This window comes from Asterias rubens, chromosome 1, assembly GCF_902459465.1.
Source record: "Asterias rubens chromosome 1, eAstRub1.3, whole genome shotgun sequence".
In the NCBI taxonomy this organism is placed as follows: Eukaryota; Metazoa; Echinodermata; class Asteroidea; order Forcipulatida; family Asteriidae; genus Asterias; species Asterias rubens.
This window is the reverse complement of record NC_047062.1, coordinates 25,036,948-25,160,865: the sequence shown is the minus strand read 5'-3', so window position 1 is coordinate 25,160,865 and position 123,918 is coordinate 25,036,948. Positions and strand designations below refer to the sequence as shown.

The 123,918-nt window shown below is 38.1% G+C and overlaps 4 protein-coding genes, 1 long non-coding RNA gene and 1 other non-coding gene across 9 annotated transcripts in view; 4 read left to right on the top strand and 2 right to left on the bottom strand.

Moving 5' to 3' along the window:
• Positions 1-10,421, top strand: part of LOC117291787 (protein transport protein Sec23A-like) — a 13,100-nt gene extending 2,679 nt beyond the window's left edge. The window contains exons 3-7 of the mRNA XM_033773699.1: positions 4,063-4,221; positions 5,429-5,515; positions 6,343-6,498; positions 7,922-7,987; positions 8,742-10,421. Of these exons, the coding sequence (XP_033629590.1) occupies positions 4,063-4,221; positions 5,429-5,515; positions 6,343-6,498; positions 7,922-7,987; positions 8,742-8,831 (558 nt within the window). The 3' untranslated portion in view covers positions 8,832-10,421. The remainder of the gene's footprint in view (positions 1-4,062; positions 4,222-5,428; positions 5,516-6,342; positions 6,499-7,921; positions 7,988-8,741) is intronic.
• A 7,618-nt stretch (positions 10,422-18,039) lies between these two features.
• Positions 18,040-27,042, bottom strand: LOC117292249. 3 transcript variants are annotated; one of them, XM_033774256.1, is made up of 3 exons: positions 26,970-27,042; positions 22,348-22,858; positions 18,040-19,959 (listed from the first exon to the last, which is right to left on the bottom strand). In XM_033774256.1, exons 2-3 carry the CDS (start codon positions 22,439-22,441, stop codon positions 18,578-18,580), a joined length of 1,476 nt encoding a protein of 491 aa, XP_033630147.1. In that variant the 5' UTR covers positions 22,442-22,858; positions 26,970-27,042; the 3' UTR covers positions 18,040-18,577. The 3 variants fall into 3 exon arrangements, with proteins under 3 accessions (XP_033630147.1, XP_033630130.1, XP_033630138.1); XM_033774239.1 differs by lacking the exon at positions 26,970-27,042 and adding an exon at positions 26,783-26,906; XM_033774247.1 differs by lacking the exon at positions 26,970-27,042 and adding an exon at positions 26,783-26,906 and having other exon boundaries at positions 22,348-22,854.
• On the top strand, positions 25,172-36,040 carry LOC117292269. Of its 2 annotated transcripts, none has more exons than XM_033774266.1 (3): positions 25,172-25,228; positions 31,432-31,751; positions 34,573-36,040. In XM_033774266.1, the coding sequence occupies exons 1-3, from the start codon at positions 25,221-25,223 to the stop codon at positions 34,857-34,859; spliced, it is 615 nt and encodes a 204-aa protein (XP_033630157.1). In that variant the 5' UTR covers positions 25,172-25,220; the 3' UTR covers positions 34,860-36,040. The 2 variants fall into 2 exon arrangements, with proteins under 2 accessions (XP_033630157.1, XP_033630165.1); XM_033774274.1 differs by lacking the exon at positions 25,172-25,228 and adding an exon at positions 27,712-27,895.
• Positions 36,041-49,531: 13,491 nt separating this feature from the next.
• LOC117291398 (nuclear pore complex protein Nup133-like) lies at positions 49,532-97,481 on the top strand. The gene is made up of 33 exons (XM_033773055.1): positions 49,532-49,882; positions 51,669-51,796; positions 51,899-52,002; positions 53,409-53,633; positions 54,207-54,278; positions 54,826-54,921; positions 66,663-66,773; positions 68,874-68,930; positions 69,781-69,836; positions 70,924-70,994; positions 71,962-72,047; positions 73,258-73,360; positions 74,288-74,359; positions 75,359-75,594; positions 76,479-76,638; positions 78,331-78,440; positions 79,883-79,989; positions 80,866-80,968; positions 82,069-82,188; positions 82,371-82,470; positions 84,074-84,117; positions 84,972-85,188; positions 85,530-85,663; positions 86,976-87,015; positions 88,170-88,288; positions 88,827-88,886; positions 90,201-90,264; positions 90,970-91,031; positions 91,208-91,270; positions 92,200-92,280; positions 93,743-93,804; positions 94,422-94,513; positions 94,998-97,481. The coding sequence occupies exons 1-33, from the start codon at positions 49,701-49,703 to the stop codon at positions 95,126-95,128; spliced, it is 3,468 nt and encodes a 1,155-aa protein (XP_033628946.1). The 5' UTR covers positions 49,532-49,700; the 3' UTR covers positions 95,129-97,481.
• Positions 89,075-89,147, top strand: Trnas-aga. Its single transcript has one exon. It is a non-coding gene; the product is annotated as a tRNA-Ser (tRNA).
• A 13,623-nt stretch (positions 97,482-111,104) lies between the features above and the next one.
• On the bottom strand, positions 111,105-122,721 carry LOC117307189. The gene is made up of 3 exons (XR_004521050.1): positions 122,600-122,721; positions 115,377-115,480; positions 111,105-111,130 (listed from the first exon to the last, which is right to left on the bottom strand). It is a non-coding gene; the product is annotated as an uncharacterized LOC117307189 (long non-coding RNA).
• Positions 122,722-123,918: the final 1,197 nt, after the last annotated feature.

Genomic DNA, 123,918 nt, shown 5'->3' with positions numbered 1-123,918 from the left:
AGTAGGGATTAGTCTCCCTGTGTGGACATATTCGCTCCGGATTTTCACCGATATCTATAAAAAACGACCCCTTTTTTTCACGGGTTAGTTTTATTGTATAACGTGCATTAATATCGGATTGAAACATTCAAACGATTCCAAAAAACCAAAGGTCTACTTTCCTTTAAATGCATATTACACATGTACATTCACTAGACTCATTATTGCAGTCGATGTAGAAACAGACAGCAAGCTGCCTCGATTCCCCGATTCCTGAGTTTGGTGTGCATTTCAAACTGTAAAGGACCTAAAGTGTTAACTCCCATTACAAAAAGACACTGGCTTGATGCTAAGGGAAGTCATGTACAAGAAGGGTCTCCCAATAACTATGACGACAGTCAATGGTGCTTTTAATGGAAGAGTAAACACCGAACACACCAGTACATGTAGCTCTTCCATTGAGCCGACTTCCTGTGACAAACAAGTTGGTGTCACTCCTTGAACTAAAACACACTTCAGGAAATTAGCTTCAAAAAGAAGAAAATGAAGAAGAAGACGTTTTTACTCTTGAGCCTCACCAAGTCTCAGTAGAGTACCGGGCAATTTTGTAAGAAATTGCATTTCTATTTCATTTGCGTAAGATGTTTGTGCAACCCATTTCAATCCTATAGCTTTCAGTTGAAAATGCAAACATGATATTCATCCTACTTTTGTCTGATTTTTGATATGTTTGCCCTCAAAAGGTCAGCAAAAACGGTTATTAGATATCATGCGAACTATATGTAAATGCCAACTTTTTGTACATAGGCCAGTCTTTGTACTATTTTGTCTTACTATTTTCCACGGGCCAAAATTCAAGCCTGAATGCAAAAGTCTGAGCTTCAAATTCAGTTTGTTTTCTCCACATCTTCTATCCCTTGCTATCATGTCTTTGTTTGTTCACAAACACCTAATGGTTAAAGGTTTTTGTATCTCTTTGTGTTGGGGGCGATATCTATTACTAAAGGGAAGGTACACGTTTGGTAATTACTCAAAACAAATATTAACTTACACACTGACTTGGTAACGAGCATTGGAGAGCTGTTGATAGTATAAAACATTGTGGGAAACGAGTCCCTCTGAAGTAACATAGTTTTTGAGAAAGAGGTAATTTTTTCACTTAAATAATAAAAGACTTCTATCTCGAAGTCTTTTATTCCTATCTGAAAGCACTCAAATTTGTTCTACAAGGGTGTTTTTCTTTTATCATTTCTGCAACTTTGATGACCAATTGAGCCCAAATTTTCACAGGCTTGTTATTTTATGGTTATGATGGGTTACACCAAGTGAGAAGACTGGTCTTTGACAATTACCAAACGTGTACCTTCCCTTTAATGATCCACGCTGTGCACACATGTTGCTCTGTGGAAGGGGACTATAAACAATGCTCCAGTTAATTAAAGTACCACACGAATCTTGGTCCCTGTTTACCTAACCACAAAGCCCATTATCACGACCCGTTTTTTTGTAATTTTATCGGTGCTGGTGCGTGGAATGTATCTGATGACCTACAACAAGTTCATTAGTGTGTCATAAAAAGCTGTGTTTGGGCTGCAGTGCATATTTACATGCTTGATTTTTATTACCGCCGGTCCTCTGATGTAACCAACTGATTAATTCTTTGGCTCCATATCTGGTCCTATGGGACAACAACATGATCAATGTTTTGCTGTATCATGCGTCTTGCATACATGCCTTCGTATGGGTTGAGTCTGTGCCACATGATATGTGTTGTTGTGAATTCACCGAATCATGTAACTTAGCAACAGACTATCCCAAGCCTGGAGTTACACTGAGGCCACAAGGCCATGGTTTCTGTTGCCCTGGTCTTGGCTGTGTTGCCCCTTCAAAAGTAGCCCATAGACATTAAGATATTCCAATGGAAGTTATGGTTTCTGTTGCCCTGGTCTTGGCCTTGGTGCCCCTTCAAAAGTAGCCCATAGACATTAAGATATTCCAATGGAAGATGGTTTCTGTTGCCCTGGTCTTGGCCTTGGTGCCCCTTCAAGAGTAACCCATAGACTTGAAGATATTCCAATAGAAGGTATGGTTTCTGTTGCCCTTGTCTTGGCCTTGGTGCCCCTTCAAAAGTTGCCCATGGACATTAAGATATTCCAATGGAAGTTATGGTTCATGTTGCACTGGTCTTGGCCTTGGTGCCCTTTCAAAAGTCTCTAGACTTAAAGATTTTTCAAGAAATGTCAAGACTAAACAGCTCTTCTCAGAGCCAACACTACCACAAAAAAAGTTTTACAAATGGTTGTACCCGCAAGTTTACTATTTATTTATTTATTGTTTCTTTCTAGTTATCCACACCATGCAAAGCTTCAAACAATACTTATACAAGAGGTGTATGTAAAAGTGGCTGACTGTTCTCCCAGTCCATTTATCATCAGTCATGATGGCATGATGGCTGACTAACCTTCACTAAGATTTTGCCTCATTTCTTTTAAAATGCTCTTTGTTTGTGTTTGTTCCGACTGTACATCAATTAGGAGATGATGATAGTACCGCTATTCTACTCATTTCAATAAGTAATTGGTTATTTATTACATGCGTGTGATTATAACCCCCATTAACGGGTGTTTACACAGTACTGAAGTAGGAGTGCAACGACATGAAAGCAAATATACATGTAATTCCAACCTTTTAATACCAAATATGGTTTTTAAAAAATCAAATGTGGGGGAGGGGGTGTCCAAAAGAGAGTGTATTTAATGGCACTGAGGCTGTCTTAAACTAGCCTGATCATCTGACGTCACACATGCTCATGAACAACGCCAGAGACCTGCCTCCAGACAGGCGCGTACATTCACCTTTGACCTACATGTGTACATTCATTCCACATAGAGATCTAGGACATGATAGGAGTGTACATTGGGCATCTTTGGAAAGCTCATCCCATGTCACCGCACGTTTATCCAATGATACATGTATCATTGTATCCAATGGAATCACTGGATCTGAATAGCAGATTCCTGTCTTTATCCGTCTTTATCCTTGCCCAATCTAGTTTTAAACCTCCTCTGGAAGGGGGCCTCTGAATGGACACTTTTGAACACTTGGTGGCAGCAGACATGTTTTCCGGTAATTTTCAACTTGAGAAACTGATGATGTACTGGGCAAAATGATAATGTATTAGTTGCGATAACGTAACCCTCCCGACGGCGAAGCCGGCTTCGCCATCGTGAGGAGGGTTACGTTAGCGTAACTAATAATGTATGTGACATTAGTGCTCAGGAGATCAGGGGTTTAAATTACAGTACATAGTGTTTGTCTGTTTAAAGGGAAGGTACACGTTTGGTAATTACTAAAACAAATATTAACTTAAAAACTGCATTGGTAACGAGCATTGGAGAGCTGTTGATAGTATAAAACATTGTGGGAAATGACTCCCTCTGAAGTAGCGTAGTTTTTGAGAAATTTCTCACTAAAATAATAAAAGGCTTCTAGCTAGAAGTCTTTTATTATTATCTGAAAGCACACAATTTCGTCCAACAAGGGTGTTTTTCTTTCATCATTTTCTCGCAACTTTGATGACCAATTGAGCCCAAATTTTCACAGGCTTTTTATGGTTATGATGGGATACACCAAGTGAGAAGACTGGTCTTTGACAATTACCAAGCGTGTACCTTCCCTTTAACAGATGTTGAGTTTGCATAGGGATAAAGAATTTGTTTGTGTTTAAAAGCACTTGACACTTTTGGTAAAAGAAAAAACACACTTGTTGGACAATAGTGTGTGCTTTCGTATGCCTACAAAGGGCTTCAGGCCTGAAGTCTTGATATATATGACTGAGAAATTAACTCTTTCTCAAAAAACGTCAGAGGGAGCCGTTTCTCACATTGTTTTAAACAGCTCTCCATTGATCGATAACAAATTTTGAGCTAAAAATTATTTTGAGTAGCATGAGTTATAACCAATAGTCCCCAGTGCCTTTAACCCATACACAAGTACTTTCCCCGACTCCAGTGGTTTTGTGTTCGTTACCCTGATGCATTATCAATAAATGGCAGTTTCCTCTGTTTATTTTCTTGTCCACAGTTCATGTTCCACCTACGGCGTTCTCAGTTCCTGCAAGTGTTCAACAACAGTCCTGACGAGACGTCCTACTACCGCCTGATGTTGATGAGGGAGGATCTGACGCAGAGTCTGATCATGGTGCAACCCGTCCTCTTCTCATACTCCTTTGAGAAGACCGAGGTAACATTCATCAACTCTCAATCTATCAAAATCCAACAACTAGTGTCGGTTAGACTTTGGAGAAATCTGATCATCTGGGCCAAATTTCATAACTCTGCTCACACAGTAGATATTGCGTAGCACAAGTGAGCAGGATACCAGTCACAGCTGGTACATGTACCATTGACAAATTTGGCAACCTTATTCTGTTTAGCATAATTGAATTGTGCTAAGCTACTTTGGGTACACTGTAACATGTATGGCCTCTTGAATAACCTTTTGTGTTTTTTTCTGTTGTTCTGGTATTGTTACATTTAAGCTTGGGCGATATCACGATATTATCGAATATCGCGATATTAATTTGGAAACGATTTCGATATCTGATGGATTTGGTTTTAATCGAAATATCGATATATCGCGATATATCGCAATAATCGCGATAATCGCGATATATCGCAATATCGATTAAATATTGCGATGTATTTGCTAGCTGAGACATCTTGCACCCCATAGGTGTGGAGTAAAAGCAGAAGAATAGGTCATTAGAACACCTCTCTTAAGCTATGACTGTCTCTTCTACAACTTTCACTTGGAGTTTGAAGACTGATGATGTAAAATTTCATTAATCGCGATTATATCGAATATCGCGATATATTGTCGGCGATATATCGTGAATAAAATAAATCGATATCGCCCAAGCTTCGTTACATTCCATTCTTTAACAGTCTTGTATTTGGTGCACTGTTATGATGTCTTGAAAAAATCGTTGTATTTTTCTTTTGTTGTAATATTAATGTAATTGTATTGTGGTTTCTTACTTGATGTTTGACTCCGGTAAAGGGGGGCGGGCATTGGGGTCGAGGGGTGGTTTGGGTTTTCTCTTTTTCTAGCGCTGTGTAATTTACTTTGTGCAAATATTAGTTAATGGCCTGACGTTTCGACCCTAGCAGAGTCTTTCTCGAAGGCTAAAATTTTGTTTACTTAATTTACTTTGTGTTGCCATTGTGTATCTTGTTTACTTATTTCTGGTCTTTGAACATGTTACTGTTAAACATTTTTTACTATAAATATTTGTCGATTTTTTAATACAATTTCTGCTTTTGTTAAGTCTTTTGAATTCAACTCCAATTATATATTCAATGAATACATGTTAAGAAAAAAGAAATGAAAAATTAACATTGCAATTGTTGGCTCACTTTGTGTCCTTATGTTTGTTTTTCTGTTTTAGCCGGTGTTGTTAGATACAAGCAGTATCCTCCCAGATCGTATCCTTCTCATGGACACCTTCTTCCAGATTGTCATCTTTCATGGAGAGGTGAGTTACACTATCCCCATTTCGCTATGTAAGGATATAGGTCTCAAATCTCATCCTTTAAAGGTAGTGGACACTATTGGTAATTACTCAAAGTAACTATTATCATAAAACCTTTCTTGATTACGAGTAATTGGGAGAGGTTGATAGTATAAAACATTGTGAGTTTTCGAGAAAGAAGTAATTTTCCATGAATTTGATTTCGAGACCTCAGATTTAGAATTTGAGGTCTCGAAATCAAACATCTGAAAGCCTACAACTTTGTGTGACCATGGTGTGACGAGGGTGTTTTTTTCTTCCATTATTATCTCGCACTTTCGACGACCAATTAAGCTCAAATGTTCACAGGTTTGTTACTTTATGCTTTTGTTGAGATACATGTACACCAAGTGAGAATACTGGTCTTTGACAATTACCAATAGTGTCCAGGTCTTTAAAAATGTAGCTCTGATGAATCCTGCTGGAAAAATACTGAATGCTGAAAAAAATCACATGCATTTATTACGCGGTTACGATTCTAACCCACGACCTTTGCAATTTTAGAGCAGTGTCACAACAACTAGACCACCGAGATTGCCCGATGGCTAGAGGCAGTTCATGTTTCAGCAGGGGGTACTGCAATCATTTAATAGATTTTAAATTTGCATCGGGGCATAAAGAATTTTCAGTTTGGTTTTACCCATATACACCGATATTAAACTGTAGCTGGTTGTCAACATCACTTTGGTCTTTCTTTTCTCCTTGCATCCTTTTGTAGTTTGACGCTATACTAATCAAGTTATCATTGTCATAATTTTGATCATGATTTTCCGTCCTCTGTCCCAACCCAGACCATCTCTACCTGGAGGCGAGAAGGGTATCAAGATCATCCTGATCACGAGATGTTCCGACAGTTCTTGAAGGCCCCCAAGGATGACTCTCAGGAGATCCTTCAGAAGCGATTCCCGATGCCTCGATACATCGACTGTGAGCAAAACAGCAGCCAGGTACGCAACTTTCCTTTTGTTAATTATTTTTCTTTCTTCATGAGATCGCCCAACTCACAAGGCCGGAGGGCCACTTCAGGTTGAGGGCTACACTTTAAATTGATTTTGGCTATCGACCTTAATCAACTGTCACCAGGGACACGTTGTCACCAGTGGTGTAGCTAGACCAATTTTAGTGGTGGGCTCTAAATCAAATTTAGTCCACCAAGGGCGAGCAGTTTAACGAGCATGAAAAATTATTCATGTTAATATATGGAGCTATCATTGCTGTAGTGCAATCTGGGGGAAGTCTGTGCTGGGCAGCACAGTGTATTTTGCTCAGAGTGCTACGCACAATTTTACTTTACTTTATAATGTAATCTGTGAGCTGAATATTCAGTGTTATTCTTGTCTTTTTCCTTATTCCCTATCTATTCATTTTCATGCTGTTTTTATAACTTTACTTTATAATGTAATCTGTGAGCCGATATTCAGTGTTATTCTTGTCTTTTTTCCTTCCCTATATATTCATTTTTCAAAATGTGCATAAAACTTCAAGTCAATGTATTTTCACCATTGTTGAATCTTCTATTCCTTTGTTTGCTTATAAGTTTGTCTGTTACTTTACAGTATTCCCTACTCTTTCCCCAGTCCCTCTGTGGTGGATTTGAGTCAGCCATGGATGTTGCCTACCAAATTACATGTATTGGTGGTCTTTGATTGTAATTGTCACTTTCCAATAACTTCATACAATATTGGATTGACCATACCCCATTTGTATTGTTGATTTTCCTGTATATTACTTAATGGTTGCCTGCAGTTATGTCAGTTTGACTGCCACATGTACTTATGAATATGTATGATGTATATTTTTATCCAGCAGTAACCCAATTGCATGAACATGTGTTGAAGCTTTTTTGATTGTATGATTGTTTCCAATATTTCATACATTTATTTGATTGATCGTGTGTATTTGTTGTTTTCCCCATTAATTATGTAATGTTGCTGGCAGCTATGCCAGTTAAACCAGTTAACCAATCGTTTTGCCATATTTACTTATGAATATGTATGAGGTGTATTTTTATCAAACAGTACATGTACACATGTATGTACCTATAAATATGTATGAGGTACATTATCTTATTAATCATACCGTCATACTTATGAATATGTATGAGGTATCTTCGACTACAACTGTAACTGTTGCCTATAAATATATCAGATGATGCATATCTTATTAACAGTAACTGCATACTTATGAATATGTATGAGGTTTATTTTATCTTACAGTAACTAATTTCATTTTGTAGGCCTATTTCAAAACAAATGGTACCGCATTCACTTCCTTCAGAATGTATCCACAGCAGTTTTTGTCTATCAGTGATTATACATTTATATTGAGTTTGTATCGTGTTAGTAAATGTTTCTTATTGTTTGCCTACAGGCTCGATTCTTACTATGTAGGGTCAACCCGTCACAGACACACAACAACATGTATGCTTGGGGACAGGTCAGTTTCATTTCAACTTTCTTTATTTGATTTTTGTAAAGCTCCTTGTGCTGACTAACTTCAGAACTAAAATGAAGAAACAAGAACCATTTTGTGTCCCGACTGGCATTTTTTTAAGGGACTTTCTGATTTCATGGTTATGCTTAATAGCTGAGGGTAGAGAGTTGTGACAATAAGCCATTGCTATGTATGTGGGCACACATGGTGCCAGACTATACTGCACATTGGGTTGTGCTGCATTTGGGCTGAAAATGGCATCCAGCGACAATGCAACCCAAAGGAAACAGTTCAGTTTTGCTCAGGGTCAGAGCTGTGTATTAGGAGAGTTGCAACATGGAGGGACCAGTTTTCTTTGGTCACATGGTTGCTGGACGTCATGTTGTCTCCAAATGCAGCACAAACCAATGGGCAGACTAGCCTGGCACCCCGTGTTCGCCCATGCATTTCTTGGGAACAAAATGGCTTCTAATCGCAAATTGTTGTATGGCCATGTCCGAAACGGCGACTTCGGCTACAGCTACGGCTAGATCGCGCGCGTCTGCCTATTCTTCAACACTGGTAGACGCGCTGATCTGGACGTAGCTGTAGCCGAAGTCGTCGTTTCGGACACGGCCTTACTCTCCCAATATAGGGCTCTGGTCAGAGTACTGCTGTAGCGCCCTCATGTGGCCAATCACAGTTTGACTTTTAGTATACCTTTTAATGTATAAAAATGGCTTGTATTCAACTGCACTATTTTTGATGTGTTCTGTAGGAGGGAGGAGCACCAGTCTTGACTGACGACGTTAGTTTACAAGTGTTTATGGATCACCTTAAGAAGCTTGCTGTCTCCAGCTCATCTTAGACACTCACCAAGGCTCCAGGAAAAAAATGGGAGGGAGATGAATTTCTCTAGACACAGAAACTTTTGGTCAGTACAGAAAGGTTGCCCTCCAAAGTGATATGTATTGTACAATATTAAGACCCTTTCATGACTTGTCATTGTTTTGGGTTTTTTTTTTTCCTTGGGCAACAAAATACAAAATAAAAACAATACTTGGTGGCACAGCTGTGCCCAAACCTAACTGATGGGCTTGGCACTGCGGGCTTGGCATTGAATGGTCACACAGTGGGAGGGTTGAAATGAAGAATGTCTTTGTTCTTTGTTGCCCCTGTGATTTGTACTGGCCAGTAAACAGTCTCTCCCTCCCTATTGATGGATCTTGAATGCGAAACCCAGTTCTATGGTTGAAAAATATTTCATGTCTGTGTCTTTTTGCTTGTCAAAAGCAAGGTACACTTCTGGTAAAATATACATTTCATGAATAAACGGATTCGGTTAAAAGAGAATATCACAGTTCTAAGTAATTAAATTTAATTTGTTGAGGTCCAAGTTTGGGTAGTCAAATTTCTGGTCTCTTCCCCCTCACAGGCATGATATTCTTCCTACTTAAGCCGTCCGATTTCCGATTTTGTTTGCCATTGGAATAAATGTGATTAAACAGCCTCAAAAGTCTATTAGTATAAAACCATTTGTACACAATAAAATATTCTTACTTTTTTTCCCAAGGACCAAATATCATGCCTCCCCAAAGTAATGGTTGTTTTACCAAAAGTGTACCAAAATACAATAGTTTATTTGTTTATTTTTTAAACGTAAGAGATAAGTTATGCACATGTTCAGTAGGTGTTTTGACAAATGGACCTAAGTCGGGGTGTTGTAATTGGGAACATTTATCTGCATGAATTTCTTTGGATACAGGATTGGGAAAATTTGACTGCATGAAATTTTTGGGATTACAGGATTTAATCTTATCATAATTGCTCAGGGGCCCATTGTCATAAAACCATTAGGCACAAAAACTGCTTAGCACAGACTAATCTTGCTTAATAGCTGAACCAGGTTACCAGCCAAAACACTATGTTATGTATTATTGTTTGTGACTGGCCTCCTGAAAATTTTTGCTCAGCATACAAATTTGTTGATTTTTTGGACAGCTTCCTGAAATTGGGGCCTGGCTGAATACTTTGATTTATTGAACACATTCTTATGTTGTAAAAGGGGACAAAACATGTCAACCTGCAAGGAATTTGAACCCCAACTGCCTAAATTCTTTCTAGCAGGTTGTCTGTGCTTTACAGGCTTTGGGACTGCAGGCCAAAATAACAATTGTTTGTCATTGGAAGAGGCGTACCAATCTTACACACAGGGCTGAGACACTCCAGAATTTGACCTGAATTCAGATATGAAAAAGCGCCGTTATTTCCTTCCACTGTAAATAAATCCTGCTTCTCTGATCTACTTCTCTAGCACTAAGGATGTTGTTTCCAGAAGCTCCTTGAACCTCCAAGGATTACCAAATGGCAGAAATGCAATCATTTCAGTAAACCAGTATAAAATTTGGATCCGAGTTTCAGATTTTTTTGGTTAGGAATTACCTCTCATCCCTGCCTATCCAAGTCCAATTATTGGATGTTGATTTGCCACAGATATAAGGTTTTTTCTTTTTTATATGGAAAAAGACACTAGGGTGTTCGGACAAACTTTGTCAGACAAACTTTGTGACATATAATTTATTTCAAATGCTTTTATCATGCACCGAAACCCAATCCCTCCACTGTAAACAGTAAAGTGCTCAAAGGGATGTAAGATGGGATCTTGTTCATCGACTAGAGACTCTACAGGTTAATTTGACAAATCTTAATCAAATATTCCTTGTTAGCATGACTTTTGCAAGGAACATTTTCTCTAGAAGTCTGTGTTTGACGATGGTTTGACAGACTAGTGAAACTAAATATTCTGAAAAGGCAGTCATCAGATTTAAGTGTTGGGATCATCAATATTGTGAATACATGTATAATGTTTAAGGATCTGTATCTTAACTATCTATTAGTACATTGCTTATGTAACATCTCAAGTGTTTTCTTTGATATATGTAGTTTTGTTGGTTCAATAAAAGTTATTCATTTTTAAACCTCAAAAACTTGTTTGCGGGGTTGATATTTATTTCTCCCACTGCAGGTGTTGAACTTCGCTCTTGAGAGGGGCGCAGCAATCTTCCTTTGGTAAGGAAAATGAAATTTGTATTGGATACATGTAGTTGCAAAGGGCAGCAAAATAAATGGCACCTTGGCAATTGCTGTGAGTGCCGAGGGTTAAATCGAAGTCTGCCACTAATAGCCAATAAAGTAAATTTTCAAATAAAAAACGAAGAGACATGAAGCTTTTATTGCAAGATTTACTTTTCACAATAATACAGATACATACATAGATGTGTCATCTTTCAATAAACGCACACACTAAAAATAAAGATGTCATATCAAACAAATCGTAAATAAATAACATGGATAACATCAAATTTCAACAAATATTGCCAAGCAATGCGTAGATAAATGCAACATGAAAAAAAAACCGTTTAATTAATTAATATTTTGTAAAAGTAACTTAACAGGCAAAGGGCAAGTTTATTGAAAAAGTGCAAGCATAAAATGTTTTGTGAATCATTGAATATAAGCTGAAATACAAATGTACACAATCAGTTTTTTGTTCAATAATTGAATATATATTTTGCAAGTAGAGAACAGAATACTCGCGCTCAAACCAAAAATAAGCTATCAGTTTTGTTTGAGTGTATACATTGTAACTCTTACTAAAATGAGCATACAACTGAGGGCACGCTTAAACATTGTTTAGGACTTAATATTTACTTGTAGGGGGAGAAAATATTCAAAAACGTGCATAAATACTGTAGACATTTATCAATTTGAGCATGTTATGGGAACATCTGAGGGCAAATTTGTCAAAAGTACAACAGAAGCGGGTGTATAACTTGCGAATGCTCACTCGCAGATCATGAGTCTTGTATTGATTTTGTCCAAGTGCATTACTCTTGTTAAAGGAGAATATTTCATTAGTGCACAATTATTTTTCAGAGTATTTCTTGTGAGGAAACTTGCGGGTAAAGAGAATACTCGCATGTACTATATTGGTTTTTTGGTTAAACTTTTTTGGTCTGACTTGTGAATAGAAGTAATACTCACCCTCAGACCGAGAGTCTTGTATTGGTTTTGTCCGAGTGCATTACTCTTGTTAAAAGTGAATATTCCATGTGTGCACAATTCATTGTTCAGGGTCATACTCGTGAGAAAACTTGCGAGCAAAGAGAATACCCACATATAGTGTTGGTTTGGTTAAACTTTTTTGGTCTGACTTGTGAATAGACGTAATACTCGCTCTCAGACTGAGAGTCTTGTCGGAGTGCATTGCTCTTGTTAAAAGAGAATATCCCACGAGTGCACAATGTTCAGGTTCTTACTAGTGAGAAAACTTGCCTAGTCGGAGCATTATACTATATTGTTTCTTTGGTTTGTGTCTTATTGCTTGCTCGTTTGTCTCACTAAAATGTGTATATGCCCGAGCGCTCAATAGTCAATATAACAACTCATGACTTAACGAGAGAGAGTATACCTTCAAAGTAGAGAAGGGAACATTTGCACTCTTTTTACTTGAGTTAAAATAAGTATATGTACTCACACAAATGTAACGCAAGAGAATACATGAGCTCAGAGCAGTGGTGTATTTTTGGTGAGTGTTACTCTTATGAAAATAGCAAGTATACTCAGACTGCATGACACAGTATGACTAGCGAGTAAGAGTATGACAGAGTTCCAGCAGAGTCATGAAGACTTTCAGAGCATACTGATTGAAACGTAGAGACGGCAACCACCAGTTCTTTTCAAAATTTGCACTACTCAAAAGAGCTACTCACATGGTGCTACTGCAAACCTCTCTTAGAGTATGACTTGTGAGAACCCACGAGTGTGACTCCTGAGTAATACATATATAGCGCTGCTCACACAATATTTGTCTTCACTTAGTTTCGGAGTCGCACCCAAGGGCAGGTAAATTTATAGCTCGCAGAAAGCAAGCAAGCCAAGGAAATTCCCTCTTATGCCTGAAACAAAGGCAAACAAATGGAATTCCATGCCATAGTATTGGAACAAACAAAAAATTCCAGGATCTAGCCGGCTTACCCCATTAGGCGACCAGCTGTGGCGCCTCCAGCAATATTAATAAATTTTCAATGAACCAATCATGTTATTCATTTAATAGCATACAGGAAAGCAATTAATTTAATGTTGTTTTTTAATTTCCATTTCAAGTGAGGGAGCTTTAAAATATATCTGATATTCATTGTCAAAACTGCCCTTGTTGCTGTAACAATGCCTGCAGGCTGAAGCAATATGTCTGACAAACTATAAAGCATTTAACTGGGGCAAATTTCATGGAGCTGCAAAATACTTTCACTGTTGCTAAGCACAGTGAAAGTTGCTTAGCAGGAAAAGGTTATCGGCCATAAACACCATGTATTGTAAAAGGGTCATGACTGGTTCCTTAAAACTCATGCTAAGCAAACAAATGGACTGAGCATCAGCTGCTGCAAAGCAGTCCTCTATAGCCATGCAACTTTTCCTCTCTTTTTTAATCTCAGTTTTACCTTTCAAAATTGAAAAAAACTATACAAAATCATTGAAATTTTGTAATTTTCCTATTTTTTGCTGAAGTTGCATGCCTGCCAATACATGAACAATAAGTCTTGGTCGTGACACTTGTGTCCTAAAGCAAAACACTTATCCAATATTGCTTCATCCTTCGAATGGAACGTAGGGCCATATGTTGTATTAAAAACTATTTATGCTTGTATAAGAGTCGAGTACACTTATCAAAAAGAGTACAAGTTCGCTGCAGTGTTCTTGCACCCGATGCGCATAGTATGTCCTACCCGCCCATGAGTCGTACAAATCCAGATCCAGAATAACTCCCAGTTCTTTAAAAGATAAAATGGTTCACCAGATTAAGATTTATTTTTTTATTTTTTTATACGGAACCTTTACATTTGGCAATCACTTTTAAAACTAATGGCAATAAAAAATCTTTGCTTAGAAGCCCACAGCAGCTTTTGGTAGTTGTAGTATAAGGAATTTATTTTTAAAAAATCAGTTAAAAGTAATGTGGTTTTGTTAAAAGAGGTCAGCTTTTATCCCCCAAAATTTTAATCTGAGAAGTGTTACTGTCAGTAACGTTTCTCAGATTGTGTGTTCCTATGAGGGATTATTCTTCCAGCGGCAGTATCTCAAAAACAGATATGAAATTTTCACAGGTTAGTTTTATTATATGCATCTACATATACATTTAGGATAAAAGCAACCAAACGTTTCTGAACACAAAATATATACTTTGCCTTTAAACATGTCTGCACCCTAAAGCACCTGTAACTTTATAGCCTTGTCCAAGGCTCTTTATGCAAGCACCGGCCCGCTGCTACAAATTCACGAACTGCATAGATACTATACTGCACGGTACTTTGAGAAACTATAAGTAACTGCCCGATACATAACAGTACTTGGTACCGTGGGGTCGAGCATGGTTTTCCGAGGTTGTACCTCGGACAATGAGGCCGCAACCATTGATCTCTACTATACAGTAGATGGCCGCAACAGCCTAGTTGTAACCTCGTTGATACCTCGAAAAGCCATGCTTCGACCCCACGGTATCAAGTACTGTTATATAGCGTGCTGTATGGTATCTACATGTAAGCAGTTTGTGAATTCAGAGCGGGCCGGTGCTTGCGTAAAAAGAGCCTTGGACGAGGCTAGTAACTTTATTTTATTAACAAGGCTCAATATGTAAAGTATTATAACCACAGCTCCAAAGATCTACAAAGAATGAATAATGCACCAAGTAAGACACAGTTATAACCAAGGCAGTGTAACAATTAGTCTGCACCAACAAACACTCTGCCTCCTCCCATAGTACACAACCTTGTGGATGCTGTAAGCGACTTTTTTCACTGTTGATCTATTCTCCCCTTTTCTAAAAAAAAAATTCTCCCTGAGTGATGATTTAAAAAAAAAAAAAAGTTCTTGGCCGATTTCGCAAAGATCTAAGATTGAACTTAACTGCAAATCAATCTTAGTTGCTCAGTAAAGTGTGATGTTACAATACAAATCACTATGGTAATTCTGAAAATTTGTCTTGCGATGAATTTGTTGCTTTGTGAATTCAGCCCCTGATCTCACAAGTCCATCTGAATTATGATTACAGTGATGCTTTTTTCCCCATTATTTTTTTATTTAAACGACCAGGGCCCAATTTCATGGCTTTGCTTACTGTAGGCAAAGAATCAGCGCTTACTGAAAGCAGAAATTCAGTGCTGACATCGGCCGTATTTCACAAGTTAGCGGGGAATATTTGTTTGTGCATGAGCATTTGCATACTCGACATTACTAGGCATTCTACGCTTACACAGCTAGCTAAGAAATTTGACGTCTACCCTGTAAGCACTTTGGTGATTCCAAGCGCAGAATTTTGCAGTAAGCAAAGCCAAGAAATGGGGCCCAGTTCCAAGCTCAGAATTTAGCGGTAAGCAGAGCCATGGAATAGGTCCCAGTTTAGCTTTTAACATTAACACATTGTTTATTTATTTATTTATTTCACCTATTAATGTTGGGTCACACAAAGTGCAGACACAGGTCTTTGAACGCAATTATCTTTGTTGGCCGAGTGCTTTATGAAAACACAGCTTAAAGTCAACACATGGACATCAACTCGGCCCCTAAATCCTCCAGACGTCACATTGCTGTGCAGTCTGTCACCTTTAAAGACACTATTGGTAATTGTCAAAGACCAGTCTTCTCATTTGGTGTATCTCAACATATATGCATAAAATAACAAACCTGTAAAAATTTGAGCTCAATTCTTCATCACAGTTGCGAGATAATAATGAAAGAAAAAACACCCTTGTCACATGAAGTTGTGTGCATTTAGTTGGTTGATTTCGAGACCTCAAATTCTAAATCTGAGGTCTCAAAATCAAATTCGTGGAAAAATTACTTCTTTCTCAAAAACTATGTGACTTTAGAGGGAGCCATTTCTCATGATGTTTTATACCATCAACCTCTCCCCATTACTCGTCACCAAGAAAGGTTTTATGCTAATAATTATTTTGAGTAATTACCAATAGTGTCCACTGCCTTTAAAGGCACTGGACACATTTGGTTTTGTACATGGGGACTTGAAATATATATTATGATAAAAATCGAGAAATGGAGAGCTGTTAATACATTGTATACCTTGTAGTATCAACCATTGTGAGAACCCACTGAACATGCATGAACAAGTAGCATAGTTTTTGAGAAATTGAGGTAATTTCACACTATTATTTAAATCTTCACGCCTGAAGCAATTACCAAAGGTGTCCATTGCCTTTTAAGGCACTAGGCAGTATTGGTAATTACTCAAAATAATTGTCAGAATAAAAACTTACTTGGTAACGAGCAATAGATAGCTGTTGATGGTATAAAACATTGTGAGAAACGGCTCCCTCTGAAGTAACATAGTTTTTGAGAAAGAAGTAATTTCTCACTCAAATATTTGAATCGAATTCGAGAAGTCAAGCATCTGAAAGCACACAACTTGTGCGACAAGGGTGTCTTTTCTTTCATTATTATCTTGCAAATTTGACGACCAATTGAGTTCAAATTTTCACAGGTTTGTTATTTTATGTGTTGAGATACACCAAGTGAGAAAGGTGTCCAGGGGTGGATTTCACAAAGAGTTAAGACTGGTCTTATCTCGAGTTATGACGAGTTACTCGTCTCAACTTAGGACTAGCCACACATTTTGTATATCTCTTAGGACTAGTCCTAAGTTAGGACTAGTCCTAAAAGTCCTAACTCTTTGTGAAATCGACCCCTGTGCCTTTAATTCACAACACAGCAAACCACATGGCGGCATCTTGTTTACGTTTAGTAATGGGATTTAGGCATGTGTCTGCACTCTGGTCACGTAGTCCTGGCTGCAATTGATCAATGCATAACTGGAAGGAGCTTAACGGATCAGTCCGTTAATGGAAAATTACATAGCCATCAAGCTGAATAATGGCAGTGTTTTTCCAACCACAGGTTTCACAATTTGAATTTAAGGAACTGTGAAATTTATTCATGATCATACTTCATACATAGTCAGTTTCATGTCAACTTTCCTAAATGAATACAGATGAGTTCATAGAAAGTCATTTTACAAATTAAAAAATAAACACTGCATTCAAAAACCTGATACATAACCATAACAAACGTTGAACTACTTTTGGTTTTATCTGTAGCCATGCTACTTCGATGCAGTAGCACAATTTCATGGCTCTGTTTATTGTAAGGAAATTATCAGCTCATACTGAAGCAGAAAACATTTGCGCTTATTGCAAATATGTGTAATGCTATTTTATTTCTTAGAGATCATCTTTGGTCAACTGAACCTTTTGGTTAAAGGATAATTTTTATAATGTTTTCCTCTGTAGTCTAGTCGCCACATTTATTACAATTATTTTCTAATTTTTGTTAATTTTAGCGTGAATGGTTGGAAATTTGAAATGAAATAATTATATTTTAGAACAATAATAAGTGTATTTCACAGGTTAGCTTGAAATTGGTGCTTGTGCGCATTTTCATTTCACTAACCATTATCTGCTAACACAGTTATTGCCTTATGCAAAGTTCTGGCTAAACCCTGTTCCCCACTGTTTTTGCCCGGACTACCTACTCTTAATGACTTGAGAATGTGTTCACCTCATGAACAAGATTAGTAGTAAACAAACGTAGTTTAAGTGGCTAAGAAATGTTTTTCATACATATCATTGATTCCAAAGATCACTTGCAGTATTCTAAAACACTTAAAATAAAGAATGATCAAGTAGATAAACGAATAACATTGAATGTTGTCTTTGACAGTACCCTGTTTTAATACATAACTTTCATTTGACAAATCTAGACCAACAACACTATGCAGGTAATGGCAAGGAATGTTTACTTTGTAGCAATATATGTATCAATGTAATGTACATCATTTACATGTAGTGCAGTCAACTCTCGTTATAAAGCCTGGTTCATACTTCTTGCGAATACTTCCTGCGATGCGATTTTAATACGATTTTATACTATCAACCTCTCCCCATTACTCGTAATCAAGAAAGGTTTTATGCAAATAAATATTTTGAGTAATTACCAATAGTGTCCACTGCCTTTAAAGATTTGCTAATGAAAAATTTGCCCTTTCAAAGATGAAAATTCTAAGCCTGTATTTTTGTTTTGCGTCCTCTTTAAAACATTAATCCTGTCATAACGAGAGTCGACTGTATCTCGGGCTTAAGAAATTTCTGAACAATGGCAGTTATGAGAGCATTATAATTCAGTGTAGTACTCGAGACCCGATAATCCAAGAGGCTGAGACCTGAAGGTCCAAGACCAAGACCGAGACCCAGATGGTCGAGCAGAGACCAAGACCATAAAGGTACCAGACCGGAGACCGGCAAAACTGGTCTTGAGATACCGAGACCAGTCTCAAGACCTATCACTGCACAGATCTTGAATTTCGGCCCTGAAGGGGCACCGCAATTTTCCTCTAGCAAGGGGCACTTCTACGAGGAAACTTTGCAAAGTGCACCACAGCAAAAGCACAGGGCACTACAGCAATTGCTGTGGGTGCCGTGGGTTTATTTCGAGGCCTGACTGCTGTCAGATATGCAGCGGACCGTCTTGAGTACTTTGTGTGAAGCGCTATGTGATAAACACCTCATCAGTCTCAACAGGAGAATATCGAATCTTATCGCCAAAATGATTGGGCGGTTTCAACCTCGGCCCCGTGGAACATTTTGAAAAGAATATTATACTGAATACAAGCAAGGCTAAGAAACATAGGGCACCGAGTGAGAGGAAAAAGACACCAACGGGTGAGATGGCCATCGTACTAGTTGGTCTTCCCTCAAGGCTGTCCACGCCGACCAACTGGAAACTCCACAGATCATTGAGGGCGCCATTGCTCCCGTTTCTCGCGAGCCCGCCGAATAAATAATAAGTGTTGTTCCAGGACCAGCTGGCACAGTAGGCACGTGGGGCGGGGTGGTTGCGAACATCACTCGTCCCCTCGATGATTTCATAACCGAGTTGGTACTGAGGTGACAGTAGGCTCTTGAAATGTTCCCACCTGTTGTGTTGTAGATCAAACATCCATAAGTCTGATCTTGCATGCGGTTTTTTCTCGCAGGTGTCCATACCTGCGGAGCTATCCTGCAGCCACAGGTTGCCGTCTGTGTCTTGCCAAGAGGCCTCTTTGGCAGGGCAGCCTGGTGTCGCGTTAAACTCGATCAAATCACTGTCGACAACCTCCCCTGCTTTTGTGTTCGTATAATTAAAGCTAACCCGCCTCCACTTATTTGAAACGGTTGAGAATCTCCAGAGGGCGCACTCCTGTTTCTTCCCCTGACATCTCTCCTCTTCATTATGTCCGCTATCAGAGGGTCTCGCTCCTAAAAGGTATAACTCGGTGTCGTTCACTACCCAAGTGGTCGACCCGTATCTCTGTCCAACTACATGAGTTTGTCTACTTAGAACATCATCAAAGTCAGCACTGACTTGTTCCCACTCGTAGTTCATGAGTGAATACCTCCACATAGTGTTTGGATCAATAGTTGTTTCTTTCAAGGTCAGCAACCACAACGCTTTCCGCGTACACCAATGCAGTCTCTTGGTTTGAGCGCCTGGGTCGAAGCTCTCCTGCAATAATGTCCACGACTCATTATGCAGATGATACAACCACGTGTCGCTTAAGTGATTCACTGCTGATTCCGCTCCTCCATGAACCACAAGAAAGGAACCCGGCACTCCGCATACAGCAGCGGCATAGCGAGACTGCGGCCATTTATGTTCCCGATCATGTCTGACGTTCGTCCAATCCCCTGACGACATGGAGTACCTCCATAGCTCATTCAGAGCGGGCGATCCACTCCCCACCCTCCCACCGAACATCCACATTACCCCAGTGTCGGTATCCGTCCATACAGCACTGTCGACCCTGCTGCCTGGGTACTGCTTCCCCGTTGTGTGACGTGTCAGCGTGCTTGATTGATTGACGAGCATTGAGCCATCCAACCATGTCCAAACTGAAATGAGAGCAATACGTTTCACATTTATTACTTTAAAAGTTTCTTACTTTCAATTCACTTTATTTCCATTCCATACACAAGGTATGGAACATAAACTTATTAGAATAGAAATAACAACTGTATGTAGGCAAAGATCACAACATTATAGATGTTAGTTTTGCATCGGGATAAAGAATATTTATACTTTGCTTTTGACTCTTAAACTGATGTGTACTAAGCACTGTATACTCAGTATTTTCCCCGAGTTCTGTGAAAAGACAATACCCACATGCATCTGACTAGAATGGGATTGGAACCCACAACGTTTGCATTGCTAGAGCAGATGTCTTACTACTAAACCATCGAGCTAGGAAGCCCAGTGGATAAAGGCAGGTCCAATCCTATGTGTCAGCAGCGGGTACTGCAACAATTTTAAATAGATGTTAGTTTTGCATCAGAGATAAAGAATATCCCATTTGCATTATAATGGCTGCATGGTCACCTTTTTCTGCTGAATGTAAAGAAGTGTATTTCTACGCCTATCAATTTTTGTGCTGTTAGGCTTTACGAAATTATGCATCGATGACTTATGTAAAGTAGCCTTAAGGCCAGTTTATAGTCGGGCACGCGATGGTCGCGTGTCTTTTTATGATCGTGCGTCTAGATTTCCGACGCCCGACCATCGCCTGACCGACTATAACTCGGCCTTTATGCAATCCAGGGTCATTGGTTCAATGTCCCAAAACAGTGTGCAAAGCAAAATAAATGCTTACCGTTACTTACATTTATTAACAGAAATATTCTACCAGCCAAGACATACAGTGAACAAATTTGCCTAAAATGACCGGTTCCCGTCAAATTTTGGCTTAGTGATTAATTTTCAGCAAGATTTTCTGCTTGATCAGCTTACGAAGTTGCGCTCCTGGTTTATTTCTAACAAACCATAACAAAAAGTGTCATTAAGCATCATTCACTGGCTGTATTTTTCAATATTGATAACCCTATGGATGCTCACTGGCCTGTGATTTAATGATAGAATAATGAGGCAACTCATTATGTGTCATTACAAGTATGTGAAGTAATTAACTGACTAGGTATGACTGTCCAGTCACGCTTTGAGGTGTCATTTCATTTGAGTCCCTAAATATCTGTATACAATGAGGGTAACAGGCCTGATACTTCACAGAGGCACTGAAGGCGAGTGCCTCCAAGCCCATGCTCCAGTAGAAATGTAAAATTTCCTCCTACTGTAGAAAGCCCTTTACCAAGGAGAACATGCCTTGGTGCCCTTGCCCTTTCAAAAACAAAGCATGCATGTACAGGCCTAATGCAGGAACACTTATGGGTTTTTTTCAAATGGGTAATTTCAATCGTTCAATTTAGCAAGTAACAGATCATCATGACTGATCTTAAAGGCACTGTACACGTTTGGTAATTGTCAAAGATCAGTGTTCTCACTTGGTGTATCCAATCATAACCATAAAATAACGAGCCAGTGAACATTTGGGCTCAATCGGTCATCGAAGTGGCGAGAAAATGATGAAAGAAACAACGCTTTCAGATAGGAATAAAAAACTTCTAGCTAGCAGTCTTTTATTATTTTAGTGAGAAGTTACCTCTTTCTCAAAAACTACAATACTTCGGAGGGAGTCGTTTCCCTCAGTGTTTTACACTTTTAAAAGCTCTCCAATGCTCGTAACCAGGTCAGTTTTAAAGTTAATATCTGTTTTGAGTAATTACCAAACGTGTACCTTCCCTTTAAGGCCTAGTGGATATGATTAACTTTTCATCATTAACCAACCAAACAGCAGTTCGAGGAAAGGATAAAAATAGGGCTTACAAATTTATATTATTTCTGTTTAGTATTAGCAACTAAAGATTGGGTAAGACTACAACTTGAAGGATTGCAACATTTCATGAAAATGAAAGTGTCTAGTCGAAAAGTTGGCTGAAAAACTAAAAGGAAACCTTCGATGGTTTAAACAAATATTAGTTTAGCCAGGATTTCAAATAGATTTATCCGGTGATCTGACCACAAACCAGGGATCTTTAGTTTTCATGAGACTTGTCAGAAAGGTCAGCATAATCGTTTTTAAATAGCATGAAAAGCAATCTTGCCATGATATACATTGTACTGCTTTATCCTACTTATTTCCAAGGGTCAAATATCTTCCCCGATTGTCTCTTGTCAGTGTATTGCACACATTTATAGGGCAGGTTTTGCAACAACCCACGGCCCCCATAGATATTGCCATGGTGCCCTCTGCGTTTGCTGTGGTGCCCTTTGCAAAGTTCTAGTACAAATATTTAAGTACCCCTTACCAGAGGAAAATTGCATGGTGAATGTAAATCGTTGACTTTAATATTGTTACAAGTTGTTTTAAATAATAAGCCTACTCAACTCACCTGGAATATTTTTCTGCTGAGCCGTTACGACCCATGCCAACCACTGCAGACAAATGGGTATAAACACTGACAAATGTCCGCAGAATGAAGCCATCCTGGTGCCAACGACGACCGACCACAGGAACGTCGATGGATCAAATTATGTACTCATCTTTACGCATGCAAAGTAGGTAGATTGCTACAGTGCTTTGATTGATGCTGTCGGCCATGTAACTGGATCTGTTTGTATGTGCATGACTTTGTATGGCGAGTGGACAAGTTTCACGGCGTGTGTGTCAAGAAGTGTGCATGCTCATTCCAAATACACTTCTGGCTCTGTACTAGTGTCCTAAGAAGGTCAACATGTACTTAACGATGGGAGCATCCCGAGCGTCATCGTGTTGTGTCTGTGAATGAATAGCAATACTGCACTCCTTCTCAGGGCTGTCAATATTTGTTGGATCCGGCTGCTTGGGTTCGACCATGTAGGGTGGAGTCTGTATTTAGCTCCAAGAGCACTGCTGACATCTAACTATGATATAACAGAAAATACATGAATTTGTTGTTTCTTATTACGTGACTGACATTATTTCAAATACACTTTTCACCAACAAAGTATTCCCAAACATAGATTTCATCCCTCAGATATTTTGGTATTGAAATTAAATAACTTAAATTTACATTACAGAAAGAGGTCACAACAAAAATTTGAATTCTGAGAAAAGCTTCAGGCATTTTGGCATCTAAAAGCACATCATTTTATGCAACAAGGGTGTTTCTTATTTCATTCTTTTCCTGCAACATCCATGACCAGATGAGCCCAAATGCTCACAGTGTATTTTATTTTAATGCACGTTGTGATACCTGCTTAGTCTTTGACAATTATCAAAAGTGCCTTTAATTTCAAATGAACAAAAATGTGTCTGCTCATAAAATGTTCACATAATAACCCCAAACTGGGTTAAATTAAAGTGTTCAAAAACAATTCCTAAGATTCTTACATTTATGCTTCTTGTCAGTTTATTGTGTCCTAAAGAACTATGTAGAGATTGTTTAATAAACAACGTTTCTTTGCAGACAAAGGGACATCTTGTTATTCAACACCAGAATTTTCTTGAAGGACTGGTTGATTGTCACAAAAATAACAACAGTGAACACAGACATCAAATGTTGCACAAACAATAGACTTTGGAACAATGAAATCACATTTGTTTTCACTGCATTTCTTACATTAAGTGCTCCATATGCGGGGTGTAACCATGGAAGTACATGCAGGCCTTGCGCATAAGCTTTTTGTTAAGTAGCCAATAACCTCTGAGTTTAACTTGCCCCCAGCATGGAGGAAGGAAGAGAAGGAGCTCGAACGAAGGGACTTCAAAAATCGAACCCGTGGTACCGCGGTCGTTTGACGACACCTCGTAATCACCCACATACCTTATACAAACAATGGGCGACCTGGCGTATGTGAGTTTGCGCGTGCGCACTTGGTTCTTCACTCAACTATGGTGTCGTATGTCGTATGGATATAATACAGACCAGATAAAAATTGTGTACACTTTCGCCCACCAAATCAAAAAACACAATTGAATACCAACCACCCTCGTGTGCTAATACCCAAATTTTGAACCACCGCTAGTGACAGGAAAGTCACAAAAAATGTAAAAATATGCCATGATATTTTCGTGAAACACCACAAACGGTAAATGAAAATTTGTATATTCACAATTCTTGTCTCCAATAATTCAACTTTACACGCAGGCAACGGCGCAGACTGGCGGTACCACACCTTCTGTACAAAGAGATCTAATCCTGCTCTTCAATCGGTCGTCCAGCTGGAGGTCTCCCTATCTTTTTCCATTGGTCAGACAGAGGCATTGTCAGGGTATTCTTTTGTTACTCTGCAGTTTTGCGCGTCGTTTGAGCTCCTTCTCTTCCTTCCTCCATGCCCCCAGGAAGTGTTAGTAGCCCTGATTGTAAATAATGTGACCGCTCTATCGCATAGAGGAATGTCTAGAAAATTTCCTCTTTTTTTTAGATTGTCAAAAGTCATTGTATCTTTCTGAGTGCATTAACGGTAGCAATCACAACCAGTGTAAAAGGCAAATAAAGTGACACTTAAACACTCAAACACTCAAAAATAAATTAACAAATTAAAAAAATGTATTAGGCTCCTATCCACATCTGAATGGAAGGAATATGAGCATTTTTAAACAAGTAGGTTGCACAGTTGTTAGTAGCCCACAGGGCAAGTTTGAGAGGTGGTGTTTTACTAGCCCGTAGCAGTTTTTACTGGACAATTTACGCCAGGCTAGTGTTAAGGGCAAACCCTGACATGTAACTATGACTTGTCTCTGAAAGTGAAATTCCTTAAAGGATGGGGGGGGGGGGGAGGGGGCTAATTCTGTACACAAAGTAGGGTGTATACAAGCATATACAAGTATGGAACAATTTGAGGAAGTGGAATTCCCCTCTGCCCCATATTGGGCATTGCTTTTGTGAATATACTACACAATGGTTTTCCCAGTCTCTATGCAAAGTGAGGTCATCAGTATTTCAAATTGGAAACATGTTTTGAGCTGACATTTGAGGAAGTGGAATTCCCCTCTGCCCCATATTGGGCATTGCTTTTGTGAATATACTACACAATGGTTTTCCCAGTCTCTATGCAAAGTGAGGTCATCAGTATTTCAAACTGGAAACAATGTTTTGAGCTGACATTTATGCCGTCATAGAATTAACTTAAAATCATGAGATTACGCAACTACGTTGAAGGTTCATGATAAAAGCCTTGTGAACAATCACTCATAATAGTCATAAACACAAGTTATGATACCATGGTATAAACAGTACAACCTGAATCTTTGGACGTATTGCAAACATCTCCCTTTAGTAAGATGCCTATGTAAGTAAAGCACAAACAATAAATTTTGCCCTTGACCGTAAAAAAACCCACAATTGCTTAAAATTACCATTAACTAAAACCTAGTTATAGACGACACAATTGAACCAATGGTTCTTTTCAGAACCACCCTAACTCATGTAGAAATAATCATGGTGTTAATGAAAACCTGACTATTATTAAGGCAGTGGACACTATTGGTAAATTTACTCAAAATAATTATTAGCATAAAACCTTTCTTGGTGACGAGTAATAGGGGAGAGGATGATGGTATAAAACACTGTTAGAAATGGCTCCCTCTGAAGTGCCGTAGTTTTCGAGAAAGAAGTAAATTTTCCATGAATTTGATTTCGAGACCTCCGATGTAGAACTTGAGGTCTCGAAATCAACCATCTAAATGCACACAACTTCGTTTGACAAGGGCGTTTTTTTCTTTCATTATTATCTCGCAACTTCGACGACCAATTGAGCTCAAATTTTCACAGGTTTATTATTTTATGCATACATTGAGATACACTAACTGTGAAGGCTAGTCTTTGACAAATACCAATTTAGTGTCCACTGCCTTTAAAACTGTAGTTCAAATTTTCACAGGTTTGTTATTTTGTGCATATGTTGGGATACACCAAGTGAGAAGGCTGGTTTTTCACAATACCCAAAGGTGTCCAGTGTCTAAATAAGAGTTTTCTTTATATGAAGAACTCTTACCGGAGTCTTAAAGAAACAACATGACCCAACTTGTCGATCGAACAAAGAGAAATATTTTAGACAGTTTTTTTATAGATTTTTTAGATAACGAAAGCAATCTATGGTATACTGTAGAGCCTTCATCAGAAATTGCAGTCTTCAGAATTCTGTTGCAAAACAAAATATGCGTTCTGGGGTGGATTTCACAAAGGTAGTCCTTTAGGACTAGTCCTACTCACCCTAGGCAATGCTAAGAGATAGGACCAGTCCTAAGTTAGGACCAGTATCTCATCCTAACTTAGGACTGGTCCTATCTCTTAGCATTGCCTAGGACCGTTGCTCCATGCTAGGACTAATCCTAAGCATGGAGCAATAAACTAGGACATGGAGCAATAAACTAGTTTATTGCTCCATGGTTAGGACTACCTTTGTGAAATCCACCCCTGTACATGTAACGTATGTATACTTCATCAAATTTTGACATTGTCATGACCGATGATGTCAAAATTTCGAAAAAAGAAGGATAACTTGCCGTAGTGCGCCACCAGGAAAAGTTTCCGTATGGCGCCACCACTTTTTCATTCGAAATAAAATAATATAGTATCTAATTTACCTGATTGATATATCCCTTTTTGTAAAAATGAGTGAAAAAGTGGTGGCGCCATACGGAAAGTTATCCCGCCACCACTTTTTAACTAATTTTTACAAAGAGAGACATCTCTGAGAAAAATTAGATAATGTATTATTTCATTTTGAATGAAAAAGTGGTGGCGCCATACGGAAACTTGGCCCACGGGTCAGAGCTGCAGCTAGCTAGGTCTAAAGCTGCTAGTGCTAGACCTCAAGTCAATTGGATCCAAACCAACGTACCTTTTGTCTACGATTCCACAGCTTCGATATATCTCTGACAACTGACAGTAGTAAATACTGCGTAGACTGTTGTAAACAATAACACAAACATCAAATCAACACACCATAAATCACACGCACTTGTTCCTCGTGCAGGTGTTCATACACTAAGTGGGGGCGAGGAGATCAATTAACTACATGTACTTACCATAATAGCGTCACGACAGAGAACGAGGTGATAAAGCGGTACGAGCGGTACTCAGGTGCGCGGGATGCATGCGTCCCCAAACTCGTTCCCAGTGGTGATCGATCTCGTTGCGCTACTTTCCCGCAGTAATTTCTTGCAGTGCAACGTCGCCGCCACAGCCCGAGTTTGTTTTCGCCAACCCAGGATGAACAACCGTGGAAAGAAGAAAACAGCCACAGTTTGCAATAATGACAGACAAAAGATATTCAAACTTTGTGTTTAGTTGGTTGGAAACAGAGCAACCAATCATGAGATGTTTTTTTTTTGACATACAGAATTGGTAATGCTCGTCTAAGATCACAAAAAGCTTTTTGAAGAGGCCAGACTTGTACATGAGTTAGGCTTCTTTTCTCGACCTCCCCATACTACTTAAAAGTTCCGATATAAGTAGTTTTCCTACCGGTACTGCTTAACGGTAGTGTGGATAAACCTGAAACCTGTTTTCCATGATCATCTCTCGGGATCGCAGTTAGCCATTAGCTCCCCAGCAGTCAAAATTAGGGGCGGAGCTCCTCCTGGTGTCCTTAAATCGATGCGTGTATAGCGGCCTTTTGACTTGCATGATCGGAGACAAACAGTTATTCAACCGCTTTGATCGCTATAATCCCTCCCCCCCCCCCCCCCCCCCCCCACCCCAGCAGTCTATGTAGCAGCACGAAGTGATGGGTAGACACAAATCAGTGCACCACCGCATGCTGGCGCCCTATTACTATATCTCTCATCCATACCCTAGTTACATTATCATATTATTATCATCACAAGCGCCATCCAGTCGATAGCGGCTGGGCTATTCGTAATATTGATAATTAGTATACACCCTACTGCTGGATTTTATCAGTTCTCTTTTTCAGACGAGCTGTGAACATTGGAGCGCATTTTCTTCATTGGTAATGTACATTTTGCATCCCCACTAATTTGCACTGCTACATTACTGCTTACTGAATATCAAATCTAATATCAAATCGGGATATGGCTGTGTTATACTCTCGATTGCCATCAGATGTGTTAGACTGGGGCCCTGTGTTGGGGGGAATGACAACGAGGTGGTTGGGTACAATCACGATCAATAATTTGTAGCCTACTGCAATATCAATTATTAAAATTCGTTTCAAAATGCATGCAATTTTTGTTTGGTAAATGAAGTAATGCGATGTTGTTGTTATTATTATTATTATGGCTAAATCGATTGGGCGAGTGCGTTTGGGTGATGCCACATGTGTGTGTGCCGAGCCAATGTTTTCATTAAGTCTCTCAGATCAGTCTACGTCTAGATCAGCGCGTCTACCAGTGTTGAAGAATAGGCAGACGCGCGCGATCTAGCCGTAGCTGTAGCCGAAGTCGCCGTTTCGGACACGGCCTTTAATAATATTATAAACCTTATAACTCGACAATTCAGAAAAACCTGCAGGCTTGATTGATACGTCAACGAGGCACGGAGGCGTTTGCTTCCATGCCCCCAGTCATTGCCATGGTGCCCTTGAAATGCTCCAGTAGAAATTGACAAGTTCCTGATATTTTACCAAGGTCAAAATGCCTTTGTGCCCCTTTTCACTTCAATAACGAAGCATGCATGCCTGAACCTGTCGTGGTCGTGAAGTCAACACGGGTTGATGGGCAATTGTTTTTTGTTTTTTCATTTTGTCTTGCCATTATAATATTTTACTTGCGTATATAGATGATGTCACGATTAAATTCCATGTCCAATCTTTGAGTTCCGTGTTACCAGATATTATTAATTGTTAATCCACGGACACATAATATCCCTTTTCCTATTAATATTTCTCAAAAAAATGTTTCCGCCTATAATAGGCACATATTAATAATTCAACAGTAAACAAGAAAAAAAAGTCTTAAACACATTTTTTTTTTGCTTAAATGTACTGGACACTATTGGTAATTACTCAAAATAATTATAACATAAAACCTTACCTGGTAACGATTATGGAGAGCTGTTGATAGTAAAAAAAATTGTGAGAACTGCTCACTTTGAAGTAACGTATAGTTATCGAGAAAGCGGTATTTTTTCCACGAATTTGATTTCGAGACCTCAGAATTAGATTTTGAGGTCTCGAAATCAAACTTCGTGTTAAAGCCATTATACACTTTCGGTACAGAAAAAAAGTTCACAGATTTACAAATAATATACAGGGTTTACGGAAGGTAATAGTGAAAGACTTCTCTTGAAATATTATTCCATGAAATGCTTTACTTTTTGAAAAAACATTAAAACAATATAAATTTTCGATAGCGAGAATTACGGATTTGTTTTAAACATGGCACGGCGAAACGTGCGTAAACAAGAGTGGGTTTTCCTGTTGTTTTCTCCGATGACCGATTGAGCCTAAATTTTCACAGGTTTGTTATTTTATATATAAGTTGTGATACACGAAGTGTGGGACTTGGACAATACTGTTTACCGAAAGTGTATAATGGCTTTAAAAGGGTGTTTTTTCTTTCATTATTATCCCGCAACTTCGAAGACCAATATTGAGCTCAAATTTTCACAGGTTTGTTATTTTATGCATATGTTGAGATACACCAAGTGAGAAGACTCGTGTCCAGTGTCTTTAACCGCCTAGAAACTTTCACACGGTATTGGGATGAGTTATTGTTGTTACTGTTTCGTAATTTGTCTTACGTGACAATATTTTACTTTCGTTAATTGTTTCTATACTGTAATCTTTAAGTTCCGTGTTGCCAGAGATTGTTGTAATATCTCCAATTCTGTTCGCGTTAATATTTTACACTATCAATAGTGATTTTGATGCATTGCTTAAAGGCACTGGACACATTTTGGTATTGGTAATTATTGTCCAATACCATTGCTCTCACTTGGTGTATCTCAATATTTTGCATAAAATAACAAATCTGTGAAAATGTTGACTCAAGTTCATTGAAGTTGCAAAATATTAAGTTTGCACAATGTGTGCGCTTCCCGCTGCATAAACAAAAGGCTTCATGCCTCAAGTCTTGAGTGAGAAATTACCTCTTTCTCAAGAATGACGTTACTTTAAAGGCAGTGGACACTATTGGTAAATGTCATAGACTAGCCTTCACACAATTGGTGTATCTCAACATATGCATACAATAACAAACCTGTGAAAATATGAGCTCAATCGGTCATCGAACTTGCGAGATAATAATGAAAGAAAAAAGCAACCCTGTCACACGAAGTTGTGTGCGTTTAGATGGTTGGTTTCGAGACCTCAAGTTCTAAATCTGAGGTCTCGAAATCAAATTCGTGGAAAATTACTTCTTTCTCGAAAAAAATGGCACTTCAGAGGGAGCCGTTTCTCACACTGTTTTATACCGTCAACCTCTCCCCATTACTCGTCACCAAGAAAGATTTTATGCTAATAAATATGTTGTAATTACCAGTAGTGTCCACTGCCTAAGGCAGTAGACACTATTGGTAATTACTCAAAATAATAATTAGCATAAAACCTTACTTGGTAACGAGTAATTGGGAGAGGTTGGTAGTATAAAACATTGTGAAAAACGGCTTCCTCTGAAGTGGAGTAGTTTTCAAGAAAGAAGTAATTTTCCACAAATTTGATTTCGAGACCTCAAGTTTAGAATTTGAGGTCCCGAAATCAAGCATCTGAAAGCACACAACTTCGTGTGACAAGGGTGTTCTATTCTTTCATAGGTATCTCGCAACTCTGACGACTAATCGAGCTCAAATTTTCACAGGTTTGTTATTTTATGCATATATTGAGATACACCAAGTGAGAAGACTAAACTTTGACAATTACCAATAGTGTCCACTGTCTTTAAGAGGTAGCCGTTTCTCACAATGTTTTACAACAGCTATTCTCTGCTCATTATTGTAAGCAAGTTTTTATGCTATTAATTTCTTTTAAGTAATTACAAAAAAGTGTTTAGTGGCTTTAATAAGGACACAAAGTGTCAAGACTGGGATCGAACCCATACTCGGATCGGAAATACTAGATTTGTTTTCAATTCAATTCAATTCAATTCAATTCAATTAAAAGGCACTTTTATTTCCATACTTCACGAAAACAGTACAAAGCCATAACAATAATTTATAAAGGAGTAAACAATAAACAAGGGTATTTTTCATGGCAGAAAATATCTTAATATAATATGGAGGCATTTTCTAGAAACTATAAGGCTTGTGTTGAGAGGCCTCAGGACAGACAAACAAAACATAAGCAGGAACAAGAACGTAATGAAAGAAATGAGGAAGGCAACAATGATGAGAATAAAAGTATTAACACCATAATAATAAAACCAATAATAGTAATAAATTAAGTAGAGCCTGATAATAATAAAGCATTTTGCTAGTGACTACTATAAGGATAGTAAATGAGGACGAGAAAACAAACTATGTCAAATACTAGGAGAGGTGAGTGCTTTTATCGCGCGTCATCTTGAGTTTTTTTTTTCTCTTTTTTTAAAGGACGGTCCCGTTACGGATTGGCCTGATGTCAACACCACGGTCTTATCCAAGGTATCACTCACCGGATTATGCAAATCAACTGGCTAGGATCAGCCGTGCTCTAACCGGCACCGACGACGTAGAGATGTTCAAAAATAGGTTAAGATGCGAAGAGTTCAGGTGTGGGGAGCTCGAGAGGAAAAGTGTCCTTGTGTTGTTGAATGATCTTCACAGGCGAAGGAAGATCACGCCAGATAAGCCGCACGTTCTTGTGCAGATTCTGAGAGACATTGGGAAGACTGAGTTGATCCGGGAGGAATTTCCAGAATTTGACGTAGCAGGTATTGTGTTTAACCGACGATCGTTCCATTTGCTTCAAATACTACTATACGAAATTAAGGTTTCAAGGTTTGTTTGTTTGCTTGCTTGCTTGCTTGCTTGCTTGCTTGCTTGCTTGCTTGCTTGCTTGCTTGCTTGCTTGCTTGCTTGCTTGCTTGCTTGCTTGCTTGCTTGCTTGCTTGCTTGCTTGCTTGCTTGCTTGCTTGCTTGCTTGCTTGCTTGCTTGCTTGCTTGCTTGCTTGCTTGCTTGCTTGCTTGCTTGCTTGCTTGCTTGCTTGCTTGCTTGCTTGCTTGCTTGCTTGCTTGCTTGCTTGCTTGCTTGCTTGCTTGCTTGCTTGCTTGCTTGCTTGCTTGTTTGTTTGTTTGTTTGTTTGTTTGTTTGTTTGTTTGTTTGTTTGTTTGTTTGTTTGTTTGTTTGTTTGTTTCCACAGTAACAAATCTATTACATGCAATAATATGCACATACAGTTTAGCCAGGTTGACATAAAAATAATACACTTTTGGGATACTGCAGGGGAGCTCACAGGTGTTGAAAAAAAGCAAGCGTGAGCCTCAAACAGGTAGGCTTGTTGATACAGAACCAAACACACAACCATGTAACTTATAAAGAAAAAATTCGAGCAGAACCACAACATGCATTAGCAGAGCTTTGTATCGATAGAGTGTTGTAACAAGGGCGGAAACCCTTTTTCATATGTCACGTTGTTGCTGGACGCTTTAAAACCCAAATATAGTCTGGCACCCTGTTTGGAAAAACAAATTGCTCCCCGTCGCAACATCATTGCAAACGTTGTTACTGTGCCGGCGCAGCGCCGGTGTGTATTGTACGTGTGTTTGAATGGTAGGTGTGGCGAAATAAACGAGTGTCTGAAATGCTTCAGAAAATGTTGTACAATGTATTGTCTTCTTGTTTACTTTCAAGTTAATGTGTAAACCTTTCATGGGGCACTTTGAACCATTACAAATAATACATATCAGACACAACAGAAGGTAACGACTTTTTTATTGCCACTCCGCATTTATTTCGCCTGCCAGCGTGCAATGGTACTTTTCGGATGGAACGAAAAAGCACGGTGAGTGACTCAGCGTGCAATGGTACTTTTATTTGCTATCACGTGACAGACAATCCTCCAATCAAATGGCAAGGATCTGCTTGGGTGTTATATAATACATAATAAGACAAAGAAGGCGATGATTTTTTTTCTCGCCACTCTGCCCGCCATTTTGCCAGTAGGGGGGGCCTGTCCTCTTCTTTTTTGCTTAAGCAAACGATCTAAAATCTTGCGCGCACAGTTTGTTTACGTGCTTATTTAGCATTGAGGTCGAATAGTTACAGCAATTATTTTTGCTTACCGTTAAGCAGCTCTATGAAATTGGGCCCTGGGTCGACTCACAAAGTCCTTACTTAGGACTAGTCCTAGGAGAGATATTACAAACTTAAGGCTAGTCCTAAGTTAGGACGAGTACTCGTCCTAACTCGAGATAAGACTAGTCTTAACTATCTGATAAAACGACCCAAGATCAGTTTCCCAAGGCAATCTTGTACACCATTTAAAGACAGTGGGGACTATAGGTAAATGTCAACGACCAGTTTTCTCACTCGGTGTATCTCAACATATGCATAAAATAACAAACCTGTGAAAATTTGAGCTCAATTGGTCGTCAAAGTTGCGATATATTAATTAAAGAAAAAACACCCTTGTCACACCCTTGTCACACGAAGTTATGTGCTTTCACACTGTAAACAAATTGGGTAAAAAATTCCCAACTTTTTACCCAATTAAGGGCGAATAGTGAACTCCTCCAACTTTTGGGCAAAATATTACCCATCAAAGTTAGGCACTCTGATTGCCAAACAATTGGGTAATATTTCCTCATCAATAGTTGGGTATATTTTGGTAACCAACAGTTGGGTAATTTTTTGTTTACCTATTTTCTGGGTATTTAATACATTATCAATAACCCACTAATTGGGCGATGATTTTATTAATGATTTAACCCTTTTCGGTGTTATCCAACAAATGGTGAATGTAATTAACCCTTTGATTTACAGTTTCTTCTGTGATACGTCATACAAGCGGGCGTAGAAAATATCTTTTCCACGATGGCAAACGGTGATGAGCTGTGACCTTCCAAGGCCTTGGCATCTCTCTCAAAATCGAGAGGGTGCTCAGTGGTTCGTAGATGCTTTGGAAGGTTAGTTTTTAACTAAATACAGTTTGTTTCCTGTTCAGTTGTTGTACACAGTCGTGACAGTTGCAGCGCAAGCACACGCATACATGCCACAACCGGCGTTGCACATAATGGCATGATAAAACTGAAACTAAAAACTGAAACTAATTCAACAGTAGTGTCACTTTGTTGCTCCCTCTGCAACTGTCCGACTATGTACGACTGAATAGAAAACACAACTTCATATTTAGTTAAAAATTAACCTTCAAATTTGATCTATATCTACTGGAAAACCCCGCTCGTCACAGCCACTCCTCCACTCGCCATGTTGGAAAATATCGTTATGTTTTTTCATACCTTGCCCAACTTTTGGCCAACTCTTTGATCGTAGTGCGCATGATCGGATGATTTTGACCAACTTATGTGCATCAATTTTTGTTTACCGTACCACATGCTGGCCACGTGGTCAACAGTGAAGGGGTCTGGGAAAGCACCCATACCTTATGCGTGTATGCGATGGCCAGCGTGTGGTACGAGAAAAAAAATTGCCTCCCGGCCGGGCACAAGGATTCACACTTGGGATCCCCTCATATATCCAATCAAACACATTTAAATTAATCCTTACATTATTTTTTCCGTATGTATGTGCAGACCCAACTGTCAGCGACAAGGACCTTGATTGGTTGGCTTCGCAAATGGGTCCCGAGTGGGAATCTTTCGCAAGACAGCAACTGGAGATACCACAAAGTAGTATCGACCAGTGTAAGGCTAATGTTTACCCGGTCAACGTGCAACAGCAAATATTCAAGGTACTGGCTGAATGGAAACGCCGAGAGGGCCTAGGTGCCACCAGCGATTCCATGGGAAATAAACTTAATCAGTGTAAAGATTTTCAGAGACTTTGGCATGAATGGAACGAAAGGCTGCATCCCAATTAAGGACACAACCTTTAAATACAAAATGCGAAATCTGTGAAATTATGAGAAATAATTTGAGAAATACTTTGTCCCCCAAGCGCCACAACCAGTCCAGCTTTCTCCTGAAGACGAGCAGAGTATACTGTTTGAAACGTCAAGAACACACCGGCTCTTTTCAGAGCCACAACTCACACAAAAGAGATTGACACATGGCTGTACCCACAATTTTACTATTAAGATTTCTTCCTACGGAACTGTGTTGTCTCTGCAAAGCTAAGTTTTGTTATAGTCTGAGGGCCCATGCGTTTTGGTGACCGCAGGTTGTCGAAACCACGGCTTCGGCTCCAGATTCGCCTCAGGCCATAGCTTGGCCCTGCAGTTGTTTTTACAATTGCGCCTGTTTTGCTCAGGGCTTCAGAGCCGAGAGAACGTAGTCTGAAGCCGAATCTTCAGCCGAAACTGTGGTTTCGAAACGGGCCCATGTCAATGCATGCACAGATCTGTGTCTTCCAAGCGGAAAATACCCTGTGCTGTTACCCCGTCTTATGGAAAAGGATGTAACAAATTTATAAGAAGTTTGAAGGAAAGTTTTCTGTTGAGAGGGCAGTCTGTGCCCGTTATAATTATGCCTAAAAAATACTTGTATTTTCAGACTGGGCAGTTCTTCCGAACTAATCTGGCCTCTGCAAAATGGCGATCAGTGTTAGTTAACGGAGTTTAAGGAAAACCACTTAGTTTCGCGGTATATTTGTGCTGATCATTGTATTCCACTTTTGAAACAACCCTACAAACATTTTGTCACCTCACAACAAGCAGTTGTATAGCACATAAGAACACAATCCGAAGACAATTTCTTTCTTTATTTATACAATGATTAAACTTGTTTACTGCTTTGAAAACAGGATCCGTCAACAAAACGGAGTGATAGGCTTATTAAACATTTAATATGTAACGTTTAGTGGACACTATTGGTTATTGTCAAAGACCAGTCTTCTCACTTGGTGTATCTCCACATATGCATAACAAACATGTGACCAATGGAGCTCAATTGGTGTTCGAAGTTGCGAGATAATAATGAAAGATTGTCACACGGGGTTGTGTACTTTCATCTGCTTGATTTCGTGGCCTCGAGTTCTAAATCTGATGTCTCGAAATCAAGTTCGTGGAAAATTACCTCTTTCTTGAAAAAGACATCACTTCAGAGGGAGCTGTTTCTCACAATGTTTTATACTACAAACTTCTCCCCATTACTCGTTACCAAGTGAGCTTTTATGCTAATAATTATTTTGAGCTATGTGTCCACTGCCTTTAACGTTATAACAATATACACAGACGTTTAAAGTAATAATCTTAATTTAATTTAATGTCTAAACACTTTTTTTGTACAGCAAAACGATTATAATGACTAAAAACTAAACATTCAAACACACATTAGTGAAATGGAAGTGGAAAGTGACCATAGCAAGTCTGAAAACTTAGTCACGGAAACAAATAATACCACACCGAGAGCTAAAGGACTCTTTCGTGAAAACAAGTTTGACAAATTGAGTTTTTAACTAACTATATCATACCTTTGGTGTTCTGTCTTTCTGTTCTTTATACACCTAAAATGAAAACTTATCATTATTTTTGTTTAGTTTATATATGAAAGCTATTTTAACATTTTAATCAACATTTTCGGGTCCATTCGACCACAAATCGGACGTCATCTGTGGCATAATATAATCAGGTTTTTGCTTTTGTATTTGTATTTGTTTATTTACATTCCACTTGTGGTACTCGGGCCAGACTTAATACAATATTACAATTCAAAAAATTAAAATGAAGTACTGTACTGTTTACTACCATAGGCCTATATGTGACCATCCACCACCAATGGGCAGTAAAGTCGCACTCGCACATTGCAGAGCCTATTAAATTGTTTGTGATTCAAGAAATCTTTGAGAAATCTGAATAAAAAAGTAGGTGGCTTTGAGAAATCATAACTTCGTCAAGAAAAGTCTGATTTAAATGTGGATGGTATCATTTTAAAGCCGATTACACACTCTCTCCAAAAATGCATTAAGCCCATACCAGTAAAAGTGTCAAATTTGCTTAGCATGAAATTTATTCCTTAATAAAAACAGGATTACCAACAAAATTTCCATTTGTTGCATATTTCTTGTTGCTGGTATTCAGCTGTTGTTTGCTTATCCTGAAAATCATGTGGAAATTTGGTTGGTAATCCTGTTTATATAAAGGAAGAAATTTCATGCTAAGCAAATTTGTTAATGTTGTGCATTTACTCAGTTGTTAAAGTTGACCCCCTGCACAACGCGTAGAGCACGTTACCCGCCGCTATTAACACTTTCCACATTTTTGGAGACCGGTGTTTTTTTGCAAAAAAAACTGTGTTTACAAAACAAAACAGATCGCTGCTGTTTTTAACAATGTAACAAAAACAAAAAAAAAACGTGTTGAATTTGCTGGAAATTGTTACTAACTTGTATAGACACCATGCTTTGTTCACAAAACTCTTCCTAACTTAGGATTAATCTTAGGTCTTAGGACGAGTCCCAACCCTGCACTGTAGCATGCAGACATTAAGATTAATCCTATAAGTTAGGACGAGTTATTCGTCCTAACTCGAGATAGGGTTAGTCCTTTTCGTGAAATCGGCTGCAGACTCTCCTTTCGGGTTCGATGAGGCGCACGATGGGCTGCAAAACAGAACACCGCGTTGTTAAAAGTCTTCTAGATATTACAGTGGGATAATTATCTTCAACAAAATTCCAAGTGTAAAAAAACATTTAGGGCATATTATACATTATGCCCGAATTAATAGATTCGGCAGTGTGTCCATTCCCCGGAATTCCGAAATGTGATACTCTATAAAACGGTAATGAAAATGGTCACAGGTGTATTCTTTTTTAAACAATTATTTTGTTGAGCTATGATCATCACTACACTTTGTTAGAGGGTGAAGCAGTCTCTTCCGAAGGGGCTGATTAGCTTTCTTGACTAGACTGGCCGCCGCGTCCAAACAGCTTCTGCCTCCATAGAGATCGTACATGTTCGTTCCATAGGAAGATCATCCCGATGAGGGTGCCCTGTAGGGAGTTGGCCACCACAGAGATGTACCAGATGGCGACGATGTCCAGTAAATTGGCAGCCAGGAAGAGTGTCCAGGTCATTCCAGTCAGCACGATGATCTGAAAAGTGTGTGAAAGAGCGATTAGATCTGTTGAACCATGCATGCTATAATGATAAAAATGCCTTCTTATTGCGCACAATTGGCGCTTTAACATACAGTATTTTCTTGCAAGGTATGTTGTACTACGTTTGAATTATGGGACATACTCCTTTAGCACCATAGAAGGTGATGCTGTGGAGCAAAACCAGGAATCAAACCAGGAATCCCTTCTCTTTTCGATAAGTGTTTTGTTACGTGCGTTGCGCAACACACGGGCCAACGGCTTTACGTCCCATTCGAAGGACGAATCATACTGGTTAAGTGTCTTCCTTAAGGAAACAAGTGTCACGACTGGGACTCGACCCCACACTCTGCTGACCAGGCAGAAACACCAGGGTTTGAATCCAGTGCTCTTAACCGCTATGCCCAGTCATTGATAATGTAAATAACCCTTGGTGAATGGTTCAAGTGTGAATGGTGTTGTTTCTTCTGGCAATGAAGTGAGTGTTGTAATATATTTTTGAGTTTATGCATTTTGATTGAAGTGCACCCGGGAAGATACAATCAGCAACAATTTTATACGCAAACAAATACTGTCCTGACTCTCGAAAGGTAAAAGAGACTTTTCTGTCTTTACGCTCGTGCACTTTATATTTTTACTTGAGTCTCAATGTGGTCTTTGAAGTGTATGTTTGTTACTTTACCTTTGAGCAGAGTAGAAGTTCTGTCTTCACGCTTCTGGCCATCTGAGCAGCTGCCAGCCTTTTCCTGTTCACAATCACCTTATAGATCATGAACACAAGCAGCACACAGTTGATGAGGATGATAACAGCGACGGGGACACCGAACGCAAGGAGGGAGTGTATAGGCTCTACGATCCAGCAGTTTCGGCCACCATACTCAAGCCAAGTCCACGGCTGGTCTTTGCTCAACTTCGACATCAAGTAACAGGCGGAGACAAATACGGCGGGAAGCCCCCAGGCGAACAGGCCAAGCTTGAGGACTTTATGTCCGTTGGGCTCTTCTCGGACGGAGATAAGCCTGTTGAGCTGCATACGGTACGAGATGTCCCAAGCCGTTATGCTCATCCACATGAAAACTGCCAGCCAAGCCATGTGGAGCACCACAGCCCTCAGTGTGCACAACCACGCTACAGATATATCACCTGTCATCAAAACTGACTGGGCCAGGATCAGAGCCGCCATCAGATTCATGACAATTTGACCGGGCTGGTTTCGCAAAGCTGGAAACACCGAGTAGGTGATGAACGTCAACGCCAGGAAGAAGATCGAGCAGGCCTCACTGGCAACACTGAAGTCAGACAGAGTGGTTAGCCAGGCTGGCATTGCGACGGCAGACGAGCTCACATTGGACAAAAAGTCACACACACGTACAGAGCCGTCAGGCAAATGCCACATGTCTTTCTCTGGGATAGACCTTCCCGAAGCAATATGATGAAAGACTCGGCCACGTGTGGAACCTAAAACTGTGAATTCGCTGCGATTAAAAGCTAGAACGGGACATTGATTGAGGAACGGGCTGCACAATCTCACGGATGTGACTTTCTTGATATCTTCATTTGAAAGCTCATAGACACTCACGTGCATAAATGTTGATACATTATTGTAGCCATTGATCCCAAACACACCATATATAACGTCAGCCAGGGCAACATTCTGTATAGCAAAACCATCGCATACTGGAGACCCAGATGGGTTGGTGGCTGCTTTGGAAGCGCTTATCAATGTAAACGCAGTCATGTTGCATTGTACGCTAGCAGCGTGGAGGAGAGTTTGGTTATAGATGAAACGCTCCATGATGCTATCTACACTAGCCGCGATCGAGAAATCTGCGTAGATATAGATCTCGACGTCTTCTCTGGAACGGGTACGCTCGATGGAGAACTCTACTAACTGAGTGAGGTTCACGTCTAGGTGATTGCGGATGAAATCTTGAAGAAGATTCTGTTGAAAGCAGTCTCCTGTGCGCGTTTGGTATGTAAAGCTGCTTTCGGCATCTGGATCATTGGTTAAGTAATCGACGCATACGTCATTCTGTAATATTGTATCGACAGGGCACCTCAATATCCTGCACTGTTTCTGGAAAGGATCATAAATCTCCCAAGTGCCACATGTCCCAAGATCTTGTGCAGAACCCACTGGTGTAGCCCAGACCACCTCTGTGACAGTGACCACGTTGACAGTGAAGTCGAACAGCAGAGAGAACGAATAGGCCGAAGACAATAACGGGGAACCGCTCATGAATTTACACACCCAGTCAGTGTAGTTATTACAATCGGCACAGTACACATTTTGAAACGGATTGCCCTCATAGGTGTGAATGACGGCCGTGTGATTCTCACAGAGTGCAACTTGAGAAGGCGTTGCTGTTGGTGGGCAGGTATCCACCACGTCTTGGTAACATTGGTGCACATTGCTACCTATAGGCTTCTCTAGAATACGCTTCCCACATGAATCATCGTCTAAAGTAACCTCGCCGGCCTCGTCATACAAATCACAATCCCGAAAAGTCACTATCCACGATTCGATACGATCTGCCGGCACCTGATGACAGACCGAACAGTAGACATTCTTGAATGTGACAACAGGCCCGTCGTCTACAGGGACCGTCAACAGGGTCTGGGACTCCGCCAGTGTGTCGTTCTCGCAGTACTGCCGTATGCTATCTTGGGGCCAACTGGGCGGACACCGTGCAACGACCACGTAGCTTTTCGTCTTGACCTTTCGTAAAGGGTTGACACATTCGAAAAAGTCCGTGTAATTTGAAGCGATTGGGAAGTGAGTGTCGTTGACGCAGTGGTCAAAGTAATCGACACAGCAGTCATCATAAACGACGCAGAGTTTGTCACAGCGGCAGGGACCCCTCTCACTGAAGCCGGATGGTGAAACCACTTGGTCTTGACAAGACAGCGGCTCGCAGTGGGTTTCCTCAACAGGACATTCTCTGAGCCCCTCTATCTGAAAACCTTAAACGCAAACAACATGTATTTTATGCCTTCATATAGTTGAATAGACTTGTAGACAACTCGGTAAATGTCTGTCGCAGTGTGAGCGCTCCGACTCTTCCCACGATTCCCGCGACACTGGCTTTGTTCTCATGAGTCTGCCTCCCCCCCCCCACCCCCACCCCCGCGAGACATTGCTCTTGTGCTGTGCAGTCTTTTGACACCGTCGTGATCACTTATGCTGGTCCTGATCTTCACTTAGAGCAGACGATTACCTCCTCATCTTATCTTTAAAGGCACTGGACACGTTTGATGATTGTCAAAGAAAGACCAGTATTCACACTTGGTGTGTCCCAACATATATGCATAAAATAACAAATCTGTGAAAACTTGAGCTCGATTGGTCATCGAAGTTACAAGAAAACAATAAAAGAAAAAACACTTGTTCCACAAATTTAGGTAATAAAAGTGATTCTAATTAGCATTTCACCGCTATTGGTATTAGGTCCCCCCCCAAAAAAAAAAAAAAATATTTTTAAATGGAAATGTGCGGTTAGACATGTTGATCATTATTCAGGGTGGTGTATACAAAAAATTACGCGGCGAAATAGCATTTCTTGTCAATCAACAAAATGGCCGCAAGTGTATACAATTTTGACGCGGCGAAAGTGCACAAATGGGGCAAAACAAAAATGGCCGCCGTTTTCCCGCTGAAAAATAAACAGTTCAATTGTAATAAATACAAGTCTAAGAGACTGATTCAGCCCAAACTTTTCTACAACTATAAGGTCTTTACATTTTACATTTTAAATATTTCAAAATTCAATGCGGGCGCCATTTTGCACAAAAATAGGGGGAAAATAAACAAATGGGGGTAAGGTGAATTTGGTCAGAAACAAAATGGCCGCCGAAACAAAATTGCTGAATAAAGTTTGTTGACCAGAATGCGAATATTTTCACATGAAAATGTGCGGTTAGTCATGTTGATCATGACTCAAGATGGTGTATGAAATTTTGACGCGGCGAAAGTGCTTTTTTTGGCTAAAAAATGTCCGCCGTTTCCCCTTTAAAACCATTTAAAAAAACGTCCATTAACATAAGAACAAGATTAAGACTCGAGACCGAGTCCAAATTTGGCTGAAAATATTAGGTTTGTGCATTTAACATTGAAAATATATTTCAAAATTCAATATGGCCGCCAATTTGCATACAACATAGGGAAACAATTCTTTGGGGGGGGGAGGCAAATTTTCAGGAAATTTTTTGTTAGGAACCAAAATACGAATAAACTTGGTTGAACAGAGTATGTGGTGAAAAAGTCCCATCCAAGCTGTTTGAAATTATTGCCAAAATTCAATATTGCCGCTATTTTGAGTCCTAAAATGAGGCTTCAGCTGAAGTCTTTTACTAGTTGGTGACCAGTTATCTGTCTGTTTCACACAATGTTTTATACTACCAACACTACTCTACATTTCTCGTTACCAAGTAAGTTTTTATGCTAAGCATTATTCTGGGTATTACCAGTGCCAGTGCCTTTAGACAGTTTAACAAATTATCAAATTATTTCAACAGTTAGCAATCACGGGTCAAATAAGATCGTTGGCAAAGTCGTAAAAGACAACCAGCAAGAGGCTGTAAATTGTTAACTTTTACTATAAGGAGAAATGCGAATGAAAAGTGGTGACAATGTAGCCTTGTTACGTGACGACATTGCGTTCAATATAATTTCCTAGCTTTTGTATAATACTGTCCTTGAGTACGAACCATTTTGAGAAGGAGACAATCTCTAACTCAAATATTCGAGTCTGATAAAAATACTTCAGGCCTGGAGCCTTTTGAGGCATCTGAAAGCATACATTTGCAAACTTTGCAACCAGGTAGGTTTTCATTATTCTCTTGCAACTTGTGTCTTGATCGAAACGTAACACGCTAGCTTTGTGTGTGTGTGTTCTTATGTGAGTGTTAAAGGCAGTGGACACTATTGGTAATTACTCAAAATAATTATTAGCATGAAACCTTACTTGGTGACGAGTAATGGGGAGAGGTTGATGGTATAAAACATCTTGAGAAACGGCTCCCTCTGAAGTGGAGTAGTTTTCGAGAACGAAGTAGTTTTCCACGAATTTGATTTCGAGACCTCAGATTTAGAAATTGAGGTCTCAAAATCAAGCATCAGAAAGCACACAACTTGGTGTGAAAAGGGTGTTTTCTTCTTTCGAGACCTCAAATTCTAAATCTGAGGTCTCGAAATCAAAATTCGTGGAAAATTACTTCTTTCTCGAAAACTACGTTACTTCAGAGGGAGCCGTTTCTCACAATGTTTTATAACATCAACCTTGGTGATTAAATTGGCTGCTCATTTTCCGAAATTGATCGAGAAAACCTATATTAGAATTTGTGAGGTTGGCGTTGTACGCAATTTCGTATTACTAAGGGAATCAATGTGTGGTGAAGAGGTTTTCAACTATAGTGGTTTAATCCCAACGAGGACTGGTTCTTGATAATTTTACCGAGACGACCTTTTCGGTCAAAAACATCAACACTTTTTGGTAAAAAAGTAAAATAAATGCAAAAATTGTAATTGTTCAATAATTTCTTTCAACACAACACCCCTCCAGCTATGAAATGGTAAAGCCCTCCGCCGCCCTCGGGTAAACAACTCCTTATACGGGAATGCTGTGCGCGTCGCGCGTATCACGTGATGTAGCACAACTGTTTCAGCCGTTGCTCTCGACCAATAGGAATGAAGAAACTGTCTTATAAGAACAGGTGCAAGCTCGCGTGTCACGCCCATGTTTAAACACTTTTTACTTGTCATAAACAAAGGTTTATACACACCCACGTGACGCGCTCTCCACCAATATGAATAGCAAAACTGTCTGAGGTATTTATGAATACTTGTTAAAAGCCCTCGGCCCCAAAAGACACAATATTATACCTTTTACAATTCACATGCATTTTACGCCAACAGTACACTAAGACCGTGTCCGAATTGGCGACTTCGGCTACAGCTACGGCTAGATCAGCGCGTCTGTCAGTGTTGAAGAATAGCAGACGCGCGCGATCTAGCCGTAGCTGTAGCCAAAGTCGCCAATTCGGACACGGCCTTAGTTTAAAGGAACACATTGCCTTGGATCGGTCGAGTTGGTCTTTGAAAAGCGTTCGTAACTGTTTTTTTACAAAATGCATATATTGGTAGAAAGTTGTTGTAAAAGTAGAATACAATGGTCCACACAAACATGCCTCGAAATTGCACGGTTTCCTTTTACCTCGTCGACTATTACAGTCGGCCATTTATGGTAAATGGCCGACCGTGTAAGTTCGCACAGTAAAAGGAAAACCACGCAATTTCGAGGCTAACTTATGTGGATCATTGTATTCTACTTTTAAAACATCTTTCCAACCATATGCATTTTATATAAAAAAAAACGGTTACAAACGCTTTTTATAGACCAACTCGTCCGATCCAAGGCAACGTGTTCCTTTAATTTGTAGGAAAAATCCAAAAAGGTAAAATGTACACAACGAATGTTTCCCCTAGCTGCCGCTTCCCAGGTTGTATCGTAATTTGGGTGTGATCCCTGGCTACACGGCAGTTAACGGTTGTATGGCTTCTGACTGGCACCCCCGAACAAAGATATTGACAAAATAGGGACACCGCCAATATAGGGCTAGATAGCTCAGTTGGTAGAGCGCCGGCACGTTAATCCGGAGGTCGTTGGTTCGAATCCCACTCTAGTCAATTCTTTGTTCAACCCCAAAAATCATTTACAAATTTACCCAGTCAGTTTCCCTTGTGGTTTATATTGATATCTGAAACAAAAAGTCGCATCCCCTTAAGGTGATCCCCTAGCTGCCGCTTCCCAGGTTGTATCGTAATTTGGGTGTGATCCCTGGCTACACGGCAGTTAACGGTTGTATGGCTTCTGACTGGCACCCCCGAACAAAGATATTGACAAAATAGGGACACCGCCAATATAGGGCTAGATAGCTCAGTTGGTAGAGCGCCGGCACGTTAATCCGGAGGTCGTTGGTTCGAATCCCACTCTAGTCAATTCTTTGTTCAACCCCAAAAATCATTTACAAATTTACCCAGTCAGTTTCCCTTGTGGTTTATATTGATATCTGAAACAAAAAGTCGCATCCCCTTAAGGTGATCCCCTAGCTGCCGCTTCCCAGGTTGTATCGTAATTTGGGTGTGATCCCTGGCTACACGGCAGTTAACGGTTGTATGGCTTCTGACTGGCACCCCCGAACAAAGATATTGACAAAATAGGGACACCGCCAATATAGGGCTAGATAGCTCAGTTGGTAGAGCGCCGGCACGTTAATCCGGAGGTCGTTGGTTCGAATCCCACTCTAGTCAATTCTTTGTTCAACCCCAAAAATCATTTACAAATTTACCCAGTCAGTTTCCCTTGTGGTTTATATTGATATCTGAAACAAAAAGTCGCATCCCCTTAAGGTGATCCCCTAGCTGCCGCTTCCCAGGTTGTATCGTAATTTGGGTGTGATCCCTGGCTACACGGCAGTTAACGGTTGTATGGCTTCTGACTGGCACCCCCGAACAAAGATATTGACAAAATAGGGACACCGCCAATATAGGGCTAGATAGCTCAGTTGGTAGAGCGCCGGCACGTTAATCCGGAGGTCGTTGGTTCGAATCCCACTCTAGTCAATTCTTTGTTCAACCCCAAAAATCATTTACAAATTTACCCAGTCAGTTTCCCTTGTGGTTTATATTGATATCTGAAACAAAAAGTCGCATCCCCTTAAGGTGATCCCCTAGCTGCCGCTTCCCAGGTTGTATCGTAATTTGGGTGTGATCCCTGGCTACACGGCAGTTAACGGTTGTATGGCTTCTGACTGGCACCCCCGAACAAAGATATTGACAAAATAGGGACACCGCCAATATAGGGCTAGATAGCTCAGTTGGTAGAGCGCCGGCACGTTAATCCGGAGGTCGTTGGTTCGAATCCCACTCTAGTCAATTCTTTGTTCAACCCCAAAAATCATTTACAAATTTACCCAGTCAGTTTCCCTTGTGGTTTATATTGATATCTGAAACAAAAAGTCGCATCCCCTTAAGGTGATCCCCTAGCTGCCGCTTCCCAGGTTGTATCGTAATTTGGGTGTGATCCCTGGCTACACGGCAGTTAACGGTTGTATGGCTTCTGACTGGCACCCCCGAACAAAGATATTGACAAAATAGGGACACCGCCAATATAGGGCTAGATAGCTCAGTTGGTAGAGCGCCGGCACGTTAATCCGGAGGTCGTTGGTTCGAATCCCACTCTAGTCAATTCTTTGTTCAACCCCAAAAATCAACGAATGTTTAGTTAAAAAAATAAATGTTTACCTTACACCGATGTTAAGACATCTGTTCTTGCATTGCAAAGGTCTAGGGTTCGAATCAACCTGGGTATTTTGCCTGTGCTTTTGTTTTTCTCACAGCACCCACGAATTCATTCAATTTAATCATTCGTTATTCATATAAAACAATCGATAAAATTATGTACACACAACCAACCCAGGTCACGGTTATGAAGGAAAGCCAATTAAAATCACATGCTGGGTATACAAGAAAAAGTTTATATGCTACACAGTTTAAAGCCATTGGACACTTTCTGAACAGAACAAAAGTTAAACGTTCACAGAAACACATGACTTACAGGGTTTACAAAAGGTATTGGCGAAAGACTTCCCTTGAAATATTATTCCATGAAATGTTCAACTTTTTGAGAAATCATTGAAACAATTATCAATTCTCGATATCGAGAATTACGGATTTATTTTAAACACATGTCAATGACACGGCGAAACGTGCGGAAACAACTTAACAAGGGTTGGTTTTCCCGTTATTTTCTCCCGACTCCGATGACCGATTGAGCCTAAATTTTCACAGGTTCTTTATATATAAGTTGTGATACACGAAGTGTGGGCCTTTCGACACTACTGTTTACTGATGTTGTGCGATTGCATTAAAAAGTTTAGTATACATTTTGGTATATGTGTAGGTGTTGATGTTCAAAGTAAAAACTGAGGTCTTATTCGAGGAAACAAAAAAGATTCATACCTTGTTCGAAGAAGTAGCAGAAGATGGCGGTCAAAGCAAGTACGAAACGCGGCCTGACGACGAGACAATGACTGGCCATAGTTGTCTTTTCTTTGTAAAATAGATCTAAGAAAGAAAGTAGAAACAACTAAGATGAAACCCCTTTGCAAGTCTGCTGCTCTCTGATCGTCAACCCTGCATCTATCTCTGCGTCTTGAGTTGTGAAATATATACCAATTAGACGTGTAACTCTTATATGTAGGGACTACAGGACTTGATTTAATAACATAACAGAGAAAAAAATTGGTTCTGTGTGACTAGGGAAAACAATAGCTAAGTTCAATTTTGTTTGGATTGGTTTTTTTAGTGGGAAACAATATGTATAGCAGACGCTATGGAACTTAGGGCAGGAAGCTGGGGACGCACGGAAAATCTGTGGTGCTATTTATGAAATTAAAAAAAACACAAATTGAAGTCTAGGGATTACACACACAAACAACACTCGAGATAATTAGTATGGCCTTTAATAGAGCAATATTAACAACAACAAATTGGGTAATTGTGACAATTAGGTCTGATTGAGTCTTTCGAGAGCTACTTAACTCGGTAGGTCGTTTGTTTTGGTCAAAGTAATGTTTTTTAATTGGCCAATTAATTGTAGTGGTATATACTTAATACGTCACCTGTGAAAGTTTCAGGTGAATATCACCAAAACTGTCATGGAATTGTTTATAGAAAAATACAATCCATCCACGTTAGAGCAATGTGATGCATGTACCCACCGTTTATATGGTCGTAGGCATAATAGGCCTATTGCAACTTTTGTGCTTAAAAGCAGGGGACACTACAATGTATTTGTAATTACTCAAAATAACTGTTAGCATAAAACCTTACTTGGTAACGAGTAATGGGGAGAGGTTGATGGTATAAAACATTGTGAGAAACGGCTCTCTCTTTCAATTAATGTAGTTTCGTGAAAGAAGTTATTTTCCATGAATTTGATTTCGAGACCTCAGAATTAGATTTTGAGGTCTCGAAATCAAGCATCTGAAAGCACTCAACTTCGTGTGACAAGGGTGCTTTTTCTTTTATTATTATCTCGCAACTTCGACGACCGATTGAGCTCAAGTTTTCACAGGTTTGTTATTATATGCATATGGTGAGATACACCTTATTCATGAAGCCTTCATAAGCATTAGTTAGCATTTACGTGTTACTGGGTCTTTGACAATAATTACATATAGTGTCCAGTGTCTACTTAGTCATCCATACGACTGATGGTTTTGTGCTAACATTAATCGATAGGCGTCGTTTCTGTGGAATTAATAAATGTAATTTGTATGCTATCCCCATTGGCTGTTTCTTAATATTTTTTTTTTTACAACGGATGCTAAATCTACAAGTTTTCATATTTTTTTTCTGTATTCTTTGGCATAATATAATTACTGTATATACTATTCACTTAGTGCCGTTTTGATACCAACGCCGTCCCCTTGAACTCATAACCACGCCCATTTTGCCCACGCACCTTGAGCTAGCGCTGTCGAGCTTACATCGTCCAAATTGTTTGGAAATAATTCGATTTACTTTCAACAGACATGTGTTTAATGGTGACATCACAGTCACTGCATGTACCGTACACCACTTTGAAGGTATTTTTGGAACAAAAAATAACCGGAGATTATCACGTGGGTAGTCTTTAATTGATGACCGATGACCTGATGACCAGGTCCCAAATTTAACTCTTGCTAAGCAATTGTTGTGCTTACGGGCTTTATGAAATTGGGCCCTGCTGTTGTTATTGTGGCCAGTTATTCACAGTCCCACTCGTCATCATCCGAGCAATGTTTGACAAAATTGAAATTGATGATTTTAGGCCCCCTAGGCCTTGAATACTTTGTTTTCTCTGATTGGCCTAAAGTACCCGGTATGGTGAACTTCTTGTAGACTTATCTTGAAAGCAAGATTGAACAATTTCCAACTATTTAATAACATGGGGCCTAAGCATCGTGAACCAATGCAAAGATCAAACACCAACAACTATTTCCAATATATTGCTTCATTGACCCTAACGATGTCAGGCATAGGGTGCGTTCGTTTAGCTTCCCCGGGTCGACCCCGGTGTGTGGCGTATTTTTTTTTTTTAGGACGAACGTGTGCAGCTAATTACCCACGTTCGTCCTGGGAAAAAAACCCGCCACACACCGGGGTCGACACCCAGGGAAAAACGAACGCACCCATAACTTCTAATTGGCACACGATCGAGTGCCGAGTGGTGGCGGTAACCCCATTTCAACATTATGTATAATGCTTCAAAACACATTGCCAACCAAAAGCAATGTATCCGTCGCTGCGGTTACCGCATAATATTTTGTAATATAAAACAAAAAACACAAGTTAAGATTCATCTAACGATATTTGTTTTATCATATAGCCATAGTGATTTTACATCATAAGCAAACGATACGTATTTGCTTTATGTTAAATGTCTCTATCTGAAGTTACGCTGTTTTAAGTTGTGCAATTCGAGCTGGCACACCAAGACATGTGTATGGCGGCGCGATCTCAAAACACAAGATAACAACATCACCGAAAATTATGTCAAATAATTGCTAAAAACTGATATCATTTTCACAGGTACAGTGTTTTGTTTAAACTAAACATTTCAGAATGTACACCCCTCGAAGCAGCAGCTCTAAAGGCAAGTACACGCCGTTTAGCACAGGTCGAGTTGGTCGTACGGGAAGTGGTCTTGGTTCTGCTTCATCGCGACGAAGCAGTGCCGGGATTTTCGCCGGTGGCACGGGTGCGAGACGGTCGCCGTTCGCCTTCACTTCCGGTGCAGGAACAAGGTAATTAAAGTATGAAGTGTATGTCCAATCTTTGTTGCATGATTTTAATGATATGTAGAAATAATGGGACGGAAAAGTTTCCGTATGGCGCCACCACTTTTTTATTCGATATGAAATAATTATAGTATCTAATTTACCTCAATGAGATATCCCTTTTTGTAAAAATGAGTGAAAAAGTGGTGGCGCCATACGGAAAGTTATCCAATGGGACATATTAATGGACCCATAAATGACACTTAAAGCCATTTATACACTTTCGGTAAACAGTATTGTCCAAGGGATAACTTTCCGTATGGCGCCACCACTTATTCACACATTTTTTACTAAAAGGGATATCTCATTGAGGTAAATTAGATACTATATTATTTCATATCGAATGAAAAAGTGGTGGCGCCATACGGAAACCTTTCCCAATCGGCCATCGGAGTCGGGAGAAAATAATGGGAAAACCCACTCTTGTTTCCGCGCGTTTCGCTGTGTCATGACATGTGTTTAAAATAAATCTGTAATTCTCGCTAACGAGAATTTTTATTGTTTTAATGTTTTCTCAAAAAGTAAAGCATTTCATGGAACAATATTTCAAGAGAAGTCTTTCACCATTACCTTCTGTAAACCCTGTAAGTTATTTGTAAATCTGTGAACTTTTATTTTTTTTCTGTACCGAAATGGCTTTAAAACAGGTAAAATAAGTTTGTTGAGTTGCAAAAATACAACATTTTTATTGAAATATTTTGACCGTTTTGTAGGGATAATCTTCCGTATAGCACCACCACTTTTTCACTAAGTTTGACAAAAAAGGATATCTCATTGAGGTAAATTATATATTTTATTATTTCATATCGAATGAAAAGTGGTGGCGCCATATTGAAACTTTTTCCTATCTTTTAATGGCAATTGAATTGCACTGTATGTTGTGTTCAACTTCTCCACGTTATCCCTTTAATTTTTCTTATGTGTAAGCGTGTAAGCCAACATTTTGTCAGGCTAGAAAACCAAACCATTAAATGCGTTGTGCATAATAAACTGGCAAAGTACGCAATATGCATACAAATAAGAAATATGGGTATACACACTGCACTCACGCAATTGTTTAACTTTACTTAAGCTTAACTTGCACTGGACGAACAGCAATTAAATACAAGGAGGACTTTGTTAGAATATTTGAACATTTCCTAGTACCTGCTGTTCTAGTAGTTGTTTTCCGACCGGAAAGTACCGGTACTTTCCTGTGTTAACTGTTTGCTGATTTGTAGGCAGCTAAGCTGCCAAATCGTAAAAGGCCTTTAATTTTTTTTAAATTTATTGCCGGTAGATCAAATCCGGTGATATGCTTTTGTGTGAAAACTAATCATGTTTCGGCTCAACAATTTTTCTTAAATATTGAAATGGCACGGGTGAAGTCTTGTTTGTTCATGAGGGTTTTTAGGAATGTCCAAATAGCCTTATTTGTCTTGTCGTACTGGGTTAGTGACTTTTTTTATTGATGTGTGGCCACCATTTTGCTTTTCTTTCTATTCAACCCAATGTAACCAGCCAAACCAAGGCAGGAAGGAAAAAAGCTAGGTCCCTTCTTGACATGAGGGCTTGAACTTCCATTGTCACTGTTTGTATGCAAGGTACTCGACACAGTAGTTTCGATAGCGTAACCTTCCTCCCGACAGTGGGAGGATGGTTACATTATCGCAACTATCGACACAGATGACCACAGGGTGATATAGTTTTATTGAAAAGTAATGTTTTTATCTTGTTTTGAATTCCTTTTTTTCCCCTTATTGACACTACCAAGGAGTCCAGCTTTTGGGAATCGTTCTATCCTACAAACCTCGGTGATTGCAGAGACGGCTCACTACGTTGTGGAGAACTATGGCTCCTCTGTACCTGTACTCATCACAGAGGCTCTGGCTATGGCTGACCGTGAGTATTAATATCAAGTTTATATGGTCTGCTGCCGCCTAGCGTTCCAAAGTCTCCTATTCAGTGAACTGGTGGCTAACGGTTTTTGTTTTTGATTGGCAGGTTCAACCAGTGTGAGTGTGCATATCCATCCATCAGGCTGGGCATGTGTTGTATGTGGGAGGAGACTCTTTGTGTGGAGATACAAACACACTCATATTGCCAAGGTGCGGTTATGTTTGCTTTAACTCGATGGACAGGGAAAGTTTTCTTGGTGTTGATTTCTTAAAGTGTAAATTATTATCTGTTTGTATTATGCCCGAGTAGATATTACCCATTTTAATCTTAAACACTGTAACACATCAATTTTGGTGAAGTGAACTTCATCTTAGATGTTTTTTTCCAATAACACAAGAGGTATTGGAAATGAAGGCTACAGTTTTTAAGTAAACAGTTTTTTAAGTCTTGGCATATGCCTCTGGCCTTTAACAAACAACAAATGTTTTAACCCAAATTCTTTGTGGATTTTTTTTTTTTAAATGTGTTTTTAAAACTGAATAAATAATAATAATGAGAAAAGATATAAATTTCGATGATTTTCAGGTGACTGGTGTGAGTTTCAGGTATGGCGCTACATGATAGCTAAATATTTTGCACATGTTTACATCACTTGTCAATGGTCTTCCTGATCAACTTAGACTTGTTCTGGTTAATTCGTCCAAAAAGATCTTTGTTAAACACCTCAAGGAATTTTATTTTGATAAATAAAATGATTTTGTTTGCACTAATCTCAACTGCTACTCATGCCTACATTCAGCAGGACATTAATTAGTTTTATTTTCTTTTTTACATGTTTATTTTTATATGTACAATGTGCTCACTTTATTTCCGAATTTACTACTTTTACAACCCTGTTTGGGAACTCATTGCTTGTATTATTTAAAGTTGATTTATTAGTCGCAGGGTCGGGTGCTCCGTTACAGAAGGCAAGTCCTTCTCTGGATGGTACCTCCATTCATACTGTATAGTCTTTTAATGTATGATAATTTTGTATTGACCATTATTCATTATTTATCTGTATGTATGATTGTATGGATGGAAATAAATAAATAAATAAATAAATAAATAAATAAATAAATAAATAAATAAATAAATAAATAAATAAATAAATAAATAAATAAATAAATAAATAAATAAATAAATAAATAAATAAATAAATAAATAAATAAATAAATAAATAAATAAATAAATAAATAAATAAATAAATAAATAAATAAATAAATAAATAAATAAATAAATAAATAAATAAATAAATAAATAAATAAATAAATAAATAAATAAATAAATAAATAAATAAATAAATAAATAAATAAATAAATAAATAAATAAATAAATAAATAAATAAATAAATAAATAAATAAATAAATAAATAAATAAATAAATAAATAAATAAATAAATAAATAAATAAATAAATAAATAAATAAATAAATAAATAAATAAATAAATAAATAAATAAATAAATAAATAAATAAATAAATAAATAAATAAATAAATAAATAAATAAATAAATAAATAAATAAATAAATAAATAAAACAAACAAACAAACTTCTTTGAATATCTTATCACTTTAGGCCACTTTCTGTAAGGAACTGTCTCTTCCTCCAAGTGAGCTGTCCCACAAAGCAGACCTTGTCTGTCTGATTCCTGCCTCCAGAGACAACCAGAGTGTCACCGTCATGGCAGTGTCTCCAGAGGGAATCATCAGATACTGGCCCAATATCGCCAGTGAGGGCACTTACTCAGAGAGCAGTGCAGACCTGAATGGTGAAGAGTGTTTCTCGTTGACACAGTTTGAGGTATGAGATTTAAAGTCACGATTAAAGGCACTGGACACTATTGGTATTTACTCAAAATAATTGTAAGCATAAAAACTTACTTGGTTACAAGCAACGGAGCGCTGTTGATAGTATAAAACATTGTGAGGAACAGCCCCCTCTGAAGTAACATAGTTTTTGAGAAAGAAGTCATTTCTCACTAAAATATTTGGCTTGAATTCGAGATCTCAGTTGAGGTCTCGAATTCAAGGCATCTGAAAGCACACAGCTTGTGCGACAAGGTGTTTTTTCTTCCATTATTCTCTCGTAAACTTCGACGACCAATTGAGATCAAATTTCCACAGGTTTGTTATTTTATGCATATGTTGAGATATGCCAAGTGAGAAGACTGGTCTTTGACAATTACCAAAGGTGTCGAGTGCCTTTAAGGGTCATGTTATTTTTAACTTTTTGCTGTTTAATTCAAGTGTGCTGACCTTCTATGATATTATAGACAGGTCCATATGAGTTGTTTCTTGTTTGATTAAAAAAACTATAATTTGTAGGCTTTTTATTCTCTACTGTTGACGAAAATACTGACTTTTGTCCTTGCAGCCGTATGGATGTATCCTGGCAACCACTACTAACCAGCTGTTACTACTCACCCTAGCTGGATCTAACACACAGGTAATGTGAATATAGGAATGCTGGTACACGCAATGTTGTTAACATCATCAAAGTAGACAGTGGTAGGCTCGGTCATGTGTTGCCACTTTGGTCATACCAACAAGACTATCGAGGTTGCACAGTAGCTAAAGGCAGTTCCAGTCCTATGATAGGATTTGAACTGCCTCTAGCTACTGGGCAACCTCAGTAGTCTAGTTGGTAAGACACTGCTCTAGAATTGCAAGGGTCGTGGGTGCGAATCCCACCCGAGTAACATGACTGTGATATTTGTTCACAGGACTCGGGGGGGGAAAGTACTGAGTATTCAGTGCTAACACACATCGGTGTATGGGTAAAAACCAAAATTAATAGTCTTCCATTATTATCTTGCAACTTCGATGACCGATTGAGCTCAACATTTCACAAGTTTGTTATTTCGTGAATATGTTGAAGTACAGCAAGTGAGAAGACTGGTCTTTGACAATTACCAATAGTGTCCAGTGTCTTTATTAAGAAATAATAATAGTGGCAATTTAAATTAAATATTTGATATCCGTTTATTGTGCAGAACGTAGTGAGTTGTCATCCATTGAAGCCATCTCAAGGAATGTTTGCAAGGGTGTCATCTCTATTCTTTGGCTCACAGAGACCGCAGTCTTCTTCTGTAAGTACACCATTCATTCTTTAACAGTGACTTTGGCTAGAAACTGTCCCGTATTATACAACAAGTTTTAGCCAGGATTTGGTAAAAGGAGGTCAAAATGTGTTGGAAATTTCACAACTGCGTGTCCAAACTGTCCATTGACAATACATTTACATGTACATTGTTCATATGGTGTTCGGGTATTCAGCCCGTACATCTCTTAGTTTTTTTCCTTATTTCTTTTTCTTTCTTAATACTTCTACTTCGCAGCATCCCTTGTCCTCAAACAAAAGCACACTTTCCAAAATTGTATGAACTCGAAACTTCACACAAAGTACACCAGGCTTTTACTCCCGGAAACCGAACACCTAGAGTTTGTGTTAAAACAAACTCTAAATTTAAAATACATCTACATGTGAATGAGAAAAAAAGGGTGTCCAAATTTAAGACAGGGTCCAAATTTGAGTCCGACACTATACATTTTTATCTTGTCCAGGGCAACACTACCTCAAAGTCTTTGGACTGAAGATGGTATGCCTGGCCCCCAGGCTAGGAGTGGGTTGTTTGGAGGTACACTTTACATGTACGTACATAGACCTTATCCACCCAAATCAGACAAACCATGAGAATTATTGTAGTTTGTTTGGAGGTTTCTGGTCATTGCACACAATAACCACCAACTACTACATTGATTATTGGAAGCTCGTAGGAAAGAAACTGGTCATGTTTTTCTATTAGGATTTCTGCAAGAAACTATGGAGCTTTGGGAACGTCTTTTTAAATGATTTTGTGATATTGGGGCTTGCACTTAATACACTTAAAAGCACATTGGGACGAAATCAATTCCATGTAAAAAAGAAACACTGTAGAAACACTGTAAAAGTTTGCTGTAGAAATTAAGGTTTATTTATTCAAACTACTCATTTTCATCAATATAATGAATTAGTTCAGTGTGCACAAACTTGCAGTCAACATTCTTTGCAAGGCATGCATGTTACCTTACATGCAACTTATGATGGATTATGATGGAAAACTGTCAAACGCTACATGAAGTTTCAAATGGTACATGAAGCTTCATGTGCTCTGCAGTCTTCCATCAATGCATGTCTGACAGGATCATTACGTTGGTCGAAGCAAATAAGTGTGCCACTACAAACCATCCCAATGAAACTGAAATTGTATCCAGTAATTAAATTGGTGTGACGATTTATTTATGTTTTTGTTGATGGGTTATTTTGTAAGTTAGTAACTATACTAGTTGACTCACAGGTACAACCATGTGTAAATCTCTTTTGGGAGGAGTCTTGGCTCTGAAAAGAGCTGGGGTTGTCTTGATGTTTTGAATAGTATACTCTTCTCATCTTCAGTGTGGTACACATAATGCATTGTACATGTAAGTCAGTGGATCTCTAAAAATTTAAAAGTTTAAAATGTCAGAACAGAACTGAGAATTTAACTCGTCCTCTTGAAATGAGATCGGGTTGAAGTAACATCTCAGTAGAGCTTGCACCACTACAACTTAATTTGATGCAATTGATGAATACCATGGATTGTTAGTGTAATTTTTCTATAATTGTGGAGTGGATTGATTGTCCGTTTAGTTGCCTTGGCTGGGCATAATCAGTGAGTTGATGAGCAGGGTCAGCTTCATGGCAGGGTCAGATTCAACAGATTCCAAAGATCGCATTTCAGTCTGAAAAATAACAAGAATAATGATAATAAAAATGAAATCACAGATTTATTTAGAGCAGTTTTGGTGTATTTTAAGTAGGATTTGAAACTTTACATGGTGGGATTAAAATCAGGTGAGGTTTGTGATAGCGCGATGTGTAAATCTCATTTGAGTAGTGTTGGTTCTGGCGGTTCTTTTCAGAACCAACACTACTCAAAAGAAAATTTACACACAATGCTACCATTTTAGATAGGATGAAGGTTTTAGGTAAAATTGGACACTACAAATTGTTACTTTTAGACGCAAGTCGTAAGCGAGGATCTGTACACAGGTTGAATTGGCTTAGTTTTACATGCAGGTTGTCTGCTACACACAGGTTGTGATGTACTAAATGTACATTTCCTTACCAGTCAATTAAAAAAAAGGGCATTGTAAACTTGTTTACTTGCAGTATTATTATGGAAATGACAGTCACTTTGTAAAACGATATGCCAAAATTGTTCAAAAGACATCCAGATACATGTACCTGTAACCCCTCTGATTAAAACTATGTTTACCAGGTACCAACTGCCTGGAGTAAAACTCCTCTCAGGAAAAACCTTTGAGAATTCTTGTTAATCCTACAAGGTACATGAACCTGACAAAACGACTGGTCACCTTTTCGATGTTTTTCCCTTTTTTAAATTTAAATTTTCCCCTTCACTGCAAGAACTGTTCTCATATGGATGTGTGTTTACTGAAAAGTGGGTAGAAATAAAGTTTGCTGTTTTTCAAAAAAATGGATTATGCGCATTTATCTTCGATCAAATAATAACATAAAATAGTGATAGAAATTTGACATTATGCGCATCTGTATCTTTGAGAAAATAATAAAAGAAATTTGACATAAGATTAAAAAGAAAAAAGTAAAAATCTTACCGGAGTGCAAATTTCAGGTACGTCAAACCAGAACGCAGGATCACGGATTCCATATTTGAAATCAGTGAAGCCAGATGTGCTCAAGATTGGAATAACTGTTGAAGACAAAAGATAACACACAAGGAATTTAAATTTAGATTATTTAGTTTAAAAATAATAAGTTTTAAAACATTTCTGCATGTTGTAACAAATTATCTCCCATAAATGTGCACGATAAGTAAATGATTTGAGGTTGAACAATGAAAAATTGACTAGAGCGGGATTCGAACCAACTAATGTACCTCGCGGATTAACATGTCGGCCCTCTACCAATTGAGCTATCCAGCCCTATATTGGCGATTACAATTGATCGAATATTGGCTCTTTACAAGGCAAAAGTTTTCATTTGTAAGAAAAAATGAGCAGAATATGCCTGACAGGCTATTGTTGTCATTTTAGGAATATAATTTGTTTATCCTTACACCGGTGTGTATACAAAAAACATAGGACACTATTGGTAATTGTCAAAGACCAGTCCTCTCACTTGGTGTATCTCGACATATGCATAAAATAACAAACCTGTGAAAATTTGAGCTCAATTGGTCGTCGAAGTTGCAAGATAATAATGAAAGAAAAAACACCCTTGTCACACAAAGTTGTGTGGTTTCAGATGCTTGATTTTGAGACCTCAAAATCTAATTCTGAGGTATCAAAATCAAATTCGTGGATTTTACTTCGTTCTTAATTATCATCATAAAACCTTTCATCTATAATTATCATCATAAAACCTTTCTTGATTACGAGTAATGGGGAGAGGTTGATAGTATAAAACAATGTGAGAAACAGCTCCATCTGAAGTGACATAGTTTTCGAGAAGGAAGTAATTTTCATCGAATTTGATTTCGAGACCTCAAGTTTAGAATTTGAGGTCTCGAAATCAAACATCAGAATGCACACAACTTCGTGTGACAAGGATGTTTTTTCTTTCATATTATCTCGCAACTTTGACGACTGACTGAGCTCAAATTTTCACGGGTTTGTTATTTTATGCATATGTTGAGATGCAGCAACTGTGAAGACTAGTCTTTGACAATTACCAATAGTGTCCACTGTCTTTAACTTACCAGGGTCTGAGCCAGTAGTTCCCCAGGCACTTGTGCTGATGGGAAGGCAGTCCCTCTTGGTGAAAGACAATGTTACATTGCCCTGGAAACTGGTAGTGTTGGAGTATTCAGAGAAGGAATTGCCAAAAAGCTGGCGATCACCAAAGTAGAAATCATCCTCGAAACGAGCAGTCTCTGAAACGGAAATTAATCATGTCACCGTTACACAAATCTGTTTGAGGACTACGAAAAAGGCAAGATACATGTACACACATTGGTCCTGTGTGTTGTGTAACTTACATAAAAGAACCCAGTGCACTTTTTGAAAAAAAAATAAGGGGTTCGCCCCGATGTTCCTGGTTTTATTGGCAGCATATTGCGCCACAGCACCTTGTAGACCATTACATGGTGCTATGCAAAAGGAGTAGGTTTTATACTATGTAAAAGGAGTAGGTTTTATAATTCAAACTTAGTCCCACATTACCTTGAAGGAAAATACTGAATAAAGAAGCGCCTTTAACGTCATTGAGTGACAGATATGTGCGCTATATAAGAAGGCACTATTATTTTTATTTTTTATTTAAGTCAGCTTCAGAGGTTCTGAAGAAACAAAAGTGGGGCTGGCATAGCGGTTTCTTTCCTTTAGGACCCCGGTGGCACTATGTGGACTGGGTTTTCAGTGTGACCTGACTGCATGGGCTTTCCCTGGAATGTTTCTCTGGGGTTTACCTCCCCAAGTTTAAAACTGAAACTTCTGCAGGTGTTTGATGAGGATATTAACTTACTTGATAAACACTGTTCAAACTCCATTGCTGGGGTCTGGGTGCAATTGCCATTCAGTATGGTGTATGTAACTCCCTGGAAAATAAAGACAATTATAAATACCAGCACATTGTCATTTACAATTGTTTTGAGGTGTGCACTTGTTTGCTGTATCCGAATATAAAACCACCCAAACATTTTGTGTTACTCTAGTCCTGAATTAAAGTCTGAAAATAATCATACATAGTGAAAGAAGTTGAAGAGGTTTAAACGCCTAACACAAAATATAATTATCTTTTTAAAGGCAGTGGACACTATTGGTAATTACTCAAATAATTATTCGCATTAAATATTACTTGGTAACGAGTTATGGGGAGCTGTTGATAGTATAAATCATTGTGCAAAACGGCTCCCTCTGAAGTAACGTAGTTTTCGAGAAAGAAGTAATTTGCTACGGAGTTGATTTCGAGACCTCATAATTAGATTTTGAGGTCTCGAAATCAAGCATCTGAAAGCACACAACTTCGTGTGACAAGGTTGTCTTTTCTTTCATTATTATCTCGAACTTCGACACGCAATTGAGCTAAAATGGGGGGTGGGGGGTGGGGGACCAGTCTTGACCACTTGCACTCGGAAGTGTTATTTAAGCTAAAATTTCAAACACGTCTTGTCAGAACTTTATCTTTCTGATGTATTAATGGTCGCACTCACAACTAGTTTTTGGTCTTCATCAAATTAAACGGAGTCACTCAAAAGTAGAACATTTTGGAAAGAAAAAATATGACCGGGTTGGGGAGTTGTTAGTAGCATACAGGGCAAGTTGAAAAGCAGTTTTTACGTGACAATGTATGGCGGTTTGTAGTAAGGGAGAGCCCTGCGGAAAATACATTTTTCCTTGATGATAAAGATGGTTTTTACTGTGTACGTATCTTCACAGGTTTTTGCCCATTAAGACCATCAACTGTTTATATTCGCTGGTTTTCGTACCTGTTTGACATCAGTGATGGTCTTCACCTTTGTCCATGTTCCCATTTGGTAGGAGTAGATCTCCTGTCCGATTTTCCCGTCAACGAAGTCCATGGCTGTCTCGATGCTGTTTATTTGCTCGAATGGGTAGCCATTGTAGACAAGTCCATTCAACTGACCTACAAAGCACAATGAAACAAACAAAATGAATGCAAAACTGCTCAAATACATACTTCAGGCCAACATTTCAACAGCACCTTTGAAGCTGGATTTCAAGAAAAAAATGGGGGAAATTGAGACTCCTTTTTTAGACGCATTGAGGAATCTGTGATTCATAAGACGCTTTATAGATGATTGTTATATTAGGACTTGAGGCATTGCATGGTGAGGTATCAATTGGGTGTGCATCCATGTGTGTATCTACTTGCCAGGTAGAGTTTGATCTTAGAGAACTGTCTTGCTTTATTCTACTACCGCGGAGTAGATGTTCGGGAGTTCAGGAGACTTCTCAGTTCTGAAAAGAACTGTCCTGCTATTTAACTATTACCCTGGCGGATGGTATAGAAAATAGGCTGGGACTACTACTTTAGCTTATAGGATCAGGATTAACTGTACTACCGCGGAGTCAGTTCTTAAATTGGTATTAACGCTTCGACTAGCTCGCTCTAGTCATCGTTGGGAGAAGATTAGTAGTAGTATTATTTTTATTATCATTATTACTATTATATTGTAGAAAACTAGTCAGTTCAAACATGGATGAAGGTCCATGGTTGAATTGACGTTTAAAATGAGTTATTCAGGCAAAAGAGAAACTATGAAATATCCCAAACAGTTGTATAGACTATTGAACTGACTCAAGGAAACTGTGAAACGTCTTCACATGACTTCAAATGACTTTGGGTTGAACAAAGGATTAATGTGCCGGCGTGTTCCCGAATTCTGAAAAATTTACTCCACAGTTCAGTTCAATTCAGTTTTATTTCCACTCAATCATTTCAGATGACAAGATATAACATAGAGTAGTAAAGATACACAATAGATTAAGTGGTGGAGGACTCCCAAAAGCAAGCTTGTAGGGTGGAGTCCCCCAGGGATGTGAGTAAATACAAACGTAGTTTGTTTTCAGAACAATGCCTGGGATATTTAAAACACATAGTAGCAGAGTAGCTCCCAAAAGAACATTTAATCTACCCAACAGTTAGATACACCATACACATAATGGTGTTACTACCAAACAAAATACATTATACACCACTTACCAATTCTGACCTGAAACCGTTTCGGCAGGCAGTGGCAAGGGCCTCGTTTGGGCACCCATGAAGCGTTGGTCAAGCTGGCAGCAGCCAGGACAATCAGGCACAAGGCAGCGACAGTCTTCATCTTGTTGGACGTTCAAGCAGACAAATGACCACAAACTTCTCACAGAAAATGAATACAAAGATAGTGCAAGTCAGCCCTGTATTTATAGTAGTGCAAGACCTTCGTGTTTCTTTGTTAATGTATTAGGTACACTACAGGGTTCACTTTTTAAGCCTTAATGAAAACAGTGGTTATGTAATCATGAAGAAGCACATGACCATTACATCATGGTAAGGAACTTTCCATCATGTATTATGGATACATTAAAATGTGAAGACGTCAACGATTCATGGGTGGATTGGTGTTCTTTGTTGGGACTTCTTAAACCATTCCCCTCTCCTTTGGAAAATGTCAATAATTGACAAATTGTACCATGTATTTATTATCATGGGTGAAAATTAAACTGTAGATTTAAATTATATGTGGACATCTCCTTCAATAGTCTGCTGGTGTTTCTTTCTTTAAAAAAAATATGAAACCCCGGTTTTTTCCAGATTTTACAAACTACAATTTTTTAAAGTAAACACTTTCAATTAAACTATAAACACGTATACACAAACTTGGTTTTTTTAAAGGGCCATTTCATTGAGACCACTGTGCATTTAGTTACACTACAGAAAATAGCATTGCACACAAGCAACTTAACTTTAAAGAAAGCCAGTATGGATATAAAAAAAGAAGCCAGTGAATTTGAGGTTCCTACTGCCTATGGTGATTGGAAGGTACATGTATGCATAAGTCCTGGAATACCTCACAAAGAATGTACAGGCAGGAGATTTAAAGGAACTTGATACTAATGGTAATTATCAAAGACCAGTCTTCTCACTTGGTGTATCTCAACATATGCATAAAATAACAAACCTGTGAAAATTTGAGCTCAATCGGTCATCAAATTGGGGAGATAATAATGAAAGAAAAAACACCCTTGTCACACGAAGTTGTGTGCTTTCAGATGCTTGATTTTGAGACCTGAAATTCTAAATCTAAGGTCTGGAAATTAAATTCGTGGAAAATTACTTCTTTCTCGCAAAACTACGTTACTTCAGAGGGAGTTGTTTCTCACAATGTTTTATACTATCAACAGCTCCCCATTGCTCGTTACCAAGTAAGGTTTTATGCTAATAATTATTTTGAGTAATTACCAATAGTGTCCACTGCCTCTAATTAGAGAAACATTACAAAATTGGTTTTTGCTAACAAAACTGTTGCTGGCAGTGTAAGCACTCATGTAATCCACCATATACATAAACTGACAAACCTGTTGAAGTTTGAGATCGATCGGCCGTCTGGGTCACGAGAGAATAGTGAAAAACCGATTACAAATTTTTGCATTGCATCGATGCCAAAATAAAAATGAATAAAACGCTCACCGAGCGATGAACTCCAAACGCGAAGTTAGATTATTTATTTCTCATCAAATATGACATTTCAGACAGAAGTATTTCAAGGGATAATTTCAACTATCATCATCATTAGACCGTGTAAGTTTTATGTAAGTCTGTGATCTTCACAATTTCTGTTTTTTACCAATTCTGTAACGTTCCTTTAAGAGATTTTTTTCATGCACTAGTTTGACTGTGAAAGTAAAACTTAACATGAGATATGCCGAGTGCATGTTCAAATTGTAGTTAAAATGTCTTATTTGGAGACAGTAATTTTGTTAAAAGATTACTGTACATTTTTACAAATAATTCAAGTTATAATAAGTAGGATTTGAAGCTTTGCATGGTGGAAAGTTTAAGTTAGAATTCTTAGGATTTAGGAGGAGGACTTGTTCTGTGTTCAGAGTTGTGAAATACCCTTGTTTGTTGTGAAATAAACCAATAATGGTGTTCACGACTAACAAACAAACTCTTGCATGGCATGACATGTTTGTCAGATGACTCAAATCTTCCAGATGGTATGACTGTCTTTCATCTAAATCCAGGTACAAGTCTTAATCACAAGATCAATGAACATCAAGCCTTGTGTACTTTATGAATTATTCATTAAAACCCTTTATTGCCTAAAAGGCCTTAATCTTTACGCAATATGCTTAAAATAGTCAATCAATCCTACCACACCATCTAAAAAGTGTATTAAACAACATTTTCTGTGCATTTCCCGACAGCTTTGTGACTTATTAACTTTGCCCAGCTAGTGTCTAGAATTGTTTGAGTTCATTGATCAACCGGTAGTCGCTTTTTCTTTAATTAGCTTACCGTTTTTCAGAAAGGGCCGAAATGAATACCAAACAATATAATTATACCTTTTTTTAAGAAACATGTTTATTTGCCAAATTTTGTTGCATCTAAGTGACTTCTTTACAAGACCATCTTATAACTTAATTTGTGTGTGTATTGGGAGGGGGGGGGGCTCTTACAATGTAATTTTATATTGACTTTTACGGTATTTAAGATGGAATTTTTCTATCTTGAGGACTGGTACTGGTTTAAACTTTATAATTAGTGAATAATCCTACTTGATGAAGCTAACAAGAAACTAGTAATTGCTTGTAAGTTTTTAAAATTAGCAATCTGTTATTAAACAGCCAATAAAGGATGATCTCAAATATATAGATATTACAGTTTTCTAACAGCTGCAGTCCATAGGAAACATGAAAAGAATATAACGAGTCTCTTACCCTTTCCTTTAAAGGCAGTGGACACTATTGGTAATTGTCAAAGACCAGTATTCTCACTCGGTGTATCTCAACATATGCATAAAATAACAAACCTGTAAAAATTTGGGCTCAATTGGTCCTCAAAGTTTCAAGAAAATGATGAAAGAAAAACACCCTACGAATTTGTGTGCTTTAATATGCATGTATGCCAAAAAAAATATTTAAAAACTTTAGGCCTGAAGCCTTGTAATAATTGAGTGAGAAATGACCTTTTTTCTCAAAAAACTACATTTCTCCAGGGAGGCGTTTCTCACAGTGTTTTATACTATCAACAGCTCTCCATTATTCCTCACCAAGTTAGTTTTTATGCTAATAATTAATTTGAGTTATTATCAATACTGTCCAGTGCCTTTAAGTGCACCGTCCTTGGTTTGTACAAAGGTAAAAGTACAAATATACACAGTCATGGAGGGTCTTTTCATGAGGAAATTAGCATCCAAAACATTCCAAGAAACCAGTCTGTATAATAAAAGGATTTACATCTTATTTAAAATAGGTGAGAGTTGTGTGCCTTACATGTATACGTGATGATCAGTCAACTTTGTCACAAACAGTTTCGCTGTTAAAGGCAGCGGACACTATTGGTAATTACTCAAAATAATTATTAGCATAAAACCTTTCTTGGTGACAAGTAATGGGGAGAGGTTGGTGGTATAAAACATTGTGAGAAACAGCTCCCTCTGAAGTGCCATAGTTTTGGAGAAAGAAGTAATTTTCCACGAATTTGATTTCGAGACCTCAAGTTTAGAACTTGAGGTCTCGAAATCAACCATCTAAACGTACACAACTTCGTGTGACAAGGGTGTTTTCTTCTTTCATTATTATCTCGCAACTTTGATGACCGATTGAGCTCAAATTTTCACAGGTTTGTTATTTTATGCATATGTTGAGATACACCAACTGTGAAGGCTAGTCTTTGACAATTACCAATAGTGTCCACTGCCTTTAAACCTTAAGCACACAATTACATAATGTACAAACCTGACAGTGTTTTTAACCATGCATGTACAGTACATGTTACATACTGGTGCATCTAAATGCCTTCCAGTCACCCTTTAATATCTACACAATCAACAAAACAAAAAGTTTAATTCGGGGTTGAACAAAGACAAAATTACTAGAGCGGGATGTCGTGCTGGCGCTCTACCAACAGAACGTGTAGCCCAGTTAGGCCTGTGTCAATATCCATTTCTATGATTAACCCCAAATTGTTTTACATTTTAAATTAAAATCTTATTTTCTTTGGAGGGGGAGAGTTCAAACAATGTTCACACTTCTTTATTGATTTGCAACAATTTATGTATATGTTTTATTTATTAGGGGAACCTTGCTAGTTTTAAGGATATTTTACTTGGCCCTGTTTTCACCACAGAGTTATTTCCCAGGAAATTCACGAGGAACCTTTTGCCATGGCCCCTTCACCCCGTGTGTAGGCCTCTATACATGTACAACATTTCTCACCCTGTGTAAGCACAATATCGTTTAGAACCTAGAGGGCAAATTATTTTTGAGTAATTTTGTGTCTCATTCTTGTTCTTTTGCATGACTTGTGCTCAAAGTTTGACTTAGTGACTCAGATGTCAGAATACTAGGTACTCAGAAACTTAATACTCATACTTGATGGCCCAAGTTTTTACTCTACTACAATGTACTTGGCCACCAAAATTTTGCTTAGGCAAAAAAATCCTTGCTTAGTAAATTCAGATTACCGGCCAAGACTCCACTCAATTGTTATGCTAAGTAAACAACAGCTAAATACCAGTCACAAGCAATGTATGGCATGAAATTTTGGCCAGTAACATGTTTAAAATAAGCGAGCTATTTTCGTGCTTAATCAAATTTGTTGCTTAAGCAGCTCTATGAAATGGGGCCCTGTTCTTGATACTTAACTGAAAGGTATTTGATAACAGCTATCGGATCATTATTTGAGCACACCATCTTGAACTTCATTGGGGTTTGTTATAATATGCTAGTAGATTACTTGGTTTTAACATCAGCCCCTTTTCACTGGAATACAGCCCTGGAGAGCGTCTAGGGAGTTTACCTCTTTGCGCTTTCACACTGTCTTCACCTAGGTACCAATTCCACAGGGTGTGGGTGCATGTTTCAAGAATATCAATGGGTCGTATTGCTTACTCCTAGTCCAGAGCAGGAAAGGCTGTTCCCAAGGGTACGTCAATTTGCCCGGGGTAGATCAGGGGGGAAAGCGATCCAAGTGTCAAAGGGCTGGCGTTTTTTGAGTGCAATAGAATAGTGTGACAAGTGCTATACTTCGGACGGCGTTAATACAGATTTCTAAGTTTGATCAATTCATAGTTTGTGTTATCTTGTGTGATCTCAGACATTGCAGAGAGTGCTAGCTGGAGGGGAAGAGGATGGACAAGGAGTCCTCTTGGTTCTTGAAGAAGATGTCTTGCAGAAATGGCTTGTCACTGAACCTGGCTCAGAAAAGGTAGGTAATTTTTCTTTTTAGTCAATGGGTTGGAGGGGCCCATTGAGTTACCACTTCTTCAGGGGTGTCAGTGTGTCTTAAAATGTAGGGGGACATCAGGAGTGGTAGCACTTGAGGCATTGGGTCTTGGCCCCCCTTGGCAGGGTTAAGAGGTGCTTTCTGCTTAAAGAAATAACCTGGGCCCAATATCATAAAGCCTGTAAGCGCAAACATTTGCTTAGCATGAAATTTCTTCCTTAATAAAAACAGGATTACCAACCAAATTTCCACGTGATTTTCAGGATAAGCAAACAACAGCTGAATGCCAGTAACAAGCAGTATGCAAAAAATTAAGATTTGCTTGGTAATCTTGTTTTTATCAAGGAATACATTTAATGCTAAGCAGATTTTTGTGCTTTACAGGCTTTATGAAATTGGGCCCTAGTGTTATCTAACCCAGGCTGGAATCCTCCATGCTGTGTAACAGACACACAGATCATCAGGGCTAGTTGTTAACACACCCAACTGCTATTCACTTACACCAAGAAAACGGAACACATCACACCAGTGCTAGCCGGCTTGCACTGGCTCCCCATCCAACAAAGTGTTAAATATAAACTGTGCCTCATTATTTTCAAGATCTTACAAGGTGATGCCCCAGCATATTTAGGTGATCTTGTGCAGATATACACCCCAGGACATCGTGGCTTACGGTCTACAAAACTCCTCCAGGAAAAAACAACTAAACATCTATGTGGGGGGGGGGGAGAGAAGTTTTCAGAGTGCAGCACCAAAGCTTTGGAACTCCCTCCCGGACACTGTAAAACTCTCCAAATCGCTCAACATATTCAAGAACAGTTTAAAAACTCATTTTCATAGAGAAGCTTTTTGTTATGTTTATTTTCTTATTTTGTTGGTTGCTACTTTCTTTGCTTCTAGTTGTTCTTTTGTAGAGTAGCGCCGCTTGCGGCGGATACCGGCGCTTTATTAAGTGTCCAATATTATTACTACTATTGTGACATTTCAGCAAACGTGGGTGGCGTTTGCCCAGGAATTCATTATCTCAGAGTTGGCTCTGAACATTAGGAAAAAAAGGTGAAAGTTCGTCACCATGTTTAATCTAGATACATCCTTGGGTTCACTTGAGGGGCCTCTCATGACTTATTATGCTAACACTTGTTTACTTAGTCCAGTCCTTTGAAAAGATCTGAACTATTTTAAACCCCATTGTATAACCCAGAGCTAACACAACCCAGATAATGCATGGTCACTCTGTTTTCCGGTTCTGGGCTTTTTCAATTCAGGGAAAAACCAGGGGAGGGTGTTGGAGTGGTTTAAGTTTCAGTGACAATTCGATTTACACGTATGTACTTTGAATTGTAATAAAGACTTTTTTCAAAACTTAAATGTAACCTTTTACGACTTCTTACATCATTCATGCATTAAATGTAGTTTTCTCAGCTGACCTCTTCTTTTCTTTGTGTTGTAGAAAAATGCTATATAGGCCCTATATGGTGCCTAAACATAGGACTAAGCGTTATGGCAATAGTGCAATCCCATTCCTTACTTAACTTTTAAACCAATCTTCTTAGGGTGGAGCTTCCATATTTGCTTTTGTTTTGTTGGTGTGCGTGGGGGCTGTAAAAAAATTGTTTTTCAATGCTATAGTATGCCTTCATAAATGATGGTCTTCCACATCCTGTATTTGTTTGTAAATCTTATCTGTTTTATCAAATGTGTTTTCCCATTTTTGCCATCATTGTTTTTGTCGTCTGTTCAGTTAAAACTGCTAGGGTTTCTCTTTTTTAGCTGGTTTATTCCATAGTGGGGTTTCAATGTATAAGAGGGTTCCCCCAACACCCTGTGCATTTTTAAAGTGTCTTTTAGTGGTTTATATAATATTTATTTTTACTTATTGTCGTCGTCTTATACAATGTTCCTTTGTACCCCGCGGTGGTGCAATTTTTGTGTATTTTAGACAAGGTATACATCTGAATGACAGCCTTGAAAATCAGTGAATACATCAGTGCGCTTTGTAAAAAACCGAAGGTTAAGCATAAATAATTCATTCATTCATTCATTCATTCATTTTTATTAAAGCAAATTATTTTTGTATTGTAGGTGGTTATGGAGATACAACTTGGTAGCATGATCAAGAAGCAGTTTGCAAGAGAATTGGTGAGAAAAATGTTTACTCTCTATAAAAATTGCTTAAGCACGAAAACAGCTCGCTTAATTTTCACATGTTACTGGCAAAAATTTCATTCCATATACATTGCTTGTGACTGGTTTTTAGCTGTTGTTTACTTTACATAACAATTGAGTGGAGTCTTGGCCGGTAGTCTGATTTTACTAAGCAAGGATTTTGTTGCTTAAGCAAAATTTTGTGCTTAAGCAGCTCTATGAAATTGGGCCATGGTTTCAAATCCCACCGGGTCACTATGTGGATTGGGTTTTAAGTCTCTATCTGACTGTGTGGGGTTTCACTGGAATAATTCTCTGGAGGTTTTCCTCCCACATCTAAAACTGAAACTTGGTTCTTGGTCTTCTCTCCATGTGAGGTCTTGGCTAGGTAAGTGATTGAGTTCACTTTTTTGAGAGTCTTCGGCTTTACAACCAGAATTAATAGATGAAATAGACGATGTGACCTGTGACATCACATGTTTACAAAAGAGCCACAGAGCCTGGACTTCCTGCCGGCACGTTTTGTGCACAGCCCAATGGAAGAAAACACAAAATCTTATATTTTATGGAGATTGCACTGTCCAATTCTTATCAACTCTTGATGTAAGGGGGGGGCACATCTCAAAACTTGACCAGCTTATACTTTCATGACTCTTGGTTTTATGTGGAAAATATGACACAAAATGTCAACTTTCCCATAGGACCAGTGTAGTATACTGCCTGCCAGAATACTGAAAGAATGTACATGTGTACAAGGTCACATGTAAACAAGGTTCACATAGTCTATAAATCGAAACAATAAATGCCACAGTTTTTTGTTATTGTGATCTGATTTACTTTGCAGGGCTCTTCAGCTGTTGACAGTATTAAGGCATGGATGCTGGATGTTCAAATCGTGAGGTAAAAACAGAGTCGGCAACTTTAAATTTCAGAGTGATTCTTCTGTTTCTAACCCTGTATAAATGTTATGGGTAAATTATTATGTAATTTTAATCCAAAATATTATTAGGCACACTTACACCAAGTTGCAAATGGTTTTCCAAACTATCACAACTGATAAATACCGTGTCGAAATAATAAATAATACTACTAATAATAAATCTTATAAGGGCTGGTATCTAGACAAAAACTATTCACTGCGCTATAAATATGGCCAAGGGAAAAATGAATGGTAGGCTTGGCTGAAGAGGTAAGTTTTGAGATTAGATTTGAATGAAGAAATGTCAGGTTGTGATCTAAGGGTGAGAGGCAAGTCGTTCCATAGGCGGGGGGGCTGCAACCGAGAAACTTCTATCCCCATAAGTTTTCAACCTGGAAGGTGGAACGGCAAGCCAGTGGGCATCACTGGACCTTAGATTACGAACGGGCTTGTACGGCAGGAGAAGCCTCTGCAAGTACAGCGGGGATGAAGTCTCTGTCATACAATGGTTTGTTGTCAAAGGAGTTTGAAGATGATGCGTCGCAAGCACTACTAGAGGAAACAATTATTTTCAGAAGTCAAATCTCCAGAAATACTTAAGCCATGAAATCAGATGTTCAAAAATAAATGTTTTCTATTTGCTATGAAACATGCATTAAAGTAACAAATGTCACTTCTTCCTTTTTATGTGGGCATGGGGATTGATAGTGACTCCCGAAGTTGTTTGGAGCATACTGTGCACAAAATCGTTGAAACAAGTTCATAAAGTAGATATTATGTGATAGATTGTTGATATTGTAATCACTTTGTAAATACTGTGTTGAAACTAAATGGAGTCTAAGAGGAGTCTAAATGGAGTCCCAAAAAAAAGTATTATTTTGTTAATTGTCTTCCATTTTTTAAGCTGATGACCCACCCTGCTTTCCAATGTATCACTTAATGTATAGTTAACAGAAAATGGTTTTAACTTCTTTTTGGACTGTTTTCTCCTTCTTTTTATTTTCAATGAAGGGCAAAATGTGGATTTTTAGTATAACAATGTATTTGATTTGGTTGATTTGTGTTCAGTGATGGTGCCCTACTTCTAGTGGCTGCAATGAACTCGGCTGTCTCCAATCCAATACTGCATTATGCACTTGGTAAGTGGCCAGTCAGGACAATACTTCAAAAGACAAACTTTGAGTGTGAGACCAGCTTTGTGCAACGCCGGTGTGGTTTTCATCAGTTGGATAGCACACAAAAATAGCAAACCATCTTTGGTTTCTTTCAATGTTTAATAACATTTGGAAGAAGTGCGGAAATGTTCTCAAGGGACACATTCCCTTTCGGGACACGGTGCCTACTACAATAGTTGAGACTTTTCAGGCTAAATATTCTTCCTACTTTGATCTGATTTCCGATGCTTTTGCCTTCTGTAGAATCCCCCAAAATGTTGTTAAAATCTTTGAAGGTCTATTCATAAATACCTCGGACAGTTTCGCTATTCCTATTGGTGGAGAGCACGTCACGTGAGTGTGTATAAACCTTTGTTTATGACCAGTAAAAAGTGTTGAAACATGGGCGTGACACGCAAGCTTGCACCTGTGCTTATAAGACAGTTTCTTCATTCATATTGGTCGAGAGCAACGACTGAAACAGTTGTGCCACATCACGGGATAGGCGCGACGTGCAAAGCATTCCCCTATAAGGAGTTGTTTACCCAAGAGCCTTACCATTTCATAGCTGGAGGGGTGTTGTGTTGAAAGAAATCATTGACAAATTTTCATTTTTGCATTAATTTTACTTTTTGACCATGTTTTTTTTACCAAAAAGGTATTTATGAATGGGAATCAAAGTGTGTTGAATCGGTTTTCAACTAGTGGTTTAAACCCGCCGAGGCCTGGTTCTTGATAATTTACCTCTACTTCGTCTCGGTAAAATGATCAAGAACCAGGCCTCGTTGGGATTAAACCACTAGTTGAAAACCTCTTCACCACACATTGATTCCCTTATTAAAAGCCTACACTGTATGTAGGTCGACCATTGTCACTGTAACCTTTTTTCCCAAACGTTATGCCTGATCTTTGCAACAAGTGTGTTATTTTTAGTCGCTTGTCATTTTCGCAGCTACTGTTCCATTAAGCTCAAACGCAGGAGCAGTTCCTGAGCAACTGAAGTCATTCAAGATGCTATCACTGTCGGCCCGTTACCAGGTAAACCATTATGTATAAATACTGTAGTATTAGTAGATAGTACAATCAAGGGAAGCTGAATAAAGGCCGGTTTAGAGTCGGTCGCGCGTTGGTCGCGCGACGGTAATCTTGCGCGCAATCCTAAGACTGAAGCCTAAAAACCGTGTTTTTTTATGATCGCGCGTCAAGATTTTCGACGCCCGACCATCGCGCGACCGACTATAACTCGGCCTTTTACATGTTGGGCGGTCAGGTTGGTGTAGTGGTATCTTGCCTTGCAGCTATGGGACCTTGGTTCAAATCCCACCAGGGTGCACTATGTGGCTTGGGTTTAAAGTCACCTGGAAGAGGTATTTTGTCAAAATAAAGCTTTTGTCGCTTAAATATGTGTTTTGATGAGTAGAATATGAATAAACAGTTAACTAAGGTTTTAAAAATTGAGTTTCCATTTTATTAACAAATTTAAAAGTAGGCCCGACCCGAGAGGGCGCTGTTCGTGACGTCGATCGAGGCGCGATATTTGAAGCACGTCGGCTCGAAGTGTTTGCTGCACAGCGCGAGAAAAGACGTCGGACCGGATCACTTTGTAAACTGACCCCATTTTTAGTTGTATTGCTGCCTCCAGCAGCAATACACCAGCAGCAATACCAGCAGAAAAATGCAAGAAATAAACCTTTTTTCGAAACGTACAAACTCACGACTAGGACTTGCATGTACTTGCACGTACGTGTGTTTGATGTTCGATCGAGGCAAAGTCTGCCTCGATTGACGTCACAAAAGGGGTAGGCGGAGTCACCCCCAAACAACTTTATCTATTTTTTAAACATATAAATCGTTACAAACAATTACTCAAAAAATTATTTTATTGTTCATTAACATATACTCTAATGTTTGAAGAAGAAAAAAAATGTTTTCAGGTGACTTTAAGTCCCTGCCTGATGGCGTGGGTTTTCTCTGGAATAATTCTTTTAGGTTTTCCTCCCATGTCTAAAACTGAAACTTCTAGTGGGTTCTTTGCTTGTATAGTGATTGAGGTTGCTTTTCTGAGACTCCTTCTTTAGACCCTTTGCACAACGCACCTACATGTATATGCGCCCATCCTGTCCGCATTTTAGGGGTCAATGTGGGAGTCAAAATGTGTGCCTTCACACAAAACAACTCCAACCAAAAAGCAAGATTAGTGATCCTTGGTGATAACATCAATATACTTTTTGTTTTCCTTTTATGTTAGATAACTGAGGAGGAATCCCTTCTGGACTACCATCTCTTACTGGCAGCTCCAAGCAGCATCACGTGCCACATCTACTCAAGGAAAACAGTCATCTGCTGCCTAGGTAAAATAAAATGTAGTTTCTTTTACTTTAAAGGCAGTGGACACTATTGGTAATTGTCAAAGACTAATAATAATATTAATAATAATAAGACTTGTATTGCGCACATATCCACCCTGCTGGGTGTTCAAGACTAGTCTTTACAGTTGGTGTATCTCAACATATACATAAAATAACAAACCTGTGAAAATTTGAGCTCAATCGGTCATCGAAGTTGCGAGATAATAATGAAAGAAAAATAAACCCTTGTAACACGAGGTTGTGTGCTTTCAGATGGTTGATTTTGAGACCTCAAGTTCTAAACTTTAGGGTCTCGAAATCAAATTCGTGGAAAATTACTTCTTTCTCGAAAACTATGGCACTTCGGAGGGAGCCGTTTCTCACAATGTTTTATACCATCTACCTCTCCCCATTACTCGTCACCAAGAAAGGTTTTATGCCAATAATTATTTTGAGTAATTACAAATAGTGTCCACTGCCTTTAAGGGAAACCTGTGTAAATTACTGTGGTAGATTATTCTATGTAACCTATAAACAATAATTTTAATACGCTCCATTTAAGTTAGTTTATTTTTTAGTATTAGGAACAGATTGCTGGGTGTAAAGGACAAACTGTTGCTTTATTAGTAAGATTAATAAAAAAACAATAGCCTTCTAGAAAGACTCTGTTAAAACTTCAGACTCCTTATTATTTTTTGCAAGATTATTATTAGTCATTGTAAAGGATGAACTGCCGTCAAATTCAGATTTACAGATGTTTAAAATGCTATATACAATAAAATCACAAAATATTAAAATTTATGGAGAAAAAAGAGTACTATTAAAAAAAAAGTACCCTCCTCCCCAAACAAACATATTGCGAAGCTATTAAATACCACCATTTGTTGTAATCAATTAATTGTAGCTTTTGTTCATTGTCCTTCATTTCAGGAATAGCTGAGAGTAATTCTTCTTTTGAAAATGTGGATTTCAACCAGCCAGGCGATGGTATTCTGGGTGCAGGTACGGAAAGATTAAAGGAACACGTTGCCTTGGATCGGTCGAGTTGGTCTTTGAAAAGCGTTTGTAACCATTTGTTATAAAATGCATATGGTTAGAAAGACGTTTTAAAAGTAGAATTCAATGATCCACACAAATGTGCCTCGAAATTGCGTGGTTTTCCTTTTACTTTGCGAACTAACACGGTCTGGCATTTATGGGAGTCAAACATTTGACTCCCATAAATGGCAGATCGTGTTTGTTGACAAGGTAAAAGGAAAACCACGCAATTTCCAGTGATACTTGTGTGGATGATTATATTCTACTTTTAAAATATCTTTCAAATCATATGCATTTTATAACAAATGGTTACAAATGCTTTTCAAAGACCAACTCGACTGATCCAAGGCAAAGTGTTCCTTTAAAACAAAGTAAAACAGTTTGATTCCTGTGTAGGATTTGTGACATACCTGCAAAACGAAGCAATTGTGTCTTGGCTGAATGGTCAAGCACACTGAACTCAAGCTCCGGTGTTTCTGATCAGCAGTGTGTGTGATCGAGTCCAGTTCTTGACACATGAACCCTTAAGCAAGGCACTTAACCATTATTGATTCAACCTTCTGATGGTCCCGTTGGTTGTGTAATCCATTTAAAAGAACCTAGTTACACTTAACAAAAACAAAAAGGGGGTTTGGTCGGTGTTTCTGGCTGGTCCGGCAGCAATATTTACCACCCCAACCCTGTATCTCTCCAGCAGCTGATTCCTTGAACGTTAGAATTAATCCTATCTTGAGTTACTCATCCTAACTTAGGATGGGTTCAATGCGTCTTAATGTCTATGGATACAGAACTTAACTCGTCTTAAGTCCTAAGACAAATCCTAAGTTATGAAGCAGTGTCATTTATGACATACATTGCGCATTAAAAATGAACACTATTATTGTTCTACTAAATATCACATTTTCAATGATGCTGAACTTCAAGATCAATGCATAAAAGCCATAATCTTTCATTCTGATACAGGAAGCTGTGACAGCACCACTCTGTTCTTCACCAACAACCACGGTCTGGTAACTATCTCCACCACCCAGCAGGAGCCTAGTTTCCTGCAAGATGTTTCTTTAGCTGATCAGAGTCTGCGTCTGGACCAGTCTTTGATCGCCGAGTCTCCTGCTCAACCTGTAGACGTCAGCGTGTATGGAGATGACAAGATGCAAGGTCTAAAGGCAGCTTTCCTTCAAGCGTGCAGACAGAATTTGGTAAGTCTTAAGGTTTGAATTGTGTGTAACCAAACATTTGTTCTTCTTGAAGTTTGTGTTTCTTGAAAAAAAACTAAGGGTGACAAAGAGGGCTATGGAAAAAATAATGATAGGAGTAAACAAGGACATGAGAAAGAAGTGCAGGATTTATTGAGATCATAAAATCAAAGAAGTGGAGATGGGCAGGCCACCTAGCAAAGAGGCATGACAACAGGTGGGCTTGCAAAACAACCAAGTGGACTAGAAGAAACGGAAGAAGAAAAATGGGGCTACAAGACAGAAGATGGAGAGATGAACTAAGCACTGCTTGGCAACAGACAGCGCAGGATAGAGTGAAAGGGAGAATTGATGAAGAGGCTTTCCTTCTTCACGGGAGTGAATTAGGCTAGAGAGAAAGAAGAAAGTATGAGGAATGGTGTACATGTACCATCTGTTTAATTTCTGTCCGGTCTTATAATTCTAGCCTCCTTATTGAGCCCATTTCCGAACATTCATGGGGAGACCGATCTTTTTCACATGCTGCCCCTCGTCTATGGAACAAACTGCCTGCACTAGTAAAATCATCCGTTTCTTTGACCCAATTTAAAAAACAACTGAAAACACATCTCTTCAAACAGGCATTTGATTCAATGGTTTAATTATTGTTATTTTTGTTACCTTTTAGGATGTTTTTTCTTAAATATTGCATTTGTATTATTGTATTCTATACCACTCGTTCTAGATTTCTCTCAACTTAGGTTTACGTTTTAATTTGTGTTGTTGTTATTGTATATTAATTAATGCTATTGTTTGTATTTTAGCGCCATGAGCACTTCTGTGGATTTGTGCGCTTTATAAGTTTTCATTATTATTATTATTATTATTATTATTATTATTATGTCTAGAGCCAGGCTGAAGCTATAGTTGAAGAGCTGTTCCCAGCAGCCTCTACATCCAGCATGGAGACAGGTTCAGCCATTGACCTCGCTGTGGCTAAACTCAGTCAAGAGGTCATTGATGATTTCCCTGCGTCGGATCCCCGATGGGCTGAATCTATACCACAGGGTCAGTATGAAATCAATCCAACCTTCCCTTAATGAGAATCTACATTATGTACTCAATGTTATTCATGTAGAGGGTGTGTTTTGTTTGCATTTAAATGGATACAAAATGAACTTCCATCTATCATTATGAAAAGTTGGTAGGCAGTATATTATCCAACGCCTGGGCCAAATTTCATAGCGCTGCTAAGCACAAAAAATTGCTTAGCATGAAATTTTTCCCTTGATAAAAACAGGAATGCCAACCAAATTGACAAGTGATTTTCAGGACAAGCAAACAACAGCTGAATACCAGTAAGAAGCAACATACAACAAATGGAAATTTGGTTGGTAATCCTGTTTTTATCAAGGAAGAAATGTCATATTAAGCAAATTGTTGTGCTTAGCAGCTCTATGAAATTGGTTCCTGGTGTTTATGTGTTCACACTGAAAATCTTGTAATCTTCGCCAGTCAGACATTATACTTTCCCAATGGTATAAAGGCTAACTTAAATGGATGATTTTGATTGGGCGATCCATGGCAACAACAGTGTGATATTAACCAATATTTTACGGTTCATTTTGCTGCTATTTGGGTACTGTGCTGTTACATTTCCGTATATTGGGCTATTTTATGCTGCATGCCAGTTTGCTTGGAGATAAACTTGTTATCACTATTGCATTTGTGAAATGAGGAAAGAATTTAGCAAATATCCAACGTAGCATTCAGCCTCGGTTGGCTTGTGCGTAAAGCGCTCGACTCTCACCAAGGTGACCCCGGTTCGATTCCTGGCCAGGGCCATATGTGAGTTGAGTTGTGCGTTGGTTCTCTGCTGTGCCACGAGTGTTTTCCAGACCATCCGGTTTTCCTCCCTCGGGAAAAATCAAACACTTTTGATCTTGGCTGTGCTCCGTGGTCATAATGGGTTGATGTGGCTGGCAGCCAAAGGCGCCCTTGCATGCCTGCTTCTCGAACCAGTGTCGCTGCGTCCTTCGCGATTCAGCTCTTAGCTGCGAGTAAGGATGATTAGCCCCCCAAAGTAATATTATATGTGTAGTAACTAGTTCAGTGCCACCAACTCTCCCTGATTCTGCAGAAAGTTCTCTTAAAATAAACCAATCTTCCCATGTTCTGATGAACAAATTTGTCAATTTCCCTGATTTTTATAGAAACTTTGTCCCTATTATCTTGAATGACATTCTAAATGTCGTCTGTATTGTTTTATCTCTCTTGTTGAAAGATACAAATGTTGGCAGCTTTGGTAATTATAAGATAATCTTTAAAGGCACTGGACACTGTTGGTAATTGTCAAAGACCAGTCTTCTCACTTGGTGTATCTCAACAATTGCATAAAATATCAAACCTGTGGAAATTTGTGCTCAATTGGTCATAGAGGTTGCGAGATAACTTAACTTTGATAACACACTTGTCACACGAAGTTGTGTGCTTTCAGATAGCTTGATTTCGAGACCTCAAAATCTAATTCTGAGGTCTCGAAATCAAATTCTTGGAAAATTATTTCTTTCTCAAAAACTACGTCACTTCAGAGGGAGCTGTTTCTCACAAGGTTTTATACTATCAACCTCTTTCCATTACTCGTTACCAAGAAAGGTTTTATGCTAATAACTATTATGAGTAATTACCAATAGTTTCCACTGTCTTTAAACCATTGTGATGAGAAAACAACTTTCTGGTGTTACGTTTGTTTATCTTCAGACTCTGCCTCAGCAACCAGTTCGCTGATTCTTCTACACCAGCTGGAAGATAAGATGAAAGCCCATGATCATTTACTCTCCTTCTTACAGAATGTGGGTGTGTGGGACAGGGTAAGTTAATAATAATAATAATAATAATAATAATAATAATAATAATAATAATAATAATAATAATAATAATAATAATAATAATAACTGTATTTATAACGCGCCTTTTGCCAAAGAAGCGCCAGGTATTATTATTGCAAGGAGTGGGAAGTTATGAGATATGAGACCTAATCCTTAGCACCATGTAATGGTTTATACAAGGTGCTGTGGCACAATATGCTGCCAATCAAACCAGGAACACCAGGGCGAACCCCTTCTCTTTTTGATAAGTGTACTGGGTTCTTTTACATGCGTTTACATAACACATGGGACCATGGCTATACGTCCCATCCGAAGGACGAAGCAATGGTTAAGTGTCTTGCTAAAGGACAAAAGTGTCACGGCTCGGGATTCAAACTCTCACTCTGTTGATCAGAAACACCAGAGTTTGAATTCGGTGCTCTTAACCGCTCGGCCACGACAATTCCAATGTTAACATGACACTTTCCAATTAAAGGTTAAGACTCAAATCGCAGGCCTCGGGGATGAGAAAAGTCATACTTTTATCCGAATCCAGACTTTTTAAGTCTGCCTATTAAAGGCAGTGGACGCTATTGGTAATTACTCAAAATATTGTTTAACATAAAATTTACTTGGTAATGGACAGTGGAGAGCTTTTGAAAGTATGAAACATTGTGAGAAATGTCTCCTTCTGAAGTCACGTAGTTTTCAAGAAAGAAGTAATTTTCCACGAATTTGATTTTGAGACCTCAGAATTAGGTTTTGAGGTTTCGAAATTTCGAGATACACCAAGTAAGAAGACTGGTCTTTGGCAATTACCAATAGTGTCCAGAGTCTTTAAACAAAAATTGATGTGTGTCTCCAAATTAAATAAGTCAGCCTTTTGATCTACTTCTCTAGTGCTGAGGATACTGTTCCCAAAAGCTCCTTGGAATATATAACTACAGGGTTTATCAAAAGATGGAAATGCCATCATTTCATTGTACCTACTAAGATATGGTTGCGCGTTGGTTCTCTATACCAGAAATGACTGTAACCCTTGAGACCTGAAAACAAAATGTTTAAATGTGTGTTGTCAGGACGTGGGAATTTTTCTTTAATTTTGATTCTGTATAGACCGTATAGAATATGATGCCACCGTTCAAATATTTGACCTACAAAATGGCGCGTGTGTGTGCGTGTGTGCGTGCATGTGCCGTAGAAATCAAACCGTCAATGTTGCGTGCTTCGTTGAAGTACTCGTTATGATGCGCAACTGGTTTGCCCTACAAGATGGCGACCTCTCATAGCAAAAAGGGGATATTCAATACGGTCTATTAAACATTTCTGGTCCAATCAACATTTTGAGCTGTAAAAATAAGCCCTGAGGTCTTGTGGATTTTTCTCCTAAAGTCTAACCTGCATACCTTTATATCTTTATGCTTGGGATTATTTATTTTTTACAGCTTCACTCTGTGATTGTGAGGGAATGCCCTCTGGTAACTCATCTGTTGCTATGTGAACATGCCGAGAAGTTAGCCGCTGCGATGGCTCTACGCAGTCACCACACAATGTAACTACTTCATATTACTCACTTTTATTTCTCTCATTGTCTCATTTTTTTTATCAAATATTTCATGAAAAGCACATTTGTTAAAGGGAAGGTACATGTTTGGTAATTACTCAAAACAAATATTAATTTAAAAACTGACTTGTTAACTAGCATTGGAGAACTGTTGATAGCATAAAACATTTTGGGAAACGACTCCCTCTGAAGTAACATAGTTTTTGAGAAAGGGGTAATTTCTCACTAAAATACTAAAAGACTTTTATTCCAATCTGAAAGCACACAATTTCGTCCAACAATGGGTGTTTTCTCTTTCATCATTTTCTCGCAACTTCGATGACTGAGAGCCCAAATTTTCACAGGCTTGTTATTTTATGCTTATGATGGGATACACCAAGTGAGAACACTGGTCTTTGACAATTACCAAACGTGTACAGTGCCTTAAAACGACACAAATTTAAAGACTTCATAGAAACAGCAGTCTTTGGTGCCTTTGGAATGGATCGTTCATGTGTCTCGTTTTGTAGATATTGCATGTACTCTAAAGCTTTAATCAATCAAATTGTATACCTGTACATGTATATGCCAATTTGCTCTCAATGAAGAAATTAGGGTTTGAATTTCTAGAAAATTCAGGCAAATTGGATGCAACCAGCTGCTCCGTTTGCAAAAGGACTACTTCGGCTGCACAAGAGACAATTCGTAACTCACTATCCTCAAGAAAATAATAAGAAAACTGAAATGTGAATGGATTTACCATCAGAGATGGCTTGGAATTGGTTGCCTGTAAATTGTCTCATGTGTCATTGGCCCCGACATCACAAATAATTTATAAAAACTCTGTGGCATTTACTGACATAATATGATATTTCTTTTATCCAGGTTCCCTAACCTTGTAGATGGAGCTATAAGTAAAGTACTTGATATGCGAGGTCAGAAGTACACACCATCTGGGTTGACTCCACAAGATGTCTTCTACAGAGAGGTAATGTCTCTACATGCTCATTCAAAGTCTCTCTTTAGCCATCCATAAATTAAGTGGTTAGCGTGCCACTTCACCAACATACATGTAACTCTTCGTCCACCCTGTAGAGTAAACCGCCCCTTTACCTAAAGTTTGTTCATACTCCATGTCAAATTGAATTTCTCTTCTTAAATCCCATCTGTATAAACCTGTCTACATGTACATAACTTATTCTTTGTAAAGTGCCTTTTGGACTTGTGTTGTGCTCTTAAAGGAACACGTTGCCTTGGATCGGTCGAGTTGGTCTTTGAAAAGCGTTTTGTAACCGTTTGTTATAAAATGCATATGGTTAGAAAGATGTTGTAAAAGTAGAATACAATGATCTACACAAATATGTCTCAAAATTGCGTGGTTTTCTTTTTACCTCGTCCAATAATACGGTCGGCCATTTATGGGAGTCAACATTTTGACTCCCATAAATGGCCGACCGTGATAGTTCGCGACGTAAAAAGAAAACCGTGCAATTTTGAGTGATACTTGTGTGGATCATTATATTCTACTTTTAAAACATCTTTCTAACCATATGCATTTCATAACAAACGGTTTCAAACGCTTTTTATAGACCAACTCGTCAGATCCAAGGCAACGTGTTCCTTTAAAGGCAAGACACTATTGGTAATTAGTCAAACAAATTATTATCATAAAACATTTCTTGATTACGAGTTATGGGGAGAGGTTGATAGTATTAAACATTGTGAGAAACAGCTCCCTCTGAAGCGACGTATTTCGAGAAAGAAGTAATTTTTCACGAGTTTGATTTCAAGACCTCAGATTAAGAATTTCAGGTCTCGAAATCAAGCATCTGAAAGCACACAACTTTGTGTGACCACGGTGCGACAAGGGTGTTTATTTTCTTTCATTAATTTCTTAGCTGTTATAACTCATGGGTTGTATTTGTACATGCATAAGCTAGAGGTTCCCTGCCCCCTTCAATCTTTTGTTTCTCACATTCAGCATGTTGAAGTCTGGACGATATTAAACTTTACGAAGATAAAGTTCACGGTGAGTTCTTCAATAAAAGTCTTTTCTCGTTACTTCGAATGTTATGTTTTTATCTGTAGGTGTCTGGAATCCATGAGATAATCGGTTGTCTGGTCGAGCAAGAGAAGGACATTCTATCATCTGAACTCGCACCCTCTGATATAGTGTGCAGGATCAGTAACATCAACATTATTATACAGGTAAGAGATCCTTTTTATCCCTGTCACAAAAAAAAACACTGATGACAGTGACGGTCATAATATGCATTAAATTAATTACCATTGTCTTTGTAGAACAAATTCATTTAGAGTTAAATTTGTTAAATAATAGCTGCTGACGGCACTGATAAGTTGTAACAAAAATGACCACTTTCTATTGACAGGGAATGATAAAGGATGCTTGGCATCTACGCCAATCCAAAGCGCTGGTCTATCAGTCGCATGGCTCATCTCTTCCCACAATGCAGTATATTCCCTGGACAGGTAGGTCAACTTTCCCTGTAGATTTATCCTGAAGGGGACATAAACATAAGCAACCAAGTCCCCAAAATATTATACATGTAGATAGATAAATCAGTTGGTAGAGCAATGGTAAATTAAAGGGACACGTTGCCTTGGATCGGACAAGTTGGTCCATAAAAAGCGTTTGTAACCGTTTGTTATAAAATGTACAAAGATGGTTAGAAAGATGTTTTAAAAGTAGAACACAATGATCCACACAAGTTTGCCTCGAGATTGTGTGGTTTTCCTTTTACTTTGCAAACTAACACGGTCGGCCATTTATGGGAGTCAAAAATTTGACTCCCATAAATGGCCGACCGTGTTAGTCGACGAGGTAAAAGGAAAACCATGCAATTTCGAGGCATGTTTGTGTGGATCATAGTATTCTACTTTTAAAACATCTTTCTACTCATATGCACTTTATAACAAACGGTTATAAACGCTTTCAAAGACCAACTCGATCGATTCAATGCAACGTGTTCCTTTAATTCTGAAGTCACAGGGTAAAGTTCCGCTCTAGTCAATTGTTTTTAAATGTACCCAGTCAGTTTCCCTTGTGGTTTATTACTTGATATTTGAAGTATAAAAGTGGCGTTTCCTTGAGGTGATTCCTCAGCTGCCACATCCCATGTTTTATCACAAACTTGGATGTGATCCTTGGTTGAGGCAGTTACAGATCACAGGCATGATTCTCTGCTTAGTTTTTGCCCTTTGAAAATTCTAAACAATTGCGATTAAATGTTTGTTAGAGCCAACACCATGAGTACATGTAGGTTTGTCCTTGACCCAATAAAATATACCTACTTTTTTTTTCAAGGACCAAATATCATACCTGGGATTAATACTAATACTGAATGGCACTCCCAAACATAGACGATGAAAAAAAATGGAGACTGCCAACATAGGGCTAGATGGCTCAGTTGGTGGAGCACTGGCACGTTAATCCGGAAGTCCTGCTCTAGTAAATTTGTCCTTGCTTTGACCCATAGCTATTTTAAGGGAAGGTACACGTTTGGTAATTACTCAAAACAAATATTAACTTAAAAACTGACTTGGTAATGAGCATTGGAGAGCTGTTAATAGTATAACACATTGTGGGAAACGACTCCCTCTGAAGTAACGTAGTTTTGAAAAAGGGGTAATTTCTCACTAAAATAGAAGTCTTTTATTTCTATCTGAAAGCACACTAATTCGTCCAACAAGAGTTTTTTTCTTTCATCAATTTCTCGCAACTTCGATGACCAATCGAGCCCAAATTTTCACAGGCTTGTTATTTTATGCTTATGATGGGATACACCAAGTGAGAACACTGGTCTTTGACAATTACCAAACGTATACAGTGCCTTTAAAGATTTAGAATAAATAACAAAATACCAAAGTAACTGGCATGTAAAGGATTGACTAGCTCAGCCATCGGAACTGAACTTTGTATGTTGTGACTCAGGAATTAATTGTACATGTATATAACATGACATACCCCAACTGTCTACCGATGGTTTAGACAGCAGGTACTTGGCTGAAGCAATAAATGAACTGAAATCTTTTGTAAACTCATAGATCCTTTTTTTGTTCTTTCTTTCAACAGCATCTACTGGACCAAAAGGCATCAGAATGCTCCTGACACAGCAGGTATAACACAAAATTGTTTTGTACTTGATTTGCAAGGATGTTTTCCTAATTTTAAGATGTGTTCCAGCTGACCCTTTTTCATCAAAGCACATATTGGCATTTATTTCCAACCCTCTATAGTGTCTGTAAATTCCCTAGTTTCTAGAAAGTTCACAGTTGTATCCCTTAAACAGTAGGGAACCACAACAAACAAATTATGGATGCTTTATACTAATTTTGTACAGTCACCCCTAAGAACCAGTGTCCCTGTTCTCGCCTTGGAGCACATCTAGCCAAGCCCAACTAAGCCTGACTAACAGTTAATCTCCTAGGCAGGACTTTTAGGTACTAAAGCAGCATTCAGCAACAGAGTTCAGCATTCTCTTAAAGACACTGGACACTATTGGTAACCGTCTAAGACCAATCTTCTCACTTGGTGTATCTCAACATACATGTATGCATAAAATAACAAACCTGTGTAAATTCAAGATAATAATGGAAGAAAAAACACCCTTGTCACACGAAGTTGTGTTCTTTCAGATGCTTGATTTCGAGACCTCAAATTCTTAAACTGAGGTCTCCAACTCAAAGTCGGGAAAATTACTTCTTTCTCAAATACTATGTTACTTCAGAGGGAGCCGTTTATTTACAATGTTTTATACTGTTAACAGCTCCCCATTACTCATTACAAGTTAGGTTTTATGCTAATAATTATTTTGAGTTTACCAATAGTGTCCACTGCCTTTGAAGACAATCAGAGCATACTGATCCAATCGTTGAGTTGTCAACCACCGGTTCTTTTCAGATTTCCATCTTACTCCAACAAACCATAGCTTCAAATCTCACCTCAATCCCTAAATTTATGTCCCCCTCAGCACCGTGTGACCATCGAGCGAGGCATTCCAAACAGCGAAGACATTCAATCCCGGGGCGCCCTCTATCAGCAGATTATGGAGCTGACGGATCTGATCCTTGAGGGTTACGTAACACAGTTGGACTCTATCAGCTTGAGTAGTGGTGAAGAGAACGCCCAGTATGAGGAACTAGAACAGAAATACCACCAAGAAAGATCCGCTCTGATTAAACCATTGAGTAAGTAGAAACCTAAAGACCAAACACTGTAACGTTTACCTTTATTTCAATGCTGCCATAAATCACAGACTAATACACAATTTTATACATTAAAATTGACAGTACATGAATGTTTGACTAATTTGACTGTAGTTCAAATGTTGTTCTTGGTTGCATTGGGGTTTTTTCCCCGGTGGTTCGAGGGGATTTCTCGCTGTTACTTCACTTCTGCAATGTGATTGCTCTCAATGATTCGACGTCTTGAAGTTTTGGCAGTCATAAATTTGTGTGAATATTTACCAATCTATGACACTACATGTACTTTTAAAGTTTTTAATGAATGTACACTTGATGTGTTCCAGTCGACCATGGTCAATACGAGAGAGCCGCATCCCTTGGTGAGAAGTATTGTGACTTTGGGATCTTGGTGTCTCTCTGTGAACTAACTGAGAATGAAGAGAGACTGCAGAGATATATGAACCAGTTTGCTACTAAGGTCAGTTTACTTTAAAGACACTGGACACTATTGGTAATTGTCAAAGACCAGTGTTCTCACTTGGTGTGTCTCAACATATGCATAAAATAACAAACCTGTGGAAATTTGAGCTCAATTGGTCGTCGAAGTTGCAATAATAATGAAAGAAAAAACACCCTTGTCACACGAAGTTGTGTGCTTTCTGATGCTTGATTTCGAGACCTCAATTTCTAAACTTGAGGTCTCAAAATCAAATTCGTGGAAAATTACTTCTTTCTCGAAAACTACTCCACTACAGAGGAAGCTGTTTTATTCTATCAACCTCTCCCCATTACTCGTAATCAAGAAAGGTTTTATGATGATAATTATTTGGAGAAGTTACCAATAGTGTCCACTGCCTATAATTGTTTAAAGGCAAAATATCCCTTTGGGTTTTTGGAATTGTTTGATTTTCTTTAATGTAGAGGTAAACCACAAAGTGTACTGCAGTAACTTGAGGTCTCAAAATCAAATTCGTGGAAAATTACTTCTTTCTCGAAAACTACTCCACTACAGAGGAAGCTGTTTTATTCTATCAACCTCTCCCCATTACTCGTAATCAAGAAAGGTTTTATGATGATAATTATTTGGAGAAGTTACCAATAGTGTCCACTGCCTATAATTGTTTAAAGGCAAAATATCCCTTTGGGTTTTTGGAATTGTTTGATTTTCTTTAATGTAGAGGTAAACCACAAAGTGTACTGCAGTAACACTTCTCGTATTCAAATCAGCAGAGCCCAATTTTATAAAGCTTTAAAGCAGATAAATACTGCTAAGCACATTTCTTTGCTGAGCAAATAGTGAGTGGGGCACTAGCGGCATCAATGTAAGCTTTAATGATTTTTGTCTGGTAACCAGTAACTGTTACGCACGATTTGTATCTGCTTAGCAAGTTTTATGCTTACAGGCTTAATGAAACTGGGACCAGTGCCCAGTTTCACAGAGCTGCTCAGCACAACAATTTGCTCAGCATGAAATTTCTTCCTTGTTAAAAACAGGATTACCAACCAAATTTCCAGCTGCTTCAAATTGCTTGTTACTGGTATTCATCTGTTGTTTGCCTTTCCTGGAAATCACATGGAAATTTGGTTGGTAATCCATTTTTTAGCAAGGCAAACATTTCATGCTAAGCAAATTTTTGTGCTAAGCAGCTCTATGAAATTGGGCCCAGGTCAGGGGCTGTTTGCTGTTGCATTGGTCCAAGGTGAAGGCAAAGTTCATTGTAATATTCTTTGTAGAATTTTGATACAGATAAATATGTAACAAGTTTGATGTTTATTGTCATTTTTTGCAGGGGTTTTCTGATTTTGTGTTCAAGTACTACATGGACGAAGGTAACATTTTTTCACCAAGTATACAAATTGTTTTCATAGAAACATTTGATACAATCTGTTGTCATAAGCCTATTCGCAATTGCAGCTGCGCATGTCTGTTACTGGTGACAACGCAATTTGTATATCTCCTGTGACCTTTCACAGGAGAGAAACAAATTGCTTTGTCAGCAGTAACAGACATGCGCAGCTGCAATTGCGAATAGGCTTATTTCTAAAGGATTTTTTAACTTGAGTTTGAAACGGATAAAACAAACTAGGGAAAGTTTGGTTTTTAAATTGAATCTTCAAATAAAAGAAATTATGGAACTTACGCTGCATGCATATGGCCGAAAGTGCAAGCTGACACTACATCACCTCGGACCAATCATCACACAGATATACATGTACATGTAGCTAATCCCCTTTATCCATTTAAATCGCTGTGTCCAATGAAATCAATGGGCCTGTAAGACCAGTGTTTATCTAGTCAAGACAGGGGACCAGTCTATGTCATAGGCTCCTCAGACAGGGTTTGAACCATTTAGTTATATATAAAAACTAGAGGGCGCACTGGCCTAAATACGCCGTCCGGCATGTGCGCATGCGGCCATTTTCTAAGTTGACAAAACAGCATCGCTCAGCAAGTGTTGTGGGGCCATTTTGTAAGTTGACAAAACAGCATCGCGTCAGTGTTCAATAAACACAAACCCCAACGTGTACTTCATATTCAACGCGCGTGCAGAATGGCGCGCGTGTCTCCTTGCGGTCCTGTCGCGTTTGTGCAAGTAGTGCTTATATAAAACTCTATGGTTTGAACCTATGTCGTTCAGCATTGTACTGCAAATAATTTAACCATAAGACCATCCAGTTTGCCTCGTGATAAGAGGTTACAATCCCGGCCATACATGTATCTCGTTGGGCCCCCCTCCCTGCACCCTTTCAATGTTGGTTCCAGTTGCCGGTCTTCAGTCAACATTGAGCGGGGGGGACGGGGGCGGTGAGACAATGTTTATTGTCAGTGTGAAGTGGACATGGAATGGTTTTATATTACGTTAGGAATGGGTGGCCCAAGCATTTTGGCTGGGATTGTAGTTTCAGTCATTTGTATACTAAGCAGCACCTACCATAAACATTTTGAAGAAGTCTGAAGTTGATGATTGTTTTCTATGTGACAGGAAAGCGAAGTAAGCTGTTGTCTCAACCATTCTCTCAACACGCTGAGCTGAGTGAATTCCTTCAAGCTCATGACCATCTCAGCTGGTTACATCATCTTCAAGTCAATGACTACTCTAAGGTAACTTCATCACTTTCGCCTCAAGCATGACATTCTATATATGTCCCAGATCAAATCCTACTATAAATGTTGATAGACCTTATGCATTGACGCAAACATTAACCCTTCAGATCTCAAAAAAAATTCAAGTCGGGGTATGATCGCCGTCAAAATCCAGCAATTTGGCAAATTGAAGACTCCCCCAAACTTTACTGCTTCTACGTAAAAAGTGTTTCTGATTCGTTGCCACTACGATTACTGACAATTACACCAATACCAATGCTGACCAAGCGGTTTTCTACTTCAAAATGGTTGCCGAAAGTGCTTCGTTTTTATTACGACCACAGAGATCTCACCACTATGCTACCACGCTGCTTGTATGATAATGGTGTTCCCACTACGAATTTGCCCCGCTTATTGTTGGCCACGACCCAGCTACGCTTATTTTGAACATGTTCAAAATAAGCGTGGGGAGAACTTTGGTTCAAGCCATTGCTGGCTGCTACGGTCTCTTTAGAGTTTTAAGTAAACATCAAAATATTCAATTATTTTTTCCTAGGCCCAAGAAACACTGAAGAGGTTAGCTGCCAAGGAGACATTGTCAGTAGCTAAGAAGAAGGTAACAATGTTTATCAACTCTCAATTATTCCACAAGATACAGCAGCTTTACTTTTGTAGTGCATTGTGCAAGATACATGTACATGTACTATCAAAGTAAAGCATTGTTTTCAAGCGTTTTGGAAACTTTAAAAATTTGCTTGGAAGCTGCCAAAACTTAGGATTCCAACTGCCTCTAGCTACCGGGCAACCTCGGTAGTCTAGTTGGTAAGACATTGCTCTAGAATTGCAAGGGTCGTGGGTTCGAATCCCACCCGAGTAACATGCCTGTGATATTTTTTCACAGGACTCAGGAAAGTACTGATTATACAGTGCTAACACACATCGGTGTATATGGGTAAAAAAAAAAAAATTAATATTCTTTATCCCCGATGCAAATTTAACATCTATTATATTGGTTTGGAATCTGTTTAGCAAGAAATCTGGGCAATAGTAGACTTTGATATTTGTCAGATTATCAAATGAAGATAATTGTTTGACTTTTGACTGATTATGGAGATGAAATTTATTTGGCCTGAATTGTAGTGTAAAATTGTTTTTAAATTAAAATGGAAACACCTAGTTTGATGAAACGATCACATAGGCCTATTGGTTGGATCGTTTTTTGTGTTTTTTTTTTTTTTTTTTATCATAAAAAAAAAACACAAAATGGAAATATCGTTATTCTTTGAAAAACTAATAAGTTATTACGGATGAGAAACCTTAGACTTTTGTCTGAGTTCCTATTTTTTATGTCTGCTTGGTGAACAAAAATAGCTGTTGTTTTTACTATGTGTAAATAAACCCTGCTCTTATATCTACTTCTGTTGTGGTGAGGACACTGTTCCAAAAAAGCTCCTTGGGATCTATAACCCCACTGGTTACCAAACGGTGGAACTGTCATCCTACTCAAATGTAATTTCAGACATTGAAGTCAGGAATGCCTCTCATCCCTGGTCAAGACGAGGCCTCCTTGCCTTCTGGGGCCAATTTCATAGCGCTGCTAAGCACACAAATTTGCTTAGCATGAAATTTTGGCCTCGATAAAAACAAAATTACCAACCAAATTTCCGCGTGGTTTTGAGGATAAACAAACAACAGTTGAATACAAGTAACAAGCAATATGCAAAACATGGAAATATGGTCGGTAATCCTGTTTTAATCAAGGAAGAAATGTCATGCTAAGCAAATTTGTGTGCTTAGCACGGAAATTGGACCCTGGTCAAACTCATGGCCTTCACATGAAATGTCCATGATGCTTCAAAAAGCCCACCGGTTTGTGTTTCCCATCAGTGAGAAGATTGTCTGAATACTTTGTTGTATGTTTCTTTCTCAGACGTTGTTGAGTTTGAGTAAGCTGAGTGCCCTAGCTGGTGAAGCATCAGACACAGAATTGGAAGGTTTGTAACGCTTCATGTTAAAGGAACATTACAGAATTGGAAGGTTTGTAACGCTTCATGTTAAAGGAACATTACAGAATTGGAAGGTTTGTAACGCTTCATGTTAAAGGAACATTCCAGAATTGGAAGGTTTGTAACGCTTCATGTTAAAGGAACATTCCAGAATTGGAAGGTTTGTAACGCTTCATGTTAAAGGAACATCACAGAATTGGAAGGTTTGTAACGCTTCATGTTAAAGGAACATTCCAGAATTGGAAGGTTTGTAACGCTTCATGTTAAAGGAACATCACAGAATTGGAAGGTTTGTAACGCTTCATGTTAAAGGAACATCACAGAATTGGAAGGTTTGTAACGCTTCATGTTAAAGAAACATTCCAGAATTGGAAGGTTTGTAACGCTTCATGTTAAAGGAACATCACAGAATTGGAAGGTTTGTAACGCTTCATGTTAAAGGAACATCACAGAATTGGTTTTGTTTGCTAACAAAACATTTGTTGGCAGTGTATCATATACATAAACTGACAAACCTGTAGAAGTTTGAGATCGATCAGCTATCTGGGTCAAGAGAAAATAGTGAAAAACCGATTACACATTTTGCATGACATTGATGCAAACAAAAAAATGAATAAAATGCTCACTGAGCGATAAACTCCAAATTTTTTTTTATTTCTCATCGAATGTTTCTCATCTGTTTATTGTTGATAGATATCAATACTGAGTTGGATATCATTCTTCACCAAGAACTATTACCAAGGGATCTGGTTCAGGTGAGTTTCATACCATGGCCCAATTTCATAAAGCCTGTAAGCACACAAATTTGCTTAGCATGAAATTTCCTTGATAAAAACAAGCTCCCTTAGTGGATAGCTGGATGGTTTTGTAAATATCATTGTTTCATGATTGAAAATATTTTACAAAATCTTTTGAAATGTATTTTTTACAGTCGATGGAGTTGTTTAATAAAGAAGAGGACTTACCAGTGTTGGATCCAGAGCAACTTATTTGGGTGAGTCTTGATTATCAAAATCTTATCATTGTGTAAAATTAGAATCTTCTGGACCTCAGATCTCTATAGATTGATGATTTTATTTATCACAACATCTTGCTCATTATAGATGTTTATGATGCCTTAAAAGAACACGTTGCCTTGGATCAGTCGAGTTGGTCTTCGAAAAGCGTTTGTAACCATTTTTTATAAAAATGCATATGGTTGGAAAGATGTTAAAAAAGTAGAATACAATGATCCACACAAATTTGCCTCGAAATTGCGTGGTTTTCCTTTTACTGTGCAAACTAACACGGTCGGCCATTTATGGGAGTCAAAAATTTGACGAGGTAAAGGGAAAACAGTGCAATTTCAAGGCATGTTTGTGTGGATCATTGTATTCTACTTTTACAACATCTTTCTACCCATATGCATTTTATAACAAACGGTTACAAACGCTTTTCAAAGACCAACTCGACCGATCCAAGGCAACGTGTTCCTTTAAGCTTGGTTCATACTTCACACGCTGTACTGCAATAATGCTTCTAAGATTCAAATGGTAGGGCAGAACAACCGGTTTCTTTTTTCATGACCACCTAACTTCAAAGTGAAATGTTTCTCGACATGCTTTATACTAACAAACACTGATGTAGGCTACTAGGAAAAGTTTTTTTGATTGCCACTAGTTTTAAGAGTGATTACCAAACATATACCCTCCCTTTTAGCAGAACAAAATGGCTGAACAAATTTGTGGTTTGGGAAAATAACAGGTAACCACTCGCAACATACGTGACATGACATTTTTGTTAGTTAGTTTTCTGTAAGTAAAAAAAAAGGTGGAGATCAACTTTAGATAGCAGATAAACTTTAGATAGCGATTCTCTCCAGCTCTTTGGTAAACCATTTGTGTGGTGCATTGTACAGTAATTATTATCCATTTGTATTCCCAGTTGTACATCAGTAACAACAACACCAACTCCAATGAATATGATTTTAAGAAGGCCCTTGATCTCCTCAGATACATCCCAGTGGTAAGTTGAGTTGAAGTTTGATTTTGAAGTCTATTTACCGCATGCAGAGGTTATCACCTGATGTGTCGCGGCCGAGTGGTCTAGTTCACTGGACCCAAGCTCTGGGGCCAATTTCAGAGCTGATAAAGAATAAAATTTGCCTAAGCACGAAAATAGCTCACTTATTTTACACATGTTACTGGCCAAAATTTCATGCCATATACTTTGCTTGTGACTGGTATTTAGCTGTTGTTTACTTAGCAATTGAGTGGAGTCTTGGCCGGTAATCTGATTTTACTAAGCAAGGATTTTTTTGCTTAAGCAAAATGTTGTGCTTAAGCAGCTCTATGAAATTAGGCCCTGGTGTTGTCAGCAGCAGAGTGTGGGTTCGAATCCCGGTCATGGCACTCCTGCCCTCGAGCAAGGAACTTAACCATAAATGCTCCATTTAGAAAATTGCAAAAGGTTTTGCTCTACCAGTCAGGCTCCTAGTGGATAATAACTATGCCTACATCCTTATGGACTGTGAAGGGGATAACCCCGTGTCAGCCCCAGGAGTAGGTGGCTCCTAGTGGATGATACCCTGCCTACATCCTTATGGACTGTGAAGGGGGTAGCCCTGTTTCAGCCCCAGGAGTAGGTGGCAACATGCTCCTGGTGACGGTTGGTTCGGGGTCGATAGCCCAAATTGGTTAAAGCTCTCACCTTGAAGTGGCCGTCCGGCCTTGTGATGTGAGGCCATCCCTCATTAAAAATGAGTTAGGTACCTATAGGCCTATTAATTGTTCCGTGTTAACTCCTTATAAGATCAATGTGTTTTGAATGTGCTTTTTATTTCTCTGAATGTTAAAGGCACTAGACACTATTGGTAATTACTCAAAATACTTGTTAGCATAAGAACTTACTTGGTAACGAGTAATGGAGAGCTGTTGATAGTATAAAACAGTGTAAGAAACAGCTCCCTCTGAAGTAATGTAGTTTTTGAGTAAGAAGTAATTTTCCACGAATTTGAATTTGAGGTCTTGAAATCAAGCGTCTGAAAGCACACAACTTCGTGTGACAAGGGTGTTTTTTCTTGCATTATTATCTCGCAACTTTGATGACCGATTGAGCTCAAATTTTCACAGGTTTGTTATTTTATGCATATGTTGAGCTACATTTGTACACCAAGTGAGAAGACTGGTCTTTGACAATTACTAATAGTGTCCAGTGTCTTTAAGTAGCCCTCACCTTGAAGTGGCCGTCTGGCCTAGTGATGTGAGGCAATTTCTCGTTAAACAATTGTTGGGTACATGTACCTATAGGCCTGATTAATTTTCCCGTCTAATAAACTGTTAACTCCTTTCAAGATCAAGGTGTTTTTAATGTGCTTTTTGTTTCTCTGAATGTTAAAGGAAAGAGAGTAATATTTGTAAACATTTATGCTTTTGTGAATTTATCACGTTTTTTTTTTTTTCTTTTTTTCTTTTCCCCCCTCTGACAGGATGATGAGAAGTATGAGCATCTGAGATTGAGTATTTGGTGCAAAGTTATTCTGAAGAATGAGTAAGTAACCAGGGTTGGATTTCACAAAGAGTTAGGACTAGTCTTATCTCGAGTTAGGACGAGTTACTAGTCCTAACTTAGGACTAGCCGTACGTTTTTCATATCTCTTACGTGAAATCGACCCCAGTTCTTTTATGGGATTTGAGGCATTGCATTGTGAGGTATCAATAATTAATTGGTTTGTGGTAACACCATGTGTGTTTACTTGCCTGTGCCCAACTTCATAGAGCTGCTAAGCACACAAATTTGCTGAGCATAACATTTCTTCCTTGATAAAAATAGGATTACCAACCAAATTTCAACATGATTTTCAGGATAAGCAAACAACAGCTGAATAACAGTAACAAGCAATATGCAACAAATGGAAAGTTGGTCGGTAATCCTGTTTTTATCAAGGAAGACATTTCATGCTAAGCAAATTTTTGTGCTGAGCAGCTCTATAAAATTGGGCCCAGGTAGAGTTTGTTATTTAGAGAACTTTCTGGCTATATATTCCACTACCGCGGAGTAGAATTGTTCAGATTTTCTGGATACTTCTCAGTTCTGAAAAGAATTGTCCCGCTTTTTAACTACTACTGATATTGACAGTGTCAGTACCTTTTACGATTTCATTCCAGTTGGTCCGCGGTGCAAGGCTCGGGGGTAGATCCTCTGCAGAACTATGAGGACACAATCTTCTTCAAGACGGCAAGAATGATTCTGGATTCAAGTAAGTACTAGTGAAGTGGCCCTTCAAGATTATCCCAGTAGATTATGCTTTGTGCTTCAACCCTTACAACATGTCAAATCTTAAGCAGTGCTACAAACCTTTCACGTTTTTGTGCAATAGAATTTGTAAGACTTAAAGACACTGGACACTGTTGGTAGTTGTCGAAGACCAGTATTCTCACTTCTGTTAAAAAATTTGACTAAATTGTTCATCAAAGTTGCAAGAGAATAATGAGAGGAAAAACAGTTTTGTGTGCTTTCAAATGCACTAATAAAAGGCTTCAGGCTTGAAGTTTTTAAATATTTGAGTGAGAAAATATCTTAATAGATGTTAAATAGAAGTTAAATACCTCTTTCTCAAAAAGTACGTTACTTCAGAGGGAGTAATTACCAAAATAGTGTCCAGTGCCTTAAGCAGCTCCATGAAACCAAGAGTCCAAGTGTGATAATGATTCTAAATGGATTATGATTTCATCTTTCTCCAGACGATGACCTGCAGTACTATCTGCCCAATATGGACGACCTTCTCAGCAGTCAGGAGTTAACACCTCTGCAGAGTAACAGCAACTTCCAGTACATATTGCGGGCTGGATACGAACAGATGCAAAGGATGTAGTGTGGATTGTCCTACTTATTACCGTCAACACACCGTCAACACACCGTCAACAGCAACTTCCAGTACATATTGCGGGCTGGATACGATCAAATGCAAAGGATTTAGTGTGGATACGACATGCACGGAGTGAACTTATCGGACATGTCCGGACTGTGCAAACACGTCCTACTAGTTACTGTCAATACACCGTCAACACATCGTCAACAGCAGCTTCCAATATGAGCTGGATATGAACAAATGCAACGGATTTGATGTGGATACAACATGCATGGAGTGAACATATCAGAAAATTCTGCACTGTGCAAACAGGTCATAGTAATGACCATCAATACACCGTCAACAGCAACTTCCAATACATCTTGCGGGCTGGATACGAACAAATGCAAAGGATGTAATGTGGATACAACATGCATGGAGTAAACATTTTGGACAATTCTCATCTGCAAACCGCTCCTACTAATGACCGTCAACACACCGTCAACACACCATCAACAGCAACTTGCTGAACAAACGCAACGGATGTAATGTGGATACAACATGCATAGTATGGAGTAAACAGGTCCTACTAATTATTGTCAACATGAACAGTAACGTTGACACACCGCAACACTTCCAATATACATTTAAAAACAACAAACGAGGCATAGAACTATAATGGGCTGAAGTAGAATCTTCATTCGTTTGAGGTTACATTTTAGTTATGAAAATGGAGGTTTTTTTCACGCAGAATAGTTAATGTCTAAGCAGCTTAGCCATTGGCCTGTGCTTTTTTTGCAGCGTTTGTACTACATGGTCAACAGAGGGCGCCTTGCTGCAGGTTGCTGGTTATGGATTAGTCTTGGCCCAAGATGTCAGTGAGCGATAGCGGATAACGATTTACAACAAGCCCATTTCATACTATGATAAGAATGCGAATGCGATAAGAATTTTGATGTCACTGGTTGTTTTTTTAGCAGAGAATGTTTCGTAGGCGTTGAGCATAAGTAGACTGATGCGAATTATTCGTATTGCATTCGCATTCGCAGGAAGTATGTACTGGGCTTTATCTATGACCCTACCGTTAACTTGCAACAAAACAGTCGATGCATAATCAGGTTCCATATATTTTTTTTTCTGAAAAACCTTTGCTGGCTCTTTGTTTAGCAGAAACAGGTTGTTGGCCTTATGGTCATTTGTGTACTGGAAATGTTTCCCATTACGCCATTTGTAAAGAAAAGCTTCAAAAAAGGTATCTCCCTGAAATTTTGTTGATGACTTAAAAGGATTAGTGTGGGCTCTCATTTTTGTGTAAATTCTGCAGTCTGAAGTCACACCTACAATAATACAATCAAAAATGGGAGGTTACAATAGACAAACAAGGTGCTTGAAAGTTTTATTTAAATTGCTTCATTAGTTACAGTGGCCTTTTTGAACTTCTATTATTAATTAATTTCTCCGAGCACAAAATGCTAAAAATCTTAGGTTACAAATAACTCCAGGCCTCAACATTTTTAATTGAATTTTGGCAAATCAAATTTACATGTAGTTCTTGATCAATCTTTAGCTGTGTTGAAATGTTTGGTTATTACAGTCAAAGTTGGTTCCCTTTTAGGATGGTAGTTGTTATACTAATCCAATGTCATCTTTGTTATCATTTATCGGCAAACATGTAGTGAGAAAACATCACTATTCGCCATACTTAAACTGTTAACAAAATTGCGACGTTTGTGTGAATTCGTCAAGTGTTTTTCTCAGAGCTTTTGGTTGATACAACATTAGGTGTTTTAAACACTCATCAACTTTGTTGTTTATCAAAGTTGGTCAAAAACAAGTTCACATGTAGCCATTTTGTTAGTTGACTACATCTGAATGTCCGAATTGCAGCCCCATGGAAAGCAAGGGGGAAATTAGTGGCCATTACAAAACTTGTTTCTCGCACCAGCACATCATCATCTGGATAGAAGTCGTCAACATCTGTTGAGTTAGGATCCCATTGGAACAATCGTCGACAACTCTTGGCACCACCAGTGCAGCTCGGTTGCAAGACAACAATCGGTGAAATCTTAGGCCCTTGAGGGCATCAGTTCATTTAAGCAAGCAACAGTTACCTTCTGCTCAACACTTGCATCTAAAACAAAGCGCAAAATTGCGTCTAGCTCGTTTATGTTTTGCAAGACATTACAACATTGAAGTAGACACTAGGAGTACATGATCTAATTGAACTTCACTGAACAGAGAACATATCAACCATTGCACTCGGGCCTTTAGATCATCACAAGTTCCAGGTGGCCGAGGGGGTCCACCGACAAGAACAGGTGTTGGCACAACTCTGCTTTTTTGGGGGCCAAATTTTTTAATAAAAAATTGAACATGACTCTCCTTGTATCTTGCGTTTTATTTGCCTCAGCCCTACCCCCCCCCCATTTATATTGAGGGCCCATCATCCTGGTTGAACCCCCCCCCCCCACCCTCTAGGGACCAATAGGTAAGTCCCCACAGGGTGGGGGAGGGTTCCACCAGGATAAGATGGACCCTCGGGCAGTTATTTTTGCCCACAATACAATTAGGTGTGTATATAAGTTGCTTTTAGCAAGTAATTATGCGCAAGGAAACTATCATAAAATAAATACACACCCAATTTGTTGCATTGTGGAAAAACATGGCTGCCAAGTAGACGAGTCAAATAATGAGACAAACGCAGTTTAATAGAATCAGCCTTTATTCTTGTACACATAAAATAACACTCACAATTTGTTAAATACACTTGTCAAAATTTGCCCTAAAATGGATATGGCTTTATGAAACTAGTCAAAATCTAGCCTAAAATAGCCTTGTGAAATTAGTCAAAATTTGGCCTAAAATCTAGCCTTATGAAACTAGTCACAATCTAGCCTAAAATCTACAAGGCAACAAATGGGGTGTGCATTTATTTTATGATAGTTTCATTATGAAACTAGTAAAAATTTTGCCTTTCAAAATCTAACCTAAAATCTACAAGGCTATAGCCTTATGAAACTAGTCAAAATCTAGCCTAAAATCTACAAGGCAACAAATGGGGTGTGCATTTATTTTATGATAGTTTCATTTGAAACTAGTCAAAATCTAGCCTAAAATCTACAAGGCTATATCCTTGTGAAACTAGTCAAAACTTGGCCTAAAATCTACAAGGCTATATAGCCTTATGAAACTAGTCAAAATCTAGCCTAAAATCGCCTTGTGAAATTAGTCAAAATTTGGCCTAAAATCTAGCCTTATGAAACTAGTCAAAATCTAGCCTAAAATCTACAAGGCAACAAATGGGGTGTGCATTTATTTTATGATAGTTTCATTATGAAACTAGTCAAAATTTTGCCTTTCAAAATCTAACCTAAAATCTACAAGGCTATAAAAATCTACAAGGCAACAAATGGGGTGTGCATTTATTTTATGATAGTTTCATTATGAAACTAGTCAAAATCTAGGCTAAAATCTACAAGGCTATATCCTTGTGAAACTAGTCAAAACTTGGCCTTAAATCTAGCCTTATGAAACTAGTCAAAATCTATAGCCATATGAAACTAGTCAAAATCTAGCCTAAAATCTACAAGGCTATAGCCTTGTGAAACTAGTCAAAATCTAGCCTAAAATCTATAGCCTTGTGAAACTAGTCAAAATTTTGCCAAAAATCTAGCCTTATGAAACTAGTCAAAATTTGGCCTAAAATCTAGCCTTATGAAACTAGTCAAAATCTAGTCTAAAATCTACAAGGCAACAAATGGGGTGTGCATTTATTTTATGATAGTTTCATTATGAAACTAGTCAAAATCTAGCCTAAAATCGCCTTATGAAACTAGTCAAAATCTAGCCTAAAATCGCCTTGTGAAACTAGTCAAAATTTGGCCTAAAATCTAGCCTTATGAAACTAGTCAAAATCTAGCCTAAAATCTACAACTTACAAGGCTATATCCTTGTGAAACTAGTCAAAACTTGGCCTAAAATCTAGCCTTATGAAACTAGTCAAAATCTATAGCCATATGAAACTAGTCAAAATCTAGCCTAAAATCTACAAGGCTATAGCCTTGTGAAACTAGTCAAAATCTAGCCTAAAATCTATAGCCTTGTGAAACTAGTCAAAATTTGGCCTAAAATCTAGCCTTATGAAACTAGTCAAAATTTTGGCCTAAAATCTAGCCTTATGAAACTCAGTCAAAACTTGCTCTTAAATCTACAAGGCTATAATAGCCTTATGAAACTAGCCAAATTATGAAACTAGTCAAAATCTAGCCTAAAATCTATAGCCTTATGAAACTAGTCAAAATTTGGCCTAAAATCTAGCCTTATGAAACTAGTCAAAATCTATAACCATATGAAACTAGTCAAAATCTAGCCTAAAATCTATAGCCTTGTGAAACTAGTCAAAATTTTGCCAAAAATCTAGCCTTATGAAACTAGTCAAAATTTTGGCCTAAAATCTACAAGGCTATATATATATAGCCTTGTGAACTTTTCGCTCGAAAAAAAATCATAAGGCCTTGTAAACTTATCGCTTGTAAAAAATCATAAGGCCTTGTGAACTTTTCGCTCGAAAGAAAAATAGCCTTGTGAACTTTTCGCTCGAAAAAAATCATAAGGCTATATTTGATAAAAATGCTGGACTTTACCCCTGAAATTTTTTCAAGTTTCGCCCCAATTCTTTCAAGTAAAAAACAAAATAACAACTTCCTAAATTTGCTTGAAATATTATTATTGGCTTCTGTTCAATAAAAAAGGTTTCAGAAAAGCCTACTGCATCACGAAGAGCACAACATCGCACCTTAACAAAAAATAGGCAAAAATTGATAAAAGTGCTGGCCTCACCCCTATGATTCTTTCAATTTAATTTCGGCCAATAAAAGTATGCCGTTCGTACTACGGTCACGCGCATGCACATCGAGCAAGGCATGTTGGGAAGGCACGGCGAGATCACCCCTCTGGAAACGGTTGATGCACCCCTTTACTCCCGCGGCCATTTTGTTTCTGAGCGCGGGCATCGTGTGTTCAAAGGCGACTGATCCACGTGTGTGTGGTGGAAAAGCAGATTTTCTGCAACATTTTACATCGAAAACCGACATCAAAATTTAACAACTTCCACGATGATAACTGCACGGATGTTCATAGAATCTTCTTAATCAGGTAAGTGATTCATGTGTTGATGCAAGAGGAAATTTGAGGGGGTTTCTAAGACAAGATTGTCTTGGCAATATACAGTAAAATTATTGTCAGCTTATGATATAACACAAGACAAATCGAAGAAACATAGATTGTGTTAACATTAAACCACTGAATTCTTCCTCAATACAAGTGAGGAAAATATTGTTAGGGACGGATATTTTTGATGAAACATTGACCCACATCGATTTTGCTGATGAATTCTAACAGTAACACTTTGCACTACACGTTTTTTGTTTCTTTCAATGCAAGTGTTTAGGGAGCTAATTCACAGGGCGCACATATTTTTCTTTGAATTGTTTCCTTGTGTGTTGGTAATTAGATTTGACGACATGAAGTACTGTACATGTCATGTATATGTGGAGACAATTTAATAGCCCCCTGAACATGCTGTCCCGATTTCCCAATGCCTTATACTTTCTATATCCTCTCATTATGTATGAACACTAATTTACATCCATACTCTAAATATAATTTTGTTCTTTTTCAGAGTTCGTGGAATCTGAATGTTTCCCTTTCATCAGAAGTGTATGCTGCCTCTCCCTGCATCTCAGCAGTCTTTCCAGCCACAACAGTTCTGTAAGGCAACCAACATGTATATTTCTATCACTAGCTGTAGGGCCATAATAATCGATACCAACACATTTGCCAAAATTTCTCTCATACTTTTTTTTCCTCCTAAGACCCACATTATTTATGACTTTTTCTAAACTACCCTTGAGGTCATTACATAATATTGTGAATGAGTATTTTTGGAGTTTTGCAACTGATTCTAATTCACCAAAAGGAACGATTACACTGTATTTCTGTACTTGCAAACATGGAATTACTGTTCATGAATAATATGTAGCTCTAACACCCCCCCCCCCCCAAGGATGTTGGCAAAAAAAATAGCTTTATAATTTTGAATGCATCATATTATATAGGTGTACTTGGTAGTTACTCCAAAAATTAATTACCATGAAAACGTTAGAGCACTGGTCATGTTGATAATTATGTTGATGTAAAACAGTGTTGTTGGAAAAACACCCTTTAAAGTAAAATGTAGTTTTAGGGAAAGTGGTAAAAAAAAAATCACCCCCCAAAAATTGAACCTGAGAAAGGCTTCAGGCATGAAGCCTTTCTCATGTATCCGAAAGCACACAATTTTATGCATGGAATGTAGATTTCCTTTCATATTTTGTTTTCAACTTTGATGACCATTTGAGCCAAAACTTTCACTGGTTTGTTTTTTATGCATTTATTGAGGCACACCAAGTGATGAGACTGGTGTTTGATGATTACCAAAAGTATCCCCAATCTTTATTATTTTCTAAAAGTTACTTTTAATTAGTTCATCAACACCTAGAAGGGGAATAGGGGATCACCAAAGCCGTGCGTAGAACCAATAATTGTCCAAGTATTATGATTCATCAGAAAATAATAATCAAACCAGACTAGATTGTTTATTTGAATTTTCAAGACTTTATTTGAACAAACTCATGTTTTCCAAAGAAAGAAAACAATAACATCAGTTAGTGCATCCACACTGTTAGATATTAACCCCCACCCACCCCTACCTCAAGAACTTGATTATGACTAAGTTGTATGTTATGTTTCCGGAATTTTTAAATTAAAACAATTTTTGTTTTTGGGGTGCTTTGGCACTCCTATTGCTTCCTTACTATTCATTTTGATAGTTGCTTAAATTGATGGTTAGAAATGTGCCAGTTGATGTAAAATTACTTAAACCTCATTGAAATTATGTCAATTTTTTTTAATGCTCTTGTCAAGTGCCACAGTTCCAAAATTGTATTTGTAAAATCAAATACAGCTTTCAATTCATACTTGAATTTATTAAAAGTATTGAAAATGTGTACAGTTTCAAAATTCAACTTAAACCCCCCAAACCAGTTAAGAATTTATCCAAGAAGAAACATCAGCTGGCAAATGACAACCATAGCTAAGAAATATAAATGATCAACCAAGGAAGAAATGTAACCTGTTTTTTCCTAAAGGAGTCCACATGGCTAACAAAAAAACTAGTCTCATGAAAACATAAATTAACCATTTGGTTTCCACAAACTTGTAAAATAATTGTTTGTGCTTTTTCAGAATATTTCCAGAATCAAAGCGTTTTTTTTCTTTTTTCTTTTCAAACAAATCTAATTAAATTTGACTCCTTTATGGTGTTTACAGGTTGCATTTCTTACTTATAAAGAAGGTACAACATTGGTATTCATATACTGCATATAGAGTGCACAAATTTGGACACGAAGAACATTATCTAAAACTTGCAACGTTTCAAAACAAATTTCTTTATTTATTATTTATCTCAGAACAGTTTTTACATCAAATGGACATTTAGATGAATGTTTACTTACATGCTTACCAAAATTTAAGGCAATGCATGTTCACTAAATTCCCGCATTAAACTTATTAGTTAAATTCACAATAGCGTAACTACCAATGTTGTATCTTCTGTAAAGGCCGCATCTTATAGCTTGTTCTGTGACTTTATAATCTCAATCTTGGAAAATTACTAAGTCCGAAAAAAGACTAAGTACAAAAGTTGACTGAGTTTCTGCTCAAAAAATTACTAAGTACAAACAATGGCTAGTGTTTTTGGCCAAAAAATGACTAAGTCCACAATAGGACACAAAAAGTCAATAATTACTAAGTGTTTTGTCAAAAAATGACTAAGTCCAAAAAAAGACTAAGTACAAACATTGACTATGAGTTTCTGCTCAAAAAATGACTAAGTACAAACAATGGCTAGTGATTTAGTCAAAAAATGACTAAGTCCACAATGGGACTCCATTTTATTGTTATTAAAGTCACAACAAGCTATAAGACGATACCTTTAATAAGGGGCTGCATTCCATTTTGATGTACCTAGCAATATAATCTTATGGTAATTTGAATTTGACGCCTTATAAGTGTCATGTGCAAATTTCTAGTTGATTACTTTGTTGGTGTACATTACTATGGGATACAGTCTCTTCTGCACCCCTATAGGGGGTGCACTTGGTTGATCATGATTTTAATAATAGGGGGGGTAGGGCCAAACTTTTTACGCAGTTAATTTCGAACCGTACAACGGCACGAGAAATATTTTTGGCTGACTTAGTCTATATAAAAAAGGCAATTTTTAAGGGATTTTTTTTGATTTTTTAAGCACCACTGAACTGAAGAAGCAGCAGAGTTGCGCAAATGTGTGTGCCAGTTGGTGTGGCCAACTACTATCTAGAAAGTGAAGCGACTTAATGATCTAAGTATTAATGGAAGGAAAGCATTTTATTAAGTTAAATCAAGTTAATGTTTCATTGATAGTCTGTTTTACCAATGTCCTGCCTTACATGATTGACAAACTAAAAAGATTGTTTTTTTTTAAAGTCCAAAGCCAAAAACAAACTAAAGATTTTTTTTTAAAGTCCAAAACATAAGTCGAAAGGATTCTGTTGCTCGTTAAAATGTTTGATGAATCTGTATCAAGTGTACCATCGGACGTCTCCCCCTGTTCGGGCAAACACGTCGCTAAGTTCTTGGAGTCAAGTTTGAATTTTGGTTGAAGTGTAAAAAGGACGTTTCCTCTCCGTCACTGATTGAGTCCTGTACCATCAGAATAACAAAGATTTCAACCCAGATGATGATGCGCTGATCAGAGAAACAAGATTCCAACATGGCGGCTGAACTTGAACAATTTTGTTAATTTTTGTGACGAGCACAAAAAAAGAACTAAAATACGCATGTTCTTTTCAATATTAACAGCATACTCAGGAATGTATTGGTTTCACTTGCATTAGAAGTACTACACTTCTTCATAAATTTTGTATCAAATCAATCATAAGTTTTGATTTGTTAAAACATCGCAACATTTTAACAGTGTGTGTGATTAAATGTTCAAAGTCAAAAGTGAGGTTGTACGAAACATCAGATTTGCATCTTCATTGCATTGAGTATCATAACAGGAGATATTGTAGATGACATTGGGTTTATGGAAGATAACTAGACTGAGAGAAAAAAACTCTTAAAAAAAAACCTAACCTATCTCTAAACTCCTAAGTACAACAAAGTTTCAAATCCTACGGAACTACAAACTGCTGATGAAGTCCCAATTAAGTATTGAAAATCTAGGATCAACAACTACTCCTACTGATTAACTTCATGTAAATCTGCAAACCAACCACTGCATGCTAATGATTTCGTACCAATTATAAATTGCAATTTTTTGCATAAAAATTAGTCTGACGTCGATGTCGGAAACTAAGGTTTTATCAGTGACGATAAAATCACTTGGTGTATTTTCCATCTTGAAAGACACCTGTGATTCTGCAAACAGTGCATGACTAAAGTAACACAGCGACATCTTATTTAGAATACCTATTCCTGCTGTTTCTTTTTGGCATAATATTCATAACAAAATCAATTTAACAAGCGAATTGAGAAATAACTAATATAGTTTTGAAGTTATTTATTTAATAATTCTACACTAATAATGGACTAGTGTGTATGCACCCTTTTCCTTAAACTACCTAGCCATGTGACAAATTACTATGTTTGTTCTGAGGTTATTTAACTGAATAAGTCTACACTAATACTGCTAATACGCTAATAAACACCTAGTTTGATCCATTGTACACTTTGCTGTTGTACATGTTGAGACATTCTCATGTTTACCGTAGAAGAATTAAAATAATTGATGGATATCGCACAAAATTTGTTTTGTTTCAAAGAGATCTTAACAAAATACAATTGTCATACTGACAAAAACTAGTAGCTTGCATTTGTTCCCAACAATTCTACGGGTTTAATATCATAAACTTGCCTACTCTTTTTAGAACCTATCAAAGTAATTAACGACCAAGTGTCTTTGTCACTGTAACAGCCTGAATAACTAAGACCTCAACCCAGATGATGATGTGCTGATCAGAGAAACAAGATTACAACATTGCGGCTGAACTTTACAAATTTTGTGAGTTTTTGTAAAAAAAAAACTCCTGAGTGTCGTCATCATGTTCAGCTGGAAAAGGGTTAACTAGTTGTTCACAATTATCAATAATTAATACCCTAAAGGATTGAAAACACCTACTGCAGCTAAATTACTACGTTTATGAAAAATGTATTAAAAAAGCAATGTCTATTGGTCAACATCATTTGTAAATCATTTCTTCAACTGATTGTCGTTAACATACCTACTGTAGAATCTGTCATAGAGCTGACCACTCAAAACCTACAATGAACAACCCAGTTAATTGGTCACTGAAATAGACCAATAGTTAACGTCATAGACTGAATAACTAACGTCAACCAGTTCAACAGAGGTTTTAACTAACTCGGAAATCTTAACACTATTCTAACTTACGATGGAGTGTAAGTAAAACCTACTGTGGCTGAGAGCTAAACCGGTCACAATAACATAATGCACAACAGCATCTTTCTAAGCGACGATGTTTCTTCTACAATAAAGCACCCTGTTTACTTCCTACACAATCCCAATGTCATCTTTGATATCTCCTTTTGATACAGTCAAAACTTCTTAACACAAGTGAAACCAATGTAAAAGCCTGAGTACCTGATTGAAATGTGAATAGCCATGTTCAGAATCTCGTTTCTCCGACCCTCGCACCAACATCTGGGTAGAAGTCTCCGTCATCCGTCAGGTCCAGAGTCTCCCTCAGATCAGAAGAGGATGTCCGGTTGTAGAAAAGGTTGATCAAAAAGTAGACCCGTTTACACAGGAACAGTATAGAGAGACGGGTACCAACTTAGGATAACAAAATGATCAGGTAAAAAATGTGAAAAAAGTGCTATGGTCCTCAGTCCTTGACACTTTCGATACAGGCCCCCAAAGACTTCAACAGGCAACCAAATCCTTTCTTTCTTAGGTTTCATTTTTTTGTCGGAGATCGAGAAAGTTGAAATAGTTTGTCAATCATGTAAGGTAGGACACCGATAAGACAGACTACCAGCGCCACATTAACAAGATTTCACTTAATAAAATGCTTACCCAACCATTAACTCTTGGATCATTAGGTCACCACACATTCCAGATAGTAGTTAGCCACACCAACCGGCACACACGTTTGCACAACTCTGCTGCTTCTATAGTTCAGTGGTGCTTTCTACAGCATTTAATGAATGGTAACCAATTAATTTAAGACAACATTTTTCAAATTATAAAAACAGCCAAGTACAACATTTACCACCCTTGAGTTGAAATAAAAGTTATATCTGAAATTAGATTTTTTTTTCATCAGCTGATGTCAAAAAAACCTCAATGAAATTTAGAACTGTTAATTATTACTGTCACAGCAATGCAAAGAAGAAAAAAAAAATTCAAATGAAGTTTGTGACTGTTTCGTTAAAGATATTGTACTTTTAATCAATTTCATTTTGAGTTTGGACAGGTGTGCATCACACTTGTCCAAACATGTCGTGCCTAAAATTAATAAATTTGGTTAAATTGATGACGTACTTGTATGTCATGAAGATTGGTCCCAAGAAGAATACAACTTTAGGATGTGTTTTGGTTGCATTAATTGTCTTGAGTGCGTGCAAGTTGTACTTGGCTTCACAATCATCAAAGTATCAATATATAGAACCAGAAGCACTCCCACAATTTGAGTCACAAGCAAATTTTACAGAATTGTTGTTTTTCTAAACCAATTTAAGATATTCCAACTCTGGGAAAATCTAGAAAAGAAGAGTTTTTAAAGCGAGCAAAGTTTTAAAAGTATGAGAGAAAAAAACATTTGCCAAGAGAGTTTTGAAAAGAAAAAAAAAGAAAAATTCCGTATTTTGGAAAGTAAAGTCAAACGTTCTATATAAAAAATGTATGCATTTTGTACGAAGTATTGTGAACTCGTTTCGTGGGAATGTCTCGATAAAATGTATCAAAGACACTGGACACTATTGGTACCTGTCAAAGATTAGTCTTCACAGTTGATGTATCTCAACATATGCCTAAAATAACAAACCTGTGAAAATTTGAGCTCAATCGATTGTTGAAATTGTGAGATATTAATAACAGAAAAAAACCCACCCTTGTCGCACCATGGTCACATGAAGTTGTGTGATTTCAGATGCTTGATTTCGAGACCTCAAATTCTAAATCTGAGGTCTCGAAATCAAATACGTGGAAAATTAATTACTTCTTTCTCGAAAACTACGTCACTTCAGAGAGAGCTGTTTCTCAAAATGTTTTATACTATCAACCTCTCCCCATAACTCGTTATTACCAAGAAAGGTTTTATGATAATAATTAATTTGAGTAAGTACCAAAAGTGTCCACTGCCTTTAAAACAATTTATGTAAAATACACAAATAATATGCCTCGTTCGTTCTTTCAATCAATCAACCCACCCCAGGGGTTAGGGGAGGATCGATCAATAACAACAATTCATGAAGGTAAACAATTAAATTTTAGACACTCGTTTTTTGAAACTAGCTATACAGCACGAGTTATTGTACAAATAAAGAATGTTTATGAGTGCAATGGTGCGAATATGTTCATGAGTTGAAAGATGGAATGTTCTATTCAACAAAGCGGAGTCAGGTTGAATGGAACATTCCATCTTTCAACGAATGAACATATTTTCACCCTTGCACGAACGAAAAACATTCATTTTGTTTTATATATTATCCAAGTAGATCTTTGTCATTTTGATTGCAAGATACAACTTTCATAAACAAAGCGTAGGTCTATAACTTCTTATTGTGAAATTACACCCGTTTTTTTGGGGTCAGCTTGTTTGACAATATGGGGTTCTGTACAGCTGTTTTGGGACAGGCAGAAGCCGAATGCTAGTAATGTGCCTTGCAGTAACACTGCTGCGTTACCAAAGACATGTGCACGTGGTGATGTTTTTGGCTCCTCAGCACGCAATAGTACTTTTCAGATGGAACGAAAAATGCACGCTAAGTGTTGTTAAGGTGCAATAGTACTTTTATTTGCCAACACATCCTCTAATCAAATGGCAAGGATCTGCTTGGGTGTTATATAACACAAACTAATGTAAGCAAACACTGACAGTTTAAAAACACCTTTACCACAGTTCGGCCATTTCGTCTGGTTCCCGTGTACCGGTCAAAACTCGCTCGAAACTCTCAAAGTTTGAAAAAAGGAACCAGACTAAATTTGGATGTCAAGCCTCATTTTGTTTCTTGAGACAATCCTGATGGCACTGTCATTGATAAAGGATCCTGATCTTATTTAAGTACCCATACTGGGATGGATGCTCCTCGTCAGTAAGACATCTCTCTGGCATCAGGTGGTCGTCGTTGTCGTTGTCGGTGGTGATTTCATCTCCTTGTTCCAGTGAGCTCTTGCCTTGAGTTCCTCTCAGTGTAGACCAATCCGAAGATGTTGATTCTCTTCAGGAGTACTCAATCTCTTGATTCCTGTCAATCAAAAAAATAAATAAAGATTTACTTTTACATTAAAAATGTACCTTTGACCCTAACCATCCTGGGGTCGATTTCACAAAGAGTTGGAAAGATGAAATAAAACAGTGAAAGTTTCAGCAAAGGTCTACTGGTTCTACTTGCTGATAAAACAGAAAGAAGCAAATACTGTCACAGTAGCATTAAAATCCATTCGAGGTAAAGATTTGATACATCAACAAATTATGTCCAGGGTTTTTTCCACAACATTTTAAAAAAAATTGGCCAGGGGTTTCCTTACGGGTGGCGAACCCTTTGTCACTGATTTTTGCTCCTCTGTTGTCACAGGTAAAATATAAAACCTCTGAAATAAAACGAACCTATTTGTATATCAAAATATTTGGGGGGTGTACGTTAATTTTCAAAATTTACCAAATGTCAACTTTTAATTTGAAGTGGCACAATTTTCAATCAAACACAGTTAAAAAATTGGCTAGGGGTTTCCTTCCGGGTGGCGAACTCTTTGTCACTGAATTTTTCCTCTTCTGTTTTCGGAGTTAAAAATTTAAAACCAAATATTTGGGGACTTGTTGTTCAAAACTTACCAAGTGATAAATCACCCAATATGAAGTGGCGCATTTTTCAATTAATAAACAAAGTTGAAAAATCAGCCTCCTCATCAGTAAGACATCTCTCTGGCATCAATTGGTCGTCGTTGTCGGTGGTGATTTCATCTCCTTGTTCCGGTGAGCTCTTGCCTTGAGTTCCTCTCAGTGTAGACCGATCTGAAGATGTTGATTCTCTTCAGGAGTACGCAATCTCTTGATTCCTGGCAATCAAAAAAAAAAATAAATAAAAATAATTTACTTTTACATTAAAAATGAGCCTTTGACCCTAACCATTCTTGGGTCGATTTCACAAAGAGTTAGAAAGATGAAATAAAACAGTGAAAGTTTCAGCAAAATAGGTCTACTGGTTCTACTTGCTGATAAAACAGAAAAAAGCAAACCCTGTCACAGTAGCAATAAAATCCATCCGAGGTAAAGATTTTGATACATCAACAAATTATGTCCAGGTTTTTTTCACTACATTTAAAAAAAAATTGGCCAGGGGTTTCCTTACGGGTGGCGAACCCTTTGTCACTGATTTTTGCTCCTCTGTTGTCACAGGTAAAATATAAAACCTCTGAAATAAAACGAACCTATTTGTATATCAAAATATTTGGGGGGTGTACGTTAATTTTCAAAATTTACCAAATGTCAACTTTTAATTTGAAGTGGCACAATTTTCAATCAAACACAGTTAAAAAATTGGCTAGGGGTTTCCTTCCGGGTGGCGAACTCTTTGTCACTGAATTTTTCCTCTTCTGTTTTCGGAGTTAAAAATTTAAAACCAAATATTTGGGGACTTGTAGTTCAAAACTTACCAAGTGATAAATCACCCAATATGAAGTGGCGCATTTTTCAATTAATAAATAAAGTTGAAAAATCAGCCTCCTCATCAGTAAGACATCTCTCTGGCATCAATTGGTCGTCGTTGTCGTTGTCGGTGGTGATTTCATCTCCTTGTTCCGGTGAGCTCTTGCCTTGAGTTCCTCTCAGTGTAGACCGATCTGAAGATGTTGATTCTCTTCAGGAGTACGCAATCTCTTGATTCCTGTCAATCAAAAAAAAAATAAAAAATTAACTTTTACATTAAAAATGAGCCTTTGACCCTAACCATTCTTGGGTCGATTTCACAAAGAGTTAGAAAGATGAAATAAAACAGTGAAAGTTTCAGCAAAATAGGTCTACTGGTTCGACTTGCTGATAAAACAGAAAGAAGCAAACCCTGTCACAGTAGCAATAAAATCCATCCGAGGTAAAGATTTTGATACATCAACAAATTATGTCCAGGTTTTTTTTCCACAACATTTTAAACAAAATTGGCCAGGGGTTTCCTTACGGGTGGCGAACCCTTTGTCACTGATTTTTGCTCCTCTGTTGTCACAGGTAAAATATAAAACCTCTGAAATAAAACGAACCTATTTGTATATCAAAATATTTGGGGGGTGTACGTTAATTTTCAAAATTTACCAAATGTCAACTTTTAATTTGAAGTGGCACAATTTTCAATCAAACACAGTTAAAAAATTGGCTAGGGGTTTCCTTCCGGGTGGCGAACTCTTTGTCACTGAATTTTTCCTCTTCTGTTTTCGGAGTTAAAAATTTAAAACCAAATATTTGGGGACTTGTTGTTCAAAACTTACCAAGTGATAAATCACCCAATATGAAGTGGCGCATTTTTCAATTAATAAACAAAGTTGAAAAATCAGCCTCCTCATCAGTAAGACATCTCTCTGGCATCAATTGGTCGTCGTTGTCGGTGGTGATTTCATCTCCTTGTTCCGGTGAGCTCTTGCCTTGAGTTCCTCTCAGTGTAGACCGATCTGAAGATGTTGATTCTCTTCAGGAGTACGCAATCTCTTGATTCCTGGCAATCAAAAAAAAAAATAAATAAAAATAATTTACTTTTACATTAAAAATGAGCCTTTGACCCTAACCATTCTTGGGTCGATTTCACAAAGAGTTAGAAAGATGAAATAAAACAGTGAAAGTTTCAGCAAAATAGGTCTACTGGTTCTACTTGCTGATAAAACAGAAAGAAGCAAACCCTGTCACAGTAGCAATAAAATCCATCCGAGGTAAAGATTTTGATACATCAAGAAATTATCTCCAGTTTTTTTTCCTTACATTTAAAAAAAAAATTGGCCAGGGGTTTCCTTGCGGGTGGCGAACCCTTTGTCACTGATTTTTGCTCCTCTGTTGTCACAGGTAAAATAATAAAACCTCTGAAATAAAACGAACCTATTTGTATATCAAAATTTTTGAGGGGCGTTCGTTATTTTTCAAAATTTACCCAATGTCTGCTTTTTAATTTGAAGTAGCGCAATTTTCAATCAAACACATTTAAAAAATTGGCCATGGGTTTCCTTACGGGTGGCGAACTCTTTGTCACTGAATTTTTGCTCTTCTGTTTTTTCAGAGCTAAAAATATAAAACCAAATATTTGGGGGCTTGTTTTTCAAAACTTACCAAATGATAAATCACCTAATATGAAGTGGCGCATTTTTCAATTAATAAACACAGTTGAAAAATCAGCCTCCTCATCAGTAAGACATCTCTCTGGCATCAGGTGGTCCTCGTTGTCGTCGTCGGTGGTGATTTCATCTCCTTGTTCCAGTGAGCTCTTGCCTTGAGTTCCTCTCAGTGTAGTCCGATCCAAAGATGTTGATTCTCTTCAGGAGTACTCAATCTCTTGATGCCTGTTAATAAAAAATATAAAAAATTACTTTTACATCAAAAAAGAACCTTTGACCCTAACCATCCTGGGGTTGATTTCACAATGAGTTAGGACTGGTCCGAACTTAGGACTAGTCCCAGGAGATATTCAAAACTTAAGGCTAGTCCTAAGTTAGACGAGTAACTCGTCCTAACTCGAGACAAGACTAGTGTTAACTCTTTGTGAAGTCCACCGCAGATCCTTCAAGATCCAATTGCATGTTTTGTTTGTTTCTGTTTTGCTGAATGCTACACTTGTAACCATATTGTGCTTTACACACATGTCATGTATACAGTGAATTTCTGCTTGTACTAATCCTCATGTAGCACTGAAATCCGTAATTCAGTGACGCTCGTGGCTCTTCAACAGTGTTACCCCTGATCACTAAACCATTTATTTTATTCATCAAACCAACTCAGCTCCCTTTGGAATAAACTGCCTGTGCAGCCAAATATGTAGTGACCAAGCTAAATAAATCACAAGAACCATTTCTGCCCTCATAGGTACCTACTAACCCCTGTGCAATCTATGGAAACTGTATGATAAACCTAAAAGGGTCTACAAGCCTAAAGCCCGGTTCATACTTCCTGCGAATGCGAAGCAAATTGGGTTGTCACGTACTCCTAATGAATAACTCGCAACGGTTGAACTGTGTCACAACCCCTTCAAAACATTCCCTAAGAAAACAGGGCTGTGGCCAAAATTCACCTTGCATTTGCAGGAAGTATGAACCAGGCTTAAGTAGTCCTTAACTTACTTGCATGATGGGCAGAAATAGAAAACAGTTTGTCCTTCATCAGCTGATCGTGTTTGCCTGGTGTGGAAATGAAGTCCATCGTGACCGCACCTGGCACATGCCCTGTCAATCTGAAACCAGACCAGATACAAAAATGAATTAAGAAGTGGTGAAAACTAACTGAGCACTAAAAAAACAACAAATTTGTGATACTACGCCTAAGATGAAATAAAACTGTGGAAGTTTCAGTAAAATAGGTCTACTGGTTCTACTTGCTGAGAAAACAGAAAGATTTCGATACATCAACAAATAAGGTTTGCTTTTTACCTAACATTTCAAAAAAATTGGCCAGGGGTTTCCTGACGGGTGGCGAACCCTTTGGCACTGATTTTTTTCACAGGTTAAATATAAACCACTGAAACTAAACATACCTATTTGTAAATCAAAATAATTGGGGGGCTTACGTTATTTTTCAAAATTTACCAAATGTCAACTTTTAATTTGAAGTGGCGCAATTTTCAATTAAACACAGTTAAAAAAATTGGTCAGGGGTTTCCTCACGGGTGGCGAACCCTTTGTCCATGTTTGTCACTGAATTTTTGCTCTTCTGTTTTCAGAGTTAAAAATATAAAACAAAATATTTGGGGGGCTTGTTTTTCAAAACTTACCAAATAATAAATCACCTAATAAATATGAAGTGGCAAATTTTTAAATTAAGACAGTTAAAAAATTGGCCAGAGGTTTCCCTACGGGTGGCGAACCCATATACTAAAGTTTGCTCTTCTCAAGAGTTAAATATAAAATCTCTGACATGAAACTATTTCTAACCAAATATTTTTTTTGGAGGGGGAGGGTAATTTTCAAACTTTACCAAATTATAAAAAATGCCTTTTAAAATGAAGTGGTACATTTCTCAAATAAACACAGTTAAAAATTGGCCAGAGGTTTCCCTACGGGTGGTGAACCCATATCACTGAATTTTGCTCAAAACCTCTGAAATACAACAAAACTATTTCTAGCCAAATATTTGGGAAGGGAGGAGGGTTTTCAAAAATTACCAAATTAAAAGAAAATCGCCTTTTAAAACGCGAGTGGTACATTTTTCAATTAAACACAGTTAAAAAATTGGCCAGAGGTTTCCCTATGGGTGGCGAACCCATATCACTGAATTTTGCTCAAAACCTCTGAAATAAAACAAAACTATTTCTAGCCAAATATTTGGGAAGGGAGGAGGGTTTTCAAAAATTACCAAATTAAAAGAAAATCGCCTTTTAAAACGCAAGTGGTACAGTTTTCAATTAAACACAGTTAAAAAATTGGCCAGAGGTTTCCCTACGGGTGGCGAACCCATATCACTGAATTTTGCTCAAAACCTCTGAAATAAAACAAAACTATTTCTAGCCAAATATTTGGGAAGGGAGGAGGGTTTTCAAAAATTACCAAATTAAAAGAAAATCGCCTTTTAAAACGCAAGTGGTAATTTTTTCAATTAAACACAGTTAAAAAATTTGCCAGAGGTTTCCCTACGGGTGGCGAACCCATATCACTGAATTTTGCTCAAAAGTTAAACATAAAACCTCTGAAAAAAAAACCGAAACTATTTCTAACCAAATATTTGGGGAGGGGGGAGGGCAATTTTCAAAAATTACCAAATTACAAAAACAATTTGCCTTTTAAAATAAAGTGCTGGTACATTTTTTCAATTAAACACAGTTAAAACATTTCCCAGAGGTTTCCCTACGGTTGGCGAAACTTTATCACTGATTTTTGCTGTTTTCAGAGGGATAAAACAAACAAAGAATTTTTTTTCTCTTTTTTTTTTTCCTTCAAAATTTACCAAATGATAAACCACTTTTTATTCAAACCAAAATTGTGCATTTATCTTTCAAACAATTTCTTAATTGACCAGAAGTTCCCCTAAAGGTGGCAAACCCTTGATTTGTTTTTTTTTCTTTCCTGAAATAAAATAAAATGCTGAACCTAAATACTTTGGGGGTTATATTCTTCAAAATAAACCATATGAAATAAATCACCTAATAAATTTCATCTATTGTGCATCTTTTTCATAAACCAATTTTAAAAATTCCCTGTGGGTGGTGAACCCTTTTCACAGATTTTAATTGCACATCTTTTTTTTATTAATTCAGAGTTAAATATAAATAATGAAACATCTGAAAGAAATAAATACAAACAAAATGTTTTGGTGGTTAAGTATAGACAAATAAACAACAATAAAGTACGGACATTTCTGTATGTAAACATCAAAATTTCCTAAGATACGGCCGCGTAAAAAAAGAAACATGTTTTGCGTCCGGGTTTCTCAAAAAAAGGAAGGAGGGGCTTTTTATTTTTTTTTATTTTTAATTTCAAGATGGCCACCATTCTTTTTACAATGCCAAATATCCATGTTTTTTCTACTGCTCAAACACACAATACATAAATAAAACGTTTTGGTCAAGACATTCAGATTGTTTTAGGTGAGAAAATTTATAAATACCCTTTTAAAAAAACTGTGCGTAATTTTTTTTTTAAATGTGCATAATAAAAAATAATAAAAAAAATAAAAAAGGAGGCAGCCTGTAAAAAGGAAGCAGGCGGGGACGCTCAAAACATGTTTCTAATTTACTTGGCCTAAAACTCCAGTGTTTCAGTTTCACTCACCAGTGGTCCTAGGTCTTTCTGGCTGACGACCTCGTGATAACCTTCAACATTCTTGCGAGAGTTGAGACCCAGGTATGAATGATAGACCACACCATGTAATGCAGCTGTAATGAGAAGACAGAAAAAAAGTGACTTTTCATTCATTCAAAAATATGCTGTCTGTGCTAATATAATACTAATAGGGATGGCAACCAGAATTTCAATGTTTGTTCTATAGCTTTGAAATGTGGCTAGTATGAAAGAATTCAGTAAATGGAGTTATTTGGTGGTTGTTTGAAGAAAATCGGTCAAGGGGTTCCAGAGTTGTGGTTATTTAGTGTCAAGTTCAGAGTCGTGGTCGTTGCCTAGCAACTAAAGTAAACAACAAACAAACAAATAACAATTTTAATAAAATCCTAATTAACAAATTAGACTTTTTAGTTACACAAAACTGAAATATTCTGGTTCCAGGCAAAAAGTGTTATGAGAACTGAAGAAAAAAACCAATTTGATTGCGTGGATTTTGAATTAACAGACCTCAAAAATGGACTCAAAGTCCCCAGGGATTACTCAAAGTGCATATCTTGATCTTTCGTATAAACAAATAAACAATGAATAAACAACAGTTCTCAGAAGAGCATATCTCAAAAAGTAATTGACTGGCCACCTTCATTTTTGGACTAGGGGTAGAAAAGTGGGATGCATTTGAGGTTACTTAATGACAACTAAAAATTCCCATGAACTTAATTATTGTTATTTTTGAAAATATGCAAATTAGGCCTAATTACCCGTGTAATCTGACTCCCCGCTGAGATAAACAAACAGCGAATATACCTTGCATTTTCAAAAGTGCATATCTCTAAAAGGAAATCTCTAACCAGCTTCATATTTGGACAAGGGATAGAAAAGGGAGATGCCATTAAGGTTTTTAAACAACAATAACAAAATTCCCTTATCTAAATAATTTTTTTTCTTGTTCAAAATATGCAAATCATGCTAATTATCTGTATTTTGACACCTGCCAGATATAATGAATTAACTCGTGTTTTCAAAAGCGCATAGCTCAAAAAGTAAATATCTGATCACCTTCATTTTTGGACAAGGATTAGAAAAGTAAGATGCCTTTAAGGTTATTAAACAACAAAAACATAATTCTCATTATCTTAATTATTGTTATTTTTCAAAATATGCAAATTGAGCCTAATTGCCCGTAATTTGACACCTGCTGTGTAAAACTAATAAATAATGTCGCATTTTCAAAAGTGCATATCTCAAAAAGTAAACATCTCACCCCCTTCATTTTTGGACAAGGAATAGAAAAGTGAGATGCCTTCAAGGTTATTGCACAGCAAGAACAAAATTCCCATAACCCCAACTATTGTTGTTTTTCAAAATTTGCAAATTATGCCTAATTGTTTGAAATTTGACACCTGCATGTCTAGATAAACTATGAAGCAATGATGCAACCTTTGGGAAAATATGTAGTAAATTTTAAGATCTTAATGAAATAAAAGTGAAATAAATTCAAAGACTGAACTGTGTTTGCTTGTCTCTTTCATTAAACATTATGCAAATTTTAGATTTAATAATTTTACAAGAATGTTGTACCACCACCAAGTTTTACATGACCATTTGAAAGACTGGATGCCCCAAGACTCTTCCAAATGGACCATATGCGCAACTTGGTGGTCATTTATTTGTTCATGCCACTACACTATCACACCAAAACTAGTTTCACACAAACCTTACCTCACGCTTCCTGTAATCAACAATTAAATTCTCTACCAAAACTTCACACGTTGAGTCATCATCATCACCACTATCATCACCTTCCACTGGTTCATATGCGACAACACATTTATCATCACCCTCCACATCAATTACTCGACCTCTGTACCACATCTCATTCAAATCATCATCCAGCCACATATACTCAATGTCACGACCCATTGCCTCCTTGACACTTACATCTACTTCCTCCAAATCACCATTATCTAAATCTTCCTGAACCTCTGCCTTCGTGTACTCAAACTTATCCACTGATCCATCATACTTAAACACATACTTCCCTCTTCTCTTCTGTAGTATCACACACACAGTCTCTTCCTTCACACCATCACATTCTGTTGTATGCACCAACAAACGCCCAATCATCTCATCAATTTTCAAGCTCCTCCTGGCACGCTTTGCATCCATTACTTCATCATTATCCCCACCACCACTTTCGCTCACATCATCCATCACACCTACCTCATTTGTATGTTCATCATCACTTACACCAAGCACTTTCTTCATGTTTTCTACCATCTCCTTAACACTCAGCTGCTTTCCCCCACTTGACATGTTCAGCAGACCATCCTTCGAGTGCTCATCTTTCATTACTTTCTTCCTGTATCTCATCTGCACTTTCACGCGGCGTTCCTGTTCTTTCTCACTCTTACCTCGCAAACTTTTCACCATATCACTGACACTCAACCACAAAGGCCCATCACTATTCATATCTAGCACAATCTTTCTGATAGCTTCTCTCTCTCGCTGCTCTCGCTTCTCAGCACCCTCCTTTTTCTCACGCATAGTCTTTTCCCTTTCTTCAAACCGTCTAGTTCGCCTTTCACACATTTCTTTCCTTTGCTCTCTCACTGACTCCTGCGCTATCTTCATCATCTTGCTCTTCTCATCTTCACACAGCTTGTCTCGCCACTCACTCATCTTATTTCTCCTGCACATAATTAAACTTTCAATCGCATACTCTGTCGCTCTCGGCTTCTCCCTTAACAATCTATCAAACATTCCAAAATCTCGCTCCACATCAACATTCGTCCTTGGAACACTTCTAGTCTCATACATCATTTGCTCGTCCATGTTCTCAAACATTCCACCACTGATCTGGCTCTCCAACATCCTTTTTCCCAGCTTAACAAACACACCAAACATACACTGAAGGACTTCCTGACATGCAGCATCGTTCTCACACGGTTTCACCAAGCTGTCGTACACAGAGTCCACCTCAACCTTAACATCATAAAACATCCTTACCTCACCATGAACAACCTCACTTGCATCTTCAGTCCACTTCTCAAAACACTTGATCATCCGCTCATAGCGCTCGTTCATTCCACTCACATGTTCCTTCACATTCAACACTTTCCACAGAGGCCCTGTCACAATCTTGTCTATCAACCCCAAAGCTCGCACCTCAGTCTTGTACTCATCCACTTTCAAATCTTCATGCACAGCTCGCATCAATTTATTCTCATTCTTCACACGGTCAAAAAACTCGAGCAAATGCGGATAGAGATGATACACCCCTGCACCATTATGAAACAAGATGTTGAATCTGTTGCCTCTAAATGGTGCAAGGGGTACCACATCCATTCCGCATTCGCTCTCCAGGAACACACGAAAATACACTGGCTTACCAGACTTCTCACACGCTCTTTCCTGCACACTCTTACATACTGTCCTTACTAATCTCTCTCCCCCACAACCACCACTGCTACTGCTGCCTGGCAAACTCGTACTTCCAACCTTTTTCTCACCAAGAACATCTTTCTCCCACACTTTCAGACACACCGCAGCTTGATCAGCTAAACCCACAACGAAATGCATGCCACAGAAGAAATTGTTCATCACTTTCATGCTCGTTCTTGTTTCCTCACTCATTTCATTCCAGCCTTCAACCACCTTAGGCAAGATCTCTGCTCTGTACTCTTTCAGCATCTCATTAAACTTCTTCTCTACTGCATGCCTGTCACTCATTGTATTCCTCACTTGTCGCACAATTTCATTCACCTTTTCACTCCCTCCTTTAGCACACTTCACAATATCACCCACAATCTCCTTAAACCCATCCAACGTTTTCTCAGCACTACCACACACCATTGGTCGGAGCCCGAGCGTTAGCATCTTCCCAGATGACAATGACATATCATAGGTGCCATAGTGATAGCCCCACTTTGTTGTAGCATCTGTACACAAAGTGACAGGGCCATCACTATGGGTTACCTCAGATACGCATTGCATCTGTGCCAACGCTCGAGCTTCAAGCAGCATGGTCTTCGCAAACGTCTCTTTCGGCAGTCTCACCTCTCTCTCATCCATTGTAGTCAGCTTGCACAACACAGTTCTAATCACATGCACGACATTCTTCGCACCCACATTCATCGTCATTAAGTCCTGATACACCTCGCGAACACAATCCTGATACATTCCGTTCTTGAAAGTACATACACCAGAATTCAAAAACTCATTCACACGCTCTTGTAATCTCTCATCAAAATTCTCCTCTGCTTCCATCTTCTCATTCATCAACCTTGTGCATTCCTCTTTTTCATCCTTTAGTTCTGTACGCAAATCCCTCACACTCTTTTTCAAGCTCTTAACATGCATGTTCTTTCTTGATAGCAGTTTCTGCACATTCAACTTTTTCTTCATCTCACACTGTAACTTAGCTACTGCTACACCTACACTCACTTTACACCTACATTGAAGTTCTCTCCTCAGATTCTTTTCTTTCAACTGATATTCTCTCTTTGTCTTACATTTCTCCCGCTCTACCTTTTCCTTCATCCTTACATCAGCTTCCGCCAAACGACGCTCAATTTCTCTGAACCTCTTCAATCTCTTTCTACTCTTTGTTCTTACCTTCTCCATGATGACGCTTGAGTGTTTCTCTCTTCTCTTCATCATCTTTACTTGCATACGTGTCACTTTCTTTTCTGCTTTCAACTTTTCTACTTCCATTACAAGCTCATCTACTCTCTTTTTCTCAACCTCTGATTTCTCCACCAACATCTTCTTTTCCTCACTGACTTCATGAATTGCATCTTTGAGGGCCAAATTTTCCTCACACTTTCTTTCAAACTCTTGAACTTTCATTCTCAGTTTCTGAACTTCATCCCTTTCCCTCATCTCACTTGAAGTACTGGCTTCATCAACATTTCCTTCTACATTCTCAGTATGCTCACTCTCACAAAAGCACATCTCCATCAAGTTCACAAACCGTTCCTTACTTGCCTTATCCTTGTAACTACGTTTCCATGCAGCAATCATGCGTAACACCTTGCACTCAAACGCTTTCCCACTTTTCTCATACACAAAATACTTACACACGATCTCTCTCATTTTCTCAAACACATCTTTCCGAGAACTCACCTTCCTCTCCTCAGCCATCAGTTCATTCCACAAACCAAACACAAATCCATTTCTCAAACTCTCCAATCCTCTTTTCACAATTACAACCTCATCTACTTCACCAGCTTTCATACGGTTCAAATCACTCACACCAATGCTCACCTCATCACAAAAGTACTGCAAACTAGCCATTAGTAATTATCACAAAGGTAACACAACAGAACTTCTCAATAGGAATGCTCAAAAATGATAACACCTGTTAGTATGTGCCGAGTAATATTAAAATGAACAATAACAATAAAAGTTATCAAAAAGTCAATATTTAATTGTCAAAACTGCCAAATAAAAAAAGCTAAGTAACACACCTAGACTAGAGTAAATGTTAAGTTGAACAATACTTAAATACTTAACTGAGTAGGACTAAATGTTAAATTAACTTCTCAAAAGTCAAATATTTAATTGTGAAAAATGTCAAGAAGAGGTAAATAACACAACAAAGTTAATGTTAAATTCAACTTCTCAAAAGGTCAATATTTAAAATAATGTGAAAATTTCAAAAACACAGCTATATCAACATCATACATGAACACAACAGAGTAAATGTTAAAATGAACAACTTCTCAAAATGTAAAAAATGTCAAACAACAAAGATAAATAACAGAGTAAATGTTTAATTGAAAGATAACAATAAAACTTAATAATATTTAGTCAAAAATCAAGTAACAAAGCTAAGTTGCAGAATAAAATGTGTGAAATTGGAGATTAGAAAGTTTGCAATTTAAACTGCTGAATATGGATCACCGAAATCCGAAGAAAAAAAAACAATTTTGACGGACGAAAAACAAGTTCAATTTCTTTTTTACGAAAATAATGTGAATATTCTTTGTCAACAAACAAAAGTTCTCTCTAAAAAGTTCAAATTTCCCGCAAATATTCTGCACTTTGATCAATAAACACTTGCAATTCTCAATACACGTCCGCTCTTCACGAATGAATAATGGAGTGTAAACAAATATAAGACCCACGCGGCGCAGTAACTGCCATTTTGCAGCTTCATTGCGCAAGTCTGGTTTCGGCGCGATGACGTCACCATGTACACTGCGCTGTAGTGGGATTTATGAATGACTCTTTACGAGAGGTCAAAACTAGACATCTAGCTCTGTACACAACCTTGCAACCGAATAGCTACAGATTCTTGAGCGACCCCTCATGGAAAAGGCGCTGTAGCTGAAAACCGCCTCGTTCCTCAACTTAGCTACGGCCACCATTTTGTAGAATAGAACACGGTCTTTCGTTTGGTATGCGTCGCGATGGTGAGCTAAGTCGCGATCGTTAAAATCCCCTTCAACAAACATTTTAACATTGTTTCAATAGTTTAAGATTAATTATGGCAAAGTGGACTTAGCCATAATTAAAAAGCCTAACATCTAAGCTTCATTTTAAGGGGTATTTCGATATTTTTGGACGTATTTACGGCCGTACGACAGCCCAAAGAAAAACTTCATCACGCATGGCAATTCAGGGACAAGAAATGAACTGCGCGCTGACGGGGTGCGAATTAACGAAAAGTACGGATTTTTTCTTCTCTTTTCTCGGAAAGTAAATTTCTAATTATTCTAACATTTTGTCAAGTACTAGAAAACGAATTTCTCAAAAGTTTTACATTATTAACATACTTTTATTCTACACCATTTCGTAAAAAAAAATTTTTGGAACTGAAATATGACACCGTCGCAAATTAAAACTTCGTCAAATTGTTCGCCAGTCACGTGACCGGGCGACGTCCCTAATACTAATGTCAAATGATAGCGATATATATGCGGTCACCGCTGAGACTGAGTGATACAAAGAACAAAAATTCACTGATAATTATTATTATCAGTCACATGTCATTTACATCATCAGAGTCAAAGTCATTGAGCTGAAGTTGCATTAATTAATATAATATAGTATGTTGCGATCATGCATCACCAGCCTCCTCCCCCACCGCCTCCTTGGTCACGTACCGGCCCGCCTACCCATTTTATAAATCACGCACAAGTCCAGGGGGCCATCACACACAACTTTACAAGCTCCGGTTTCCACAAGAAATACACATATTCCAAACTTACTTTTTGCATTTACTTTGTAAGGACATGTCTTGCATTTCATAACTGCCGTTCCTTTCTCAGGAAACGGTAAAATGGAGCCAAATTGCGGGCAAAATTCTCTCGAAGAAGCAACTAACTCCTCTCCTTTCATGTTCTTGAGAAATTCTGATCCCGCATGCGTTTCTGAATGGGACGCACGTGATGTATCAAGCTGGACTTCATCCGTACATTCAGCGTTGAATTTGGTTCAGGGTATCTGACTAGGTATCAAAATAGGAATCGCGCCCTCTGTTGGCGGATTGTAGAGTCTCCCGCGAAAAGTTAATGAGTTGTACTAATTGATGTACCTGCTGTATGATTTTGATTAATTCTGGTTAAAAATACCAAGCGCAACAGAATAAACAATGAAATAAAACAAACATTATCCCCAATATATGAACCACACCACATCACTATCTAAGAAAGAAACCCCTTCCCACTACTAAATAAAAATCGCTTTAAATTTGTCATAAATCCCTAGAACATTACAAAAGTTGTCACTCACAAATATGCAAAACAACAAAGACATAGTATTATTATATGATTTTGTTTAACCATAATAATGCTGGAAAATAGTTTTTGCCCCAAGCTATTTTATGTTTAAATTGTCTTTTCATGTGTGTCCTCAATGCATTTTGTAATTTTTAACCACAGGGGTAAGTTTAATAAAAAAAACAAGAGGGAGTAAAAAGTTATGTTTTAGTTGCTGCTGGGGGATAAGCAAATTTGTTTTGGTTTGAAGTTTCTAATTCTAGATTCGCTGGCAATTCTTGGATATTTTAACTGGCGTCAGGCGAGAGCAGACAAGTGAAGGAGACCATTGCAAATACGCCTAAATCGAACAATAACGTTTTGTCACAAACTTCCATTCTGCGCCTCTTCAATTTCACCGACTGTATGTAGCAAATTTTCCCCAATTTTAAAGTTCGATATATATGAAATATCTAGTTTAACTTAATGAACGTTTTTTTTTAGAGGGGGGGGGGGGGGGTGGGGGGTGAGCCTTCTAAATTCATCAACACTATTATAAACGCCAGATAACCTACAAAATGTTCAAAACTAAGGTGTTGTCCAACAAGCGCCCCAGATATCCGTTGTCACAATGCAATCGGCAATTTGCTATGAAAAATCATCAATTTGAAGCATTATAACAAATTATCGTGAGTACAATGAAACTGCCTGATGTTACATCGAGAAGCAAGACAGATGCAATTTTCAAGCTATTTTGTTGTGTTTAGTACAACAAATGGCTCACATATGATAGTAAATAAAACAGATTCCAGAGTCTAGGTTTTGATTCA

Excerpts from the sequence above, each read along its gene's own strand:
- LOC117292249 (XM_033774256.1), bottom strand. The coding sequence starts at position 22,441 with ATGGCTTCATTCTGCGGACATTTGTCAGTGTTTATACCCATTTGTCTG. Across the intron at positions 19,960-22,347 it reads TCAGCAGAAAAATATTCCAG|TTTGGACATGGTTGGATGGC; the intron begins GTGAGTTGAGTA and ends CTCTCATTTCAG.
- LOC117292269 (XM_033774266.1), top strand. Across the intron at positions 31,752-34,572 it reads TCCAGAATTTGACGTAGCAG|ACCCAACTGTCAGCGACAAG; the intron begins GTATTGTGTTTA and ends ATGTATGTGCAG.
- LOC117291398 (XM_033773055.1), top strand. The coding sequence starts at position 49,701 with ATGTACACCCCTCGAAGCAGCAGCTCTAAAGGCAAGTACACGCCGTTT. Across the intron at positions 52,003-53,408 it reads AACACACTCATATTGCCAAG|GCCACTTTCTGTAAGGAACT; the intron begins GTGCGGTTATGT and ends TTATCACTTTAG. Across the intron at positions 84,118-84,971 it reads GAATGCTCCTGACACAGCAG|CACCGTGTGACCATCGAGCG; the intron begins GTATAACACAAA and ends TGTCCCCCTCAG.